We start from the raw sequence: 144179 nt of genomic DNA, 5'->3' as shown, positions 1-144179 counted from the left end.
GAGGAAGTATTGAAGAGAATTGGGGAGAAGAGAAATTTGATGCACAACTTGACTAGAAGAAGGGATCGGTTGGTAGGACATGTTCTGAGGCATCAAGGGAGCACCAGTTTAGTATTGGAGGGCAGTGTGGAAGATAAAAATCGTAGAGGGAGACCAAGAGATGAATACACTAAGCAGACTCAGAAGGATGTATGTTGCAGTAGGTACTGGGAGATGAAGAAGCTTGCACAGGATAGAATAGCGTGGAGGGCTGCATCAAACCAGTCTCTGGACTGAAGACAACAACTGCAAACAATGTCTACCCCCACACGGAACGAGTTTCTACTGCTTGTCTTCGTACTTGCCAAACTTTAGTCTGGCCAGCATTTCTCCTGGCCAGGGTCCCCCTGATCTCTCCCCAATTGAAAAGATTTGAAGCTTTATGGACAGGGCCCTCCAATCACCTCGGTATTTTAACAACCTAAATCACCTGTTGGACAGAATTTGGCGCGATATACCTCATGAGTTCTGTCATTTTGCAATAAGCCGAATAACTGCTTGCCTGTGAGCCAGGGCAGGACTATCGCCTTAATTACTTGTTGCGTGTGTGAAGGTCTTTCCCTTGAGTAAACCATCCAGTTTTTTTTCCGAAATTAGAATCATTTGTTTGTTTGTACGTATACATCACATCTATTAATTTTCGTGCTTTTGCTTCGTATTGTGTCGTTTTTCTTTGTCGTCTCTTAGCCTGTGACAAGGGTCTTGCCCTGGTGTGGTGACAACGGCCAGCCCGCGGTAGCCATTACCTCTGTGCTCTGCAGTTTCCCACTGAATGTGGCTAGTCTGCCTCGGAATCCTGCATGCGTCTTAGTCTGACTCACACGTCGCCACACTGCTGCTAGCAGCCCGTGGCTGCCACTACAATCTTCACGGAGGCCTTCTGACTTCTTATTTTTCACTAGAACTGGGTAGTTACACTATAATATAAATTTCATTACCATTATGCCGTCTCTGCTTTTACAGTAAATAATTCAGATGAGGGACTGCACTGCATTACCTGTTTAAACAGCTACGTTCATTAGTCCATGAATAGTTAATGTGCACGTATGATGGCGTTACTGATTACTGTATTTATTAAGTTCCTAAATTATTGTGTGATCCAGTGACGCACCCCAACTCAACGTTATCCGCTCCATGTCGACGTTCCATTTGTCGTTGCTGTTTTGTTTTATTTTGGTTACAAATAGTGGGTATGTGAACACAAAAGCCGACTATTATTACCATGCATATTTAAATATCATTATAATATGGCGTTTGGTGGTCCAATATCGTACGGTCATGTTTTCAGTAAAGTCACATCTTTCATACAAATCCCGACGTCTGCGTTACAGAAGAAATCCCATACAGTGTTGATTTTATCATCTCTATTATTAAGTTTTGTGACGAAGTGTATATTCTTTTCTAAAAACATTAGAGTATTTTATGTCGAAACTGTGTAACGTAGTATCTTCACTGATTCTGGTTTTCATATAAATTCCCCTCTTCCTGTTGCGTGAGATTTTAATCCCGTCAGTTATTACAGGCTTAAACCACAGAGGTGCTTTTCGAACTTTCTGCCGCTATGAACATCGAAGGTCTGCCTCTTACTGGTGGCCCGTGCACTACCTCAACTGTTGAGAACTGCTACATGAGAATGATGACACTTCGGTCCTCTAAGGAGCATGCTACAGAAACTGCGCGTTTTTTTTTGGAAGTGTCCGGGAGGACCCTGTTGGCCTAGACAGTACTCAGCCAAAAGGGGGTCGAGCGAACATCTCAAATGAAATCTGGGTTAGTGGTGTCGGGCTACCTTCACCTTCACCTAGTGCAGGATATGTTGACTGCTGGTGACCTTCGTAGATGTGCATGGAGTCGGCCAGGCATCAGTGCGTGTAGCAGGCATTCAGACGCACAGGCTTTGGGCGAGAATAGCTTTCAGATGTCTCATAATTGTTGAGGGTTATGGAGTATTGGGACAGGGCTTCCCGTCATATTGTCCCACCCTCAGTCAACATCTCGGCAGTGGGTCGTCTTCCAAACTGATAATGCATGAGCACACTGCCACCATCTAATCAACACCTTCCTTCAGGTGCCAGTAATACACGAAATGGAATGGCCTGTGATATGTGCCAACTGAATATGCTTGGGAGCGGTCAAAACCTCCAGCGCGTTAGCACAAAAATGTATGAGTCGCCAGCGAGCACCGACTGCGTTGGACAGCAACATCTTGGCTACTTTGTAGACAATTTTTTAAGCGTGATTTATGCCCGTTACGGTCCCTGGTGTAGTGCGGCACACTACTGAATGTCACCCAGCATATAATTTTAATTTAAAGGACGTGAGCTTTCTTCGAAAAGACTGCGTTAACTGTGATTATGGTTCCGTTCTTTTCATGGGAAACCATTTACTATGTTGTCAGGTTGTAGTTTATAAATAACCTGAGTTAGAGCTTTCGCCTGCTTTTTTCTGATAGTAGACTTGACTACGGAAGGAAGTATTTTCAAACGAGGCGTGCTTCTATTGGTGAAAAAAGAAACGAATGCCGCCATTGCTGCGAGATATCAGAAAATATTAATGTTTGTCAATATAAGCTCGTGTAAGAAGCTGAATATATACTGTGATCTAAATGATTAATGGAAAATCTCATATAAAGATGTGGAAAATACTAACAAAGAGATAGAGGGGCTGGCCAGTACTTAGCACAGCACAGCCGATAGATACTCAAGACAGAACAGAAAATTTACATATCCTACCTTTCGGAACTCAGTTCCTTCGTCAGGGAGGAGAGAGCGGAAAAAAGGGGAAGAAGGGAAAGTGGATTAAGTTGCAACGAGAGTTATGAAGGAACAGGGGAAAGGTAAACAGGGAGGGTAGAAAACATGGAGGCATGGGTGTCAGAGGGAAGCCAGAGATATTCTACTGTAAGTACTGTCACAGCTTCAGACCAAGGAGGATGCATACAGAAGTAAAGAGGTATATAGTATAAATATAAACACAAATATGTAGGATGAAAAGATGCGTGAATGGCTAAAGAGGTAAGGGAAAGAGGAGAAGACTGAAGAGTAAATGGGAGTGAGGTTGGTTAACGTAGGTTCAGTCCAGGGGGTTGCCGCGATGAAAGGATGTGTTGGAGTGCAAGTTCCTATTTCCGCAGTTCCGAGGGACTGGTGTTGGGTGGAAGAAGCCAAATGGCACGTACGGTATAGCAGTTTTCTAGGTCCCTAGAATAATGCTGGAGGGCATGCTCTGCTACTGGGTATTGGACACCTCCTAGGCGGACAGTTCGTCTGTGCCTGTTCATGCGCTCAGCCAGTTTAGTTGTCGTCATACCAATCTAAAAGGCTGTGAGGTGCAGGCATGTCAGCTGATAAATGACATGTGTTGTTTCACATGTGGCCCTTCCTTGAACTGTGTATGTTTTATCAGTAGTGCGGCTGGAGTAGGTGGTTGTGGGGGGATGCGTGGGGCAGGTTTTGCAGTTTTGCAGCGGGGTCGGTTACAGGGGTAGGAATCGCTGGGTAGCGAAGGTGGTCTGGGAATATTGTAGGGTTTGACAAAGATGTTACAGAGGTTAGGGGGCCGACGAAAGGCAACTCTGGGTGGTGTGGGGAGAATATTGTCAAGGGATGATCTCATTTCACGGCTTTACTTGAGAAAATCATATCCATGGCGGAGTAATTACTTGATGTATTCCAGGCCAGGATAATAATGGGTGATAAGGGGGATGTTTCTATGTGGTCTGGGGGTAGGAACATTGTTGTTAGACGGGGAGAAATGTATTGCTCGGGAGATCTATTTGTGGACAAGGTCTGCAGGATAGTTGCGGGAGAGGAAAGCACTGGTCAGGTTATTGGTGTAATTGTTGAGGGAGTCTGTCATCTAAACACTTTCTCTTCTTCAGTGTTATATCCCTCCAATTCTGTTCTTCCGTTTATAGTCCTCTTTATTTATTGAATTATTTATTTAACATTCCATAGTTGTAACGTTCGTTATTCTCTGTCTCCCAGCCATCAATCACTGCCAACAATCACTGCCAACAATCTTTATCTAACAGATTTCCACACCTACCAGTATCATCCATTTCCGTCTATTTCGTGTTGCTGGCGATCTTTTTGTGCCATTGGCTATCTTTCTCTGCCACAGGCAAATTTTTTGGGACATTTTTGCGCCACCCGTGATCTTTTCTGCGCCACCCGCGATTTTTTTGCGCCACCCGCGATCTTTTTTGCGCCACTCGCGATCTCTTTTGCGCCACTTCCGATTTTTTTTTTTTTTTTTTTTTTAGCAACGGTTGTTCGTTTCCCCTGATCTGGACATACTTGCTTGGTCTGGTCAACCTTTATCCGTAGTTTTCTTTTTTTTCCGGTTAATGTTTTTCTTATTTAGTGGTATTCCTTTGGTACTGAACACTACCAACACATTTTCTTTCTCGTCCTTCTCTCCTTCTTTTAATCCTTCTTATTATTACTATTTTAACTTTATTTATTTAATTTCCATACCCACTAGTTACCCGCTATGTACCCTAATCCTATACCACATTATTCACATTCATTCCGGAAACATGCATTCACTGTAGCCAAACTGCAATCCCACATACTTTTCCTGCGGTCCTACTTAACCTTTGGAATTACCCCTAAAGGACTTACCTTAAAAGTTCCCATCTCTGAGTGCAATCGCTCCTTCCACCAGTCTCTCCTAGACTCCCAGAACCTCCAATCCTTAGCCCTTACCCAACTTCTCATGAATCTCTACACTACTTCGTGTAACCACCACTCCCAAAAGCTCTCTCTTCAAAGTCCTCCACCTCTCAAACCCCTGCTTGGAGAACACACTCAGGAACATCACCTTAGAAGCCAGCTGTAAACTTGAGTTCCATGCTACACACCACCTGAAAAAAACTATCCACAGTGATAGTGCAACATCTAAGAAGTTGGGTCCCTCTCCCTATTCCTCACAAACACCAACCACAACAGCACTTTCAACAAACCCGTCTCATAGCCAACAAACCTAGCCTAGCCACCCTACTCAGTCTCCAATCCCGGCACCTACCCCACACAGACCAAATTTCAACTATAACCACAGTCAAATGCCTCATATCATCAGTCCCAGTTCAGTTCTAAACCTCTCATCAGGATTCCTCTTTCTCCAGAGACATATTTTCTATCAAAAGGCTTAACCTTTAGCCCCACGCCTAAATTCAACCGCACTGCCCTGGATAAAGATCTGCTCTCGTTCACCCGGAACCTCAACTGGAAATATCATTTCACCCCCAAATACTAGACCCAGTACTGGGCCCTGTTTAGAACAGTTCCGATCTCCTTCTCAAAAGGATCCTCCTCTCCTCACCCAAAACCGTCCCTTGCAGACATTTCAGGAATTCCTCACATCCAATGTTGCCTTCTTGAAGAACATCCCAATAACCCTCAACATCACCCCAGCTGAATCCTGTTCCATTAAGGAGCTGAAAACAGACCGCTCTATTGTCATTCTCCTGGCAGATAAAGGCTTCACAACTGTGGTACTTGACCATGTGGAGTATGTGGCAGAAGGACTGTGTCAACTCTCTGACACCTCAACCTACAAAGCTGTTACCCAGGATCCCATTCCCTCCATCCAGACTGAGCTGCAGAAAATCCTAAAAATCCAAGGTCCCTTACAAGGCCTCACAATGGCTCCCATAGACCTACTCACTCTACCTGAGCCATGTACTCCTACCTTCTACCTATTACCCAAAATCCACAAAGAGAACCATCCTGGCCATCCCATTGTGGCAGGCTTCAAAGCCCCAACAGAACGTATCTCAGCTCAGGTAGACCAACACCTCCAACTTATCACCCGCAGACTCCCATCCTACATAAAAAAAGCACTTCCTAGAACACCTCAAATCCATTTCCACTCCCCTCCCACCTGAAACTTTTCTTGTCACTATAGATGCTTCATCCCTTTACACAAACATCCCACATACCCATGGTCTCTCTGCCCTTGAACGCTACCTCTCCCAATGCCCACCCAAAGATCTTCCAAAAACCTCATTCCTCATCACACTTACCAACTTCGTCTTCACCCATAATTACTTTACTTTTGAAGGCCAGACCTACAAACAAATCAGGGGAAAGGCCATGGAAACCAGGATGGCTCCTTCCTATGCCCACATCTTCATGGGCCACATGGAAGAGCTTTCCTGAAGACCAGGCAACAGCTTCCCTTGGCCTGGTATAGGTTTATAGACGGCATCTTTGTGGTCTGGACTCATGGTGCAGAAACACTCCTTAATTTCCTCCATAACCTAAACTCCTTTTCGAATCTGAATTGCACCTGGTCCTTCTCCAAAACCCAAGCCACCTTCCTGGATGTTGACCTTAATCTTATTGAAGCTCACATCCACACCTCTGTCCACATCAAACCCACAAACAAACAACAGTACCTTCACTTTCATAGCTGCCATCCATTCAACATCAAATGCACCCTTCCTCCGGCCTAGGTGTTCGTGGCAAACGTATCTGCTTCAGTGATGAATCCCTCAACAATTACACCAATAACCTGACTAGTGCTTTCCTCTCCCGCAACTATCCTGCAGACCTTGTCCACAAATAGATCTCCCGAGCAGTACATTCCTTCCCGTCCAACAATGTTCCTACCCCCAGACCACACAGAAACATCCCACTTGTCACCCAATACTATCTTGGCCTCGAATACATCAACTAATCACTCTGCCATGGATATGATTTTCTCAAGTAAAGCCCTGAAATGAGATCATCCCTTTACAATATTCTCCCCACACCACCCAGAGTTGCCTTTCGTCGCCCCCCTAACCTCCATAACATCCTTGTCAAATCCTACAATATTCCCAGACCACCTTCTATACCCAGCATTTCCTACCCCTGTAACCGACCCCGCTGCAAAACTGCAAAACCTGTCCAATGCATCCCCCCACAACCACCTACTCCAGCCGCACTACTGATAAAACATACACAGTTCAAGGAAGGGCCACATGTGAAACAACACACGTCATTTATCAGCTGACATGCCTGCACCTCACAGCCTTTTAGATTGGTATGACGACAACTAAACTGGCTAAGTGCATGAACAGGCACAGACGAACTGTCCGCCTAGGAGGTGTCCAATACCCAGTAGCAGAGCATGCCCTCCAGCATAATTCTAGGGACCTAGGAAACTGCTTTACCGTACGTGCCGTTTGGCTTCTCCCACCTAACATGAGTGCTTAGGAACTGCGGAGATGGGAGCTTGCACTCCAGCAAATCCTTTCATCCCGCCATCCCCCTGGACTGAACCTACGTTAACCAACCTCACTCCCATTTACTCTTCAGTCTTTTCCTCTTTACCTTTCCTCTTTAGCCGTTCACGCATCTTTTCATCCTACATATTTGTGTTTATCTTTATACTATATACCTCTTTACGTCTGTATGCATCGTCTTTGGTTTGAAGCTGGCACAGTACTTAGAGTAGAATATCTTTGGCTTCCCTCTGACACCCATGCCTCCATCTTTTCTACCCTCCCTGTTTACCTTTCCCATGTTGCTTCATAACCTGGGTTGTAGCTTAATCCACTTTCCCTTCTTCCCCCTTTTCGCCTTCTCTCCTCCCTGACGAAGGAACTAAGTTCCGAAAGGTAGGATACGTAAATTTACTGTTCTGTTTTGTGTATCTATCGACTGTACTGAGCTGAGGTAAGTACTAGCCAGCCCCTCTATCTGTTTGTTAGTATTTGAATATATACTGTAATACTTGAGCACTGAGAGAAACGTTTTTATGAAATGATAATTGTTATTTTAAAAGGTAATTTTTTTTCATTTCTGAAGTGGTTATTATGCTCATCTTCCCTCTCCCAGTAATTATGATATAAAGTGCAAGCAAGCAGAAGACTTAGGATTTAGAATGCCAGGCAGTACTGTGCGATCCCTATTTAATGACATGGTCTTCTGGCATGAACAGATTGTCTTTTGTGAAAAGCGAAAATTTGTGGAACATGCCCTACCGCCACACTATCATAGTTGTTCAGAATCGTATCTGTCTCACTCGAACTTCAATAACACTGTCAAGAATTTTTCAGAGGTACATTACGACACAGATCTTGAAAGCCGTTTCTTACGCTGGCTGCTAAGAAGAACTTTAACCTTGGGTGCGCTCGGTTGCTCTCCGTAGACGCCACGCATTACTGAAAAATTTACTTTTTCAGCCTAGAAGACGGTAATTAAGATCTACAGCACTAAATATTTTATTTTTGGTGAAAAAGTCTGTGTCAGTTTTCATTTTCAAAAATAACACCAAAGGACAGATTTATTTAAATCATTTAATACAAGAAAGGGAAGAGGACCTGGTAAGAGTAGGGAACAGTAGTTACAATCAGTTTTGCAGCGGAAAGTTTCGAGGCTGTCTGTCTATTGTTTTTGCTCTTATCAGGAATACTTAATATTTTTTCCAGTGGCCAAGGGTTGGGGGGTGTCATTAGGACACCTAAACACTACCTGATAAAACATATTAAGCTTCCAGAACGCGTGGTCAAAAGTTAGTGTCACTTTGTATAGGTACAAACCATCAGCGAGTGTGGAAATGATTTATAATACTGAAATTCTCTGTGGCAGGGAGAACAGCCACAAGTTGCATTAGCGTTATTCATTTTTAGTGTTGTTCCCAGGCCTGGTAAGGTATATAAAGGCCATAAACAGCGCTAGATATTGAGTGGTCATTGTCGAGGACACAGGCACCCTGCAGAAACTGAAAGGGGGCGCATTGTGGATCTTCATTTGGGCAGCTGATCGAATCGTCCTGTATCCAGATCTGTGGGACATTCGGATATGACGGTGGTCCGACGTTGGACTGCATGGGAACATGAAAACCGGCATACTTGTCGTCAAGTTTTTGGCCTTACTGCGCACCAAGCACCCCTTCACGTCTGTGCCTGTCATCCGAGAATAAGTAATGGACTCCCCACAGCACTCCGTCTCATCTAGCAACGTCGGTCAGAGACTAGCAGCAGACAGACTAGGAAATTATCGTCCCACTTGTAGGCAGCCACTAACGCCGCAACACAAAAGTCTGTGTTTGTGGTGGTGTGGTAACTGATACGCGGTCTGTTGATGATTGGTGCCGCTTTTTGTCCAGTCATGCACCGTGTTTCTTCGCTACGATGCACGGCCATCACACGTGACCTTGGCAGCGCCCTTGGGAGTGGTGCCAAACTTCCAATGTTTTGGAGAGGCACACTGGGGTTACTCCTAGCCTTGTGGTGTGGGAGCTGTCAGATACGTCTTCAGGTATTACAGAGATGACTCGGGAACTGAAGTGGGAATTCCTGGAGAGAGGGTTACTTTTTTTTTGAGGAATGCTATTAAGAAAATGAATGTCTGTAATGTTGCAGTACCCGTGATCTACGGGTAGCGTCTTCGATTCATAATTAAAACGTCTTCGGTCCAGAGTTCGATTCCCGCCACTGCCTAAATTTTGATAAATAATCAGCATTGGCGGCTGAAGACTTCCGGCATAAGAAGTCAGCCTCATTCTGCCAACGGCCTTGTCAAAGAGGGCGGAGGAGCGGATAGAGATTCAGGGCTCTCTCTTGTCCTAGGGGTGGGGAATTGCCCCTAAAGGCGGAAGAATCAGCAATGATCAAAGACATGAGGATGCAGAAGGCAATGGAAACCACTGCATTAAAGACACGTAACGTGTATCCACAGGACATGTGGCCTGTAATTGAAGAAGTGTCATGATGATCTCTCCATTGGCAAAAGATTCCGGAATAGTCCCCCATTCGGATCTCTGGGAGGGGACTGCCAAGGGGGAGGTTACCATGAGAAAAAGATTGAATAATCAACGAAAGGATAATGTTCTACGAGTTAGGGCGTGGAATGTCAGAAGCTTGAACGTGGTAGGAAAACTAGAAAATCTGAAAGGGGAAAAGCAAAGGTTCAATGTAGATATAGTACGGGTCAGTGAAGTGAAGTGGGAGGAAGACAAGGATTTCTGGTCAGATGAGTATCGGGTAAAATCAACAGCAGCAGAAAATGGTATAACAGGTGTAGGATTCGTTATGAATAGGAAGGTCGGGCAGAGGGTCTGTTACTGTGAACACTTCAGTGACCGGGTTGTTCTAATCAGAATCGACAGCAGACCGACAACTATAGTTCAGGTATACATGCCGACGTCGCAGGCTGAAGATGAACAGATAGATAAAGTGTATGAGGAAATTGAAAGGGCAACGCAGTATGTAAAGGGGGACGAAAATCTAATAGTCATGGGCGACTGGAATGCAGTTGTAGGGGAAGGAGTAGAAGAAAAGGTTACAGGAGAATATGGGCTTGGGACAAGGAATGAAAGAGGAGAAAGGCTAATTGAGTTCTGTAACAAGTTTCAGCTAGTAATAGCGGATACCCTGTACAAGAATCACAAGAGGAGGAGGTATACTTGGAAAAGGCCGGGAGATACGGGAAAATTTCAATTAGATTACATCATGGTCAGACAGAGATTCCGAAATCAGATACTGGATTGTAAGGCGTACCCAGGAGCAGATATAGACTCAGATCACAATATAGTAGTGATGAAGAGTAGGCTGAAGTACAAGATATTAGTCAGGAAGAATCAATACGCAAAGAAGTGGGATACGGAAGTTCTAAGGAATGACGAGATACGTTTGGAGTTCTCTAACGCTATAGATACAACAATAAGGAATAGCGCAGTAAGCAGCACAGTCGAAGAGGAATGGACGTCTCTAAAAAGGGCCATCACAGAAGTTGGGAAGGAAACCATAGGTACAAAGAAGGTAGCTGCGAAGAAACCATGGTTATCAAAAGAAATACTTCAGTTGATTGATGAAAGGAGAAAGTACAAACATGTTCCGGGAAAATCAGGAATACAGAAATACAAGTCGCTGAGGAATGAAATAAATAGAAAGTGCAGGGAATCTAAGACCAAATGGCTGCAGCAAAAATGTGAAGACATCGAAAAAGATATGATTGTCGGTAGGACAGACTCAGCATACAGGAAAGTCGAAACAACCTTTGGTGACATTAAAAGCAACGGTGGTAACATTAAGAGTGCAACGGGAGTTCCACTGTTAAAGGCAGAGGAGAGAGCAGATAGGTGGAAAGAATACATTGAAAGCCTCTATGAGGGTGAAGATTTGTCTGATGTGATAGAAGAGATAGGGGATCCAGTATTAGAATCGGAATTTAAAAGAGCTTTGGAGGACTTACGGTCAAATAAGGCAGAAGGGATAGATAACGTTCCATCAGAATTTCTAAAATCATTAGAGGAAATGGCAACAAAACGACTATTCACGTTGGTGTGTGGAATATATGAGTCTGGCGAAATACCATGTGACTTTCGCAAAAGCATCATCCACACAATTCCGAAGACGGCAAGAGCTGACAAGTGCGAGAATTATCGCACAATCAGCTTAACAGCTCATGCATCGAAGCTGCATACAAGAATAATATACAGATGAATGGAAAAGAAAATTGAGAATGCGCTAGGTGACGATCAGTTTGGCTTTAGGAAAAGTAAAGGCACGAGAGAGGCAATTCTGACGTTATGGCTAATAATGGAAGCAAGGCTCAAGGAAAATCAAGACACGTTCATAGGATTTGTCGACCTGGAAAAAGCGTTCGACAATATAAAATGGTGCAAGCTGTTCGAGATTCTAACAAAAGCAGGGGTAAGCTACAGGGAGAGACGAGTCATACGCTATATGTACAACAACCAAGAGGGAATAATAAGAGTGGACGATCAAGAACGAAGTGCTCGTATTAAGAAGGGTGTAAGACAAGGCTGTAGCCTTTCGCCCCTACTTTTCAACCTGTACATCGAAGAAGCAATGATGGAAATAAAAGAAAGGTTCAGGAGTAGAAAGGTGAAAGGATATCAATGATACGATTCGCTGATGACATTGCTATCCTGAGCGAAAGTGAAGAAAATTAAATGATCTGCTGAACGGAATGAATAGTCTAATGAGTACACAGTATGGTTTGAGAGTAAATCGGAGAAAGACGAAGGTAATGAGAAGTAGTAGAAATGAGAATAGCGAGAAAGTTAACATCAGGATTGATGGTCACGAATTCAATGAAGTTAAGGAATTCTGCTACCTAGGCAGTAAAATAACCAATGACGGACGGAGCAAGGAGGACATCAAAAGCAGACTCGCTATGGCAAAAAAGGCATTTCTGGCCAAGAGAAGTCTACTAATATCAAATACCGGCCTTAATTTGAGGAAGAAATTTCTGAGGACGTACGTCTGGAGTACAGGATTCTATGGTAGTGAAACATGGACTGTGGGAAAACCGGAACAGAAGATAATCGAAGCATTTGAGATGTGGTGCTATAGAGGAATGTTGAAAATTAGGTTGACAGATAAGGTAAGGAATGAGGAGGTTCTACGCAGAATCGGAGGGGAAAGGAATATGTGGAAAACACTGATACGGAGAAGGGACAGGATGATAGGACATCTGCTAAGACATGAGGGAATGACTTCCATGGTACTAGAGGGAACTGTAGAGGGCAAAAACTGTAGAGGAAGACAGAGATTGGAATACGTCAAGCAAATAATTGAGGACGTATGTTGCAAGTGCTACTCTGAGTAGCAGGAAAGGAATTCGTGGCGGGCCGCATCAAACCAGTCAGTAGACTGATGACCAAAAAAAAAAAAAAAAAAAAAAAAAAAAAAAAAAAAAAAAAAAAAAAAATTTAGACAACCGGCGTTGCAGAACAATTCTACTGGCCTTCGCGTTGGGGTCACGAAGAGAAGATATGAGAATTTAGGGCTCATATGGAGGCATGTACGTAGTTGTTTTTCCCTCGCTATATTTGCGAGTGGAACAGGAATGGAAGTGACTACTGGTGGTACAGGGTGTCCTCCTCCATGCACCGAACAGTGGCCTGCGAAGTATGTATCTGAATGTGGATGTAGGTTACGGCTAGTAATGAGTAAGGGAACTCTGGCGGCACAACAGCATGTCATGTGCCTTCCTGCGTACTATGTTCCCTCTTATACAACAATATCGTGGTACCATTTTTCAAAAGGATAATGTTCGTTAACAAATGGAAGGTGTCTCTATGAACTGTCGGCGTGATGTTGAGGTACTCCCTTGGCCATCAAAATCCCGAGATCTGCCCTCGATAGAACATACACTGAAGTGTCACAGAAAGTGCTATAGGCATGTGTATTCAAATACAAGTGTCTGGCGCAGTTGTTAGATCGGTTACTGTTGCTGCAATGGCAGCTTATCAAAATTTAAGTGAGTTTGAACGTGATGTTTTAGTCGACCCGGCCGCTGCGGCCGAGCGGTTCTAGGCGGTTCTGTCCAGAACCGCGCTGCTGCTACGATCTCAGGTTCGAATCCTGCCTCGGGCATTGACGTGTGTGATGTCCTTAGGTTAGTTAGGTTTAAGTAGTTCTAAGTCTAGGGGACTGATGACCTCAGATGTTAAGTCCCATAGTGCTTAGAGCCATTTGAACCATTTTTGTTATAGTCAGCGCACGAGCGATGGGACACAGCATTCCGAGATAGCGGTGAAATGAGGCTTTTCCCGTACGATCATTTCGCGAGTGTATTGCGAATGTAAAGAATCCGGTAACACATCTAATCTCCGACATCGCTGCGGCTGGAAAAACATTCTGCTAGAATGGAGCCAACGACGACTGAAGACAATCGTGACAGAAGTGCAACCCTTCCGCAAGTTTCTACAGAGTTCAATGCAGGGCCATCAATAAGTGTCGGCGTGCGAACCATTCAGTGAAACATTATTGATTTTGGAGCCGAAGGCCCACTCGTATACCTTTGATGACTGCACGACACAAAGCTTTACGCCTCTCCTGGGCCCGTCAACACCAACATTGGACTGTTGATGACTGGAAACATGCTGCCTAGTCGGACGAGTCTCGTTTCAAATTGCATCGAGCAGATGGAGATGTACGCGTATGGAGACCATGAATCCATGGAACCTGCATGTCAGCAGGGGACTGTTCAAGCAGGTGGAGGCTCTGTAATGGGGTAGGGTATGTGCAGGTGGGGTGATATGAGACCCCTGATACGTATAGATACTAAGCTGACAGCTGACACGTATGTAAGCATCCTGTCTGATCGCCTCCGTCCATTCATGTCCATTGTGCATTCCTGCGGACTTGGGCCATTTCAGCAGGACAATGCGACACCCGACACGTCCAAAATTGCTACAAAGTGGCCCCAGGAACACTATTTTGGGTTGAAATACTTCCATTGGCCATCAAACTGCCCAGATATGAATATTATTGAGCGTATCTGGGATACCTTGTAAAGTGTTGTTGAGAAGAATTCTCCAACCTGTCGTACTCTTGCGGATTTATGGACAGCCCTGCAGGATTCATGGTGTCAGGTCCTTCCAGCACTACTTCAGACAGTAGCCGAGTCCATGCCACGTCATGCTGCAGCACTTCTGCGTGCTAGCAGGGGCCCTACACGATATAAGGCAGGTGTAGCAGTTTCTTTGGCTCTTCAGTGTACAACATTTGTGGGCCAGCTTGTCTCCAGCTTTATGACACCCTTCCCAACCAAATCAGTGCTTGAATCCATGGCAAACGGGATACAACGGCACAGTGATAAGTGGGCCCATACTGCCAAGTTCTTTGTAAGTCTGACTAATATTTGTAATCACTGAGAGAACTTCACATGTATTCTGAATCCATGAAAATTCAATTCGTTTTCTTCTCCCGTTCCGGCCGGTTAACTCTTTTGTCAGGCAGTGTATTTGTGGTATGAAAAAAATTTAATAGAGTGTAGAATGAGACATTGGTAATTTAAGTTATTTCCATCGTAAGGAGGTGATGGTGTTGTGGTGTAGGTAGGGAACATAGGAATAGAAAATCTCGTCAGACATGATGTGAGACTGTGTCTGTGTGTGTGCGGAGGGGTCGGGGTCGGAAGGGGGGTTGAGGGAGATAGGATTATGTTTCTAGAGGAGGGTATGTAGGATTTTAAGTTACGCGACAGTTAGGACAAGCGTAATAACTGTATAACAGTTCCATGTGTGGGGGACGGTACTCAGGTATGGTGCACATCATGCGAGGATTTGGAGCGACTGATTAATCTGGGTAGGTGTGGGAATCCAAGCAACATTTACCTAAGTGACTGAGAAGTTGATGGAAATTTTGTGTGGGCGTGTATTTTGTTCTCCACGCGTACCTAGGTCTGGTCTGCTGTGGGCTCTGTTTGGTGTATATACTTGTGAATCTCCTTGTTAGTTTTTGATTGTAAGTACAAAGAATTGTTGCGTTTCCATAAGGTGATATCAACGGCTGTGGAGTGACTTTAGGGTGGAAAATTGTCGAAACTTTCCCTTTTCGTTTAATGGTTCATTGGGTTTTTGTGGAGATGTTAGAGAAGTATCAATAGTTACACAAGGACATGAAGATGTTGTGGTGCCGTCCAAGGAATCACCGAGATGTATTGAGGAAATGATGGATGGCGACACACTAGAGAAGGTCCGCTGGAGGTTATTATCCTCTAATAGTTTCCAGTGGTTATCAAACTAGCAGTCCACGTGATCGGTCTGTAGCCATAGTGGCCGTTCTTCGGTCATGACACGTGAAATTATTAAATTTGTTCTTCCTGGGGGAAGATAACATTGTTACCTAATGTGATGTTACTAGTCTTTATCTCAGAGAAGCACTTCATTATTCTTTGTAACGCGAGTGATAGGTTTACATTATTTTTTAATTCCTTCCTATTACAGAAGTAACAATGTTAAACTTTATGCGGAAGTACAAATGGAATTCATGTGAAATGATATTATCGCTTCCGAGACGGTTGCTACATCACCTGTCGTGCAAACACAGCACATTTCCTCTACGTTTCTCTTTGATGTCTCTCTCTCAGCAGGGGCCGGTAAACGTGAGAGGTCTGACAATATACTTCGGAAAAGACAGATTTGAAAGTTTCAGTGTTCTAACGGACACATTTCGCGCTTTACGGCGTGCTTGACGCGGGGTTCTTCAAGTACACCGGACGACCATTTGCAAGTTTTATATACCGGGGAGCCGTTGAAAGTTTCATCGCCCAGTGCTCATCCTTTAGAGGCCGAAGGGACTTTTTATTGAGCGAACGTCTCTCGAGATGGATGGCACACGACCGGAAAACTGGAAGTTTGAGGAGCTACCCCTCTGGGGAAGAGTCAATACGAAAATCCGTCCTCGGTCCGCCGGCGCCGGCGCCTGCAACGCTGTCGCCGTGCTCTTCGCCACAGGTATTGTGAGCGCCTTTCGTAGACACGCAGGTTTATCACATTTACAGGAGTCGAAACACAAACTACTCAGTATTAATAACTCGATGTAGGATCTGCACGAAATAGATAAAGGTAAATTAGTGGAGGTATTGGAAGAAGCTGAAATTTACGATCTTGGAGATCAGTCAGACAGAGATTTAACTGAAAGGAAAGAGTTACAAATAAGAATATCCTCTACAGTTTTGTACCAGTTATTAGAAGAAATCCTGTAGTACCCTGGAGCTCGTCAGCCTTGTCATCGTGACACTGTAATATCTCTTTATATTCGATGAATTATTCTGGTACAACTCTACCCTTGAATGACGTTTACTAATTTTCTATCTTCATACTTGCAGAATCCATGCGCAAAGTAGTTTCATACAATAGCTTCGTCATGAGCGCATAATTATTCTTTGTAGTACTCTCTCTCTCTTTCTCTGGTGGTTGTCAGAAAAAAGCTTCCGAGATTGTCTTCGTGCCGATTAGCCTGAGCATTGTTTGAAGAATTGTAATATGAATATTGAGATTTATGACAAAAGATAACTCATACGAAATTGTACGATTAATCGATTTTAATCGTACAATTTCGTATAACTCATATATATATATATATATATATATATATATATATATATATATATATATATATATATATATATATTTCCCTTTTAATCGTACAATTTCGTATGAGTTATCTTTTGTCATAAATCTCAATATTCATATTCATATTACAATTCATATTCATATTCATATTACAATTCTTCAAACAATGCTCAGGCTAATCGGCACGAAGACAATCTCGGAAGCTTTTTCTAACAACCACCAGAGAAAGAGAGAGTACTACAAAGAATATATATATATATTCATCGATATACTGCGTAGTTGTTAATCAGAAGGGAACTTCCAAAAGACTGGATACGAACCTGCATTTAATAATCCAAGAGCTCCATTACTTCTTCGGGAGGTTAAATATCCGCTTGATCTGAGGTTTCCCGACTGATTACACAACGCTCCCAAAAATACGAGGCATTTTATTTGTACAAATTAGCAGACTGTCACAATTCCCGAGCCTGCAGAGAAGAGGAATCATCGCCTGATTTCATTCTAACAAGTAAAATTTCTGAATTATTTTGAGAGACTCAGTTATGACTGTGTTTCCTATTATGAATGATTGATTGCTCGAACGAATTAAGATCTACGTAACTACATAATTACATCGATAGGAGTAAAAATTCCAGTGGCGCCAGTGTGACAGGACTCTCTTGGATTGTTATACACTCCTGGAAATTGAAATAAGAACACCGTGAATTCATTGTCCCAGGAAGGGGAAACTTTATTGACACATTCCTGGGGTCAGATACATCACATGATCACACTGACAGAACCACAGGCACATAGACACAGGCAACAGAGCATGCACAATGTCGGCACTATAACAGTGTATATCCACCTTTCGCAGCAATGCAGGCTGCTATTCTCCCATGGAGACGATCGTAGAGATGCTGGATGTAGTCCTGTGGAACGGCTTGCCATGCCATTTCCACCTGGCGCCTCTGTTGGACCAGCGTTCGTGCTGGACGTGCGGACCGCGTGAGATGACGCTTCATCCAGTCCCAAACATACTCAATGGGGGACAGATCCGGAGATCTTGCTGGCCAGGGTAGTTGACTTACACCTTCTAGAGCACGTTGGGTGGCACGGGATACATGCGGACATGCATTGTCCTGTTGGAACAGCAAGTTCCCTTGCCGGTCTAGGAATGGTAGAACGATGGGTTCGATGACAGTTTGGATGTACCATGCACTATTCAGTGTCCCCTCGACGATCACCAGAGGTGTACGGCCAGTGTAGGAGATCGCTCCCCATACCATGATGCCGGGTGTTGGCCCTGTATGCCACGGTCGTATGCAGTCCTGATTGTGGCGCTCACCTGCACGACGCCAAACACACATACGACCATCATTGGCACCAAGGCAGAAGCGACTCTCATCGCTGAAGACGACACGTCTCCATTCGTCCTTCCATTCACGCCTGTCGCGACACCACTGGAGGCGGGCTGCACGATGTTGGGGCGTGAGCGGAAGACGGCCTAACGGTGTGCGGGACCGTAGCCCAGCTTCATGGAGACGGTTGCGAATGGTCCTCGCCAATACCCCAGGAGCAACAGTGACCCTAATTTGCTGGGAAGTGGCGGTGCGGTCCCCTACGGCACTGCGTAGGATCCTACGGTCTTGGCGTGCATCCGTGCGTCGCTGCGGTCCGGTCCCAGGTCGACGGGCACGTGCACCTTCCGCCGACCACTGGTGACAACATCGATGTACTGTGGAGACCTCACGCCCCACGTGTTGAGCAATTCGGCAGTACGTCCACCCGGCCTCCCGCATGCCCACTATACGCCCTCTCTCAAAGTCCGTCAACTGCACATACGGTTCACGTCCATGCTGTCGCGGCATGCTACCAGTGTTAAAGACTGCGATGGAGCTCCGTATGCCACGGCAAACTGGCTGACACTGATGGCGGTGGTGCACAAATGCTGCGCAGCTAGCGCCATTCGACGGCCAACACCGCGGTTCCTGGTGTGTCCGCTGTGCTGTGCGTGTGATCATTGCTTGTACAGCCCTCTCGTAGTGTCCGGAGCAAGTATGGTGGGTCTGACACACCGGTGTCAATGTGTTCTTTTTTCCATTTCCAGGAGCGTATAATATATGTATTTTTTGTTTCATGAAAACCATCGAGAACGAGAGGTAACTAATCTGAAGAGAGATTCGGTGCCCATAGTAAAAGATTGCTGATACCAAGGAACGATTTCAACTATTGGACAAGACCTTTACTTCAGAACAAGGCCAGGTAATTCCAGTTTTTACATTTTGTAGTTAAAATAGTTTGAAATTAATGTAGAAAGAACTTTTTTCCAGATATTAGTTAGATCATAGAACTGTATATTGTGTGATTTTCGTATCTGGACAGTGAAGTTTATACCATGTGTGAAGTAATTTGAAAGTTAAGTGTGTCTACGACAGTAAATTTGAAACAGTATTTAGTGACTAGAACCTGATATTGACAGTTATTTAATGATATTGACTAGAGTGGCATTTAAAATGTCATCCAATCAGCAACGAGACGTGCAACAGCCTTCAGCTGTTTGCGCAGAAACAGAGGCCACGGATAGCAATTCTGAGACTGTTGGGGCTAGCGGTAGCAATATAAATAATCCCGCTGGTTCAGAAAACATTCATACAACAGCTGATCAGACTGTTGTTGACCCATTAGTTGTTATTATGCAACAGTTGTCTCTATTAGCCGAAAATGTGTCAAACCTTGCGAAGACTCAAGTAGAAATTAAACGAGATTTTGCAAAAGCCCAAGCGGAAGTAAAACGAGACTTATCCATTGTACAGTCTGAAATAAAACGAGACTTGTCGGTTGTACAGCGAGATTTTGCAGAAGCCGAAGCGGAAGTAAAACGAGACTGATCCATTATACAGTCTGAAGTAAAACGAGACTTGTCCGTTGTACAGCGAGATTTTGCAGAAGGCCAAGCGGAGGTAAAACGAGGTTTATCCGTTATACAATCTGAAGTAAAGCGAGACTTATCAGCCATATAAAACGAACTCCAAAATCAGTTAACCGAAAATGAAACAGAATTACAAAATCAATTAAGAACAACCTTTACCGAATTAGATCAGAGATTAAAACACATTATGTGTATACTTTAATCCTAAGATTCTATGGTTTTCAGACATTTTTATTTTTTCATTATTTACGCACCCCAAAAAATTTACATAGTTTCGTGTCTCACAAAATTATGGATGAAGTCACACCGCTTTGCAACAGATTATATAATCATAAAGTTCACAGAGATTCCCAGAGGACACGATATTGACCTGAGGTCCAAAAGTGGCTAAAAAAGAAAAGAAGACATTGCTTCTCGGCTTTTGACAAGATCAACGTGTAGTTTATTTGAACGTTTGTTACATCTCTAACTTGGGCAGGTTACCGATAAACCCTTATTCGACTCTAGGCAGACGCTACGGATCTTAAGTAGTATTATACACAGTAATATCACCAACAAACCTAAATTTCATAGACACTCCACGACCCCTGATAAAAACAGATACACGGTCACCTTTAATTTACACATACAACGAGTATGCACTCACATAGATTTATCAATAAAAGAAATTCCTGAAATGTCAATCCTTGTAGAAACTTCAGTTTGCGTTTCCATAAACGTTTGATATGCAGTTAAATGACATGGGTGGGGGATTTTCGAAACTGGTTGCCAATGAACGTAATTCAGAATCAGCAAGAATAATAGCGACAGTAAACCAAACGTGAACTTTTAACATATGAAATACATTCTTACTTTTATTATTCGTCATTCAGCCAGACGTTCTTTCACTTTCTGTACCTTCTGAAATAATATTGTTTATGTATAAAAACTTGTTCGAAACAATTGACTGCCTCATGGTTAAAACACACTTTAATTTGTTGCCGGCCACTGTGGCCGAACGGTTCTAGGCGCTTCAGTCCGGAACCGCGCTGCTGTAACTGTCGCAGGTTCGAATCTTGCCTCGGAAATAGATGTGTGTGATGTTCTTAGGTTAGTTAGGTGTAAGTAGTTCTAAGTCTAGGGGACTGATGATCTCAGATGTTAAGTCCCATACTGCTTAGAGCCATTTGAACCAAATTTTTAATTAGTTAAGGTGTGACGCTGTTCAATTTAGTTCATTCTTTAAGTTTTGTGGGTTGACTCATTATTTATGTTCGTGATGCCACATTGAAACAGTACACAAGTAAACTTGAACTTTTAATTTTTAAGTCTTCTTTAACATTTATTTCATTCAGAGAAACACAACTGTTTGTTGGTGATGTCGAGAGCATGTTTTTTGTGTTATAGTTCGGCTTCTTTACTTCAAGATTTATTTTTGGCTACAATATTCACTCTAATTCAGCATAGTGGATTTTTCAAAGCGTATGCTGCCACCTAAATTATTGATAGTTAAAACTAGTGTTGTTGCTATTATTATCTTAATTTTCGGAGTAGTAACACAATTCATTCTTCTCTGCTAAGCTGTTTAAAAAAGTAATGAACAATTTCACTCAACTGGAAGGTAAGACGACTTATTTCCTTAACAAGTTTGCGATCTTTGAGTACTGAGACAAACCAATTTTGTCTTCCCGTAGTTCTTTTCCCCTACCTACCCTCAGTTCGTCCTCTACATTTGTTTGCTTACACTCAGCCATTTTATTCAGTTTTTTTTAACACACACAACGTTTTAAAAAACACACTACTTAACTTTGCGCTTCTGATGTCTCCAACACAGCTAGCTGAGGCTGCGGGTCCGATCACCATGCACTGGGCCGCCGTACCTGTTTACGGACCACCACTCCGGTCAGCGCTGCCAACTGCTTCAGCTGCCGCCATCGCGTCGTCTCGTAGCTCGTAGTCTGCCAGATGTCGCCGTTACCTGCTACTTCAGCCGGCTCAAAATTCATCCGCCAAGCACATCAAACACACTCACAGTTCATGGGCTATCACTGTCTATCACTGTCTTTCTGTCCACGTGGCGATAGTTCACTCATAATATTTGTCCTTTCCCCAGCTCCTATTTATCCGCGAGTATTTTTTTTTCTTCCTGTTACACACACACTACTGCTTTTAATGAAATGTCTCATTATGTTTCCCGGCCGATGCACCAATTGCGACCTATTATACGTTGCTGCTGCAATGCAATTTCTTTTATAAATTTTGTTCACGTACCTCTTTACAGCGGTAGATCTTCACATGTAAACTCCTGACTGTAGCTACTTACGAGATCACAGAAAAGCAGTGTTGAGGAAACTGTAACCTCATAGCTACACGCCGGAGGCCGCTATAAGTAAAATTTTCTGAAAATTGTCTATGTACTTTAAAGAAATGATTCGGAAAGAGGATGTTCACTCGTACTTTAAACATGAAGTTCAAATTTAAACCTTCAATAAATCTATATTGCCGTGAAGCAAGATCATCAGCCCACATTTACGAAAATTACTAAAGTTTCTGCTCACAGTTATCACCATACCTAAAACAGCCATAACTTTTACCTTCCCAAATTCCGAAACCAATTACTTGTAACATAGTCAATAATAGGCCAATTACTTCTGCACACGATATTCAGTGGTTGTCTTTAGTAAAAGTTTACGCTCGCCATAAAATACACAGTACGAATATAGTCAGTACCGCCACGCTATATAATTCGAAGTTCACTCGCCATTTTCGTCGGAACGAATTATCACAACACTCTAAAGTTTTCATAAACAGTTTCTGGTCACTACCAGATACCATTAACACTGGACCATAGGGCGGAAGTCATCCCAAGACTTCATCTTACACATAATGTGAAAAGTCACATCCAGCATAACCGCCTCCAATCAAAGGTAGCTCGCGACTCCCCTCTCACTCTGCCACACTCAAAACTACACTTCTGGAAACTGAAATAAGAACACCGTGAATTCATTGTCCCAGGAAGGGGAAACTTTATTGACACATTCCTGGGGTCAGATACATCACATGATCACACTGACAGAACCACAGGCACATAGACACAGGCAACAGAGCATGCACAATGTCGGCACTAGTACAGTGTATATCCACCTTTCGCAGCAATGCAGGCTGCTATTCTCCCATGGAGACGATCGTAGAGATGCTGGATGTAGTCCTGTGGAACGGCTTGCCATGCCATTTCCACCTGGCGCCTCAGTTGGACCAGCGTTCGTGCTGGACGTGCAGACCGCGTGAGACGACGCTCCATCCAGGCCCAAACATGCTCAATGCGGGACAGATCCGGAGATCTTGCTGGCCAGGGTAGTTGACTTACACCTTCTAGAGCACGTTGGGTGGCACGGGATATATGCGGTCGTGCATTGTCCTGTTGGAACAGCAAGTTCCCTTGCCGGTCTAGGAATGGTGACGGTTTGGATGTACCGTGCACTATTCAGTGTCCCCTCGACGATCACCAGAGGTGTACGGCCAGTGTAGGAGATCGCTCCCCACACCATGATGCCGGGTGTTGGCCCTGTGTGCCTCGGTCGTATGCAGTCCTGATTGTGGCGCTCACCTGCACGGCGCCAAACACGCATACAATCATCATTGGCACCAAGGCAGAAGCGACTCTCATCGCTGAAGACGACACGTCTCCATTCGTCCCTCCATTCACGCCTGTCGCGACACCACTGGAGGCGGGCTGCACGATGTTGGGGCGTGAGCGGAAGACGGCCTAACGGTGTGAGGGACCGTAGCCCAGCTTCATGGAAACGGTTGCGAATGGTCCTCGCCGATACCCCAGGAGCAACAGTGTCCCTAATTTGCTGGGAAGTGGCGGTGCGGTCCCCTACGGCACTGCGTAGGATCCTACGGTCTTGGCGTGCATCCGTGCGTTGCTGCGGTCCGGTCCCAGGTGGACGGGCACGTGCACCTTCCGCCGACCACTGGCGACAACATCGATGTACTGTGGAGACCTCACGCCCCACGTGTTGAGCAATTCGGCGGTACGTCCATCTGGCCTCCCGCATGCCCACTATACGCCCTCGCTCAAAGTCCGTCAACTGCACATACGGTTCACGTCCATGCTGTCGCGGCATGCTACCAGTGTTAAAGAATGAGATGGAGCTCCGTATGCCATGGCAAACTGGCTGACACCGTCGGCGGCGGTGCACAAATGCTGCGCAGCTAGCGCCATTCGACGGCCAACACCGCGGTGGAGCTCCGAGATGGAGCTCCGTATGCCATGGCAAACTGGCTGACACCGTCGGCGGCGGTGCACAAATGCTGCGCAGCTAGCGCCATTCGACGGCCAACACCGCGGTTCCTGGTGTGTCCGCTGTGCCGTGCGTGTGATCATTGCTTGTACAGCCCTCTCGCAGTGTCCGGAGCAAGTATGGTGGGTCTGACACACCGGTGTCAATGTGTTCTTTTTTCCATTTCCAGGAGTGTATATCTCCTCGCTAGGCGGCCAACCGTCTCGCTTCTCATTGGCTGTCAGCACTTACGACCAATGAGAACTCACTTCTAGGGCGCGTCTCGCGCCAAAATCTAGCAAGCACCAACCACTTCTCTATGCTCATTGACGTTATCAAATTAAGTAACACAAAACTCTCTAATTAAATAAACAAAACAAAATGAACTATAAGCTTTAGTCTACATCTGGAAATTTATTATGTAGTCACGAATGTTCTGGCTGTCTTATACATAAGCATACATACTTGGACATCTGACATTCACTAGCAGGGCAACCACTAGTGGATTCGTTCCCACGTTGCAGAGTTGGAACACTTGCCAGTTCCTGTATAGAATTACATGAATGATTTTTACTAATGCCGAACGTCCCACATACTCTCAAGCACGCATTTTCATTCACCCGCACCCTAACACACAATACACATATTTACTTAGAATTCTTGAAATTATTATTATAGAAAAGTCACAGAGGTTTTCTGAAACTAAAAACTTTTCAAATTTATATATGAACACTAAAAGTATTATCAGATCATCGTACACAGTCACTGAAAGTGAACTATTACATCACTGTATTTATTTAAATTCTTGACTGTCGGAAAATTACGTTTTTTTTTAATTTTACTAACTTCCAAAATAAAACAATTGTTGATCTCAGACTTTGACATATTGTTTGTTTTCGCAACAGAAGGTTGTACATCAAATATGACGTTTCTCAGGTTATTCCTTTATTAGACATTAATATTTTTAGTTTCGTACAGTGTAAGTGGCGTGCCAGCGCTACTCCACTGCTTCCACACTAGCAGCTGTAACAGATGGTCGTGACTTCAGTCTGCAGGACACAACTCGTCCGCTACTGGCTTACATTGCAGCCCACATACATTCTAAAGTAAAGCTTTTAATAGATCAAATGGGCGCTCGCGCACTAGTAGCGACGTCTCACGAGTGAATAATTTTTGTACTTAAAGGATTTATTTTTAAAGATTTTTGAATTGCAAATATACAAAGAAAGTTTTCCGCGATGCATTTCATTCCCTTGCCCCTTGCTGTAATCTGCAACATCTGAGGGTGTGTACCATGTGTGTGGCAAGCACAAGGAGCCCTGGCTAACAAGCTATTTGCTTATACAACTTTACACATCGGTACCATATTTCTCTAACACATAATTACACAGCTATATGATCATTTAACTGAAAGAGACAAACATTTTTTTACTACGTCAGTGACACATGTTTACGCAATTACACAGTTGGATAACTTCACACTTATGAAATTGTATTCCGTCTGTGCTTTGTGAACTATTCATATTTTTTCAGAACCATTGTGAGACTGTGAGAGCTTTGAATGATGTATTTAGTATGCGGTCATGATTTTTAAAGTACGTTTGAGGCAGATGACACTACTGAAATGAGCAGAGAATTTTTTTTAGGTTTTGAAATTATTGCAGAGAGCTACGAGGTTTTTGAGATTTGGCTGAGGTTTTATGATGTTATTTTATGATGACGGTGTGTATTATGCTGTTGAGGTATGTTTATGGTCAATAAGCTGAGCTACCGTATATGAGGAATGTGATTACGTGTTTATATGCATATGAATAATGAATAGAAGTTAGGGACTCTAGTTTGTGAAAAAGGATGTTGGAAACCAAGAATCATACTTTAAGAAGTATGACTTGTGTGTCCATGCCTGAATGTATCACAACACTGCTATTCATGAGATTTCGATTCTACACATTTCTACTGCAATTTTTCGATCTGTGAATTTTTTTTATATGAGACTGTCACTGTAGCGGAAACTGATGTCATGAATTTTTGGGTAAGAAAGCTAAGTGACCTTGATGTAATGCATTGTGGGTGCCCAGCTGCGCCATTCGCCTGAGAAAAAAAGCCATTAGGTGGAGAAAAAAAGAGACCATTAACCTCGCTATTGACATTCCTTTGTAGAAAGCATCGCAAATATGACACGCTATTACTTGGAAACATATGATTATACTGTGGAGCTCATACCTTGTGCTAGTTACTGAAATGCTTATGAATTGATGGGAAATATTCTTACATCTGCACGTTCGATTATGACAAGTGTCTTTCTACGAGAGCTGAGATAATTTCTACTGGTTATGAAATGTCGCATGGCTATTGAATGATGTTTTAATGATTCGTTTTGTACGTAGTTGCTTACCTCATTTGATATCTGGTTTCCAGCTGTGGTGCAGCATTGGTTTTATAAAATAAACTTGAATGGATTTGCTAATGTGAACCCTCTCTTTCAACATTTTTGTTAAATAATAATTTTATGATGCACATTTTTTTAAAAAAGGAGCACTTGGAAAGGAAAGAGGATATGAATAGAATGCAGAAAGCAGGTATAGATTTTTGGGAATAATGATGAACGAACTGAGATCTCCCAGAAGCAAAGTAAGCTTTGTTTGCAAAATACTGCAGTAAAACAAACCCTGTCCTTTCCTTTTGTCTTATTCCACTATGTGTTTGTGTACGCTTGTGTATTTGTGTTCTTTCTGTCTTTATGTGTCTATCTGATAAGAGTTATGTTGCAGAACGTTTTCTAATAATATGTTATTTACTTTGTAAAGATGTTTAGACATTATTTATTCTGTTTTGCTTTAATACTCATGTGTGAAGTTGATGTCTCGAAAGTTATTCTGATCTTTTATGTATTTACTTGTGTCATAATTCCTGTAACACTGCTGAATATGTTATTTCGATTATTTTGTAAAGTCTGTATTACTACAAATGTTATCTATATTGTTATTTTTTTTAATGATGTATTTTGTACCTTTGTAATTGTATTCTCATATCGTAAATTTATAATTCTTCAAATTAAGTTTCATTTCACTGCACACGTTTCTGTTGGTCATAGTATATGCACAATATGTGAAAAAAAGGGACTGTTAGTGCTCGCACGTGTGTTGATAATTCAGCAAGGGACGGGTTAACAGCACTGCTGGTTCTAAGGACATACCAAAAAGTTTATGAGTGCACAATTGGTGGTTTATGGACTTGCTATATTGTCTGCAAGACTCTGTAATGGTGATCGTGCACCTGCACAGTCGCAACAGATGGCTGCTGGCCATCTCTACAAGGAGTATAGTGGATCTACACCTTTGATGACCCACCAATACCATTATTTCTACAAGGACTGCAGTTGGTCTGTACCTGTGGTGGCCCACCAGTACCGTAATCTCTACCAGGGCTACAGTGGGTCTGCTCTGTGATGACCTATCTACCAATATTCTTCAAAACTTTGACTGACTCTGCTTTGGGTTTGCTCTGTTGTGGCCCATTACCTGTCTGCAAGTCAAGAGTCAGTCAAGGGGATGTTTCATAGTTTTATCAGCATAAAATAAACTGTGTTTCCGTTGGAAGGACAACACTACTTCTTCAAGACTGCATGGAATCCACTACTTCCGTGTGCATTTTTTTTTTTCTGATCAGACTTAGTGCAATACAATTACTACTGTGTTGAATGATCAGGACTGTCTTTATGAGAAAAATTTTTGCTCTTGACCAACAGTGTATCAATAAGTCTGTGCATTTGATATCTTTGTTATTGTAATTATGAAAGAATTTTTAAAATCTGTATGGGGCAATTTGTAAAATTTTTTGTGGAGAGCTTGGGGGCTATATAAGTAGGCTGTTTAGGTTTTTATGTTGGTATCTCCACGTAGCGCTCTGTATGAAAATCACTGACTGTGCTGTGTGCAGTCTGTGGCTGGTTTGCATTGTTGGAATTTTTGCTATTGTAATGTTGGGCAGTTGGATGTGAACAGCGCGTAGCCTTGCGCAGTTGGAGGTGAGCCGCCAGCAGTGGTGGGTGTGGGAAGAGAGATGGCAGAGTTTTGAGAACGGACGATCTGGCCGTGTGATCGTCAGAAAAACGAAATTTGTAAGACTGGATGTCATGAACTGATATATATATACACACCTGGAAATGGAAAAAAGAACGCATTGACACTGGTGTGTCAGACCCACCATACTTGCTTCGGACACTGCGAGAGGGCTGTACAAGCAATGATCACACGCACGGCACAGCGGACACACCAGGAACCGCGGTGTTGGCCGTCGAATGGCGCTAGCTGCGCAGCATTTGTGCACCGCCGCCATCAGTGTCAGCCAGTTTGCCGTGGCATACGGAGCTCCATCGCAGTCTTTAACACTGGTAGCATGCCGCGACAGCGTGGACGTGAACCGTATGTGCAGTTGACGGACTTTGAGCGAGGGCGTATAGTGGGCATGCGGGAGGCCGGGTGGACGTACTGCCGAATTGCTCAACACGTGGGGCGTGAGGTCTCCACAGTACATCGATGTTGTCGCCAGTGGTCGGCGGAAGGTGCACGTGCCCGTCGACCTGGGACCGGACCGCAGCGACGCACGGATGCACGCCAAGACCGTAGGATCCTACGCAGTGCTGTAGGGAACCGCACCGCCACTTCCCAGCAAATTAGGGACACTGTTGCTCCTGGGGTATCGGCGAGGACCATTCGCAACCGTCTCCATGAAGCTGGGCTACGGTCCCTCACACCGTTAGGCCGTCTTCCGCTCGCGCCCCAACATCGTGCAGCCCGCCTCCAGTGGTGTCGCGACAGGCGTGAATGGAGGGACGAATGGAGACGTGTCATCTTCAGCGATGAGAGTCGCTTGTTCCTTGGTGCCAGTAATGGTCGTATGCGTGTTTGGCGCCGTGCAGGTGAGCGCCACAATCAGGACTGCATACGCCTAAGGCACACAGGGCCAACACCCGGCATCATGGTGTGGGGAGCGATCTCCTACACTGGCCGTACACTTCTGGTGATCGTCGAGGGGACACTGAATAGTGCACGGTACATCCAAACCGTCATCGAACCCATCGTTCTACCATTCCTAGACCGACAAGGGAACTTGCTGTTCCAGCAGGACAATGCACATCCGCATGTATCCCGTGCCACCCAACGTGCTCTAGAAGGTGTAAGTCAAATACCCTGGCCAGCAAGATCTCCGGGTCTGTCCCCCATTGAGCATGTTTGGGACTGGATGAAGCGTCGTCTCACGCGGTCTGCACGTCCAGCACGAACGCTGGTCCAACTGAGGCGCCAGGTGGAAATGGCATGGCAAGCCGTTCCACAGGACTACATCCAGCATCTCTACGATGGTCTCCATGGGAGAATAGCAGCCTGCATTGCTGTGAAAGGTGGATATACACTGTACTAGTGCCGACATTGTGCATGCTCTGTTGCCTGTGTCTATGTGCCTGTAGTTCTGTCAGTGTGATCATGTGATGTATCTGACCCCAGTAATGTGTCAATAAAGTTTCCCCTTCCTGGGACAATGAATTCACGGTGTTCTTATTTCAATTTCCAGTAGTTAGTGCCTTCAGTAGTTAGAATCTTTTATTTAGCTGGCAGTATTGGCACTTGCTGTATTGTAGTAGTTCGAGTAACGAAGATTTTTGTGAGGTAAGTGATTCATGAAAGGTATAGGGCCATTCTTTTGTAGGGATTATGGAAAGTCAGGTTGCGCTGCGCTAAAAATATAGTGTGTCAGTTTAGTGTGTGTGTGTTGTGTGTGTGTGTGTGTGTGTGTGTGTGTGTGTGTGTGTTGGAGTTTATGGGCGCTCAACATCGACGTCATCAGCGCCCTGTCAGTTTAGTGTTGATCAGAATAAGTAAAGAGAGAAATGTCTGAGTACGTTCAGTTTTTCTCAGCTGTTTGAAAATCATATAGCGTAAGGGGTTTACCAGCACAACAATTCATTAATTTTTCTAAGGGGATGTTTCATAATTTTATCAGCATAAAGTAAACAACTGCATCGTTTTATTCGTCAGGCCTTCCGACTTCAAACAGAAGGTGCTTGTAGGTGCTTGTAAGGGTCAAGTTTGGATCGAACTGTCAACGTAATCAGTTTTAGTGTGACATTTAAAAAGTCGTTATTCTTTCATTATCCTCAGAGGGACGTTTCAATTAATAACGTTAACGAAGTAGCCGTCTATGCTCGTGGCGTAATGGGCCAATCAACAGCAATCAAAGAATGTCGAACACATTGGTAGGAGAGGGAACCACGAAATATGAACACCGACTGGTGAGAGGAGTGTGGGGGTCGAGGTGTGTTTGAAAGTCACTTCTGTAGGTTTCTCTTGAATTGGTCGAAAACTGTGGTTTCCAGCGAAAACGTATCCCAGTTCAAAATATAACTACATTAAATTTACTACCAAAATATTTCTGCAGATTTTTAAATTTTTTGTTCTGTTGCGCCCAGTGAGCGAGAGAACACGAAAATATCTCGTGTGTTGTAGGATGGCCAGAATACATTGTGAGTTGTATAAAACGACTGTGCGGCTGATCCCGGCAGAGGTTCGAGTCCTCCCTCGGGAATGGGTGTGTGTGTTTGTCCTTAGGATAATTTAGGTTAAGTAGTGTTTGAGCTTAGGGACTGATGACCATAGCAGTTAAATCCCATAAGATTTCACACACATTTGAATACTTTATAAAACGACAGCGGTAGGGGCAGCTGAATCTCCCTAGGCCTGGTAACTACATTGAACTGGAACAACATTAATACACCCTAGTGGCCGTTTCGCCTCACACAGAGAATAGTAAACCCTATTATTTACCTGATGGTGCGTGTGTGTGTAGTAAATTTAATTCACGTTCCACGACATCTTCTGGGTGTTTCACTTTTTTTTCAGGCAGTGCATAAACAACTGTAGACGAGTGTTTCAGTGGCTAATATTTAAGCAACAGTTTACGTAATAACAAAATGAAGTTGCTCACTTACCCTACACGCACAGTACACTCACTGGCGGAAAGGTTGTTATGTAGTTTTCATTTTGTAGACCTAAAGACAGAGCGGATTGTTTGACTTCAGACCCAGTGCATATTCATGATCACTTCAGCCAAACACTAAGCGAGTCAGTATTAGGGTATAGTGTACACAATTGGAAATGTCTGTCAGGGTGTTTTCAACTCCGACATTTACCTTGCAACGAAGGCAAACATCCCAAAACTTTTAGTCAGAACTGGGATGTCGGATAGAGATAAATTTGTTAGTGTATTTCTACATTTGAATACAGAGAACAAAAGATTTCTTTTTCTACTTTCCATTCTCTACTCCAAAGATTAGAGCAAGATGTTTGAGATTTGGCCGATTAATTGGACACAGTTCAGTTCAGCCACTTAGCATTGTGGCAGAGAGAATTCCAAGTGAGTGTATTTATGATAGGTCAGGCAATTCCGGAATTCATCGGACAACCAAGGGGAACTGAGCAATAGGAGTTATCTGAATTTATATTTGGGACAACATTCTCCATCGTCACAGACAAAAATTAAATAGAGGTATGTATAAGGGTATGTACGTATGTGTGTATGTACTTACGTATGTATATGTAGATGTGATCTGGTGGTGCTACTTTTCTAAGTAACACAAGATGGTGCAGATTAATCTTGGTGATTTACTAAAAATATTTTAAAAAGAGTTTTGCTGGAATTCCGGCCACTCATGGATGCACATGATGAATGATCTGCAATATTAAAAGACTGTGAACACGATCGGGGATAATATCATGTAGAAAATTTAATTATTTGACTCACTGACATAGACGTGATTCCAGAAAATTTGTACTCCACCTCTAAATACCTGATGCTCTACAATTTACTGTCACAATAAACTGCTAATGTTAAATGCGTAAACGAGGAAACAGAAGTTGTCTGTGTAGACATTCGCATTTTGTTATTTGTCACAATTGTTTCTAGAAGCGGCATAACTCTCAGAAATAAGAAAGCTCGAAATACCAATATCCATATGGTCTTACGTAAAGTATATCAGTGAGAAATCAGAATTGACACCTTAATTACATGATAGCAACAGTAATCCGACTGGCGACACTACCACTGAAACAGACTTACTAAGCACGGTTTTCTGAAAGTCTTTCAGTAAAGCAAATTCAGTACATGTTGAAGAATTCGAATCAAGAACAGCAGCCAATATGAGTAAGCAGATAACCTCAGTGTCACGAAGTAACTTGAGTCACTTAATAAAGGAGACTCATTTGGTTCAGATTGTATACCGATTAGGTTCCTTTCAGTGTGTGCTGATCAAACAGATCAATTTTTAGCAGTCATATCCAACTATTGCTCAACGAAATATCCATATCTGAAGAGTGGAAAGTGGTATAGGTTACATCAACACATAGGAACAGAAATAGAAATAATTCTATGTATACATCTACATTACTATTCTGCACTTCATAATTTAGTGCTTGGCAGAATGTTCACAGAATCACTTTCAGAATATCTCTCAACCTCTCGAATAGCTGAAATTTTTCCGTTTGGGGCCTGATTTCTCTGATTTTATTTACATGATCATTTCTTCCTATGTAGATGGGAATCAGCAAAATATTTACGCTTTCGGAGCAGAAAGTTAGTGACTGAAAATATCTCACCGCAACGAAAAAAGCCCATGTTTTAATTGTTGCCACCATAGCTCACGTATCAGTTCCGTCACTCTCTCCTCTGTTTTGAGATGATACAAAATGAGTTGTACTTCTTTGAACTATTTCAAAGTCCTCCATAAGTCCTATCCATTAAGGATCTGACATCTGGTAGCATACTCTTGCAGAGGATGGACAAGTGTAGTGTAAGCAGCCTCTTTACTAGACTTGATGAATGTTATAAGAATTCTGCCAATAAGAAAACAGTCTTTGGCTTGCTTAATTAGAGAGCCATATCACTGACAGCGTATTCTAGCCGGATTCTGGATCATGTACGGTGTTCCAGCATTATGAAATAATTCGAATAAAACGATCTATTGACAATTAACCAGAACGGATTTAGGTAATATTGTTATTGTGAATCACAACCTCCTTTTTCCGTATATCCCGTTGTGGCACTTACGCTCACTGTCGACCCATTAGGTTTCACCATACAGTGTAGAAAGGCTAATGTTGCTATATGCCAGCAAGCATTTAGGATCGATAACAATCCCCATCCCATAAAACGACAGAGGGTCATGGAACATGAGAACGGAGGCGCAAGCAGGAGACGTACTGGAACGTACAGGCTTTGTGGAAAATACTTAACTTTGTTTATTAATATTTACTTTTTAATTTTTATATGCAACTTCCACTAGGTTGTCGACATTATCCACACTGAGAGGTTTCTAACCAAGTTATCAATAACCAAAATCGGCCTCACACTTTAATTAGAATTTTATTTGATATTGTCAGTCATCGGCCGAGTAAATTAATCACTCAGAAACGCGGGCAAAGATTTTCTGCTGGTTGCAGAAAGAGGTCGCTGGCTGTCTGATTTGGCTACGAAGCGCACGGTACGGAAGGACTGTGTTTGGAGCTCGCTGGGAGAGAAAGGGCAAAGAGCGTAAAGACGCCAAGACGATCCTGCACCGGGGATGCTCCGCGATCGGAAGAGGTGAGGCCTGTGGCGGCTTCTGTTTTCCAGATCTCGCTGCTGATGCTGGTTTATCAGGAGAACGAAACCTTGCTGCTCCTGGACTTCTTAAGACAGGGTGAGCGCCATAATTATCCTAGTACATCGGTGATTTTCCTCAGATCCAGGCAGTAGAGTGCTTAACACAGTTCTTGGAATATTATTCGGCGACTTGCCCGTTTGCCCTGATGTAGTGAACCACTTTCTTTTTTATTTCTGCACGTGCCCACATTGCTTCTTTAGTGCACCTTTGGCGAGTTCATGTCGATCTAGAAACGCTATGTTCAGTCTCCCTGTTGGATGTAATTTGTTTCTCGCTTTTGACTCGTATTATCAAGCGGTTCTGTTTTATTGTGTTCCCATGTTGATTGGGCTTTATATCTTATCATGTTGGAGCTAGTGTACCCATTGTAATGTTCTTTTGAAGCATGTTTGTGTATTTGAGCCATCTTTTGGTATTTCATGTTTGATTTTGCTAGAGGTTGCAACCTCTCTCACGGCGCCCCTTTTTTCAATTACCTTAAAAAGGGCGGTTGTAATACGCTTTTTCTGACTAATCCCTCACGTTAGCCCTGGGGAGGTGACCTTCACGGCTTGGGAGGATGTTGTGCATGCCTGTTTTGGTTTGTTTGTTTTGGTTTAGGGCGCAAAAAAACTGCCTGTTTTTGTTGGTGTGTAGCCTGAAGGACCTTGATCGGTTTTCGGACACGCTGTTAGTAGTCCCGCTTTACAGGTACCACTTCTGTCTGTCTTCTGCCCATTACGGTTGGTATTTTTATCTTTTACCATTTATAAAGTATACTACTGTGTCCGTGTGTTTTTTCTTAACTAATGAATCTTATACCCGGTTATTAGGACATTTGGATAAAACTTAAATGAGTCTTGAAAGAGCAGCCAAATCCTGTTACCTATACTGTAAATTTTAATAGTTCCGTTTCATGTTCTTTTTAATGAAATAATTATTTCCTTCTTAAAATCACTCTATTGTTGTTGTGGACTTCAGTCCAGAGACTGCTTTCATGCAGTTCTGCATGATACTCTATCCTGTGCAAGATTCTTCATCTCCCAGTACCTACTGCAACCTACATCCTTCTGAATTTGTGTAGTGTATTCATCTCTTGGTCTCCCTCTACGGTTTTTACCCTCCACGCTGCCTTCCAATACTAAATTGGTCATTTCTTCATGCCTCAGAACGTGTCCTACCAACAGATCCCTTCTTCTAGTCAAGTTGTGCCACAAATTTACCTTCTCCCCAATTCTATTCAATACCTCGTCATTAGTTATGTGATCTACCGATCTAATCATCATCATTGTTCTATAGCACCACGTTTTGAAAGCTTCCATTCTCTTCTTCTCCAAACTATTTATCGTCCATGTTTCACTTCCATACATGGCTACACTCCATACAAATACTTTCAGAAACTACTTCCTTACACTTCAATCAATACTCGATGTTAAGAAATTTCTCTTCTTCAGAAAGACTTTCCTTGTCATTGCCAGTCTACCACTTTATATGCTCTCTACTTCGACCATCATCAGTTATTTTGCTTTCCAAATAGCAAACTCATTTACTACTTTAAGCATCTCATTTCCTAATCCAATTCCCTCGGCATTACACGATTTAATTCGACTGCATTCCATTATCCTTGTTTTGCTATTGTTGATGTTCAGATTATGTCCTCCTTTCAAGACACTGTCCATTCTGTTCAGCTGCTCTTCCAGATCGTTTGCTGTCTCTTACAGAATTACAATGTCATCGGCGAAACTCAAAGTTTTTATTCCTTCTCCGAATTTTTCTTTTGTTTCCTTTACTACTTGTTTCAGGCGGACATACTGGTGCAAAATGACGTTCCAATACGCCTGGCCTGTTACAGTTCCTCTGTCAAAGACATGCAGGGGTGTACGTGCACCAATCATAATTCCACCCCACACCATCAAACGACGACCTCCATACAGGCTCCTTTCAAGGACATAAAGGGGGTGGTATCTGGTTCCTGGTTCACGCCAGATGAAAACCCAACGAGAATCATTGGTCAGACTATACCTGGACTCGTCTGTGAACATAACCTGGGACCAATGTTGCAATGACCATGTACTGTGTTCTTAATAATTCACAGTACTTATCTGGTGATCAATTTGCATTCTGGCAGCAAGAGGGTGGGTTTTGTGTTTAATTTCTGGGATTTCCTCTCGATTGAGCATTGTTTGTTCCTGTATTTTTATTTTTAGGTTTTGTTTAATTATGTTCTTCATTCAGAGACTACATGTTGTTGATCTTTGCAGGTTGTATCTGACTGACGTGGAACGGCGCCAGATGATGTGGGTGTACCTCCCGAGGAGCAGCTCTCTACCTATGCGCCTACTTGTTCAGCGAAAGCAAGGGGCACTCTGAAGATATTGCTCCTCTTTTCGCCGGCAGATAAGACCACTTCCAACTAGGCAGTGACTTCAGTTGCGTCCTGGCTCCGAAAGATCAAACCTTCAAATTTAATACCTGCAAGGAACTACACTCATGCTCATAAATTAAGGATAATGCTGATACATGGTGAAACAACGCTCTGGTGGCTAGTTTGCGGGTTTAAATCACTTTGGGGTATGACCATGCGGTGCATTTGACCTACGGTCGTCGCACGGTGGCGCTGGCAGCATTCCACATGCTCAGAGGTGTGTTGGTGATTGTCAGAGTACGGTGCAGCGAGTGAGTGTGCAGACGTTTTTCAGACGTGCTAACGGTGACTGTATGTTGAAAATGGATCAAAGAACAGATATTGATGACGTTATGAGCGTAGAATACTAGGGCGACTGGAGGCTGGTCAAACACAGCAGGTCGTAGCAAAGGCCCTCCGTGTGCCACAAGTGTGATGTCAAGATTATGGCAACGATTCCAGCAGACGGGAAACTTGTCTGGGCGCTACACTGCGGAACGTCCACAATGGACAACACCACAAGAAGACCGATATCTCACCATCAGTACCCGCAGACGGCCACAGAGTACTGCAGGTAGCCTTCCTCGGGACCTTACCGCAGCCACTGGAACAGTTGTCTCCAGACACACAGTCTTCAGAGTACTGAACAGACATGGTTTATTCGACCAGAGATCTGCAAGGTGCACTCCACTGACCCCTGGTCACAGGAGATCCCGTAGGGCCTGGTGTCAAGAACACAGTACATGGTCATTGCAACATTGGTCCCAGGTTATGTTCACAGACGAGTCCAGGTATAGTCTGACCAATGATTCTCGTTGGGTTTTCATCTGGCGTGAACCAGGAACCAGATACCACCCCCTTTATGTCCTTGAAAGGAGCCTGTATGGAGGTCGTCGTTTGATGGTGTGGGGTGGGATTATGATTGGTGCACGTACACCCCTGCATGTCTTTGACAGAGGAACTGTAACAGGCCAGGCGTATTGGAACGTCATTTTGCACCAGTAAGTCCGCCTTTTCAGGGGTGCTGTGGGTCCCACTTTCCTCCTGATGGATGATAACGCATGGCCCCACCGAGCTGCCATCGTGGAGGAGTACCTTGAAACAGAAGATATCACGCGAATGGAATGGCCTGCCTGTTCTCCAGACCTAAACTCCATCGAGCACCCCTGGGATGCTCTCGGTCGACGTATCGCTGCACGTCTTCAAACCCCTACGACACTTCAGGAGCTCCGACAGGCTCTGGTGCAAGAATGGGAAGCTATATCCCAGCAGCTGTTCGACCACCTAATCCAGAGTATGCCAAGCCGTTGTACGGCCTGTGTACATGTGCATGGTGATCACATCCCGTACTAATTCGGAGTACATGCGCAGGGGACAGTGGCGTTTTGTATCACATGTGTTTCCGGGCGGTTTCCTCAACTTATCAACAATACCGTGGACTTACAGATCTGTGTCGTGTGTGTTCCCTATGTGCCTATGCTATTAGCGCCAGTTTTGTGTAGAGCCACGTTGTGTGGCGCCACATTCTGCAATTATCCTTAATTTATGAGCATGAGTGTACAAGTGATATGCTAGCGCATGGACCTGAGTGACACATGGGAACGGATCCACGGGAGTAGGGAGAGTGTCTCTGTCTTCACCGTACACTCGACAGCCGCCTTGACCGTGTTTACGTATTTGATGGACTACAGAAGGCGACGATTGCTGCTGAAATACGGCCCACGACTTTCACTGATCGCATGGCATTTTTGTGTACCATAAACCTACCACGACAGAGAGTGTGGCGCTGTCGAGGACCCTGGATGTTAAACGTTTCGCTGGTGTCAGAATGAGAGGGTCATGAGAACATGTGGGTCACATGTGAGAGCAACGGTGACACAGTGGTGGCTGGGATGTGCGGAGCCGGCTTCACGTCGCACCCGGCCGAGACAAAATGCAGTGGCATCGGGACACTATGGAGTATTATTACACGATGCTTCCTGAGCTGTCATTGCAAGCCCAACCAGCTACCGGTGGGATAAAAACTTGAGTTGTAAGGTGGCAAGATTTTGCAGCTCACAGTGATTTCTAAGCACACTATGGCATGGCATTAGATTGGGTTTTGATATTATCTGATAGGAGGAGGGCCGTTTCATCATGGTTACACAATGTAACTGACATCGAAAATACACCTTGGCATAAGTAACTGAATCTCACTTACATGGTGGATGATCGATCTTAAGTGTGGCGTTGCTGTAAAGAGCACTGTGGAGGAATGCCAGACGGACACCTCGGCCGGAGTACAGCCAGCAGCCTAGACAAAGGGGAGTCAGTCGACGGCTAGGCACACAGAGACCCTTCCTGCGCAGTCGCCACACCGGGGGCTCTCTGGAGATGCATCGGCATCACGACTATTGTAAGCGAAGATGCGGCTGGAACGCAGTCCAAGGGCAGCCAGCGTACAATGACGGCTAGCAATTGTTTTTAGATAATGAATGTCTCAGGCATCTGGGCTACGCCACCAGCCTTTAGCATTGAGTCACCAGCCTGTATCCCCACCATTTTTAACGCGGACATTTCCAGTTGGTAGATCTGTATGAAGCGAGAGGAGACGAAATTTACATTACAAGGTTCTGCGGCAGAAACCTCACTTTCATTTGTGGTTGGCCGGAGCTTTTGTTTTTTAGAGTGAAAGTGCGAACAGAGCGTAGCAAGGCTATGATTCACCCGCTCTTACTTAGGGGGGAGCTAGCCAGAGGTCAGACGGAGAGCCAGCAGTTTTATATGGAGACTAGCTTAGCGCCCACCGCTTCGCTAGCGCAGACAGTGTGACGTGCAGAGATTTTTTGTTTTTAGTTAATCGAATTTTTATGTTGCTCATAAATTGCAACACCTTGTAAGCTTTTCACGCTAATTAAGGCCGTATAATCATGGTTGTTTCTGAATATACTACTGAACAAAATTGATTCTTGTAGCTGGAGTCCAAAGTTTTTGTTAATCATGCTTTTTGCGTTCAAATTGTAGATATTTCCATAGCAATTTTTTACTCCTAACTTATACTACTTCGTATCTAACTGAGAACTGAAATACCGATTTTCATAAATTTAGCTTTAAAACGTTTTTAACGTAACGAAATATTTCCTTAAAAATTTTCTTCCGCTATTGCTCTCCCTTACGCGTTGAATTTCAGAACAGTGAGACACGTATTTTTTCATCTCTGACAGAGAAGCCAAACATCAGTTTTGAAGATTTAGATTTAAAAATGCTTTCGAAATGAAATATTTTTATAAAACGTTTCAAGAAGTTGAATTTGCAAAAACAAAGACATGTGTTTGTTTTACTTCTAACATAGAAGCCAAATACAAATTTCAATAGATTTAGCTTCAAAAATGCTTGCACAGTGAAATATTTCCATAAAAACATTCATCCCCCGAGTCACTTCCACAGGGGTTGAATTTCAAAAAAACAAGCCAGCTTTAAAAGCGCTTTCACAGTGAAATATTTTCTTACAAAATCTCGTACCCTATTTCACTCCCTTAGGGTTAAGTTTCCAACAAAAAAACTGAAATATCAGTGTTCAATTTTAAATACTTCTTTAATAATGACATATTTTCAAAAAAAAGCTTTCACCCGCTATTTGACCCGCATAGAGCTAAATTACCAAAAATGCCGAAACACGTATTTGCTTACTTCTGACTGAGAAACCAAATACCAATTTTCATAGATCTAGTTTCAAAATTACCTTAATAGCGGCCTAAAAAAGAACACTCCCTCCCCTTTCCTAAAATTCCTTCTTAAACAACGCCTTCGGTAAAAGACCCACTCTGTCTCCCATTTCAAGTTTCTATCCTTACCGCTGGGTGATTTTGAGTCAGTCAAGACATTACCTTTTATGTATAGAGAACTGTCTCAGCCAGAGAACTGCACAAATTTCTGCCAGAGCCTTTCACCTGGACTGAACTTTTGTTACAGGTGGTTGCTCTCGTAGAGAACTTTTCTCTTCATTTAAGACTTTCCTGAATTTCCACTCTTTGGCTGGGAGTTCACGTCTTTCGCTGGTGGTTGGCAGTGGAGCTATTTGACAGAACTTGCACTTGGGAGTTTATGGACAGAAACCTGCTGTCTGAGGACTTAGATTTCAGTACTGAAAACACCGCGGGGCCGCAGCCTTGCTGTCAGCTCACGATTCTTGGAGGGTCGTTACTACACGCCAACAGCACGCTGTCTGAGACGACAAAGTGGACATCCGCTCCGGAATCCATTTTAGACAGTATAAACTGCTGGGATCACCTGTAAAATGTTTCCCCACTGAGGTTTCGCGTCAAATGATTGGTGCAGATTCTTCTAGTTTTTCAGTGCGGAAGCAAAGTCAGTCATTCCGTGTAGAGAATCTCAGATTGAATTATCCACAACTGGGCAGGGTTAGGCAGAAGACAGCCAATATTAGTTTATTGCAGTCACTTCATGTTTTTATGTGTTCGCTAGACGCACTATAGCTTATTTACGGTCCATGTTCGTTATATGGCTTTTACTACGAATAAATTATTTCAGTAGAACCGTAGCTCACTGTCCATAATTTGGTTTATTTATATCATGTGTATTTATGAAATATCGATTGCAGTGAGTATTTGATCTATGTCAGCAGGACATGGTACTGAATATTTGATCAGTCTCAGATTGACTGGAATGATCCACTGGATAACTTCATGTTGCAGTGTTCTCTTATAGGGCAATAGATAATGTTGATTACAATTTGTGCTCTGAACATCTACTTCAAGAGAGTATTTATGAGTGGCAAGGCCATCTTATATCGTACAAAAATTCTGTGGTCTAATAAATATACTGATAGGTATATCTCAAAACTGCACCGTAGAGAGGTATAAAATCAATACACTCAGACACTAAGCAGGCGAAAGATTGATAAACTGTTAAGGACTGTTGTTCACCATAGGGGCCAACAACAAGGAGTGTTGGTTTCATTTCATAGGCGGACCCCTTAATTTCTCATCTGCAGCCGCCTTACAGAACAGCGATACGACCATCATATTCTACGACTCATTTTGTTTCCCTTCGTGGCAAGCCATTCTGGGTATACATTTCAGCAAGATAATGACCACCCGCACTTGACGAGAGTATTTGTCAAACCCTACCTTGGTCAGAAACGTCACCGCATCTCCCACATCTGAGAGCGTTTGGAGAATTATAGGCAGGGGCCTCCAATCCGGGATTTTGTCGATCTAACGCTCCAGTTTGACAGAATTTGGCATGTTATCCCTCAGGAGGACATCCAACAATTCTGTCAATCAATTCCAGGCCGAATAACGGCTTACGTAGGGGTCAGACGGGGACCAATGCGTGATTGGCTTGCTCAATATGTGTAGCTCTTTTTCCAGTCATTATGAAATGGTACTTATTTGTTTGTCTGCACAAGTAAGTACATCACATCTACCGACAGCTGTGCAATTCGGAAATTTTCTCGTTGTTTGTGTGTGTGTGTCTGTGTGTGTGTGTGTGTGTGTGTGTGTGTGTGTATGTGTGTTCAAAATGGTTCAAATGGCTCTGAGCACTATGGGACTTAACATCTGTGGTCAACAGTCCCCTAGAACTTAGAACTACTTAAACCTAACTAACCTAAGGACATCACACACATCCATGCCCGAGACAGGATTCGAACCTGCGACCGTAGCAGTCACGTGGTTCCGGACTGAGCGCCTTAACCGCGAGACCACCGCGGCCGGCTGTATGTGTGTGTGTGTGTGTGTGTGTGTTTTTTTTTTTTCTCTTGGAACTTATGTAGAACTTTGGTTTACTCGCAGGTGGCAGGAAAATCACTAAGAATGGTGTAAACACTGCGGATGTTCAAGGCGACTGCCGCAGCGTGTGGAGAGCGTGCACCGTCACGATTAACCGTATGCAACTGGATTGATGCCTGGAAAAGTGGCAACACGTCAATGGAGAAGGGAACCGATTGTGGAACGAAAGTGGCTGTGGTAACACAGTCAACTTTTCATGAGTGGAAAAATATATTCAGGAGAATAGATGCATCACATTCACGCTGGTGGAGGCGTTCACAGGACATGGCAGCAGCACTCTCAACTGCAAAGTGTACGAACAGCATAAGCTTGGGAATCCCTGACTTCAGCACAAACGAAACAGCTCAAGGAGGTCTGCAGTGATGTCGGTCAACGCTACAGGCAGGATCCAGGAGGTTTCATGTCCAAACTCGTTACTGTCGACGATACTTGGCTCCACAGTCGTGAGCCAGACACCAAAGCGCCATCGGTGCAGTGGAAGCGTACAGGCATCCGTCCCACTGGAGTGCCATATGGCACGTTTAGTGGGGAAACACATAGCCGCCGCCTTTTGGGACAAGGGTGGATTCCTCCTCATTGACTGGCATGAACCAAAGACCACCTTAACAGCATGGTTTGGAGCACGTGGAGACTCTGAGAGATTGTATGACGTAATTCAAAATAAAAGCTAGAAAAATGGACGAAAGGAGTGCTCTTGTGATACGATAAGGCTGGCTCCCATAAGTCAACCACAGCTGCCATCGCAGACATGGGGTTCCAGGAGCTGTCACACCTACCATATTCTTCTGACTTGGCCCCTCTGATTACCACCTATTTGGGGATATAAAGAAACTTATTTCCAGACATAATCTCGTAAACTTCCGGGAACTGCGAGAAACTGTCCTGCAGAGCGTGGGACTTAATCCAAACAATTGCTTCAAATATGGCCTGTGGAAGATACTACATCGGTGGCGAATTTGTGAGCAGCTTAATGGAGCACGTGTGTGTATCTGCTGAGGCATATGTGTTCTTAGTGAGTGAGTAAGTGAATGAGTAAGTTTATATACAGGACGAAGAATGCCGTACACGAAGGTCGGCGTGCGATTTCTCGTCCAAACTCAAGTCAAAAGTTTATGTAGCTTAATCGTAACGCGTCCACTTGAAAACACATGTGTAAAAATGAATAGCTGATATACTGTCACATCATGCTGCGTATCGGAATGTACAGAGGAATGTGTATGGCCCTCCGCTACTGTATGATCTGTCGTAGCTCACAGAGTAGACTACTAGGACATCAAACCCACATCCAATATGGAAGAATGGTAGAATCCTCGGCAGTTTCCTTTTTTTAAATTTTTTAGACGTTCCTTCCGTAGTGCTCGTTGTTTATAAGCAGGACACCATTTTATAACATGAGAATAGCCTATCACATGACAATGGGATCCATTAAACTGAATGCATTTGTCGACTAACCGCGCAGAGCACGACGATAGCTGGTCCTGTTAAGTGCATGTAGGGTGGCTTCTCAATTTAAAACGCAAAGAATGAATACGTCGTCCTGATTTTGATGCTGGATACGTCAGCTACCTGAGCTGCTGCTCTGGTTGCTCGTACATGTGGTGCACAGCACTCTCAAAGGCGCCATCCTGGCGCCTGGGGCAACGCCTTTGGGAAATCGGCAGTCCTCGTCCACAAGTAATGGATCGTGGTCGTCCAAGGACTAGACGTACCCCACCAACAAAGGATGTAGTTCTTGAAACTGTTCTCCAGTTACCTCGGAGAAGTATCAATTATATTACAAGGCAATTCCAGATATCTCAAAGACTGGCTGTTGAAGTGGTACTCTATGGAGAATATTATCCATATTATCACACGTTAACACCACCTGCCAGAGGACCGCATTTAACAAGTACACTTATGTGAATGGCTTTTGAACCAAGTGGAAGATGGCAAACATTTTATATTATATTTTACGCCTAGTTTTGTTGCCGTTAATGGTAAGCCATCCTGGGCTTACATTTCAGCAAGATAATGCCAGTCACGAGACCGCGAGAGTTTCTACTTCTTGTCTTTATGCCTGCAAAACTTTACCTTTGCCAACAAAGTTACCGGAACTCTCCCAAATTGAGAACATTTGGAGCGTTATGGGCACGGCTCTCCAAGCATCCCGGAGTTTGACGATCTAACGCGCCAGTTGGACAGAATCTGTGGTGAGAACTGCCCCTAAAGGCGGAAGAATCAGCAATGATCAACGGCATGAGGATGCAGAAGTTAATGGAAACAACTGTATTAAAGACACATAGCGTGTATCCATAGGAAATGTAGCCTGTAATTGAAAAAGTATCATAAGGATCGCTCCTTTGGCAAAAGATTCCGGAAGAGTCCCCCATTCGGATCTCCGGGAAGGGAGTGCCAAGGGGGAGGTTACCATGAGAAAAAGATTGAATAACCAACGAAAGGATAATGTTCTAGCCAGCCGGTGTGGCCGAGCTGTTCTAGGGGCTTCAGTTTGGAACAGCGCAACCACTACACTCGCAGGTTCGAATCCTGGTTCGGGCGTGGATGTGTGTGATGTCCTTAGGTAAGTTAGGTTTAGGTAGTTCTAAGTTCTAGGGGACTGATGACCTTAGATGTTAAGTCCCATAGAGCTCAGAGCCATTTGAACAATTTTTTTGATAATGTTCTACGCGTCGGGGCGTGAAATGTGAGAAGCTTGAAGGTGGTAGGGAAACTAGAAAATCTGAAAAAGAAATTCAAAGGCTCAAACTGGATATAGTAGGGTCAGCAAAGTTTAATGGAAAGAAGACAAGGATTTCTGGTCAGATGAGTATAGAGTAATATCAATAGCGGTAGAAAATGGTGTAACGGGAGTAGGATTCGCTATGCATTGGATGATGGGGCAGAGAGCTGTTACTGTGAATAGTTCAGCGATAGGGTTGTTCTTATCAGAATCAACAGCAAACCAACACCGACAACGATAGTTCAGGTATACATGCCGACGTCACACTCAGAAGATGAAGAGAGAGAGAAAATATATGAAGATATTGAAAGGGTAATAGAGTACGTAAATGTAGATGAAAATCTATTAGTAATTGGAGACTGGAATGCAGGTGTAGGCGAAGGAGCAGAGGAAATGGTTATAGGACAATGTGGGCATGGGACAAGGAATGAGAGAGGAGAAAGAATAACTGAATTCTGGAATAAATTTCAGCCAGTAATAGCGGATACTCTGTTCAAAAATCACAAGAGGCGAAAATATACTTGGAAAAGACCGGGTGATACGACAAGATTTCAGTTATATCATGACCAAACAGAGATTCCGAAATCAGATATTGGACTGTAATACCCAGGAGCAGATATAGAGGCAGATTGATGAAGAGTAGGCTGAAGTTTAAGAGATTATTCAAGAGGAATCAGTGTGCAAAAAAGTGGAATACAGAAGTACTAAGGAATGACGAGATACGCTTGAAGTTCTCTAAGGTTATAGATAGAGCAATAAGGAATATCTCAGAGACAGTACAGCTGAAGAGGAATGGATATCTATAAAAAGGGCAATCACAGAAGTCGGAAAGAAAAACATAGGTACAAAGATGGTACATGTAAAGAAACTGTGGGTAACAGAGGAAATACTTCAGTTGATCGATGAAAGAAGAAAGTACAAAAATGTGCAGGGAAATTTAGGAACACAGAAATACAAGTCAGTAAGGAATGAAATAAACTGGAAATGCAGGGAAGCTAAGACGAAAGGGCTCCATGAAAAATGTGAAGAACTCGAAAAAGAAATGATTGCCGGAAGGACTGATTCAGCATAAAGGAAAGTCAAAACAACCTTTGGTGACATTAAAAGCAAGGTCGGTAACTTTAAGAGTGCAACGGGAATTTCAGTGTTAAAGGCAGAGGAGAGAGGGGATGTATGGAAAGAGTACATTGAAGGCCTCTATGAGGGGGAAGATTTGTCGTTTTTATAGAAGAAGAAACATACTAGAAACAGAATTTGAAAGAGCTTTGAAGGACTTAAGATCAATTAAGGCAGAAGGGATAGATAACATTCCATCAGAATTTCTAAAATCATTGACGGACGTGGCAACAAAACCACTATTCACGTTGGCGTGTAGAATGTATGAGTCTGGCGACATACCATCTGACTTCTGGAAAATATCCACACATTTCCGGAGACCGCAACAGCTGACAAGTACGAGAATTATTTCATAATCAGTTTAACAGATCACTCATCCAAGATGCTGACAAGAACAATATACAGAAGAATGGGAAAAAAAGCTGAGCATGTATTAGATGAGAATCTGTTTGGCCTTAGGAAAAGTAAAATCACGAGAGAGGCAGTTCTGACGTTGCGGTTGATAATGGAAGCAAGAATAAAGAAAAAAATACACGTTAATAGGATCTGTCGACCTGTAAAAAACGTTCGACAATGTAAAGTGGTGCAAGATGTTCGGAATTCTGAGAAAAATATGGGTAAGTTACAAGGAGAGACGGATAATATGCAATATGTGCAAGAGCCAAGAGGGAACAATAAGAGTGGACGACTATGAACGAAGTGCTCTGATTAAAAGGCGTGTATGGCAGGGTTGTAGTCTTTAGCCCTTAGTGTCCAATCTGGACATCGAAGAAGCAATGATGGAGATAAAAGAAAGGTTGAGGAGTGGGATTAAAATTGAAGGTAAAAGATTATCAACGATGCGATCTGCTGATGACATTGCTATCCGGAGTGAAAATGAAAAAGAATTACGCGGTATGCTGAATGGGATGAACAATCTAACGAGTAAAAAATATGGATTGAAAGTGAATCGAAGAAAGACGAAAGTAACGAGAAGTAATTGATTTGAGAACAGCCGGAAACTTAACATCAGGATTGATGATCACGAAGTAGATGAAGTTAAGAAATTCTGCTACCTAGGCAGCAAAATAACACATGGCGGAGAAAGGAGGACATCAAAAGCAGTCTACCACTGGCAAAAAGGGCATTCCTGGCCAAGAGAAGTCTACTAGTATCTAATATAGGCCATAATTTGCTGAAGAAATTCCTTAGTATGTCTGTTTGGAGCTCAGCATTGTATGGTAATGAAACATGGACTGTGAGGAAACTGGTAAAGAAGAGAATCGAAGCATTTGAGATGCAGTGCTACAAACGAATGTTGAAAATTAGGTCGACTGATAAGGTGAGGAATGAGAAGGTAATGTGCAGAATTGGAGAGGAAAGGAATATGTGGAAAACACTGACAAGAAGAACGGACAATAAGATAGGACATCCGTTAAGACATCATGGAATGACTTGCATGGTCCTAGAGAGAGCTGTAGAGGGCAAAAACTGTGGAGGAAAACAGAGACTGGGATACATGCAGCAAACAGTTGAGGACGTAGGTTGCAAGTGCTACTCTGAGATGAAGAGGTTGGCAAAGGAGAGGAATTTGTTGTGGACCGCATCAAACCATTCAGAAGACTGATGATCCCAGCAGGACATCCAGCAACTATATCAATCAGTGCCAAGCCGAATAATTGATTGCGTAAGGACGAGGCCTAGACCAAATCATCATTGACTTGCTCTAATGATGAAGCTTTCTCTCATAAACAAATCATCCCCTTTTTCAGAAATTGTAATCATTTGTTTGTTTGTATATGTACAACTACCGATTTCCGTTCCTTTCGGATAATTCCTTGTGGTGTTTCTTTCTTGTCTTACAGAGTATTTGCAACTGTAATGATGCATCAGACGGCTCACTGCGAATGAAAGTAAAAAAGTAAAATATGAATCAATATGAAACGTCTTTCTCATAAATACTACCGTGACCAGTTACTAAGCCGGTCGTTGTGGACGAACGGTTCTTGGCACTTCAGTCCAGAACCGCGCTGCTGCCACGGTAGCAGGTTCGAATCCTGCCTCGGGCATGGATGTGTGTGATGTCCTTAAGTTAGTTAGGTTTAAGTAGTTCTAAGTTCTAGGGTACTGATGACCTCAGATATTAAGTCCCATAGTGCTTAGAGCCATTTGATCGATTTGAGCCACCAGTTACTCAGCATGTTGCTATTCCTCCTGCTGTTTTCTTACATATTCCATCATTTACGATGGACTTCTTTTTATGTTGAAGATGTACGTATTTTACCGTTTACGTTACGCGAGATTCTCTCGCATAACACTAGTGCCCTCTCTCGTTAGATGTGTTACAAGCTTCATCTGCTTGACACTAGGACACAGGTAAATTGGTTTCATATTTTCTATTTTACGTAGATGTTTTAAAATGGTTCTGATATGTTTTATTTTTTAAGACAGAAGGTTTGAATTATAACAACTTTTAATAATTTTGATGCACATTTGTATGTACCCATGGATTTTAATGTGCACGAGTTCATAGGCGAAGTACTGATGCTAAGCTGTGTTTGCATCGACCCTCTGTCCATAATCGTGTTGTATAAGTGGAGATGATGTTTTAACTACTGACGACTTCTTTGGCACAATTGTTTTATTAATCTCCATTGCAGGATGTAATTGTAGTCAGTAGCTTAAAGTTTTTGTGCCTGTAATACTCTTAATTTTACGGTTACTTAAGCTATAGTGTTTTTTCTTTCTCACCCCTTGTCTAAATCCCTGTCATGGCGCGACAGCACCGTATCCTGTCCAACAACATCCGCTCCCTTCCTGCCAACAAGAACCTCTTCCTGCACACCTTTGCCACCCACCGCGTGGATGCCTTCCTTCTCAATGAAACTTTCCTCCCACCCCACCACACCGTCCACATGTCGCCCTACCTCCTTCACCGCTCCGATAATCCCCTCCCGATTGCGAGTGGTGGAGTTGCCATTGGTCACCACTGTCATATTCCAGTTCGGCTCCAACCTCTCCTTCCCGACCCCACCAGACACCTGATCCTTAGTCTCTTCTTCCCTGGCCATACCGTCACCTGCGCCACCATCAATGTCCGCCCTAACGTCCCTATTCCCTTCGACTTGCTCTCCCACATTGACTGTACTTTCTCCTCCTACGTGATCGCTGTCAACCTCAACATCCATAGTAGTTCCGCCGCCCAGTTATGGTGGTGGCATCGGTTCCTCTCCTCCCTTCAAGGGGACCTCATCCCCATCCCCCAACACACCCATCCCAAATCCAACTCCACTCCCAATGTTATCCTTTCTTCCCCTAACCTCCTTGGTTGCATAACGGTGGATGTCCTGGAGCCTATTGGTAGCGACCATCTCCCTGTCCTCCTCACCATTTTAGACGGTCGTCGCCCCCGCCGCGACTCTCATAATGACGCTCCCCCTCTGTACGTCCATGACTGTTCCTGTGCCAACTGGAATGCCTACTGGGATACCCTCTCCACCCAGGTCGATAGCCACCCCTTCACCTACCACCACCCTGATGATATAGCCCATGTCACCTTCTTTCTCCAGCAGACCTTATCTGACGCCGTGGAGACCCACGCCCCTACTGTCGCCATCCACCCCCACTGTCCTATCTTACCCCCACAGTCCGTCCTCCTCCTCCATGAATCCTGTCGTCTCTACCGTGCCTTTCTCCGCACGCATGACCCGGACACACTACGACGCCACCGGCAACTCCAGGGACACATTCGTAATTTGCTCGCAGCCAAGAAACGCCGGGACTGGCGACAGACATGCACCCGTTTAAATGCTACCCTACCTATCAACTCGTCCAAGTTCTGGTCAGCCTTCCGTTGCCTTACCGGAACTAAACCATCCCCCTACTATCCTGTTCTCCATGATGATCACCCATTCCCTGACACCCTCAGTAAGGCCAATCACTTTGCCTCCTACCTCTCCGATGTATTTTCCATTCCCGACGATCCCCAATTCGATTACTCCATCTACCCGGATGTGGTGGCCCTCAGGCCACTGCCCATGCCCAACTCTCCCCATCGCCTTCGCCATCACCGCCGCCACCGTCGCCATCGCCGTCGCCTTCACCGTCACTGTCACCATCTCCGGCGTTGACTGCTGCGTCCACGCTGGGACCTGACCCTTCCCACCACCTCCCTATAGCTCCCTTCCCTGATATCACCACCCACCCTTCTGCCGCCATTAAACGCCCTAGTGGCACCACCACCTCCTCTGCTCCCAATAAGGCCCCAACCCAACCCTCTCCCTCCCCAGGACGCCATGGCTGTCTCCCTGCCTGGCCCTGCTCCCTCTGCCTCCTCCTCCTCCTCCTCCTCTTCCTCCTCCTCCTCCTCCTCCTCCTCCCTCTTTATACAAATACCTCCTCTCCTGTCCCGATCCTTCCCTTCTTGAGGCCCAGAATCTCTCTCTCCTCCTTCGCCAACACTTCCTTGGTGCCCCCATCTCTCTCCTCACTCCCAGACAGGATTCCATTCTCATTTCCTCCCCCGGCTCTACCCTTCATACTGACATCCTCTCCTGCCCCCCCCCCCCATAACCCGTTTTGGCCCCAATGCTTCCCCCACCCCTGCTCCTTCTCCATCTCCAACCGACCAACCCCAACCCCCGCATCGCCCGCCGACCCTCACCGCAGTGATCACTCTTCTCAGTCCGTCGATCACGGAGGAGGCGGTATTGGCGGAACTCAAGGCGCATCCGACGTTGGAGGTGCGGGCGGTCTGCCGTATTTTCAACTCGGCCTACCCCACCCAACTTATGCGGGTTTCCTCCAAGGACACCCCCTTCATTGACCGTCTCCTGAGGGAGGGTACCCTCCTCTTCAACGAGCGCTATAAGATCGACCCCTCCCATTCCCCTCCTCAATCCCTGTACTGCCAGAGGTGTCTGTGCTATAACCCACACCCAACAGCCGAGTGCGACGAGGTCCCCACCTGCCCGCATTGTAGACAAGCGCACTTCCTCCGGCAGTGCCCTAACCTTCAATCCCCTCCCTCCTGCAATACCTGCAATCTCCCCCATCCCACCTACTCCCAAAAGTGTAAAGCCCGACCCCCTCCGACCACTCCTGAACTCACCATACCTGTCCGTTCTCTGGACGCCCCCACCCCTCCTGGCAATTCCCTTTGTCCCCCTCCCACTGCTGAGGACATCATCATCAGGTCCCTCACCATTGTCCTACAACACATCCACCCTTTCCAGTGCCCTCACACCCTCAAACAGGTCTCCCTCGCCGCCTGTTCCATTTTCCATTTAAAAATGTATGCCATCTACTCCAACAACCAGGCCCATTTCACCTTCTCCCGTCTTGACACCCTTGTCTAAATCCCTGTCATGGCATGACAGCACCATATCCTTTTCAACAACATCCGCTCCCTTCCCGCCAACAAGAACCTCTTCCTGCACACCCTTGCCACCCACCGAATAGATGCCTTCCTCCTCAATGAAACTTTCCTCCAACCCCACCACACCATCCACACGTTGCCCTACCTCCTTCACCGCTCTGATAATCCCCTCCCGATTGCGCGTGTTAGAGTTCCCATTGGTCACCACCGCCAGATCCCAGTTCAGCTCCAACCCCTCCTTCCCGATCCCACCGCACACCACATCCTTAGTCTTTTCTTCCCCAGCCTTACCATCACCTGCACCACCATTTATGTCCTCCCCAACATCCCTATTCCCTTCGACTTTCTCTCCCACATTGACCGTACCTTCTCCTCCTACGTGATCGCCGCCGACCTCAACATCCATAGTAATTCCGCCGCCCAGTTACGGCGGTGGCATCGGTTCGTGTCCGCCCTTCAAGGCGACCTCATCCCCATCCCCCAGCACACCCATCCCGAATCCAACTCCATTCCTTTCCTCCCCTAACCTCCTTGGCCGCATAACTGTGGATGTCCTGGAGCCTATTGGTAGCGACCATCTCCCTGTCCTCCTCACCGTTTCAGACGGTCGTCAGCCCCGCCCCGATCCGCGTAATGACCCTCCTGCAAAGTACGTCCATGACTATTCCCGTGCGAACTGGAATGCCTACCAGGATACCCTCTCCACCCATGTCGATAGCCACCCCTTCACCTACCACCACCCTGATGACATTACCCATGCCGCCTCCTTTCTCCAGCAGACTTTTTCTGAGGCCGTTGAGGCCCACGTCCCTACTGTCGCCATCCACCCCACCATCCTACCTTACCCCAACAGTCCGTCCTCCTCCTCCGTGAATCCCACCATCTCTACCGTGCCTCCCTCCACACTCGTGACCTGGACATACTCCGTTGTGAAACATCCCCCGATTAATTCTTTTCATTGGATTTTATGTAATTTATCATAGCTGCTAAACAGTTAATTATTATGATTGTATGACCGTGTGCTTAATGGATGAAAGGCTGTCGATTTACCTGCTGTGGTTTCGGGGATATTTCAACCGAGTGTGGCTACTCTGAGACTCAATAGTGGAATTGATAGAAAGTTTGTCTATTATTAACTATTACTAAGGACCACAAAGGTTGCGATGTACAAACTGATATATATATTTCCTACTGACACACAAATGCTGAGGCAGTTGCTACCTTCGCCTTACACATCTAATCACAGTTATATCTTTTTATTGGTTGTTGATTTTCAGTACTTCGTCACATGCAGTGCTGATGGTTAACATCCTCACTACAATCCATGGTTGTTGCTGGCCGACGTGGTTGATGCGTAACACGTAATTCAGCACTTGTCACTTTGTGCTTCATATCACTCGCGAATTGATATTAGTGAGGGTCAACCCCGTGACAATCAGGAGGACGTGCTCACTCGTCACACCCCGGTGCGAATTTGACTGTTTACAACTCACTCGACCACCATTCTTGCCCATCTCTCCAACACTACTGCTCCCTCGACACTCTCTAGTACTACTACACACTCGACAATAGGTCTCACTGCCTCCTGCTGCGCTTGACAATCGACTCCTGTCTACTATCGACCTGTGCGTCGGATACTAGCATCTATGTTCGCAGGATCATGGATCCCTTACATCCCAGCCCTAAAAACCTTCTTTGTAGCCACAGGCGAAAAAGAATAATAGGAAAAAATTATCACACAGCATAGAAATGAAAATGAGGAATGTAACTTCTGGTTCAAATACTGAAAAGTCACATAATATCACAAATAGTACCCTTTTGACTCCGGTACCAAACTGCCCCTACAGAAACTTTATACAATATCACTCTATCTTAATTAAATGGCATGGCAAATATTTTTACAAACTTATCTTACATTCAATTACCAGAAATCTTCTTTTAAATGCTTGTACGAGCCATTAACTACATATTTGTTACCTGTTAATCATTTATAACTTGCTACAGCAAAGAGAAGAACAGAAGCTAGTTGAATGCCAACTACCCCTTTGGTATGCCGTCCTTTCAGCGGGGTTCCTGCCGTTCATACTACTATCACTCTAACTTATAACTCACTTGGCCAAGACACATCAAACCTAAGGAAGAATTTCACAACTTATTCATTTCAGTCTAGAACACAAGCAAAATTGAATATCAAAACAAAAATAGCATTTACACCTCGACTTATTCTATTATTTTACAATCCCTCATACCTCTACAGATTCAATAATATTAATTGCTCCATTATACCACTAAATACACTCCTGGAAATGGAAAAAAGAACACATTGACACCGGTGTGTCAGACCCACCATACTTGCTCCGGACACTGCGAGAGGGCTGTACAAGCAATGATCACACGCACGGCACAGCGGACACACCAGGCACCGCGGTGTTGGCCATCGAATGGCGCTAGCTGCGCAGCATTTGTGCACCGCCGCCGTCAGTGTCAGCCAGTTTGCCGTGGCATACGGAGCTCCATCGCAGTCTTTTAACACTGGTAGCATGCCGCGACAGCGTGGACGTGAACCGTATGTGCAGTTGACGGACTTTGAGCGAGGGCATATAGTGGGCATGCGGGAGGCCAGGTGGACGTACCGCCGAATTGCTCAACACGTGGGGCGTGAGGCCTTCACAGTACATCGATGTTGTCCCCAGTGGTCGGCGGAAGGTGCACGTGCCCGTCGACCTGGGACCAGCCCGCAGCAACGCACTGATGCAAGCCAAGACCTTAGGATCCTACGCAGTGCCGTAGGGGACTGCACCGCCACTTCCCAGCAAATTAGAGACACTGTTGCTCCTGGGGTATCGGCGAGGACCATTCGCAACCGTCTCCATGAAGCTGGGCTATGGTCCCGCACACCGTTAGGCCGTCTTCCGCTGACGCCCCAACAACGTGCAGCCCGCCTCAAGTGGTGTCGCGACAGGCGTGAATGGAGGGACGAATGGAGATGTGTCGTCTTCAGCGATGAGAGTCGCTTCTGCCTTGGTGCCAATGATGGTCGTATGCATGTTTGGCGCCGTGCAGGTGAGCGCCACAGTCAAGACTGCATACGACCGAGGCCCACAGGGCCAACACCCGGTATCATGGTGTGGGGAGCGATCTCCTACACTGGCCGTACACCTCTGGTGATCGTCGAGGGGACACTGAATAGTGCACGGTACATCCAAACCGTCATCGAACCCATCGTTCTACCATTCCTAGACCGGCAAGGGAACTTGCTGTTCCAACAGGACAATGCACGTCCGCAAGTATCCCGTGCCACCCAACGTGCTCTAGAAGGTGTAAGTCAACTACCCTGGCCAGCAAGATCCCCGGATCTGTCCCCCATTGAGCATGTTTGGGACTGGATGAAGTGTCGTCTCACACGGTCTGCACATCCAGCACGAACGCTGGTCCAACTGAGGCGCCAGGTGGAAATGGCATGGCAAGCCGTTCCACAGGACTACATCCAGCATCTCTACGATCGTTTCCATAGGAGAATAGCAGCCTGCATTGCTGCGAAAGGTGGATATACACTGTACTAGTGCCGACATTGTGTATGCTCTGTTGCCTGTGTTTATGTGCCTGTGGTTCTGTCAGTGTGATCATGTGATGTATCTGACGCCAGGAATGTGTCAATAAAGCTTCCCCTTCCTGGGACAATGAATTTACGGTGTTCTTATTTCAATTTCCAGGAGTGTATGTCTTACATAACTATTTGCATCACTATAACTAATGTGGTCACCCAATAAAAATTTTAAATTACTGATCATTTCATTTGCCGAACATTTACTGCCATCGCTAATGCTCAATTGAAAGGTACAGAATTCCCTGTTATATTCACATTAATTCAAATCTGCTATATTGATATTTATTATTCAGTACACAGTGCCAGAATTCTGCTTTTAAAGCTTGATGTGAGTACAACCATACTTGACTTTGATAACTAATTGGATACATGAATTACTCATTACTCATAAATTACACTCTGTGTTTTATTCAGCATACTTCATATAAACATGTATACCTACAAATAACTTGCAAACAGATGTTGCTCATGTGCTAAATGACATACTTCAATACTTCAAACATCTCATACTCCATACATTTCATTACACATAACTTCCTCAACTTAACAGCAGCAGCAACTTCAACTGCAAATATATATGTATCTTCAACCTACATTAATCCTCCATATTCTCTGCAATAACCATATCAAAATACTACTCCAGGCTCCTTTGCCTTTCCATATATCATATTTCACATCATTTATTTGAACAACTATCTCCTCATGTATTTGTTCGTTTACATGTTCATCTACTTACAAGCTGATACATTACTTCAATTTTCTTACAACAGTTTGATCTGTTCATGCCTCACAAAACAAATCTATAAGATTACATAAACTCTTGTTTGGCCAATTACCTTGCCACCACATTTTATAAACATTAGCTTTCTGATCTGGTTCTCATTTCATTACTTCTGGTACTATTAATTTTGTAGTGTACTGAAACTAAATTGATTTTTAACTTATTGATTCTTTGACATCTCACACTCTACATCAACAATAACTACCAGTCCTCATTATAAGTCAACTGCAAATTTGTTACATGGTTCCTGACCGAATTACTTGGATGACCACTACCAATCCTAACTACTACACACTAACTTCTTCAATTCATACCTCATGATCTCTTCATCTATCTTCTCTCCTCTCATAATTCCTGTCATTATCATCACCATCATCTCTCCCATAATTGTGGTGAAACTGTCGACCATTGCCATGGTTCCGAGGTCCATTACCCCCACCTGTACCTCTGTTAATCGGTGGTCCATTAAACTGACTTTGATGGTAATTATTTCCACCTTGGTTCTGATCACACATCTGGTCATTTTCCTGAGCACTAATAGTTTCTAACTGCTCCAATACTTCCATTAAGGTATCTTTATCTTTAATCAGGCTTTCGGATAAGTTTTTTTGCATCCTACGACTTAACCTCCTTTTAACTGCTGATATCATTATGTCATCATTCAATGGCTGCTCCAATGTTTCATTCAACTCCCATAGATGCTCAGCAAATTCTCTCAAGGTACCTCTCCAGATATTAAGGGACTTACGATGCAATAAATCTTCAAGTGTTGCACATTGGTGACTTTCGGATCAGTATTTCTTTAAAAACTCTTCCTCAAATTAACTGTAGCTGGTAACTTCTTCTTTCTTCCTAACTTCCCAGGTGAAAGCTTCACCTTGCATTCTGTCCATTGCAAACTGAATTTTATCTGCATCTTGTAAGTGTGCTGGGAAAACACCTCGTAACCACTTCATAAATATAATTGGATGCAACGCCCTTTGGGTTTATATTATTGCCCTGGGTATACCTATTATCAGCATTTACTAATGCAACGAGCTTGCCCTCCCCTACTGTTAAGGTGGCACTATTTATCTTCCTATCAATCTCTTTGGTTTCAGTTTCTAGGTGTTGGACTCCCTCCTATAGCGTTTGATCTCATTTGTGACTATATGTTACACAGCCTCCTCCAATTTCACTTGCCTGTTTCCCAATTTACCAATATTAACATGGCACTGCTGTTGTATTTGTACCACATCTTGAATCTGTTGGTTCTGTTGTGCTTCAGCGTCTTGCATTCTCCCTTCCAATTCAATTTTGACACCCTCAACCTCTTCATCAGTTTTTCCAATTATCTATGCCCTCATATTGTTCATTTCCTCTCGGAGTCGGTCTACCTTCACCTGTATCTTGTCATCTCTCTCCTGAAGGGTTATTCCTATCTGATCCTGGAATTCCTGCAGCCCTTTCCTTAAGTTTTCTTGGTTTTCTTTGGACATCTCTTCTATACCTTTCTTGATTTATTGGAGCATCTTAAATATTGTTAACTGTGATTCTCCATCCTCTAGACTCAATTCTTTTCCAATAGGTTTTACTGGTGTCTCAGGGTAACCGTTTGAATGACCCAATGGGCTGTTCATTGACATTCCACTACTACCAATTACTGACTCATCCTTGTCCTCCTGCCCTATCTCAATTTTTCTAATTACCTCCTCTATAACCTTTTCTTTCAATTAAGGATCCATTCTGAACTATTCACTATCCACAGACAAGAAAAAAAATAGCCTCCTAGTAACCCAAATACTTACTAATTAGCTAATAACGAAATAATCCTTCACTGCATTAGGTTAACCCAGACTGACAAAATAGACCTCTCCATTGAACAGCATAAATTACAGAAGCCTACCCAGATAAAACATCAATGACCGCATTTATACACAAATTTTGAAGTAACATACACACAACTTAGAAGACACAAAAACATGTAATTTACAATACTAATGCAAATGAGACACTATTCTGTGCTGTTCAACATGAAAATACACGCATATTAGCATACCACGCTTCAGAGAAAATTCACAAAAACTGTTACAAAATACTCTTCTTCCTTTTTGCGCAATTGACAAATTTAATTTGAAGTTCCTTCCGCGCTCTGAAGATAGTGCAATATTAATTAGTCTCGCGCCAGCAACTCGTCCTCACTCACCCCTCGAATCTCGTCGAAGTCGCGATGTTTTGACGTTGGAAGTCGCGCTACTAGTCGCGTTGGCGTTGGCTCCTCCGCGCGGCGACTGTCAGGCGATGCGTTGCTGTAGCTTATGTGTGGTGCCGTGTGCAAAGCGAAGCTCGCGGCGAGTCGCGCTGACGCAGTCTCGCAGTTAGTTGGTTGGCGTCAGGATGGAGCTGACGTCACGTATTTCGTTGATCGGCGGGTAGGTGGCGCAGACGTCGTATACTTCGGGGGTTCGCCACTAGATGTCGAACTCCGCGTCGTCTTCGTTTCTTCTTCAACCACTTGGCTCCACTGTAGTCACTGGTCAGTGTGGTACATCTCCGATGTCCTAATCCTTGCTGTCGCGGCGTGTGGAACTGCTGCACTGCTTCAAATGCTCTGGCTAGCCGCTCTTAGTCTGGGTGACGTCATCCAACAATTACACCACAATCAACACTCGCAAATGCGGTAACAGTTCATGGGTCCACATCAAATAGAGCGATTTACACCATTCATAAAACACGGTTTCGGATACAAAGTCACTCGAAAACATGTTCCTGATACTTTCGTTACGGAAGGCGGTTCACTAGCGATTATGCACAAACGCGACTTTTTTAGAATATGAATATTACAGCAATTAACGCTGGTTCTCGTGTCCATACTTCAATATATTGTTTAATAACACTGCTCTTGTCATTTCAACTCGAAAAAACAACTTGTGCACTGTATTGTCTAAATAAAGTGTTTCGTTCCCGCAATTTCTAATTTCACCATACATGTTATATTACAGTGATCTAGTTGGAATACTGTAATTTTAGTCACGGTAACGATAATACCAAATAATTTTTGCACTAAAATCATCCGATAAATGCCAATGTATTTCCACTGAAACCAAAAATAGTGCTTAATAAACCATTGTTCAAATCCGAAGATTGCAACTGTCCTTTTCACGAGAGCCAAGATGAAACACCCTCGATTAATTCTTTTTATTGGATTTTATGTAATTTATCGTAGTCGCCAAACAGTTAATTATTACGATTGTATGACCGTGTGCTTAATGGATGAAAGGCTGTCAATTTTCCTGCTGTGGTTTCGGGGATATTTCAACCGAGTGCGGCTATTCTGAGACTCAATAGTGGAATTGATAGAAAGTTTGTCTATTATTATGGACCACAAAGGTTGCGATGTACAAACTGATATATGTATTTCCTACTAACACACAAATGCTGAGGCAGTTGCTACCTTCGCCTTACAGGTCTAATCACAGTTACATCTTTTTATTGGTTGTTGATTTTCAGTGCTTCGTCACACTCAGTGGTGATGGTTAACACTCACAACAATTCTCACTGCAATTCATGATTGTTGCTGGTCGACGCGGTTGACCCGAAACATGTAATTCAGCACTTGTCACTTTCTGTTTCATATCACTCGCGAATCGATATTAGTGAGGGTCAACCCCACGACAATCAGAAGGACGTGCTCACTCGTCATGCTCCGGTGAATTTTACCGTCTACAAGTCACTCGACCACCATTCTTGCCCATCTCTCCAACACTGCCGCTCGCTCGACACTCTCTAGTACTACTACGCACTTGACAATAGGTCTCACTGCCTCCTGCTGCGCTTGACAATCTACTCCTGTCTACTATCGACCTGGGCGTCAGATACTAGCATCTATGTTCACGGGATCACGGATCCCTTACAAACGCCACCGGGAACACCAGCGAAACATTTCAAATTTGCTTCCAGCTAAGAAACGCCGGGACTCTCGACAGACATGCACCAGTTTAAGTGCTACCCTGCCTATAAACTCGTCCAAGTTCTGGTCAGCCTTCCGTAGCCTTACCGGAACTAATCCCTCCCCCTACTATCCTCTTCTCCATGATGATCACCCCTTCCCTGACACTCTTAGTAAGGCCAATCACTTTGCCTCTTACCTCTCTGATGTATTTTCCCTCCCTGATGATCCCCAGTTCAATTACCCTCTCTTCTCGGATGTCTGCAATCCAAATGACATCTCTGTCCCTAGACTCGCACTTGGTTTCCAGTACTTGGACAACATTGCACACACGGAACTCAATGCCCCTATCACTACAAAGGATCTCATTGCTACACTCCGCACGAAACGCAACACCACTCCTGGACCTCGAACGTGGTTATGACCATGTATGGCATTCTGGTCTCCTCTTCAAGCTCCAAACCTTCGCCCTTCCCATTAACTACGTTCGTCTGATCGGCTCCTTTCCCTAACACCGTCCTTCCTATGTCACCATCCATAACACGGATTCCTACACCTTTTTTCCCTCTGCCAGTGTGCCCCAAGGCTCCATCCTCTCCCCCCTTCTGTATCTTTTGTATACGGCGGACATGCCGCTGCTGTCATCCCCCCCCCCCCCCGTCCACCTTCTACAGTTTGCCGATGACACCGCCTTCCTTGCCCTTGCCCCCACCCTGCAGCACTCCCAAAACCTTCTAAAATCCCATCTTGTCTGGTTCACTGCTTGGTGCAACCAGTGGTTGCTCAAGGTCAATCCCTACAAAACCCAGGCGATCATTGTAGGCAAAACCATCCCTTCCTTCCGCCTCCTTGATTTGTATCTCACCGTCTATGGTCGTCCTATCGCCCTCACCCCCAAACTCAAGTACCTTGACGTCACCCTCGACCGTCGACTCTCCTGGACTCCCCATCTCCGGACAATCCAAGCCAAGGCACGCTCCCGACTCCGGCTCCTCAAGCTCCTTTCCGGTCGTATGTGGGGTCTGGACCCCTCCACCATACACCACACCTATAAATCCCTCATCTGCCCTATCCTCTGTTACGCGCAACCGGCCTGGATCTCCACCCCCCTACCTTTTATAAATCCCTCCAAATCCTTGAACGAAATGCTCTCCGCCTCGCATAGCGCATCTGTCTCCCCTCCCCCACGCAGATCCTGTATGATCTCATTCCATTCCCCAACCTCCTCCTCTTCCTTGAGAGGATGTGATCCTGTGCACCTCCTGCAAACTCGATCCTCCTCACCCACTTGTCTCACCCATTCTCTCCCGCCCCCGCCCGCTGATGCGCCTGTATTCTCACGTCCCACCTGGTCTCCATCTCTCCACCCTCCTTACCCTCTCCCGCCAGCTCCCCTTCCTGATGATGCCCTCCTCCCCTCCATATACCCCTCTTACCAACATTGATCCTCCCTCCCTCTTCCTGTGTCTGTTCCTTTGGGCACCCTCCCTCCCTCGTCCCTTTCTCCCCACTCCTCCCCTGGGCTTCCCCTCCCCTGTCCCTCTACTCCTCCTCCCATCTCCTCAGCCATTGGTATATTTTTTCTCCCCTCTCCACCCTCTCCACCCCCTCACCTTTCTTTCCCCCTTGGTAGGTCCCCGGACCCGCACGCGCTACATGGACTTTCGTACACCGGAGGTCATCGCCATCTGTGTCTCGTGTACGTGACATCGTTTTGTGTTTCTTAGTGTCCTCCGTCACGCTTCTACATTCACTTGTGCTGTTGGATTCACCAGTGTTCTGTGCGCCGTGTCAATGTGTTTTCAGGGTCGTTATCGTCGAGTGTGAACGGCTCCGTGTTATTTGTGCATCTGTGAGCAGTTTCTTTTGCACGTCACTATGTTCATTCTGATTCTCCATTCTGTGTTCTTATTATCAACACTATGGCTGAAGAGCGGGATAGCATGCCGCTGACTTCCTACCTGATTGCTTAGGTATTAAAATAACAATAAAGGAAAAAAACAATTCTTTCTCACCACAGTCACATCTCCGGCGGCAATTCGAAAGGATACCGCCCTTCGATTCCGCCATTCGACCACAAATCGAAGCTTTAGGGTTTCAGGTGCCAGCCATCCAGCCAGCCAGCCAGCTGAGCAGCAGCGGTCACGCTGAGCATCAGCAGCGGCGGCGGCGGCTGCGGCGGTCCCAGCCAGCAGCAGCTGTCCCGGCCAGCAGCAGCAGTCCAGCCAGCCCTCCAGCGGCAGCAGCAGCAGCAGCCCCGGCCCTGTCCGGCATCAGCAGCAGCAGCATCAGCAGCAGCTGTGGCGTTCCTGCCAGCCGTCACCAGCGCCTGTGCTGTTTTCGTTCATCCCTGTGATCATGTCAGCCCCCACCACCACAGCCACTACTATCACCACTGCAATTGTGTAAACTTCGCCCTCCACTGCCACCACCACCATTACATGGTATGCCCAGTCGCCCCTCCCTCTTTCCATCCCTCCTCTTCTAACTCTCCCTTTGCCCGCACTCTTCATCGCCCCCTCCCCAGCTTATTCCTCTTGCACCTCTACCTCTGGTCCCTTCCCCCCACTCCCCCAGCCAGTCACTGCATCACCAGCTTGGGTGGTGGCCTGTCAAGCAACTGCCCATGCCCAGCTCAACCCATTACCTTCACCATCACCGCCGTCGCCGTCGCCGTTGTCGTCGAAGTTGCCGTCGCCTTCACCAACACCATCACCATCTCTCGCGCTGACTACTGCGTCCATGCTGGGACCTGCCACTTCCTGCCACCTCCCTATAGCTCCCGTCCCTGATGTCATCACTCACCCTTCCGCCGCCCTTAAACGCCCTAGTGGCACCACCACTTCCTCTGCTCCCAAAAATTCCTTGCCCCATCCTCCAAAAGAATGCCATGGATGTATCAGCACCTGGCCCTGCTCCCTCCGCCTCCTCCTCGTCCTCCTCCTCCCCTCCCTCTTCCTACAAATACATCCTCTGTCGTCCCGATCCTTCCCTCCTCGAGACCCGGAAGCTCTCTCTCCTTCTCTGCCAACACTTTCCTGGAGCCCCTATCTGCCTCTTCACTCCCAGAAGAGACTCAGTTCTCATCTCGTCCCATAGCCCCACCCTCCATACTGACATCCTCTCCCTCATACCCATCACCCGGTTTGGCCCCAATGCCTCCCTCACCCCTGCTCCTTGCCTGGCTCCTACCCGCCAACCCCAACACCCATGTCACCTGCCGACCCTCACTGCTGTGATGACTCGGCTTAGTTCAACAATCACGGAGGAGAAGGTGTTGGCGGAGGTCAAGGCACATCCCTCGCTGGAGGTGTGGACGGTCCACCGTATTTTTAAATCTACTCGCCCCACCTGCCTTATGCGGGTTTTCTCAGAGGATGCCCCCTCCATTGATCGCCTCCTGAAGGAGGGTGACCTCCTCTACAACCAGTGCTACAAGGTCGACACCTTCTGTTCCCCTCCTCAGTCCCTCCACTGCCAAAAATGTAAAGCCGACCCCCTCCGAGCACTCCTGAACTCACCGTCCCTGTCCACCCTCTGGACGCCCCCACCCCTCCTGGCAAGTCCCTTCCTCCTCCCCCACCGCTGAGGACATCATCAGGTTCCTCACCATTGTTCTGAAAAACGTCCACCCTTTCCAGCGCCCTCACACCCTCCAACAGATTTCCCTCGCTGGCCGTTCCATCTTCCACCTAAAAATGTATGCCACCTACTCCCACAACCAGGCCCATTTCACCTTCCCCCATCTCGACACCTTGTCTAAATCCCTGTCATGGTGCGACAGTACCATATCCTGTCCAACAACATCCATTCCCTTTACACCAACAAAAACCTCTTCATGCACACCCTTGCCACCCACCGCATGGATGCCTTCCTCCTTAATGAAACCTTTCTTCAGCTCTGCCACACCGTTCACACCTCGCCCTACCTCCTACACCGCTCTGACAATCCCTTCCCGACAGTGCGTGCCATTGGTCACCACCACCAGATCCCAGTTCGGCTCCAACCTCTCCTTCTCGTCCCCACCTAACACCTGATCCTTAGTCTCCCATTCCCTGTCCTTACCATCACCCGCGCCACCATCTATGTCCCCCCTAACACCCCTATTCCTTTTGACATCCTCTCCCACATTGACTGTACCTTCTCCTCCTACGTGATTGCCGCTGACCTCAACATTTATAGTCGTTCTGCCACCCAGTTATGGCAGTGGCATCGGTTCCTCTTCTCCCTTCAAGGTGACCTCATCCCCATTCCCCGGAACAACCATCCTGAATCCAACACCACTCATCATTTTGTCCTCTCTTCCCCTAACCTCTTTAGCTGCATAACGGTGGATGTCCTGGACCCCATTGGTAGCGACCATCTCCCTGTCCTCCTCACCGTTTAAGACGGTCATCGCCCCCACCCTGAACTCCGTCAAGACCCTCCCCCAAAGTATGTCCATGATTCTTCCTATGCTGACTGGAATGCCTACTGGGATACCCTCTCCACCCAGGTCGATGGCCACACCTTCACCTACCACTACCCTGACGATGTTACCCATGCTGCCTCCTTTCTCCAGCAGACCTTGTCTGAGGCCTTGGAGGCCTAAGTCCCTACTGTTGCCGTCCACCCCCACCATCCTACATTACCCCCACAGGTTCCTTAAACCTGGTAAACCAAGATCCACCATCTCTTCCTACCGTCCCATCAGCCCTACCTCAGTCTTCAGCAAGGTCCTGGAATCTATCCTCACCCGCCACATCCACCAGCATCTCCACCAGCACCGCCTCCTTCCTGTTAGCCAGTATGGCTTTTGGCCATCCTTCTCTTCCGACAACCTTCTCCTTCACCTCACTCCTCTCCTTTCCGAACAGCTTAATTCCCGTCGCTCCGCTATCTTCCTCTCCCTGGATCTCGAAGGTGCCTCTGACCGCGTCTATCATTCTGGTCTCCTCTTCAAGCTCCAAACATTCGCCCTTGCCATTAACTACGTCCGTCTGATCGGCTCCTTTCTTTCCCAACGTCCTTCCTACCTCACCATCCTTAATACGGATTCCTACACCTTTTTCCCTCTGCCGGTGTGCCCCAAGGCTCTGTCCTCTCCCCCCTTCTGTACCTTTTGTATACAGCAGACATGCCACCGCCATCACTCCCTGTCCACCTTCTCCAGTTTGCTGATGACACCCACTTCCTTGCCTTTTCCAGCACCCTTCAGCGTTCCCCTTACCTCCTCCAATCCCATCTTGACCGGTTCATCACTTGGTGCAACGAGTGGTTGCTTAAGGTCAATCCCTCAAAACACAGGCGATCATTGTAGGCAAAACCACCCCTTCCTTCCGCCTCCTCGATTTCTATCTAACCATCTATGGCTGTCCTATCGCCGTCACCCCCACCCTTAAATACCTTGGCGTCACCCTCGACCATTGCCTCTCCTGGACCCCCCACTTCTGGACAATCCAAGGCAAAGCACACTCCCGACTCCGGCTCCTCAAGCTCCTTTCCTGCCATACGTGGGGTCTGGACCCCTCCACCATACTCCACACCTATAAATCCCTCATCCACCGCATCTTCTGTTATGCCCATCCGGCCTGGATTTCCGCCCCCCCTACCTCTTACAAATCCCTTCAGATCCTTGAACGCCATGCTCTCTGCCTCACCTATCGCATCTGTCTCCCCTCCACCACGCGGATCCTGTATGACCTAATTCCGTTCCCCCATGTCCTCCTTTTCCTTGAACAGCTACAGATCCTCTAAACCTTCTGGAAACTCGATCCTCCTCACCTGCTTGTTTCACCCATCCTCTCCCGCCCCCGCCCGCTGACGCGCCTGTATTCCCACGTCCCACCTGGTCTCCATCTCTCCACCCTTCTTACCCTCTCCCAAGGTGGCTTCCGCCAGCTCCCCCTCCCTGATGATGTCCTCCTCCCCTCCATCTACCCCTCCTACCAACTCTGATCCTCTCCTCTCTCTTCCTGTGTTTTTTACTTTGGGCACCCTCTCTCCCTTCTCTCTCCTTTTCCCTCCATCCCCCCTTCCTCCACCCCTCTTCCCCTGGGCTTCCCCTACCCCCCTTCTGCTTGGCACCTCTGCTCTCACTTCTCCCTCTCCCACCCCGTCCTCCTCTTTTGGCAGGTCTCTGGACCTGTACATGCTCCATGGAAATTCACATGCTGGAGATTATTGCCATCCGTTTCTCAAGTGTGCTGTCATGTTATGTGTTCAGTGTTCCCGTCATGCTCCATCGTTCACGTGTACCATCGAAATCATCAGTGCTTGTGCATTGTGTCAACAGGTTGTAGTGTGGATTGTCATCAATTGTGAATGGCTTCATGTTCTTTAGGTTACTGTGTCTATTGTTTTTTACCCTCCGACTGTTCGAACTCATGTGTTTTCTATGTTTTATCATTGTTCACTCTTGGGCTGAAGAGCGGCGTAATGTGCTGCTGCTAGCCTACCTGTTGTTGTGCGAGTATTAAAATCACAATAAAGGAAAAAAAAATTCTTTCTCACAGGACATCAGCCTCACACTTCGCACTAAACGCAATACTGCTCCTGGCCACGACCGCATTACCAACCACCACCTCTAACACTGCCCTCCCTCCGTCCCTCCATCCCTCCCTCCCTCCCTCCTTCCTTCCTTTCAGTCCTTGCCACCCTCTACAATGTCATCCTTGCCACTGGCTTCTACTCCGACCTGTGGAAAACCTCCCATATCCTGATGTTCTCCAAACCCAACAAGCCTCCATCTGTTGCCTCGTCCTATCGTCCTATTTGTCTCACTTGGTGTTCAGCAAGCTCTTGGAATCCATCCTTATCAGGCGCATCCATCACCACCTCCACCAAAACCACCTCCTCCCTGACACCCAATATGGCTTTCGACCTTCCTTCTTTGCTCATGACCAACTCCTCCGCCTCACTCATTTCCTCTCCCTCCAGCTTAACTCCAGTCTCTCCTCCGTCTGATGGCCTCCTTCCTCTTCCACCGCCCCTCCTATGTTACCATCCATAAAGCCCATTCCCACACCTTCTACCCCTCTGCAGGTGTGCCTCAGGGCTCTGTCCTCTCCCCTCTCCTCTACCTCCTGTACATGGCAGATATGCCCCAACCCCCTCCCCCTCCAGTACACCTCTTGGAATGTGCCAATGACACCACATTCCTCGCCCTCGCTCCTACCCTCCAACGGTCCCAATGCCTTCTCCAGAATCACCTTGACCTTTTTGCCGCATGGTGTAACCAGTGCCTGCCGAAAATCAATGCTTCCAGGCAATCATTGTAGGTTGTACCACTCACTCCTTCTTGATCCTGGATTTCTCCCTTACCATCTGCACCCGTCCTGTCCACCTCACCCCATCCCTCACCTACCTTGGCCTCAGTATTGACCGTAAATTCACGTGGATCCCTCGTCTCCATTTCATCCAATCCAAAGCCCACCACCGCCTCTGACTCCTCAAACTCCTCTCTGGCTGAACAACGGGGTTGCAACCCTCTACCATCCTCCACACCTACAAATCCTTAATCCATCCCATCCTCTATTATCCCAGTCCCACCTGGATATCTGCCCCCTCCCCCCCCAAATTCTATAAGTCCCTCCAGATCCCTGAGCTTCATGAATTCCGCTGCGCCTTCCGTATATGCCTCCCGTCCCCCATGCAGATCCTCTATGACCTCATTCCTTTCCCCCATCTGCTCCTATTCCTCAAACATATCTTCATACTCTACACCTCCCACTGCCCTGGTCCCCCTCACCCCCTGGTTGCTCCTCTCCTCTCTCATCCCCACCCCCTGCCACATGTTCACTGTTGTGTCCCCTCTACCCTCCATCTCTATACACTTCATCTCCTTTCCCAAGGTGCCTTCCATCAACTCCTCCTCCCAGATGATGCCCCCTCTCCCTCCATTTATCCCTCCTATCAACTCTGATCCTCACTCCCCCTCCTTTCCTCCATCCTTTCCATGGGCTCCCTCTTCCCCCCATCCATCCTGTGTTTCTCCCTGCCTAACCTCTCCCTTTCCCCCCCTAAGTCCTTTTGTATTCCTGTCCCCTGCCTTCCCCATTCCCTGTCGTGTCTGTCCAGCACCACCCACCCCTCTTATGGGTCCTCCTCCTCCATAGGCTCCTTTTCCCCCTCTGCCCCTTCGCTTTTCCTCACCATCCCCCCTTTTTTATTTTCCCATCATCTGTCCAGTTTCCCCCCACCTGCTCTCGTCTGTGGTATGTCATACTTTAGTGCAGTGTTCCAACGAATGTTCAGTGTTGTTTCGTCTTTTCCCGTGTTGCGAACAGAAACCATGCTGTCGTTGGGTGTGTATTTTATGTCTTTTGCGAACAGACACCCGACTGTCGCCGTGTTTTTTAATTGTCTGTCTACACTCCTGGAAATGGAAAAAAGAACACATTGACACCGGTGTGTCAGACCCACCATACTTGCTCCGGACACTGCGAGAGGGCTGTACAAGCAATGATCACACGCACGGCACAGCGGACACATTAGGAACCGCGGTGTTGGCCGTCGAATGGCGCTAGCTGCGCAGCATTTGTGCAACCGCCGCCGTCAGTGTCAGCCAGTTTGCAGTGGCATACGGAGCTCCATCGCAGTCTTTAACACTGGTAGCATGCCGCGACAGCGTGGACGTGAACCGTATGTGCAGTTGACGGACTTTGAGCGAGGGCGTATAGTGGGCATGCGGGAGGCCAGGTGGACGTACCGCCGAATTGCTCAACACGTGGAGCGTGAGGTCGCCACAGTACATCGATGTTGTCGCCAGTGGTCGGCGGAAGGTGCACGTGCCCGTCGACCTGGAACCGGACCGCAGCGACGCACGGATGCACGCCAAGACCGTAGGATCCTACGCAGTGCCATAGGGGACCGCACCGCCACTTCCCAGCAAATTAGGGACACTGTTGCTCCTGGGGTATCGGCGAGGACCATTCGCAACCGTCTCCATGAAGCTGGGCTACGGTCCCGCACACCGTTAGGCCGTCTTCCGCTCACGCCCCAAATCGTGCAGCCCGCCTCCAGTGGTGTCGCGACAGGCGTGAATGGAGGGACGAATGTAGACGTGTCGTCTTCAGCGATGAGAGTCGCTTCTGCCTTGGTGCCAATGAGGGTCGTATGCGTGTTTGGCGCCGTGCAGGTGAGCGCCACAGTCAAGACTGCATACGACCGAGGCACACAGGGCCAACACCCGGCATCATGGTGTGGGGAGCGATCTCCTACACTGGCCGTACACATCTGGTGATCGTCGAGGGGACACTGAATAGTGCACGGTACATCCAAACCGTCATCGAACCCATCGTTCTACCATTCCTAGACCGGCAAGGAAACTCGCTGTTCCAACAGGACAACGCACGTCTGCATGTATCCCGTGCCACCCAACCTGCTCTAGAAGGCGTAAGTCAACTACCCTGGCCAGCAAGATCTCCGGATCTGTCCCCCATTGAGCATGTTTGGGACTGGATGAAGCGTCGTCTCACGCGGTCTGCACGTCCAGCACGAACGCTTTTTCAACTGAGGCGCCAGGTGGAAATGGCATGGCAAGCCGTTCCACAGGACTACATCCAGCATCTCTACGATCGTTTCCATAGGAGAATAGCAGCCTGCATTGCTGCGAAAGGTGGATATACACTGTACTAGTGCCGACATTGTGTATGCTCTGTTGCCTGTGTTTATGTGCCTGTGGTTCTGTCAGTGTGATCATGTGATATATCTGACCCCAGGAATGTGTCAATAAAGTTTCCCCTTCCTGGGACAATGAATTCACGGTGTTCTTATTTCAATTTCCAGGAGTGTATTTTTTTACCTGTCTACTTCATATGTGAATTGTATTAGCATCATCATCCCTTTGTTCTGTGATTTAGTTCCACTATTTTTTCGCCATGTACCTTTAACTCTCCGATTTTATCGCCTCTTTTTTATTATCTATTATCTTCACCTTTATAAAACAAAATCTGTAGGCTGAAGAGTGGCATACTAAGCCGCTGTCAGCCCACCCACTTCGAGGGAATCGAAATTCAAAAAAGAAAAAAAATTCTATCTCATTTCCGATGCTAAGTTTTTGTTAATGAAAGTGTCTTCCTGTTCAGGATATTTTACTTCTCATGAAGGTATATTTATATATACAGAAAACGTGGTCAAGAATTTTAATAAAATCTTTATCCCATTTTGGCTGTCATCATTTACCGTGAAGTATTTCGAAGAAACTGATGATACTCCGTAGACAACTACGCGGAATTTTGAATGAATAGCTATAGCTATTTTAAGTATTATTGTAGGGTACTCCCAGTACTTGTGTCACTACCGAGCTAGTTGTACTCGAAGTACTTGTGTCAATACCGAGCGAGGTGGCGATGTGGTTACTACACTGGACTCTCATACGGAAGCACGACAGTTCAACACCCGTCCGGACATCCTGATTTATCAAATACTGGGACGGTTCCTTTGAAAGTGCGCGGCCATACTTCTTTAATCCGGTGGGACCGATGATGTCGCTGTTTGGTCTCCTCTCCGAGATCAACCAAGCACTTTGTCACTAGGCTTGCGTTAGTGGCGATCGTGTCGAACCTGGTGGTCGTAAACAGCCTCAGCACTCTTCTTTTCGTACTGTCACAGAAAAGAGCGAGTGCCTTCAGATAGAATCGGCGAGTGCTTGGCACCTCGTTTGGCGGAGTGCGTTTCTTCTCTCTGCGCCGAACTCGGTTACTGTGTGTGCGGAGTCGTGGAGGGCCTGCCCGGCTCTGCAGTGCCTTCGCTCTCCCGCCGGCGGCTGTGCCTCCTTCAGATATTGATTGAGGGCCGTGCAGACAAGTTGCGAGCACCGCGGATTTGTTTCTGGACGCCTACCGCCTCCCTCTCGTTCCGGAGCCTCCGGCTGTGCCTCTGTACAAGATTTAATTAAGAAACTGTCTGCCCGCTTCCGGAGGCGACGCAATTTGTGTTCTGAATGCCAGCTCGATCCGTGATTAAATGAGGCCGATTTATAATCGAGAGAGTCTTCCACCTTCAGGGGTCTTTCGGTAGAGAGGCTGCTGACTCCGGAGTCAGCTGACGTCACGCCATCGTCCTCACAGCATTATTTTCTTTTTTTGACGTAGCTTGAAAGATATCTTTATTAGGAGAAATGGTTGTAAACAATTCAAATATCACAAGAAATCACCGTTTGCCTGTCATTTGCGTGCCTTTGAACATAAATATTTAGGGAAATCTGGGTTGATGCGAATGTTTGATACTACGAGCAACTGTGCATGTGTGAACACATGGGTGACATATTCTTTAGCTACCAGAGGTTGTAGTAATGCATAATTTTTTTTTATTTTAGACTCAGTTACTTTTTTATGAAAGTCACAGACAATTTCGGCCATAAGGAACACCATGAGATACTATCGGCTGCGTTTGATGAACTAAGTGTTCGTGCGTTGTCAACGCACGAACACTTTGTTCATCAAATAGCGCACATATCATCTGTAAGTGGTCTTTGAAAGTCGAAACCAGTTATGATTGTGTCACAAGAGAGCCACTTGGTCGAAAACAAAATAATGATACCTCCAATAAACCTGTCATCGTCTCCGCAAGCAGAACGTGGTTTTTTTTCCTAAAAGACGTTGTAATATTATCGAGTAGAGATCGGTACTGAGTAGAGATCGGGCAAGCGAAGGAGACAAGAGGGCGAGAGAGCGTGTTGTGTCATGGCATGGTCAGGAGTTTGACAGATGTGTCGCACAGAGATTTTTATTTGAAACTTTCCATGATGTGTTGTTGAGGACGGAGGATGATTTGATATGATTGTACAGATAGATGCCCCAGTCTAGAAACAAAAAACTTGATTTGCATTATTTTGATGCAACTGATAGCTTAGTAATTATTGTAGTGTAAAGATTTCAAGGTGCTTACGAATTTCTACTTTTTTGTATCTGGGGAGAACTATTAGTCATGCACTCACAATTCCAATAAATTTTCTCCACCAAGATTATGTAAAAAGATATTTCATTACAAACCTAAAAGAGTAAATCTTATTTGGTTTAAAAAAGGGTCTGTTAAAAATATTCAGTATGGTATATAACAATGTTCAGAAAAATAATACTGAGAAAGAGTAATAGTTCATGTTAGTTCAAGTTTTCTGTGTTATTAGAAGGTTTCAGTCAAATTACAAAATACCCTGTTGCTTATTTACGAAACATTTCAGTGAAGCTTATCCTCACTGTTTAAATAATAACTGTATTTCGTAAAAAATTGCACTCTCACGTCTTGAACCACTACATGAACAGTGATTGTAATTTTTGGAAAAAAGGACAAAAAGATTTAACTTACTAATACAGCCTCGTAAAAGAGTTAAAAAGCAAACTGCAGCGCAGTGGTTTATTTCAGATCATCATTTTGTAGCGCAGTTCGAGCACAGCCAACTTATCCGTTCCGGTATAAGAATCTATTGTAGGGCCTAAATGAAACTTCTGAGAGAGGATTAAGAATAGTTTCCATTACCAAAATTTCATGTAAGTTCAATAGACGCGTTTTTATAAAAGGGCGCATTTTCGTTACACAACAGTTAGTCACTATGTGCGACTGTTTCGGGCCAAAATCATTCTGAGTATTATTGATAAGCATTCTTTATTTTCAGTTTTATTTAGAATAAAATGCATTTCGTCTTAATTGAAATCGCATACCTAAAAAGTAAGTTGCATAAATATGCCGTGTTCAAAAGAAGGGTAGCTACGATGATTATAGATCGTACACTATAATCAGAATTTTAAAAGTACTTGCTTTGACATTGCTAGCGAGAGGGTTGGGCAGACACGCAGTTTGCAGTTATTAAAACTAAAAGCGTATTAGTTTCAAGTTTATACAGGCTCTACCATTTTGATGACTCCATACGAAGCTAAACGTTCCAGTTCCATGTTGATGTCATGATACTTTATATAAGATGAGGCACGTAAAGCTTTCGCATCAAACATTTTTTGCCACGTTAAACGTATAAGTAAACTGTTTCCGTCCAAACGGTGATAAGGGCCATATAAATTATGAACAACAGAGTCTAAGAGAGCAGTCTTGCTTCGAAAGAATAATCTTTTTTCCCGGGTCCATAGCTTCATTTATAGCTGAGAGAAATTCAGTGGTACACCTATTTCGTGAATTTGACAAGGATATACGAAGAAAATACCGATGTAAAATTTAAATTCTTCTGTTGTTATTATTAAAGAGTGGGAATATCTGTGGAGAGGCCGAAATTCTAAAGCGTCTTCAGTATAATGCAGTTTTTAAACTTCTTGTTAAAACCAAAATTTAAATAGCCTACATATTTGTCCAGTTTCGACACAGGTATCACCAACTGATTCTGGTTCTACATCATTCACAGCGCTCTAATGCGAACAGTCCACCTGAAGTAACTAATATTCTATGCGGTTGCAGTACGATAATTTTTTGCGAACCAGGAAAAAAATAACCAGCGTACATACCACTGAACATTGCCAATATATATTTTATCCAATGTGCTGATTGTACATATATTTTTCTGATTTTTCTCCCAAAGTATTAATTTTTAGGGACTAAAAGGACTAAAAAGATTGAAAAGAAATCATTGTGATGAAAAAACACTAGAATCTCTCTCTCTCTCTCTCTCTCTTTCTTTCCCTCTCTCTCCCTCTCTGTCTCTCTCTGTAATCTCTCTGTTCTTGTAAAGTTCACTTATTTTGTTCCTATTGCGGTAAGCCTCGACGTTGCCAAAGTAAGCAAAATATTCCTCTGCAAGAAGGATACTGGATATGTGCTTCTTTCATGCATGCAGTCTTTTGCGGCTCTATATGTTATGCAAATCAAACTTGGTTTACGTTTATGAAGACACTTCTCTTGGCGGTTAATTCCTACGAAAACTATGGCGTATTTTATATTTGGGCCAATAGCTACTTATGTTGTTGTTGTGGTTTTCAGTCCTGAGACTAGTTTGATGCAACTCTCCATGTTACTCTATCCTGTGCAAGCTGCTTCATCTCCCAGTAAGTACTGCAGCCTACATCCTTCTGAATCTGCTTAGTGTATTCATCTCGTGGTCTCTCTCTATGATTTTTACACTCCACGCTGCCATACAATACTAAATTGGTGATCCCTTGATCACAACATGTCCTACCAACCGATCCGTTTTTTTAGTCAAGTTGTGCCACAAACACCTCTTCTACCCAATTCTATTCAATACCTCCTCATTAGTTATGTGATCTACCCATCTAATCAGCATTCTTCTGTAGCACCACATTTCGAAAGCTTCTATTCTCTTCTTGTCCAAACTATTTATCGTCCATGTTACACTTCCATGCATGGCTACACTCCATACAAATACTTTCAGAAACCACCTCCTGACACTTAAATCTATACTCGATGTTAACAAATTTCTCTTCTTCAGAAAGACTTTCCTTGCCATTGCCAGTCTACATTTTATATCCTCTCTACTTCGACCATCATCAGTTACTTTTCTCCCCAAATAGCAAAACTCCTTTACTACTTTAAGTGTCTCATTTCCTTATCTAATTCCCTCAGCATCATTCGACTTAATTCGACTATATTCCATTATCCTCGTTTTGCTTTTATTGGTGTTCATCTTATATCCTCCTTTCAAGACACTGTCCATTCCGTTCAGCTGCTCTTCCAAGCCCTTTACTGCTCTGACAGAATTAAAATGTCATGGGCGAACGTTAAAGTTTTTATTTCTTCTCCATGGATTTTAATACCTAGTCCGAACTTTTCTTTTGTTTCCTTCACTTCTTGCTCACTATACAGTTTGAATAACATCGGGGAGAGGCTACAACCCTGTCTCAGTCCCTTCCCAACCCCTGCTTCCCTTTTATGTCGCTCGACTCTTATAACTGTTATCTGGTTTCTGTGCAAATTGTAAATACCCTTTCGCTCCCTGTATTTTACCCCTGCCACCTTCAGAATTTGAAAGAGGGTATTCCAGTCAAGATTGTCAAAAGCTTTTTCTAAACCTACAAATGTTAGAAACGTAGGTTTGCCTTTTCTTAATCTAGTTTCTAAGATAAGTTGTAGGATCAGTATTACCTCACGTGTTCGAATATTTCTACGAGAATCCAAACTGATGTTCCCTGAGGTCGGCTTCTACTAGTTTTTCCATACTCCTGTAAAGAATTCGCATTAGTATTTTGCAGCTGTGACTTATTACACTGATAGTTCGGTAATTTTCACATCTGTCAACACCTGCTTTCTTTGGGATTGGAATTATTATATTCTTGTTGAAGTGTTAGGGTATTTCGCCTGTCTCATACATTTTGCTCACCAGATGGTAGTTTTGTCAGCTGATTATATAGCATGCGATAGATCTGTATGGGATCACCACGGCTATGGAAATCCGATGTGATTCGAGAAAAGTGTGAGAGTTTTACAACTTCGTAATGAAGTTCTCAGTTTGGCGAAATCACGTAGCTGGCACTCACAGATGGATACCATGTTTTTCCATACAAAAAATAAAATTCATGTTCTTTTGGAAAAGAATGCAGAAATTTCAAATTTCAATCAGTTTTCATTCTCTAATCAACCAAGTGCGACTCGAAAGCAGGAGCACGGAAGTTTACTGTGACACGAACGCGAGGGTTACACTAGTTTGTCAGCACTGTACTAAGAAAAAAAAAGACACACCACGAAGGAACTATGTGCATGGGACAGACGGACAAATGTGTACAATTTCAGAAAAATTGGACGGTTCACCCAAGAGGGTGAACTTCACAAATTGAGAAAGTAAATAACGCGTTGGTCCACCTCTGGTCCTTGTACAAGCAGTTATTCGGCTAGGCATTGATTGATGTTGTAGTTGGACGTCCTCGTCAAAATACCCAGCTGGTTTGAGGGCCGCGTCCATAATGCTCCAAACGTTCCCAAATAGAATCCAGCGATCTTGGTGGCCAAAGTAGGTGAGCTGTGCTGCGGCTCGCATTGGTGCTGTTTGTAGTTTCCGTCCTCTGTTGGAGGCCAGACCGTATCGTTTGATTTACATGGTTGCGGTTGTTTGTCTTCTTCTCGTGTTGACTGGCGCCACTTGGTTTCGCAAGCATTGCCTGTCCGCTAGTGGCAGCAGCGGCGTTATCGATATGTAGTAACTGTGGCCCTATCTTTGGGGCGACGTTGTTGTTCTTCCGGGTCGTGTCAGTGTGTAGTTCGGTAGGGAGACTCAGGAGGAGCCAAGTCGGTGCAGTGCGCGAACACGCCCGGACCGCTGGCGGCGCGCATGGACTGCTGGACCGAAGGCCAGTGGTCACGAGGGTGCATGGCCTCCTGCAAGCTGTAAGTTGAGTGCGTTTCGATTCAAGTAGAGAAACCTCCACCATTGTGAGATCTTGTGATTCACCAATGACTTGGGTTCGTGTTGCTGCTCGTATTGTCGCCAAGGAGAAGAGCAGTGAGTGGAGTGCTTGGGAAAGGTGTATCTGATTAGCTTTCCTGGACTTCTAATTACTATTTATTGCGTACAGTTTGTTACTATTTATTAAGTTCAACCAGCGGTATTTTTCCTGCCTCGTGGCCGCTAACACCCCAGTTACCTGCCCTGGGGTTTCGTGTATGTAACGGCAGTGTACGTTTCCTCTCCTTGCCGCTGCTGTTTGGTGAGGTGTGTAGTTTTGACAGCTTTATTGATTGTAGGTTGGTTGGCGAGTCTTCTACTCTGGTGTTAGTGATTCCTCTCTCGTTCAGGGCGCTCTAAGCACAGTATTCTGTGGGTGGAGTCCAAACCGCCGGTTCTGGCTTTGGCGTACTTTTACATCTTTGCATTTGGTTAATTGGACGTCAGGTAGCCTCAACAAGATTATCATTAGTCATTCGTTAGACTACCACTAGTCTGAGTTATATCTTGTGAAGTGAATGCAACTCTTGGCTGCCTATCTCATCGCCCGCGAAAGCGATTTTTTTGCCAGACTTACTCAGAGGTTGATTCGTGGTGCACCGTCTGAGACTGGCCTTTGTGTTTTATTATTGTATTTGCTGTTTTATTGTATGTTTCTAATTTTTTTTATAATTGCCATTCTTGGCATTACAGCACGTTTAAATGATTGCGCTACCAAGATTACCATCATTTTGTCACACCCATTTGGTGATCAGTTGCCTGTCCTTTTTTTAAATTAACCTTGCTATTTCATTGCTGTTTTACAGTATGTTTGTTAAATTTTTTATAATTGCCTTTCTTGGAGTTAAAGGCCTTCAACCGTGACGGTAGTTACTTGCCTTAAAATTCTAATCGGGATAACATTGGCTCGTTTTTAAAACATTATTTGCTGTCTCTGTATTTTATGCTCATTTGGTAAACTGTAACGCAGTGAAAGCACTATTAATTGCACAGTTGCTTATTCCTTCATTAATAACGTGTGATATCATTATTTATTTCTTAGAGTGGAACTACCGTTTTAAAATAAATGTGTGTAATTTTGCAAAATGTAACCAATAGCAACTGATTACGGCCCCGTCCACAATGGTAACCGAATCCTGCCTTCCTTGACTACCAGGTTTCAGTAGGGTTTGGCAAACTCGAAGACAAGCTGTAAAAACTCTCCTCGTTTGCGGGCGGTCATTATATTGCTGAAATGTAAGCACAGAATGTTTTGCCATGTAGGGCAACAAAGCGGTTAGCAGAATATCGTCGACGCACCGCTGTACCGTAAGGGTGTCGCGGATGACAACCAAAGGCGTCCTGTTGAGAAATGAAATGGCGGCCCAGAGCACCAGAACTGGTTGTCTGACCATATGTCAGGTTGGTGTTCCTACTCTATCTAAGGCGTCTCTTCGCTGTTCATCGGGGCTCCGTTAAAGGCGAGATCCGTGACAGAAGAAAGTTCTGTTTCAGTGTATGAGATTTCAGATCGGATGTGCCCCACACCCTACCAAATGGGCTTGTTGCTGTGCAGAGGTCGACTGCAGTCGGCCCAAGGGGCGCCTTCAGTTCAGTCCCCTTTCTCTGAGCCGCCTATTAATGGTCCTTGTGGGACCTGAAGCAGCAGCTGCACGTCGGATCCTTGATAATGATGAATCGGGGGTTCTGAGTGCCTCTCTGACGATTGTTTGGTCCTCAACGTTCTGTCGTGTCTCTAGGTCTGCAACTTCCTCTCGACGCTATATTCGGCTGTGGTTTACCCACTACTGCCAACATCGACGAATAGTGCCATGGCTCCTATGCAGATGTCGAGGGATCACTCCAACCGGCTTCTTTGAGCCCAACTACACGTCCCCTCTTCAGTGCTGACATCTGCCTGTAGTGTTCATTATCCTGTCTGCGAGGCATAGCTATTGTACCACTTACAAGGGAAGCTCTCCATGACACCCCCTTCAGGTTTAGTTGTAAAATGGCCCAGTGGATAGCCCGCAAAAAGCTGAACACAGATCAAGCACGAAAACAGGGAAACGTGCTCTGAACTGCGTAAAAAGAGCAACATAGAAACAGTGAACGGTCCAAGTTTAACAAGTGGAATACTGAGCGATGAGAAACAGCCGTAGTGTCGTGGTTAAGTGGTCACGGTGTTGGACTGTGAACCGAAGGAGCCATGTTCAGTGTTCAGAACTTTCTCGTGTCAATAATTTTCATTTTTTTCCACAAATGTTTCTTCTCTTTTTGTAGTCTTGGCAGTTCATCTACATCTACATCCATACTCCACAAGCCACCTGACGGTGTATGGCGGAGGGTAACATGAGTACCTCTATCTGTTCACCCTTCTATTCCATTTTAGTATTGTTCGCGGAAAGAAAGATTGTCGGTATGCCTCTGTGTGGGCTCTAATCTCTCTGATTTTATCCTCATGGTCTCTTCACGAGATATACATAGGAGGGAGCAATATACTGCTTGACTCCTCGGTGAAGGTATGTTCTCAAAACTTCAACAAAAGCCCATACCGAGCTACTGAGCGTCTCTCATGCAGAGTCTTCCACTGGAGTTTATCTATCATCTTCGTAATGCTTTCACGATTACTAAATGATCCTGTAACGAAGAGCGCTGCTCTCCGTTGGTTCTTCTCTATCTCGTCTACAAACCCTATCTGATACGGATCCCACACTGGTGAGCAGTATTCAAGCAGTGGGCGAACACGTGGACTGTAACCTACTTCCTTAGGATTCTTCCAATGAATCTCAGTCTGGCATTTGCTTTACCGACGATTAATTTTATATGGTCATATAATTTTAAATCACTCCTAATGCCTACTTCCAGATAATTTATGGAATTAACTGCTTCCAGTTGCTGACCTGCTGTATTGTAGCTAAATGATAAAGGATCTTTCTTTCTATGTATTCGCAGCACATTACACTTGTCTACACTGAGATTCAATTGCCATTCCCTGCACCATGCGTCAATTTGTTGCAGATCCTCCTGCATTTCAGTACAATTTTCCATTGTTACAACTTCTCGATATACTACAGCATCATACGCAAAAAGCCTCAGTGAACTTCCGATGTTATCCACAAGGTCATTTATACGTATTGTGAATAGCAACGGTCCTACGACGCTCCCCTGCGGGCCACCTGAAATCACTCTTACTTCGGAAGACTTCTCTCCATTGAGAATGACCTGCTGCGTTCTGCTATCTAGGAACTCTTCAATCCAATCACACAATTGATCTGATAGTCCATATGCTCTTACTTTGATCATCAAACGACTGTGGGGGAACTGTATCAAACGCCTTGCGGAAGTAAAGAAACACGGCACCTACCTGGGAACCCGTGTCTATGGCCCTCTGAGTCTCGTGGACGAATAGCGCGAGCTGGGTTTCACACGACCGACTCTTTCGAAACCTACGCTGATTGCTACAGAGTAGATTTCTAGTCTCCAGAAAAGTCATTATACTCGAACATAATACGTGTTCCAAAATTCTACAACTGATCGACGTTAGAGATATAGGTCTAGAGTTCTGCACATCTGTTCGAAGTCCCTTCTTGAAAACGGGGATGATCTGCGCCCTTTTCCAATCTTTTGGAACGTTGCACTCTTCTGGAGACCTACGGTACACCGCTGCAAGAAGGGGGAGGGGGGGGGGGGGGGAAGTTCCTTCGCGTACTCTGTGTAAAATCGAACTGGTATCCCATCAGGTCCAGCGGCCTTTCCTCTATTGAGCGATTTTGATTGTTTTTCTGTCCCTCTGTCATCTATTTCGATATCTACCATTTTGTCATCTGTGCGACAGTTATACTACACACTGGGTGTAGAGTATGAGTCACGTAGTGAGAATACGTTACCGCCGCATGTAAGCGCGACGAATAGCGAGAGTCGGTGTGGTACCACACAGAAATGTCCCAGAAAAGAAAACGACAAATAAACGGGAGTGAGCTATGTTACCTCATAGGAGTTCAGTACTTACAACTTCCAAATCGGAACGCAACTTCAAAAACTTTAAAACAATATGTTTTGACAGAGAACAGAGAAACTGTGTGATTGTGAAACTGTTGCGTTCTTTTTTTGCTGCTTATGTGACAAACTATTACATTTTTATCATTTCCTTCGGAGTGATCACATTCACATTCATATGAACACCTAAATCGTGCAAGCAAGCATATCTCACTCACTCACTCACCAGCCGCACAATTTAGGGCCTATCATAAGACAAAAGTACTGTCACTAATCCGTGTATGACACACCAGACGTGTTTTTCGGTGGAGGAATTTCTTGACCTGTCGTCTTGTCATCAAACGTTTGCTGTGGTTCCCATTCTAAAGCCACTTCCTTTTGGCTGCTAATAGAGTAATTGTGCAGAATCAACTTTCTTTATAGGTCTGTTCATTGCGCCTCACTGTTGAAAAAGGACGTTACACCGCATCACAGACACATATTTGAATATAGCGAAAAGAAAAAAAAAAGATCCGAGGGAGGTTTGAAAACCGTGACCACGATACCGTCGCTCCTTTACAGTGCTCAATATTGCGCTATTGCACTTCTTGCTCTTCGACCGTTCATCGTTTCTATTTTACTTTTTTTCACCTTCTTTCTGTTTTCATGCTTGATCTGTGTTCAGATTTTTAAGGGCTGCCCGCTGGGCCCTTTTACCATAAAATCTGAGGAGTGGTGCGACGGGCAGTTTACCGTGTTAGTTCACAGAATGAAATTCGCAAGTACTTCAAGCACTGTTATCGACGTGTCATCTTTTGACAACCTCTGACCGTTCAAATCGCGTTGCAGTGTCACACATTCATCGATCGATCGCCAAAGTTTACAGTTTTGCATTTTCTGTCGATATCTTTATGAATATCAGTTTGTGATCAAGTAGCATAACTCTTTCATAGAGCGTCGTTTTTCTTATCTTACCGTACATGAGGAGGATTTTCTCTTCAAGCGGAACTGCAACGAATTTTATCACAATTTTTGCGGAAGCTACTACTTTGTGGGCTTCACATACTAGGGGCGACAATAAAGTAATGAGACTGATTTTCGTTACAAGATGTGGCAACCCTGCAGGCTTGCGTAGACACTTTGACCTTGGCTTATAAGCTGCTTCTACTTCAAATGGCATATCGATGCAACTGCTCAGTCTTGAGTTGTGCTGTAATAAGTTAACATGTGTTTGTCTCTCTCATCACGGAAATGGAACAGCATAATATTGCGCAACGGTATGCCATTTCTTTTTGCGTTCAATTGGGTGAAAACGCGACGACAACTTACGGTAAGCTTCAGAAGGCTATTGGAGAGGAGGTTATGTCAAAAGCTCAAGTTTTTAGTTGGCATAAAATGTTTAGTGAAGGCAGAACGAATGCTGAAGATGAAGACCTTAGTGGACGAGCATCAACCTCACAGACTTGGCCAGGGTGCGTGAACTCTTACGATCTGATCGAAGATTATCTGTGAAAATGATTGCAGAAGAACTGAACATCAATCGAGACATGGTTCGTCTAATAATAACTGAAGATCTTGGTATGGCAAAGATTTGTGCAAAAACGCTCACTAAAATTCTCACACCACTACAGCGAGAAACACGGAAAAAATGTGGGAGCCGATCTGTTAGAGCAAACGGAAATCAATCCAGAATTGTTGAGCCGTGTTATCACTGGTGATGAAAGTTGGTTTTTTCAGTACGATCTAGAGAAAAAACGCCAAAGTTCGGAATGGTGCTCAAAGGTATCACCCAGACCAAAAAAGCTCGCATGTCAAAGTCAAAAGTGAAATGCATGCTTGTGTGCTTCTTTGATTCCAAGGGTGCCTCCTGGACAAACAGTTAACCAATATTACTACAAAGAAAATTTAGAAAGACTTCGTAAAAGAGCTCTTCGTGTCCGTACCAACATTGCTGATAATTGGATTTTGCATCACGATAATGCGCCATCCCATACTGCTTTGTCAGTACAGCAGTTTTTAACCTCAAAACAAATTTCAGTACTACCACAGCCACCTTATTCACGAGATATGGCTCCGTACGACTTTTTTCTATTTCAAGGAGTCAAAACGGCGGTCAAGGGACACCATTTTCAAACAACACAAGATGTCCAAAAATCTGTGACGAGGGTCTTGGGGGGATATAACAGTAGATGGGTTCCAGAAAAGTTACCACCAATGGCAGAAGCGCTGGAAAAAGTGTATGCAATCAGAACGGAACTACTTTGAAGGGCCGGCCGATGTGGCCGTGCGGTTCTAGACGCTTCAGTCTGGAACCGCGTGACCGCTATGGTCGCAGGTTCGAATCCTGCCTCGGGCATGGATGTGTGTGATGTCCTTAGGTTAGTTAGGTTTAAGTAGTTCTAAGTTCTAGGGGACTGATGACCAAAGATGTTAAGTCCCATAGTGCTCAGAGCCATTTGAACCATTTGAACCTGCTTTGAAGGAGACAACACTAAACTTGACTAAAACGGTAAGCAACATTTTTTTTTTCGCATCAGTCTCATTACTTTATTGTCGCACCTCGTATATGATAAAATGTCATTATTTGCGAGTGCTGTAACGATTTCACTTGTTCACACTTCACCGTCCAAAACGGATCCTGCGTCTCTCGAGAGGCATCTGACTAATATGCGAATACTCGTCGGTATGGCAGCTTTGAAACGTCTGTCCTCTGCTTGTGAGACGTGTGCGCATAACACAGTGTGAAAGAACTACCGGCTCGATCGCGTTTCGGTTGGCATACACTTTCCTCACGGCTTGACTCGCGACGACACCTCTGCAGTGGCTGTGCAGCGTCAGCTCCGCCCCCGAGCACATCGAAGCCGCAATGACATTGGTTCTCACTCTCTGGTTCGTGGCGGCCACGTGAGTGTGATTGTCGGCGCGAAGGTTGTGCCGGCACTGGGGCAACACCTGCTCCCGTCAGGGTGGGCGAACCGCGCCGCGCCGGTCGATAGCGGGCAACCTGCTGCTTGCGTGTCGCTCTGTGCAAAGAAGAAGCAGAAAAACGAGCACCGCAGACCACAGGCTCTACACGGCTGTGGAAACAGTCCAGAGGAGCTGTAGGATCTTTTGCCACTGCGTGAAACACCTCACGATTGTTTACTTGCTGCAGGCCAGAAAAATACAGGGCGTATCAAAAAGAATCATCCGATTTTGCACGTCTGTAAAGAATGGTTCAAATGGCTCTGAGCACTATGGGACTCAACATCTTAGGTCATCAGACCCCTAGAACTTAGAACTACTTAAAGCTAACTAACCTAAGCACATTACACACATCCATGCCCGAGGCAGGATTCGAACCTACGACCGTAGCAGTCACGCGGTTCCGGACTAAAGCGCCTAGAACCGCATGGCCACCGCGGCCGGCGGCACGTCTGTACTTCTGAAACTAATAAACATATACTATGAATTTTGTTTTTTCATGAACAGGCAATTCAAAAAGCTTTTTTCCATAACTTTTCTTTGGTATTTAATATTCCTTCTTTGAGATGCACTGCATATGTCACAGCGGTATTTAAGTTGTTCCCACACTGCAGCGAGCACCTCCTGAGTTATAGATTCCAGAGCAGTCTCAGTTCATTCATTGTTGTTGGTAACGGAGGCATATAAACAGAGTCTTTTACAAATGCGACAGTTGCTCAGTAATTATTGCACCCATTTGTTATCCAAAACGAAAATGATGCTACGAGTGCAAAACGTTACGTATGTGTTATTTGAAGTCCCCTGAGTGAGCGCTCCAAGTTTCCGTCACTTCCGGCATATAGCGTAACTGCAGGACAGTTTCAAAATTGCGTCTGTAGGTGACGTACGTTACAAGCAACGTGCCTTCATTGAATTTCTCACTGCACACAACGAACTGTGGGGAATATTCACAAACACTTGAGCAAAGTCTACGGAGCATCTGCTGTCGACGGAAGTACAGTAAGCTGCTGGGCACGGAAGGCGAGGTCATCAGAAGGCGGTTCGGCGGAGCTCCACGTTTTGCAGCGGTCGGGCAGACCATCCAAGGATGTCACATCTGACATGTTGCAGCGAGATAATGACGTCATTCTCGAGTACAGACGCATTACGATTCGGCAGTTGCCGCTACTTCTGTCGAGCAGCAAAGGAAGTGTGGATGCAATTATCCTCACTCTTGGATATTCAAAAGTGTGTGCAAGATTGGTCCCGCGGTGTTTAGTGGTGGGTCACAAATCGCACAGAAAAAACATTTGTCTTGACTTGTTGCAACGTTTTGAAGCTGAGAGGGAGGCCTTATTATTCCGGATTGTGACAGGTGATGAAAGTGACAGTCGATGAAATGGCGCCATTCCAACTCAACACAGAACTAAAAAATTCAAAGCAATTACTTTCGCCGGTAAGATCATGATCACAGTATTTTGGGACTGTGAAGGGATGATTCTCATTCATGTGATGCCAACAAGCGGTACCATTAATTCAGAAGCATATGTCAACACATTAACAAAACTCAAGACGCTCTTCCGGCGACTTTGGCGCCACAGCAATCCAATAGATGTTTTGTTGCAACACGATAACGCTCGGGGTCACACAAGTTTGCGTACTGCTGAACACATCGCAAAACAGGGTTGGACAGTGTCACCCCATCCACCTTACAGCCCTGACCTACCCACCCCGGACTTCCACCTGTTTGGGCCATTAAAGGATGCCATTCGTGGAAGACACTTTGAGAGCGATGAGGAGGTGATTCACATAGTGTAGCACTGACTCTGCCACCAGGAGACGCCCTTGTTTTGCGCTGGAGGAAACCCACAGAACGGGATGAAGATTACGTGGAGAAAAAGGGTGTGTAGAAAAAACATCATGTTTTCGTGTGGATTATTCTCATTATGTTCAATAAAGAATTGGCGGAGAAAAAAAATGCGGTGCCTTACTTTCTGGGAAACCCGCGTAATCACATACAGTCATGTTCGGTGACCTTGGAGGCCAGTAATGTAAGGCTGAATCATTTGGTCCAGTACGACCTATCCATCGTTTAGTAATCCTTTGATTTAAAAATTTCCGCACTTTAGATGCCAGTGCAGCGGTGATCTATCCTGTTGGCAAATGAAGTCGTTTGTTTCAGTCACCAAGTGTGGCGAAAAGAAAGTTCTCAAGTATATCGAGACATGTGCTTTTCGACAAAGAAAAATGGACAGTGCACCTTTTCCTGTGAAACTGCACAGGGCATTACACAACTTTGGAGAGTACCTCTCATGTTGTGCAACTTAATGTTGTTGTTGCGTACCACGTATTCTCACATTATGACCGTTCACCTTTCCATTTAAATGTAATGTTGCCTCGTTACTAAATACTAAGCGTGGAGGAAAACTGTCCTCCCCCATCTTGCCAGAGAACGAAATTACGGAACGCCTCATGGTGTTATTTGTACCTTCACGAAGAGCTTGCAGTAGCTGAATTTTGTATGATTTCATGTGTAAACGTCGACGCAACAGGCGCCAGACGGACATCGGAAGCAATGGTTGAGCTGTCGAGCCGCACCGCGAACGGATTTCTGGCGATTCCTTGTGAAAGTATGGCGGATGCGTTCGTCGACTGCCTTTACAGAAACAACCTGATTCTCGGAATTGTTCATGCCATGGTCTAATGCTCTGTGGTGTAGCAGATCCACACCATACCTAGTCCGAAAGTTACGCTGAACAATTATTACTGGCCCACACTGCGCAAAACGTAGAACACAAAACGCTTTGTCTTGTCCCGACACCATGTTTACTAGAAGTGAAGTGGGCGCACTCTGCTGGTACCTAGCGGGAACCATCTACAACTCGATAAATTACTCTTTCCAACAGTACTTTGTTCAAACACATATCTCAAACAACTTAATATTGATGATTTATTCTTAAATTGGATGATTGTTTTTCATACATCAGTACTTTTTATGTCGTTTGCGTTAATGTTGATTTAAGTGTCTGTAAATTTTGACGTCCATCTGAGCCACACTCATTTGCAAAATTATTGTAATAGGTACTTCTGACGGTAATGTCGATCGTGTTAAGCCATTTATGGTATGAAAAAAGAAAAGGCTCTGGAAAAGATGGTGTTTGAATTGAAACAGTTAGGGAAGTAAGTGGTAAGAAAGTAAGATTAGAATTTAAGTGGAGTAGTGCGTGTATAAGTGTCAATGATCTATTTTTAATTTTGTATTAAAAATTCTCCGTATTTTTCTTAACAAAAAAAAGTGTAGTTAAAGGACATTATACCGAAAAAGCCCCAAAATTGCTTTACAGCGGCTGCACACATGATGACGTCCTAGTGTCACGCAGACAGCTGTGTTTAAAAGAGAATTTTGTTCTCGTCATCGGCATTCTTTGCCATTTGGTATAATGGAAGTTGTGAAACCTATAGAGAGGAATATTCGTGGCAAAAAAATAAAAAAATTAAAAAATTAAAAAATGAGACTTTTAACACCTGTGTATGGGAATGGATACTAAAAAGTGTTCTGGTAGGACAAAATACTGTTAACTGACGTGTGCTGGACGCTCTGCTAGTTCCAGCGATGGCTCAGTGTCAAGGTTTAAGATTATGTAATTGATGGGAGTGTCTGGTTGACAAATAAATGAAAAGAGTTTTTATTTCTGTTGACCGCAGGAGACTCTGAACCAGAGAAATTAGAGTTGGAACCCATCAAATAAAGAAGAATAAGGAGAAGAAGAAGTAGTCTGGAAGAAAAGAGAAGAAGAACAACACCGGAAACAATGTGAATATGGACGTGGGATGCATTAGTATTATGCAGGTTAAATAGAGAAACAACTTTAATCTTTAACTTGAATTTCTCGAAAGTTCAAGTACTTGATGTTCTGGTAAGCACAGTTTAAAAACTATGAAACGTCCCCTTAGAAAAATTATACACGACATCTAAAACTGACACACAATATTTTTTAGCGCAACGCAATCTGACTATCAAAAATCCCTACGAAAGAATGGCCCTGACTAACAATAACCTATACGTTTCACAAATCACTTACCTCACAAAAATCTTCGTTACTCAAGCTACTGCAATACAGCCAGCGCCACTACTGCCAGCTAAATAAAAGATTCAAACTACTGAAGGCACTAACTACTGATAGGCATAGTTAGCAAATGAAAGATTTTAATACAGAACAAACAATGTATTTACCTTAATAGTCATAATATATATATATATATATATATATATATATATATATATATATATATATATATATATATATATATATATATATATATCAGTTCGTGACACCAATTCTTACAAATTTCAAAACTCCGCCATCTCTCTCCCCACGTCCACCACTGCTGGAGGCTCACCTCCAACTGCGCAACGCTACGCGCTGTTAGCATCCAGTTGCCGCTGCTCAACACTACAATGGCAGACAACAATGCAAACTAAACACAGACTGCGCACAGCACAGCCAGTGATTTTTCATACCGAGCGCTAAGCGGCGTTACCAATAAGAAAACCTAAACAGCCTACTTACAACTATTAAAGAAACACAGCATAAATTTTGTATACTGTCTTACAATATACGTAACAGAAAAGTAGATTATTACTATGACTTAAATTTGAAACGTAAAGACATTTTTTTTTTTAAAAAATGAGTTAATGATTGACTTTTAGATAATCTTCATTAGAATTTTTTGAACCATAATTTATGACAGCAGCATCGTTTTAATTCTGTGCTTAAAGATGGTATAGTAAAGAACTTAAAAACAAGCTTCTGTTTTGTTTTTATTTCGAAATAGGTGTGTTTACGATGCACAAAAGAATTAACATGCTTTATTTCATTAGCAACACAAAATTCGATTCAGAAGAAAAGTGTCAGTCTACATGTGCATCAGACTATTCCCAAAAGAACTGTTACAAATGGTAAGTATTATATGTGCTTAGAACGCTTATTCTTTGAGCTATACTATTTAGAAAAATGAAATTCTTTATTAGAATTTCCCCTTTGTTCATTAATCATCCCCAGTGACACCCCGTAGACAACGAAGTGATCAGAGACGGAGAAGAAGCTTGGAAGCGGAAGGCAATAGGCTGGATCCTCTTCAAAGGAACCATCCCGAGTTTTGCTTTAAGCGGTTAACAAGATCTGGGGTTTGAACCACCGATTTGCCGAATGCGTGTCCAGTATCTCGCCACTGCGCTACCTTACTCGGTGAGAAACAATGAAAAAACGTAAAAAGTTGTTTACAAAATGTCCACGGCAGAAAGCAAATTCCCAATAGCGTAACATTGCTATATTTATGCTATTTCACAAAGAAGCAGGCAGAGAAGAAATCAGAAAAAAAGGCAACAGACACACTAGCTACTTCTCCGTAATGTAAAAGATATTTACTAAAATTGTCAACAAACATTTAGACGACCATTGGATTTTAATCAGGAAAAGAAACTAACTGGCTTTACAAGTGGATATAGCACAACGGAACATTTGGAAATTACGAAGTAAATTATGGAACGAAACATTGATGTTAGTTATCCCATAGCTAGGCGTCATGTAATCTGAGAAATTTTAACTCAGTTTAAAAAAAAAAAAACTTCATTAATAGCCCGAGCAAAATCAGACTTACATTTAATTGTGTTAGTATACTTAAGTACACATACGACGATGCTACAGCTTGCGTTACAGATTATGAGGATATTCTGTAATTCAGGATTGAAAGAGGTGTCAGGAAGTGTGATTACATACAAACCATTCTCAGCAAACAAGCGATAATTTTTAGATCGTTGAACTGGGAAAAACTTGAGGAAATTGCTGCTAATGGGACGTATCAGGACGACTTTCGCTTCGGTCATGAATATGTCTGTGCCGTCTGTCCAAAAGTTTGGAGACTGCTTCAGGTGTTGTACATACACTACCCCTACTTGAGTACAGCCCCGGAACTTTAATAAAACTGCGTGAAACCGTTAGAAAAGTTCTTCTTTGGGATATTGTTGAACTCGTGCGTCACATTGCCTTGAATGTGGGATAGATCGTCAAAGCGTAGACACTTCATGTGAAATTCTCCAATGTTGTCATTTTGTGCTAGGTTCGTACTGACAAGACCAACTCTCACCATCCGTAATGATTTTTCGGTGAAAATACCTGTCTGCGTTTCTCAAGTCACAATAGGCGTCCACGCGCCTTTGTTTTTTCCGGGAGTCAAGTTGTGCGGGACAAAACTTGCAATCACTTTTTCACAGCACTGTGGAGAATGTGTTAAACGCTTGATTTAGAGATGTTGCACCAGCGCGATTTGTGACACAGCAGCGAGGACACATTACGGCCACCACTTAGCACTGCCTCCTCACAACTGGCTAGTGGAATGCACATCTGTTGTTTACAGTCGTCAGTTAAAACTGCCACCGTAACTACTGCGCAGACGTTGCATATACGCCAGGAATAAGGTCACTCTGGGAAATTTATTTAGACGATGATGTGAGCTGTTGGTTGTCTCTGATACAGCTGAACTTCAGCAAATGGAAGACCTTAGTAGAGCAAGCTTGGATTTACGGTAGGTCTGAAAACCAATTATAGTACTGAGCCGTGGCTCGTGTTCCCGCCGTCATATATTTTACACACTATTTTTAACGTACTTCCACCTCACTACGTTAATTTAAATTACTACTGTCACTGAGTGCTGCTTTGCCAGCCCTTGAGCGGCGTTAGCAGCGCGTATCGATATATCCCCCTCTCGTAGTATCTTTGCTTGACTGCTATTACTTCCTGGTCGTTGTCGGTCGTAAAGCAGTTCGTCGCCAGTCCGGGGCGGCCAGTCAGTTGGAACCCGTCTGGAGCGCAGTCCGGACCTGCCAGTCGGTAGTTGGAATGCGGCAGTAGTGCAGTCGGGTTGGAGCAGCAGTGAGGTCTGCGTCGACATGGCTCGCACGACCATTGCCGCCACGCGTCACTTGAGCCGGGCCACCGTCTTGGTGGACCGTCGATCGGCCGTCCTACCGGACGACGCGTTTTGGCTCGCCGATCGTTCATGCGTCGGCTGTGTGTGTGTGTGTGTGTGTGTGTGTGTGTGTGTGTGCGTGCGTGCGTGCGTGCGTGCATCGGCTCCCGATTTGTCTTCGTGCGTGCTTAGTTACTGTTGGGTATCGTTCAGGTCTTCGTGCAGTGTTTGTAAGGTTGTGTGTGTAGTTGGAGTTATTTCTACTGACGACTATTTTAGATGTTCTCGGCATTCTGAGGGAATCCGGTCGGTTGGTGCAGACCAGGGACTGACCTGAATTCAGGCAGTGTTTCTTAGGGTGAAATTACTTGTATTACCAGCGGACTTTTCCGTCTAGTGGCCGTTAGTGTTCCGGTTACCTGTCCTGACCACTCACATAATTTCAGGCAGCGTCCTTTCCTCACCTGTTGTCGCTGTCCAATATGGTTTGTAATTTTGACAGCTAATACATATTTGATTGTATATAATTACTTCCGTAACATTTTTGAGTTCTCATGTACCGGTTGGTGGCAAGCAAGTCGTTTTGTCAGTCGGTCCGTGGCTGTCCCCTGGTTGGGTTCCGATGGATCAAGTGTAGTTAGGCCTCACTACCTGTCTCGCCTAAGTGAACGAGGCTTCTGAGTGCCACCGGTGTTTAATGATCTGTTTTTAGTTCCTTAAAATTTAAGGCTTAGGATTATTTTTTCTTAAAAATATTGCAAAATTAATTCTTTAATTTATCTTTCAAGCTTAAACATTGCGGCTTCTGCCTTTAAAAGATTATGGTAGTCGCTTTGCTTGTAAAAGTGTTATTAAATTACAATAAATTACAATTAGAAGGTGAAACTGACCTCAACCTTATTTGGCCCCTTCCACAATCCTAATTTCGTGTTCTGCCCAGCGGGTTTAGCGGGCGTATAAAGTATGAATAAAATAACGAATAACGCATTGAGAATAAACTCTTGGGATTGGTTTTTTCGTTAAGGGTAGATGAAAAGTACGATTTGAAGGACAAGAAAAAAAGTAAAGGAAGAGTAACAATGACTTGGATTGTTTACGGTAAACAAACTTTCCAGTCTATCTGCAAAAGGAAGATTACGATTTTTGCGTTCACCGTGTGTTAGTGGAAGAGACAGAAAGGAAACGAATAGACGAGGGAAGAGATGAGAATGGAAGACGTAATTCTGACAACGAAATGGTGGTAGGTGTGGCAAGTAACTCAGCTACTGGATAGTGGATTGGAGGTGTTAGCTGGATGCAGAAGACATAAGGAGAGACCGAGTTAATGGTCTAATGGAAGAGTCATAGAAGAGATCAGAAAAAATTCAGGAGCTACACGGCTGCATAAAACTGTGAACGGAAAAGTGGACAGGAGGCTAGTTGTGGGTGCCGAATGGTTAAAGATTTTGATGACGATGTTTACCATCTTTGTTACTGTAGATGTACCTGATTTAAGGTAACTAAATTCGAGAGGGAATTTTGTTTTCGATTTCCATTCAATGATCGAAACGAGCATTCGATTACATACGGCTAATTTATATCGTATTAATCCAACAGCCAGCTGATAAACAGATCAGATCTAGTCTTACAACGGGGAATAGGATTTACAGTGTGCGATTACTACGCTATAGAGACCAAAAAGGCGGGGGAGGGTGTTAACCGTGTCTATGACGAGGTCATTAGAGCACGGATGTGGAGACAGTGCTACAGGTGGCAGCAGCTGACTGTATTTCGAACACATTACGGCGAATTTGCGAGTGTAAGAGGCTGCGTTTCAACCACTATGTGAGAGAATGAGTTCAATCATCTTTATATCAACCGACTCTTGCAGCGCAGGTGAATTAAACTTAGCGCATGTAGATATACTAGATGATTACAGAAATTTGTAAACAGGAAACTGAAGTCTGTTATGGAACTGAGAAAAAGAAAAGTTGCTGAACTGTATAAAGATATGCTAGTGTTTCATTATTATTACTATACGTATCGCAATGTAAAATAAGGCGTACATTAACCATTTCCGTTCTGCTCATGACACTGTGTTATAGTTTGCCTGTAATAGTTATGAACTTCAACAACAAACGAAGACTTTAGTAGAGCAAGGTAAAGTAGATGTGAATATGAATAACAATATGAATAAGATAATGAATTATCAACACATCAAAGAGAAAAATGAAATAGTCTATTAGGTAATCAACGAAGGTGGGGCAAGGGGATGGGTGGGAGGGGGGTGGGGTGGGAATTAATACTGTCAAAGATGAACCAATCAGAGAACAGAAATGAGCACTGTAGAGATAACACTGCTATTACTGGTGGTCACTGGCCGGCAGCACTGTAATGGGTAGTGTTCATACTGATTACGCAGTTGCTGAACGTTATTTTTGTCTTCAGAAACAAGAAGTTGCTTAAACTGATTGTTCACTGTAGAGTTACCTAGAAACTGGAGTCAGCGTTTGAGACCACCGAAGTAGATTTTCGGAGTAATAAGTAAAACGCAAAATAAAAGCTCCTCATTTTACTCGGAAAAGCACCCTGTAGGTGACGAAGAGGCTCGAGTTGTTTCACATATGGTCAAGATTTCAGGAAGCGTCGGTTTCGTGCCTACCTGTTCTACATCTAGGCCTGTACAATATGATAAAAAATACTTGGAGACCTATTAAGAGGACATTAATATTGGCTATGTCCACTGTTTGCCTTTATAGCGGTTTGAACTATTTAAATGAGGTGTCTGGATGTGGGTGGAGAAATGGTAGCCATTCTTGCTCAAGAGCCGAAACCTGAGAAGATAGCCGTGTTGGACGCAGAGATCTGGATCGAAGCAGGCCGGGGTGGCCGAGCGGTTCTAGGCGCTACAGTCTGGAACCGCGCGACCGCTACGGTCACAGGTTCCAATCCTGCCTCGGGCATGGATGTGTGTGATGTCCTTAGGTTAGTGAGGTTTAAGTAGTTCTAAGTTCTAGGGGACTGATGACCTCAGAAGTTAAGTCCCATAGTGCTCTGAGCCATTTGAGCCAATCTAGATCGAACTCGATTTTCCAAGTCATCCCGAAGGTCCTTCATTCGGTTCAGATCAGGACTCAGGGCATGAAAGCCTATTTCAGGAATGTTATTGTTCATAAACTATTGCCCCACAGACGCTGCTTTATGACAGGGCGCACGGAAGTGCTGATACACTATGTGATCAAAAGTATCCTGACATCCCCAAAAACATACGTTCTTCATATTAGGTACATTGTGCTGCCATCTACTGCAAGGTACGCTATATCAACCATCTCAGTAGTCATTAGACATCGTGAGAGAGCAGAATGGGGCGCTCCGCAGAACTCACCGACTTCGAACGTGATCATGTGATTGGATGTCACTCGTGTCATCCGTCTGTACGCGAGATTTCCACACTTCTAAACGTCCCTACGTCCACTGTTTCCGATGTGACACTCAAGTGGAAACGTGGAGGAACACATACAGCACAAGAGGATACTGGCCGACCTCGTCTGTTGACTGACAGAGACCGCCAGTTGAAGAGGGTCGTAATATGTAATAGGCAAACATCTATCCAGGCCATCACACAGGAGTTCCAAACTGCATCAGGGTCCACTGAAAACACCATGAGAGTAAGGCAGGAGGTGGGAAACTTGGATTTCATGGTCGAACAGCTGCTCATAAGCCACACATCACACCAGTAAATGCCAATCGACGACTCGCTTGATGTAAGGGGCCTTTAACATTTGACGATTGAACAGTGGAAAAACGTTGTGTGGAGTGAGGAATCATGGTACACAATGTGGTGATCCGATGGTAGGGTGTGGGTATGGCGAATAACCGGTGAAAGCCTACTGCCAGCATGTGTAGCGCCAACAGTAAAATTCGGAGACAGTGGTGTTATGGTGTGGTCGTGTTTTTCATGGAGGGGGCTTGCACCCCTTGTCGTTTTGCGTAGAACTATCACAGCACATGACTACATTGATGTTTTATGCACCTTCTTACTCCCCACTGTTGAAGACCAATTCGGGGGTGGCGATTGCATCTTTGAACGTGATCGAGCACTTGTTCATAATGCATTGCCTATCGCGGAGTGGTTACACGACAATAACAACCCTGTAATGTACTGGCTTGCACAGAGTCCTGACGTTAATCCTATAGCACACCTTTGGGATGTTTTGGAACGACAGCTTCGTGCCAGGCGTCACCAACCGCCATCGATTACCTCTCCTCTGTGCAACACTCCGTGAAGAAAGGGCTTCCATTCCCCAAGAAATCTTCCAGCACCTGACTGAACACATGCCTGTGAGAGTGCAAGCTGTCATTAACGCTAAGTGTGGGCCAACACCATATTGAATTCCAGCAACACCGATGGAGGGCGCGACGACTTGTAAGTCATTTTCAGGCAAGTGTGTGGATACTTTTGATCACATGGTGTATAAGGGGTTATAAATAATATCGGCATCTGAGGGCGTTGCTACAGCGTGTATGGAACATAGAGCGATGCGGGTATACATGCATCGATATGTAGGAAAGGAATCTGTGAGAATTGTAATCGTGAACCATGGCGACGTTATTGCCAAATGCTTCCAAATGCTGTCATTCGTTCATGCCTGCCGAAGGGCAAACACCAGTAAACATTCACCAGAGAATGAAGATCATCTACGGGGCAGCGTGTCTGTCCAAAACCACTACGCGGAATGGAGCCCCCAGTTCTGTGCTGGTTTCGATTCGACATAAAACGCCGGTGGATCTAGGAGTCCAACCACATCCATTACGGACGATAACACGCACTTGATCAGCCGACCTGTACCCTTGAACCATGCGATTGTCACGCCTTCGGTCCGTTAGAAAAGGCCTTGAAGGGCCGGCAACATTTGACTGACGAGCATATGCAGTTGGCAGTTACAGACTTGTTCACGCAACAGGACAAGGTATTTTACCAAACGCCTATCTTCAACGTGATGCGTCGGTAGTATGATTGCCACAATGGTCATGGCGATTTTGCCTGAATGTCGTACCGACTGTGGACTACACGGCCTTGGAACGGAGTACTTTCGATCACCCCTTGATACAGTCATTGCCTCCAGTCTGTTCCTCTGATGTATGCAGAACATAATGCTGAAAACCATATTCGTGTGCTTTTGCATTTAGGGTTTCCCTCAGCGCAGCAATGCGACCACGGAATACTCCCCCATACCGTAACATCACCTCCTCAGTACTTCCCTGTTACCACTATATATGATGGCAGGTAAAGTTACCCAGGCATTCGCCAAACCCAGATCCCTGCATCGCATTCCCACAGGGTGTATCGTGATTCATCGTATCACTCGTGCCCAGTCATCCACTGTCCAGTGGGATCGGTCTATACAGCACCTCAAGCTAGGACTAATATTTATAAAGCATCGGGAATCGGATACCTCGATATTTAAAAAATATCATTATAGTCTCCCGACATATCGTTAAAATTTATACATATATCGATGTATCAACGGAAAAAGTATCGACATGCCTGCCTGTAAAAATATCGGCTGCACATTCTATAAATACTGCCGGTCTCAGAGCTTCATGTTTAAGTATTGATTTATTATTACACATTTTGTACACCAACAAGACAGAAGCCTGTCTATCTCCCTTAACAAAAACTAAAAGGAAAACGATCCACGTTCACGTTTGTCGATAAACAGTTTTCTAACAATGGCAACTGCATGTAAGTGGAACAATTAAAGGTGACCTATGAGTCCGTCGTTCAGTTTCGTCACATATCGGATTTCTCTGGAACACTTTACGTCGATTTACTTGCTTCTCATTTCTGCCAACGCCAGCGACCTAGCAGCTCTACCAAGCGAGGTGGCGCAGTGGTTAGACACTGGACTCGCATCTGGGAGGAAGACGGTTCAATCCCGTGTCCGGCCTTCCTGATTTAGGTTAACCGTGATGTCCCTAAATCGCTCCAGCCAAATGCGAGGATGGTTCCTTTGAAAGGGCGCGGCCGACTTCCTTCCCTAATTCGATGAGACCGATGACCTCGCTGTCTGGTCTCCTTCTCCAAACAACCCAACCCCCCTAGCAGCTGTAATGTCAAAACTGCGTGATGGAGCTGAACGTTGCTGTTCCTGTTGGTAGCGCCAAGCGCCAATTGCGTCAGAATTTCCACCCACACGTGTCCGTCCACCGAAAAGATTGTCATTTAGAATTTTGTTCATCATTTTTAGCAACTGTTTTTGAAGAATTCCGATGTGAGAAATAGCACACTATTTCCATTAAAAATTGTTTTTTAGCGCAACTTGTGTGCTATTTCTTCACATCGGAAATCTTGTTATTCCAATCGCTTCACACCTCCACCTTCCTCCTCCACTCCCAGTGCAGTCGGACTTCTTCTTTAGTGCTACATATACTTCCTTCATACAGTCAAAGAGAAAGATTGGACGTGATGAAAGCTCAAAAAGTAGTAAGACTTCTTCACACAGTGAAAGTAAAAGTATGTTCTACAAAAGTTTCAAAAGAACGACTTCAAATACGAGGATTGGAACGTAAATAGTGGCAAGTATTTGCCCACAACCGATACAAATGAGTTACATGTTTGCACCTGTTACTGTCCTTCAAAGTAGTCACCAGCGTTGTGTAGAAGCCGTTGCCAGCGATGTGGAAGACGTAGTATATCGTTAGCAGAGCCTGTTCTGTTAATGGTGCGACTAAAACTTTGTGTTCTGCTTTACGGCAGGTCTCGTCATGGGGGAAGCCTCGTCAGAGAGCTCCACCGCATGAGCGTCTAGGGAAGTGATTCCAGTGGTAGTTTCCCGTAACCTTCCACTGGTGATGATGAAATGATAATGAGGACAACACAACACCCACTCCCTGCTCGGAGAAAAATCTGCGACCCCGCCGGGAATCGAACCCGGGCCCCTTGACGTGACAGACAGCCGTGCTGACCACTTTTTCTTTTTTTAATTTTTTTAACTTTTAAATCTCATTTTGTTCACTTTCGTTCGTTGCATCTGCTCGGGGTGGACGTCGTAAGACACCCATTTAAGTTCTTCGTTGATCGATTAACTCAGTCTTTTCATTACAAAGGGCAGCTAGCCCTCTGACCGAACACGCTGAGCTACCGTGCCGGCATAGCACACTACATGCGTACCATTCAGCTCTCGGGGCGTACATGGTGTGAATAGAGCAGTCTAAACTTATGGTGATTCTCGTGTACGAGTGTGATAGTGTTATCCTAACGTATTACGTTCCTCCACGGCAGACCGTCAGTGCACAGTATTACTCTTCGTTTTTGGAGCAGCGCCTTCGACCTGCTTTGCGAAAGAAACGGTGACACTTTCTGCGCAACCCACCCATCATTTTGCACGACAATGCGCGGGCGCATACAGCACAAGATGTGGCTGCTCTGTACCGCCCACCATACTCCCCGGACTTGTGTCCTCGTGACTTTGATTTGATTCCAGAGATAAAGGAACCACTTCGTGGCATTCGTTTCTCAACTGTTCCAGAGATTCGACAGGCAGTAGACCGCTCCATTATCACCGTCAACAGAACAGGCTCTGCAAACGGTATACTACGCCTTCCACATCGCTGGTAACGGGTTCTGCACAAGGTTGGTGACTACTTTGAAAGACACTAACAGGTGCAAACATGTAACTCTTGTGTATCGCTTTTGAATAAATAGTTGCCACTATTTAAGTTCCAACCCTCGTGTTTACCGAAATCCTACCAAGAATTTCATAGGGGCCCAAGTCATCTTGCATGGTCCATCGTTGTTTTGCGGTGGAGTTTTAACTTCACTCTCGCTAACAAGGATACCAATGAATACGGTAACGGCTGGATCACCGTTGCTCTTGTACGTGGACCAAAAGTCGATAAAGTAAAAGGGCTAGATAATTTCAATTCACGTGATGTCATCGCTTATCGGACATTTCAGATTTGTGAAGCGTACAACAGAGATAAGGGTTCATCGTGATACATATCGACTATGCCTTTGGTTCTCAGGACCAAGAATCGTCGTAAAATAAATAAATCGGAATCTGTCTCAGTGTGGGTGAAAGGTGTTGACAACTGTAAAATAAAAATATCGGGCTTCGATACTGCCATTTTGAAATCGATGTATCGATATAGGCAGAAGGAAAGATCATCGATATATATCGATAACTTCTGAAATAATATTGACATATCAGTATTCTATTAACAGCTCTACCTCAAGCGTCGCTTTACATTGATTACTAAATGTGTGGGTTATGAGCAGTTGCTCGATAATTGTACCCAGTCTTTCTAATTCCTTACGCACATTCATAGCGCTACCTGGACTTTTGGCAGCACTTTGGAACTTGTGAGTGATTCCTTTTGCTGATTTCATGCAATTTTTTTAGAAGCATCCTACCCAGTGCTCGACGATCCCTGTGAGCCAGTACATGAATTTTATCGGGCCTTGCTTAGGCTCTGGTTGTTTCTTCGCTTTCCCATTTCGCAATCACGTCATCAACAACCGACTTGGACAGCTTTACATGGGTTGGTATGTCTCTGATATATCTGTACCTCAGATGTCATCTCATGACCAGTCCACGTTCGAAGCTCCCCTGATCAACACATTTCGCGCCGGCCGCGGTGGTCTCACGGTTCTAGGCGCGCAGTTCGGAACCGTGCGACTGCTACGGTCGCAGGTTCGACTCCTGCCTCGGGCATGGGTGTGTGTGATGTCCTTAGGTTAGTTAGGTTTAAGTAGTTCTAAGTTCAAGGCGACTAATGACCACAGCAGTTGAGGCCCATAGTGCTCAGAGCCATTTGAACCAACACATTTCGCAGTTACTGCTTCTCGAGTGACAACGGAATACTCCCCGCCTCCTTATATACTGGCAAGTCCGTCTCTCATAACATCTAGTGGTCAGTTCCGCACTACCTAGTTGTTTCCTTACACTTTTGATCAGATAGTGTATACTCTACCTTATGGTGAAAGAAAAACGAATTTTTGTAAGATTTCGTGAGAGCTCGAATCTCTGTAATTTTATCTTCATTATCTTCTCGTGAGACATACGCAGCAAGGAGCTATAAATTGGACGAACCTTTTGGGAACGCGGAAATCACACGGTGCTCCAGAACGCCTCTCTTGTAGCGTCTGCTACTACTGTAGTTGGTTGAGCATCTCCGCGATATTTTCGCTTGCTAAATGAATCTATAACGAAATAATGAAACGCGCTGCTCTTCTTTGGATCTTTCCTGTTTCCTTCATTAGTCTTTTCAGGTACTGATCCCAGAAGACGGTCAATATTCAAGCATTGGTCGAACGACGGTTTTGTAAGCAACATCCTTTGTGGATGGATTACGCTTGCTACGGATTCTGTCGGTGATTCTCCGTCTGGTCTCTGATCTAACAGCAATTAATTTTATGTGGTTATTCCACTTTAAACCTATCCACACTCATACACGTAGGTATACAATAAACGTGACTGCTTCCAGTGTTTGTTCTGCGCTGTGTAATGATACAACTATGGGCCTTTCTGCTAAATTCATGTCTGTCTGCTTCTGATTATGTTGAGGTTCACCTACAAATTCGCATACCAGGTGTCTCATCTGCAGATTTCCTGCATCGCTATAGTTTTACAGCGTTGCGACTTCTCTGTATACTACAGCATCATTTGCGAAAATTCTCAAGGAACTTCCGACATTATAAATACACTCCTGGAAATGGAAAAAAAGAACACATTGACACCGGTGTGTCAGACCCACCATACTTGCTCCGGACACTGCGAGAGGGCTGTACAAGCAATGATCACATGCACGGCACAGCGGACACACCAGGAACCGCGGTGTTGGCCGTCGAATGGCGCTAGCTGCGCAGCATTTGTGCACCGTCGCCGTCAGTGTCAGCCAGTTTGCCGTGGCATACGCAGCTCCATCGCAGTCTTTAACACTGGTAGCATGCCGCGACAGCGTGGACGTGAACCGTATGTGCAGTTGACGGACTTTGAGCGAGGGCGTATAGTGGGCATGCGGGAGGCCGGGTGGACGTACCGCCGAATTGCTCAACACGTGGGGCGTGAGGTCTCCACAGTACATCGATGTTGTCGCCAGTGGTCGGCGGAAGGTGCACGTGCCCGTCGACCTGGGACCGGACCGCAGCGACGCACGGATGCACGCCAATACCGTAGGATCCTACGCAGTGCCGTAGGGGACCGCACCGCCACTTCGCAGCAAATTAGGGACACTGCTGCTCCTGGGGTATCGGCGAGGACCATTCGCAACAGTCTCCATGAAGCTGGGTTACGGTCCCGCACACCGTTAGGCCGTCTTCCGCTCACGCCCCAACATCGTGCAGCCCGCCTCCAGTGGTGTCGCGACAGGCGTGAATGGAGGGACGAATGGAGACGTGTCGTCTTCAGCGATGAGAGTCGCTTCTGCCTTGGTGCCAATGATGGTCGTATGCGTGTTTGGCGTCGTGCAGGTGAGCGCCACAATCAGGACTGCATACTACCGAGGCACACAGGGCCAACACCCGGCATCATGGTGTGGGGAGCGATCTCCTACACTGGCCGTACACCTCTGGTGATCGTCGAGGGGACACTGAATAGTGCACGGTACATCCAAACCGTCATCGAACCCATCGTTCTACCATTCCTAGACCGGCAAGGGAACTTGCTGTTCCAACAGGACAATGCACGTCCGCATGTATCCCGTGCCACCCAACGTGCTCTAGAAGGTGTAGGTCAACTACCCTGGCCAGCAAGATCTCCGGATCTGTCCTCCATTGAGCATGTTTGGGACTTGATGAAGCGTCGTCTCACGCTGTCTGCACGTCCAGCACGAACGCTGGTCCAACTGAGGCGCCAGGTGGAAATGGCATTGCAAGCCGTTCCACAGGACTATATCCAGCATTTCTACGATCGTCTCCATGGGAGAATAGCAGCCTGCATTGCTGCGAAAGGTGGATATAAACTGTACCAGTGCCGACACTGTGCATGCTCTGTTGCCTGTGTCTATGTGCCTGTGGTTCTGTCAGTGTGATCATGTGATGTATCTGACCCCAGGAATGTGTCAATAAAGTTTCCCCTTCCTGGGACAATGAATTCACGGTGTTCTTATTTCAATTTCCAGGAGTGTATATAGTGAAAAGGAATGGTCTTGTGACACTGCCTTGTGGCACACCCCAAGCTACTCTTACGTCTTAAGGTCTCACTCCCTTAAGAGTGGGGTGCTGCGTTCTTTTATTAGGATCTCTTAACTCCAGTCAGGCAACTTATCTGACATTTCTTACGCTCCTATTTTCTTCACTTGGCGCGAGTGGGGAACAGAAAATTAACCTTCTTTCAAGAATATGTTTGCCATTATCTCAGATGTTTCCGGTTCTTTGTGCAGAACTGCACTACTGATGTTATTCACTAAAGCGATGTATCTCTAATTCAGCTGCAAAGTGGCGTTCTTTTATCAGCTTCTGTGTAAAAATGGAAGCTTAACTGGAAAGAAAAAAATTGTTCATATCAAGCCAGTATCTTAAAAAACGAACTACATGTCTATTTCCACCTGAAATATGAGATATATTTCTTGTTCGAAGCTAGTCTATGGAGAAATTTAAGATGCAATAGGTGTTTGAGTAAGTGTACACGATGAATCATACCTTTAAGGATAAAATTATAGAGGGCGATCAAAAAGTTTCCGTTAGAAGTCCGTACAGTCCACAATCGGTATGCCAATCAGGTACAATCGCCAGCATCGTCAAAGCAATCATCCCAGCGACGCACCAGGGCCGGCCGCTGTGGACGAGCTGCTCTAGACACTTGAGTACGGAACTGCGCTGCTGCTACGGTCGCAGGCTCGAATCCTGCCTCGGGCAGGGAGGTGTGTGATGTCTTTCGGTTAGTTAGGTTTAAGTAGTTCTAAATCTAGGGGACTGATGGCCTCAGAGGTTAAGTTGTTAAGTCCAATGGTTTTTTTTCTTTTTTTTTGTGACGCACCATGTTGAAGATGCCTGTTTACTAAATCATCGTGTCCTGCTACGTAAAGGGGTCCGAAACTGTCTTCTGCTCATTCTCGTCCGACAGGAATCGGCGGCCCTTCAAGGCGTTTCTTAAGGGACCAAAGGCTTGATAATCGCATGGTGAGAGGCCAGGACTACAGGGAGGGTGCTGTAATGTCTCTTGTTGTCCGTAATGGATGAAGCTGGGCCTCCAGACAGGTTGCCGTCTATTGTCGAAACGTGACCAGCATGGAACTCGATGCAGCATTCCACAAACATACGCAATCTTCATTCCCTCATCGATGTATGCCCGCGTTTGTCCTTGGGCAGCCAAGAAAGAATAACAGCACGGTGGTCCCGTGTGGACGTATTTGGTAATAACGTCGCCACAATTCACTGTTCTGAATTTACCGTACGCACGTCGAGAAGACACGGATGCCACACTACGCGCTTGCCTACATCTCGGTGCTTATATCCCGGAATCTGAATCGCACTACGTCGGACATACGCTGCAGCAGCTCCCTCCAACGGAAACTTTTTCATCGCTCCTTATATATGCCCGACTAAGTATTTTGTTACAACGAACCAATGGTCTGAAGGAAATATTTCTGGCAACGCACGATTTTGCGTCAGCATCACGCGTGGAGCATGTATACGTAAATTGCTTACATTTTTATAACCAGCAGCTCCCTGCCATATCAATGCTGGTAGTGAAAGTAGAGAGAAAGCTTCAGTACATGTTTACTTAGTTGGAAGAAATATATCCTCTTAGATATAATCAATTGGAGACAGAATAGTACTCAGTGCTGTATTCTCTAAGTATGATGAAGCCTGCTCTCACGTAATCATTCGGTAGCCCAGAAAAATCGATGGCCGGGGAGCGTTCGAGTCTTAGGTATTTAAAGGCCATCCATCACAGAAGTTTGTCGTGCTGCTGGAGCCGCTGATACTGGCAACACGGTAGAATATGTTTGGCAACTCTGACGGAGGAAAAATCCCAGTACCTAGGAGTTGTGTGACATAAGCGAAATTTGGTAGGCGTTTTCCTGCATCTGAAAGATGTGGTCTCTTCAGATTTGGCGCCTTCAAGGCGACAAAGATGCCATTGTAAACACCTCACTACGTTTGAACGAGGTCATGTAATAAGGCTACGAGAAACTAGATTTTTCTTCTGCGACACTGCAGAGAGGCTTGGCAGGAATGTAGCCACTGTACATGATTGCTGGCAATGGCGGTCACGCAAATGTTCAGGCGCAAGAAGAACAGACTCCGGACGGCCACTTGACACTACCGGGAGAGAAGACCAATGTGTTTGGCGTATTGCTCTAGTTCATCGCACTGCATCTGCAGCAGCGATTTGAGCAGAAGATTGGACAGTAGTGACACAACGAGGTGCGACAAATCGGTTACTTCATGGACAGCTCCGAGCCAGACGCCCTGTAGCGTGTACTCCCCTGATCCCAAACCAATGATATTTGTGTTTCAGTGGTGTCAAGCGAGAGTGGAGGTCTGTAGTATTTTATGATGAAAGCTGTTTCTGCCTCGCTGCCAGTGATGGCCGTGTTTTGGTTAGAAGGAGGCCAGTTTAGAGTCTGCAATCAAAGCGTCTGCGTGCTAGACAAATTGGACCTACTGGAGTTATGTCTGGGGTGCGATTTCGCATGGTCTGGGTATGTATCTCCTCCTGGGCATGCCTTGCAATCCAGTATCTTATTTCGGAATCTCTGCCTGATCATGATGTAATCTAACTCAAATCTTCCTCTACATCTACATTCATACTCCGCAAGCCACCTGACGGTGTGTGGCGGAGGGTACCTTGAGTATCTCTATCGGTTCTCCCTTCTATTCCAGTCTCGTACTGTTCGTGGAAAGAAGGATTGTCGGTATGCTTCTATGTGACCTCTAATCTCTCTGATTTTATCCTCATGGTCTCTTCGCGAGAAATAAGTGGGAGGGAGAAATATTCTGCTTGAATCCTCGGTGAAGGTATGTTCTCGAAACTTCAACAAAAGCCCGTACCGAGCTACTGAGCGTCTCTCCTGCAGAGTCTTCCACTGGAGTTTGTCTCTTGTGATTATTGAACAGAGTATTCGCTATTACTAGCTGAACTCAATTAGTCTTCACCACTCCCGTTCCTAGTACCAAGCAGTTGGCATACGGGCACCATATATCGTCATAAATAATGATATTGGATAGGGATGTTCGGCGACAATTTGTTGAAGTTCAAGCCAAACCATGACCATTTGATGACGTTCAGTTAAAAATGTAAAACTAGCCTCCCCTTTTATTTGTGTTCCTGTCAATAGGGGCATGTAGTATTTGTGGAACCTTGCACAATGAATGAAAATTTAGCACTAAGGTTAAATGTTAGTAGTCATGTGGCGAGTAATTCACCTCAAAACGATCCTACTTGAAACGAGAAAATCATGTTGTGATATAATTACTTTGATGCCACTCGCCCAACACAAAGCACACAAATTCGACGTGTTTCCACTGCCTTCATCCACCTATTGTCTGGAATGAACCAACAAAGGCAAAATGAGCGACTTTTTCCTTTTTAATCTCTGTTTTCTTACGTTTAAGCAACAGTCCTCGTAACTTCAAGTTTCTTAGGCGAAATGCTATGCAGGAAGCTGAACTGTCCAGAGAGCGACAAGAATCGACCTTCCCGACGGATGTTTTCTCGTCTTGTTGCGACTCTTCAGGAAACGGGAAGTTTCAATCCACGACAACGCAATCGTCGTAGCACTCGCACAGACGAAGCGTTACCGTTCTCGCTTCCGTTACTATGAATTCACATGTGAGCACACGACAGCTTGAACATGAAATTGGCATTCCTAAAACAAGTGTACATCGTATTCTTACACGTCACCGGTTCCATCCTTACCATGTACACCCACATCAAGAATTGCACGGGAATGATTTCCAGAATCGTGTACAGTTCTGTCAGTGGGCACAGCAGCAATCCTCGCCAACCCGAACTTCTTCTTCAATGTTCTATTTACCGATGAATGTTCCTTCTCAAACAAAGGACAGATAAATACAAGGAACATGCATTATTAGTCCAGCGACAACCCACGATGGCTTAGACAGGTGGAACATCAGCGTCAATGGAGAGGTAACGTCTGGTGTGGGATTGTTGGGTACTACAATTATTGGACCGCACTTCATCAGTGGTAGTCTAAACGGCACAGCGTATGCCAACTTCCTCAGACGAACTCTTCCTCTTCTGGAAGAAGTACCGCTAAGAACCAGAACAGGGAATCAGTGATCATAAGGCCGTTGCAGCATCCCTGAATATGGAAGTTAATAGAAATATAAAAAAAGGGAGGAAGGTTTATCTGTTTAGCAAGAGTAATAGAAGACAGATTTCAGACTACCTAACAGATTAAAACGAAAATTTCTTTCCGACACTGACAATGTTGAGTGTTTATGGAAAAAGTTCAAGGCAATCGTAAAATGCGTTTTAGACAGGTATGTGCAGAGTAAAACTGTGAGGGACGGGAAAAACCCACCGTGGTACAACAACAAAGTTAGGAAACTACTGCGAAAGCAAAGTTTAAACGCAGCCAAAACCTCTGACAAACAGAAGCTAAACGATGTCAAAGTTAGCGTAAGGATGGCTATGCGTGAAGCGTTCAGTGAATTCGCAAATAAAATTCTATGTACCGACTTGACAGAAAATCCTAGGAAGTTCTGAACTTACGTTAAATCAATAAGTGGCTCGAAAAAGCATATCCAGACATTCCGGGATGATGATGGCATTGAGACAGAGGATGACACGCGTAAAGCTGAAATACTAAATTCCTTTTTCCAAAGATGTTTCACAGAGGAAGACCGTAATGCAGTTCCTTCTCTAAATCCTCGCACAAACGAAAAAATGGCTGACATCGAAATAAGTGTCCATGGAATAGAAAAGCAACTGGAATCACTCAACAGAGGAAGGTCCACTAGACCTGACGGGATACCAATTCGATTCTACACAGAGTACGCGAAAGAACTTGCCCCCCTTCTAACAGTCGTGTACCGCAAGTCTCTAGAGGAACGGAAGGTTCCAAATGATTGGAAAAGAGCACAGGTAGTCCCAGTCTTCAAGAAGGGTCGTCGAGCAGATGCGCAAAACTATATGCCTATATCTCTGATGTCGATCTGTTGTAGAATTTTAGAACATGTTTTCTGCTCGAGTATCATGTCGTTTTTGGAAACCCAGAATCTACTCTGTAGGAATCAACATGGATTCCGGAAACAGCGATCGTGTGAGACCCAACTCGCTTTATTTGTGCATGAGACCCAGAAAATATTAGATACAGGCTCCCAGGTAGATGCTATTTTCCTAGACTTCCGGAAGGCGATCGATACAGTTCCGCACTGTCGCCTGATAAACAAAGTAAGAGCCTACGGAATATCAGACCAGCTGTGTGGCTGGATTGAAGAGTTTTTAGCAAACAGAACACAGCATGTTGTTATCAATGGAGAGACGTCTACAGACGTTAAAGTTACCTCTGGTGTGCCACAGGGCAGTGTTATGGGACCATTGCTTTTCACAATATATATAAATGACCTAGTAGATAGTGTCGGAAGTTCCATGCGGCTTTTCGCGGATGATGCTGTAGTATACAGAGAAGTTGCAGCATTAGAAAATTGTAGCGAAATGCAGGTAGATCTGCAGCGGATAGGCACTTGGTGCAGGGAGTGACAACTGACCCTTAACATAGACAAATGTAACGTATTACGAATACATAGAAAGAAGGATCCTTTATTGTATGATTATATGATAGCGGAACAAACACTGGTAGCAGTTACTTCTGTAAAATATCTGGGAGTATGCGTGCGGAACGATTTGAAGTGGAATGATCATATAAAATTAATTGTTGGTAAGGCGGGTACCAGGTTGAGATTCATTGGGAGAGTCCTTAGAAAATGTAGTCCATCAACAAAGGAGGTGGCTTACAAAACACTCGTTCGACCTATACTTGAGTATTGCTCATCAGTGTGGGATCCGTACCACATCGGGTTGACGGAGGAGATAGAGAACATCCAAAGAAGAGCGGCGCGTTTCGTCACAGGGTTATTTGGTAACCGTGATAGCGTTACGGAGATGTTTAACAAACTCAAGTGGCAAACTCTGCAAGAGAGGCGCTCTGCATCGCGGTGTAGCTTGCTCGCCAGGTTTCGAGAGGGTGCGTTTCAGGATGAGGTATCGTATATATTGCTTCCCTGTACTTATACCTCCCGAGGACATCACGAATGTAAAATTAGAGAGATTAGAGCGCGCACGGAGGCTTTCAGACAGTCGTTCTTCCCGCGAACCATACGAGACTGGAACAGGAAAGAGAGGTAATGACAGTGGCGCGTAAAGTGCCCTCCGTCACACATCGTTGGGTGGCTTGCGGAGTATAAATGTAGATGTAGAATGATTATGTGGTAGCAACACGATGGATGACCAGCACATAATGCTTTGCCTCCACGTCGTGTTCTGAACCGAAGCTATCCTGCCAGATGGATTGGTCGAGGAGAAACAGTATCTTGACCTGCTAGGTCTCCTGATTAAAATCCTTTGGACTCTTTCGTTAGGGATGCATTAAAGACGTTGTCTATCGCGATATTCCAACAAAAAAAATGTTCAAATGTGTGTGAAATCTTATGGGTCATCAGTCCCTAAGCTTACACACTACTTAACCTAAATTATCCTAAGGACAAACACACACACCCATGACTGAGGGAGGACTCGAACCTCCGCTAGGAGATATTCCAACGACTCCAGAGGACATGCAGGAGCGTGTCGTGCTTCCTTGTAATTCTCTTCAGCAGGCAACACGAGAAGCAGTAAATAATTCATTCACTCAACGAGTGCACCATTGTATCGGTGTCCAGGGTCACCACTTTGAGCACCTTTGAATGTTCTTCTCCTGGATAATAGCACAGGAGAGTGAAAGTCACTTTTGTGTTATGATTTTACTTGCTTTTCATTTGTTTTCTGACAACTCCAGCAAGTGGACGAGTTTGTGTTCCCAAGCTCAAAATCTATGTTGTGTTATGTAATTAATAACGTTGTATTTCAGTGAATGGTACACTGTGATACATTTTTGAATAGGTCTTTAGGAGAGGAAATGAATTACCGAATAAAAAATGCAAGGTACCATTTAAAAAAGTCATACCACTGTTCATATGTTTGTAAAAAAACAAAGCTACAACGAAGGCAATCATGCTGATTGATGTCCCACTGACGGCTAAAGAACATTTGCTTGAAACATTTTGTAATTTGCATCTGGACAAACAGTTATTTAGGGTGGTCAGATATATGGTATACCCTGTACAACACGTACAAGAGGAAAAAGGGAATAATAAGAATGAAAGACCAAAAACGAAGCCCTTGGATTAAAACGGGTATAAGACGGGGATGTAATGCTCCGCCCCTACTGTTCAAGCTATACACCGAAGAAGGAATGACTAAAATAAAAGGAAGGTTCCAGAGTGGAGTTAAAATTCAAGGTGAAAGGGTATCAACGATAACATTCGCTGATGAGCTGATGCCATTGCTATCCTCAGTGAAAGTGAAGAAGAGCTACGAGATCAATGAAAGGAATGAGCAGTCTAGGATTGTGAGTAAATTGAAGAAAGTTGAAAGTAATGAGAAGTAGCGGAAACGAGAATAGTGAGAAACTTAACATCATGATTGACGGTCAAGAAGTAGATAAAGTTAAGGAATTCTGCTAACTAGGCGTCAAAGTAACCAAAGACAGATGGAGCAAGGAGTACATAAAAATCAGACTAGCACTGACAAAACAGGCCATCTGAGAATGTACGTTTGGAACACAGCACTCTATGGTAGTAAAACATGGTGTGTGGGGAAACCGAAAAAGTAGGGAAGCGAAGCATTTGAGATGTGGTGCTACAGAAGAATATTGAAAATTTGGTGGACTTATGAGGTAAGGAGTGAAGGAGTTCTGCCCATAATCGGAGAGAAAAGGAATATATGGAAAACACAGGCAAGAAGATGGGACAGGACGATAGGACATCTGTTAAGACATCAGGGAATAACTTCCATGGTATCAAAGGGAGCTTCAGGGGTAAAAACTGTAGAGGAAGACAGAGATTGGAAAACATCCAGCAAATAATTGAGGATGTAGATTGCAAGTGCTGCTCTGATATGAAGAGGATGACACAGGAGAGCATTTCCTGGAGGGCCGCATCAAACCAGTCAGAAGATTGATGACACGAAAAGAGAAGAAAGAAGTGGATAGACAGCGAGTTAGTTTAGTAACGTGTTCCATGGATCATTTCGCATAGTAGATCTAGTGATGTGCAACGGGTCATTATATATTCACATCGCTAAATAATTTGTACCTACAGCTAACTTTTTTTTTACAAGAAGGAAAAAAGGATGTTCAGATGTGAGTTAGTAATTCGCGTCCACTACCTTTTACGCATTACAATAATAGAAATTCTTCTACGCAATAGGAAAAGTTGTCAAGGAGAATCTTCCTCAGTTTGTTAAAAAATTTTACTTTGCTGTCTGACAGGCATTTCGTATCACTGGGTAAATGATCAAAAAATTTGGTTGCAACATTGTGCGCCCGTTTTGTTGTATACTAGACGGAAGATTGTTTACATATATGAGGAACTGTAGTGGACCTAAGATTGAACCTTGGGGAAGCCCGTATGTGATTTCTCCCCAGTCAGAAATATGTCTCTGGAGTATATTTCTTGCATTACTAAGTACAAATTTCTGCATTTTTTTGGTCCCATATGACATTACCCATTGGTTACCAATACCATCAGTCCCATAAAATGTAAATTTAACTGGGAGAATACTGTGATTCACGCAGTCAAATGCCTTAGAGAGGTGGCAGAAAATACCCAACCGGTGCTATTCTATTATTTAATGCTTGTTAAATCTGTTGAGTGAAGGCGTAAATGGTATTCGTAGTAGAACAACTCTTCTGAAACCAAAACTGTGATTTGCTAAGGATACTATTGTCACTAAGGTGAGCTCCTATTCTAGAATACATCACCTTCTCAAAAATTTTGGAGAAGATGTCAGCAGTGAAACAGATCGGCAATTATTGACCTCTCTCTTAACAACTTTCTTAAAGAGTGGTTTAACAGCGGTACATTTGACCCTCTCTGGAAAAATGTCTTGAGTTAGTCACTCATAATCTACTTCAGGTAAGACTGGACTTATTAAATGAGAACAAATTTTTGGTACTCTATTGGAAACATCATCAAAACCAGATGAGCTTTTATTTTTGAGACAATGTATAATTTTCTTAATTTCAGAAGGATAATTTGGTGATACATTCATATCATTGAATGTTAGGAAAGTTACATTTTCAACATACTGTTGTTATTTTTCTCTTGAAATGTTTCTTCCTGTGGTTTCTAATATAGTAAGTTGCCAATAGACGAGAGAATAACAGTGCGGTAGAGTACAGCCTTGCAGTCAGACCAGATTAGAGCACGGTTTTTGTGTCACTGTATTAACCACCACCATCAAACATGGCGTCGATAAACTGGCGTTGTTCCTACCTGGTTCAACTCGCGGTACTGAACTCCTTCGAACGCCATATTGCGAAATGCACCAGCTCTAACAGACCTCAACCACGTACCACTCCGCTGATCCCGTTGTGTCGCCCAACAGGCTAATCTTTTCAAGTTAATTAGTAAGCAGAGCATGTTACTGACCTTGCGCGTCGACCACCAATATCCCAAAATCTCATGACTCGTTCAACAATCACATATCGGTAAGCAAACCCACTGCATAGGAAGACAACATTTCAAGAGCTGGGGATGATGGAAAAAGGACGCTGTCAGCAGAGGAAATACGAACAAGACAATCTTGTGATCATTATCGGAATTGAAGTGCGGGAAAAAGGCCGTTTTCAGTACTACGATACCTGCAGACACTTCGTCGACTGTACTACTGTTAGACCTGAGCATAATATTTATTCATTCGTTGTAAGGAGTGCCTCTAGTAAGCTGCGACGTTCAAAATATCGATCCTTCCTTATGAGGGACACACGGGGTTGGCAGGAACTTTGACAACGCGTATTCTTGGCTTCATATTGTAGTGCAGTCCGACATCGGCCAACTGTAATGCCATCCTAACCTGGGTACTGCAGGATTCGACTAGCCGGTGAAACAGAGACCCGCAATGAGGTCCCCTGCCAAACCCTGTCAGCTGCCGATAACGCTGTCTCAGTACACAGCACGTCCATGGTTCAAATGGCTCTGAGCACTATGCGACTTAACTTCGGAGGTCATCAGTCGCCTAGAACTTAGAACTAATTAAACCTAACTAACCTAAGGACATCACACACATACATGCCCGAGGCAGGATTCGAACCTGCGACCGTAGCGGTCGCTCGGTTCCAGACTGTAGCGCCTAGAGCCGCACGGCCACTCCGGCCGGGAGCGCCTCCATGTTCTTCACAGTGGTCACTCAAGATTTGACGCTGCTCACTCTCCTCGTAACAGCACTAAACGCGAATAACACTAATGCCCTCTGGTAGCTTTTCACCTCTCTCAACTCTACAGTAATTTACACATACGCCGACGGTGCGTACGTGTGCCAAGTTACATTGATATTCGACAATGGCCTCTGGGTGCTTCACGTTTTTCAGTCATGCTCATAAATTAAGGACAATTGCAGAATGTGGTGCCACACTACGTGGCACTACACAAAATTCGCGCTAATAGCATAGGCACATAGGGAACACACACGACATAGATCTGTAAGTCAACAGTATTGGTGATAAGTTGAGAAAACCGTCCCGAAACACATGTTCTACAAAACGCCACTGTTTCCTCCGCATGTACCCCGACATTAATATGGTATATGATCACCATGTACACGTACACAGGCCGCACAACGGGTTGGCATACTATGGATGAGGTGGTCGAGCAGCTGCTGGGGTATAGCCTCCCATTCTTGCACCAGTGCCTGTTGGAGCTCCTGAAGTGTTGTAGGGGTCTGAAGACGTGCAGCGATACGTCGACCGAGAGCATCCCAGACGTACTCAATGAGGTTTAGGTCTAGAGAACAGGCAGGCCACTCCATTCGCTTGCTTTCTTCTGTTTCAAGGTACTCCTCCACGATGGCAGCTAGTTGGGGCCGTGCGTTATCGGGAGGAAGGTGGGACCCACTGCACCCCTGAAAAGGCGGACATACTGGTGCAAAATGATGTCCCGATACGCCTGACTTGTTACAGTTCCTCTGTCAAAGACATTAGGGGGGTGTACGTGCACCAATCATAATCCCACCCCACACCATCAAACCACGACCTCCATACAGGTCCCTTTCAAGGACATTAAGGGGTTGGTAACTGGTTCCTCGTTCACGCCAGATGAAAACCCGGAGAGAATCACTGTTCAGACTCGTCCGTGATCATAACCTGGGACCACTGTTCCAATGACCATGTACTGTGTTCTTGACACCAGGTTTTACGGGCTCTCCTGTGATCCGGGGTCAGTGGAATGCACCTTGCAGGTATCTAGGCGAATAAACCAGTTGTCTGTAGACTGTGTGTCTGGAGACACCTGTTCCAGTGGTTGCGGTAAGGTCCCGAGGAAGGCTACCTGCAGTATTCTGTGGCCGTCTGCTGGTACTGATGGTGAGATATCGGTATTATTGTGGTGTTGTGCACTGTGGACGTCCCGTACTGTAGCGCCCGGACACGTTTCCTGTCTGCTGAAATCGTTGCCGTAATCTTGAGATCACACTCTGTGGCACACGGAGGGCACGTGTCACGACCTGCTGTGTTTGACCATCCTCCAGTCGCCCTAGTATTGTACCCCGCAAAACGTCATCAATATGTGTTCTCTGAGCCAATATCAACACACAGTCACCATTAGCACGTGTGAAAACGTCTGCACACTTACTCGCTGCAAAGTACTCTGACATGCACCTCTGCGTATGTGGACTGCTCCCAGCACCACCGAAAGACGATTGCAGGTCAAATGCACCGCATGGTCATACCCCGAGGTGATTTAAACCCGCAAACCGCTCAACAGAGCGTTCTTTCAGCATGTATCAGTATTACCCTTAATTTATGAGCACCAGTGTAGATTACAACTGATTCCAGTGAAAAGGAAATGTTGACTGTACGAAACGCTTCTGTCGCCAGTGAAGCAGATACTGCATCTCCAAGTTCCTGCCTCTGTGTAATGTTAACACAAGCGACCGGTGACTCTGCTTTCGCTCCACACACTGTTACAAAATCGTCAGCCCTACACGTGGGCTGAGCGCCGCAGCAGTAAGTAACGTGCGGAGCGCGCGGGACACGCAAAGCCATGCTGTCGCCTGGAGCCAGCCAGACAGCTACACGGCTATAACTTTTGTTTATCTGTTCCACACTGCGCCCTAACTCAGCGGATTAAATGCCACGCCAACAGGTATCCCCCCGCCGACGATAAGGCTACAGAGTTCTTGGAAGTTTTAACGTAAACAACAACCCAATTTAAATTTCGTATCCGCTATATGTTAAAGATAGGCACTGTTTCCGATGTGATAGTGAACTTGAAGGGACACGTACAGCACAAAAGCGTACAGGCCGATCTTGTCTGATGACTGACAGAAACCGCCGACAGTTGAAGAGAGTCGTAATGTGTAATAGGCAAACATCTACATCTACATCTACATTTATACTCCGCAAGCCACCCAACGGTGTGTGACGGAGGGCACTTTACGTGCCACTATCATTAGCTCCGTTTCCTGTTCCAGTCGCGTATTGTTTGCGGGAAGAACGACTGCCGGAAAGCCTCCGTGCGCTCTAGAATCTCTCTAATTTTACATTCGCGATCTCGTCGGGAGGTATAAGTAGGGGTAAGCAATATATTCGATAACTCATCCTGAAACGCACCCTCTCTAAATGTGGACACCAAGCTACACTGCGATACAGAGCGCCTCTCTTGCAGACTCTGCCGCTGGAGTTTGCTAAACATCTCAGTAACGCTATCACGCTTACCAAATAACCCTGTGACGAAACGCGCCGCTCTTCTTTGGATATTCTCTATTTCCTCCGTCAATCTGATCTGGAATGGATCCCACAATGATGAGTAATACTCAAGTATAGGTCGAACGAGTTTTTTGTAGGCCACCTCCTTTGTTGATGGACTACATTTTCTAATGACTCTCCCAATGAATCTCAACCTGGTACCCGAGTTACCAACAATTAATTTTATATGATCATTTCACTTCAAATCGTTCCGCACGCATATTCCAAGATATTTTACAGAAGTAACTGCTACCAGTGTTTGTTCCGCTATCATATAATCATACAATAAAAGATCCTTCTTTCTGTGTATTCGCAATACGTTACATTAGTCTATTTTAAGGGTCAATTTCCACTACCTGCACTAAGTGCCTGTCCGCCGCAGATCTTCCTGCATTTCACTACAGATTTCTAATGCTGCAACTTCTCTGTATATTACAGTACCATCCGCGAAAAGCCGAATGGAACTTCCGACACTATCTACTATATATATATATAGTGAAAAGCAATGGTCCCATAACACTCCCCTGTGGCACGCCAGAGGTTACTTTAACGTCTGTAGACGTCTCTCCATTAAGAACAACATGCTGTGTTCTGTCTGCTAAAAACTCTTCAATCCAGCCACACAGCTGGTCTGATATTCCGTAGGCTCTTACTTTGTTTATCAGGCGACAGTGCGGAACTGTACCGAACGCATTCCGGAACTCTAGGAAAATAGCATCTACCTGGAAGCCTGTATCTAATATTTTCTGGGTCTCATGAACAAATAAGGCGAGTTGGGTCTCACATGATCGCTGTTTCCGGAATTCATGTCGATTCCTACTGAGTAGATTCTCGGTTTCCAGTAACGACATATCACACGAGCAAAAAACATGTTCTAAAATTCTACAACAGATCGACATCAGAGATATAGGTCTATAGTTTTGCGCATCTGCTCGACGACCCTTCTTGAAGACTGGGACTACCTGTGCTCTTTTCCAATCATTTGGAACCTGTGTGGAATTGAATTGGTATCCCGTCAGGTCCAGTGGACTTTCCTCTGTTGAGTGATTCCAGTTGCTTTTCTATTCCTTGGACACTTATTTCGCCAATTTTTCGTTTGTGCGAGGATTTAGAGAAGGAACTGCAGTGTGGTCTTCCTCTGTGAAACAGCTTTGGAAAAATGTGTTTAGTATTTCAGCTTTACGCGTGTCATCCTCTGCTTCAACGCCATCATCATCCCGGAGTGTCTGGATATGCTGCTTCGAGCCACTTACTGATTTAACGTAAGACCAGAACTTCCTAGGATTTTCTGTCAAGTCGGTACTTAGAATTTTTGTTTCGAATTCACTGAACACTTCACGCATAGTCCTCTTTACGCTAACTTTGACATCGTTTAGCGTCTGTTTGTCTGAGAGGTTTTGGCTGCTTTTATACTTGCAGTGAAGCTCTCTTTGCTTTCGCAGTAGTTTCCTATCTTTGTTGTTGAACCACGATGGGGTTTACCGGTCCCTCACAGTTTACTCGGCACATACCTGTCTAAAACGCATTTTACGATTGCCTTGAACTTTTACCATAAACACTCTACATTGTCAGTGTCGGAAAAGAAATTTTCGTTTTGATCTGTTAGGTAGTCTGAAACCTGCCTTCAATCTGCCTTCTATTACTCTTGCTAAACTGATAAACCATCCTCCCTTTTTTTATATTCCTATTTACGTCCATATTCAGGGATGCTGCAACGGCCTTATGATCACTGATTTCCTGTTCTGCGCTTACAGAGTCGAAAAGTTCGGGTCTGTTTGTTATCAGTAGGTCTAAGATGTTATCTCCACGAGGCGGTTCCCTGTTTAATTGCTCGAGGTAATTTTCGGATAGTGCACTCAGTACAATGTCACTCGATGCTCTGTCCCTACCACCCGTCCTAAACATCTGAGTGTCCCAGCCTATATCTGGTAAATTGAAATCTCCACCTAAAACTATAACATGCTGAGAAAATTTATGTGAAGTGTATTCCAGATTTTCTCTCAGCTGTTCTGCCACTAATGCTGCTGAGTTGGGAGGTCGGTAAAAGGAGACAATTATTAACCTAGCTCGGTTGTTGAGTGTAACCTCCACCCGTAATAATTCACAGGAACTATCCACTTCTACTTCACTACCGGGTAAACTACTACTAACAGCGACAAACACGCCACCACCGGTTGCATGCAATCTATACTTTCTAAACACCGCCTGAGCCTTTGTAAAAATTTCGGCAGAATTTATCTCTGGCTTCAGCCAGGTTTCCGTACCTACAACGATTTCAGCTTCGGTACTGTCTATCAGTGCTTGAAGTTCCGGTACTATTCAGACCATCACACAGGAATTCCAAACTGCATCAGGATCTAGTGCAAGTACTGTGACAGTTAGGCGGGAGGTGAGAAAACTTGGATTTCATGGTCGAGCGGCCACACATCACGCCGGTAAATGCCAGTCGACGCCTCGCTTAGTGTAAGGAGTGTAAACATTGGACGATTGAACAGTGTAAACACGTTGTATGGAGTGAGGAATCACGGTAAACAATGTGGCGATCCGATGGCAGGGTGTGGGTATGGCGAATGCTAGGTGAACGTCTAATGCCAGCGTGTGTAGTGCCAACAGTATAATTCGGAGGCGGTGGCGTTATGGTGTGGTCGTGTTTTTCATGGAGGGGGCTTGCACCCCTTGTTTTGCGTGGCACCATCACAGCACAGGCTTACAATGATGTTTTAAGCACCTTCTTGTTTCCCACAGTTGAAGAGCAATTCGGGGATGGTGATTGCATCTTTCAACACGATCGACCACCTGTTCGTAATGCACGGTCTGTGGTGGAGTGGTTACACGACAATAACATCCGTGTAATGGACTGGCCTGCACAGAGTCTTGACCTGAATCCTGTAGAACACCTTTGGGGTGATTTGAAACGTCGGGTTCGTGCCAGGCCTCACCGACCCACAACGATACCTCTTTTGAGTGCAGCACTCCGTGAAGAATGGGCTGCCATTCCTCAAGAAATCTTCCAGCACCTAATTTAACATATGCTTGCGAGAGTGGAAGTTGTCATCAAGGCTAATGGTGGGCCAACACCATACTGAATTCCACCATTACCGATGGAGGGCGCGACGAACTTGTAAGTCATTTTCAGCCAGTTGTCCGGGTACTTCTGATCACACAGTTTATACGTGCCTGATCCTGGGCACTTCAATTTCCTCACAGTATATTTTGTCTTTTTGTATATCGTGATACTTAATTTGCTATAATCTATGAGATCTTGCTCTAACCTGTTACAGTACATCCACACTATATCTTGGGTGACCTCTTTGCCGCTCACAGTGATTATCTTAAATCTTTGGAAGGTCGGTTTCCTTTCGATGAGTCGTATTCTTTCGCAGGTGACGAGCATGTGGGCTTTCTTGTTTGAATGTAGGTCGCCATTACTCTTGGTCAATTAGTGTCGGGAGTTGGTATCATACAGACGAAGAGGCACCTTGTACTGTGTTTCTGGTGTGGAGAAAGAAGCCGTTTCTGCTTGCCGAGGTCCACGCCACTGAGGAGATACTCAAGCGCACGAGGACTGGGTGAGACCAACTAAATTTATGTTCCCGCAAAGAATGTTACTTTTCCGTGGCGAGATTAGTATGAGGGTGCTTGCGTGTATTATTCCTCACGTAGGTAGCCGATCGCGTGATACCACGCAGTGTAAAGGCACTCAAATGGTGCTATCATTAAATGCTTGGATGATAATTATTGCATCACTGTTTGTTTTATTCGGTTCCGAAATATTGTAAATTCATCGATGTTAACTGTTCGTGGAGTGCAAGAAAATATTTGTTACGCATTCAGATGATGTGCCATGGATTGTAAAACTGAGTGTAGGTTGGATTATCAAAAATGGTTCAAATGGCTCTGAGCACTATGGGACTCAACTGCTGTGGTCATTAGTCCCCTAGAACTTAGAACTACTTAAACCTAACTAACCTAAGGACATCACACACATCCATGCCCGAGGCAGGATTCGAACCTGCGACCGTAGCAGTCGCACGGTTCCGGACTGCGCGCCTAGAACCGCGAGACCACCGCGGCCGGCTTGGATTATCCCTGTGGGGTTGTAAAGCTTTACTGTTGTCTTTAAGGTCAGTACATTCTCCTCTAAACTAACGTCCAATGAACTCATTTACCAGAAGCATATTAATCTTTGTAGCGTATCTATTGAAACATACCTCGCTGATGAACTGCCATATTGTTGTGCCACGAAAGTTAAATACGTTAGTCGCTGTCATTCTAATGTATTGTCACATAACTACGGAATGATCACTGAGATCTGTAAATAATAACAGAAAGTAGAAGTTCTCTGGGTAGCAGTTAGATTCAGATGCTCATAAAAAAGGCGCTGCGCTGCTGGCTGCTACATTGAGATGTTGTGATGCATCGCCTCACTCATCAAATGCCTTATTAGGTACGAAAGGTATTAGGGTTGAAAGTGCCCACACTGATAACTTACTACTTTCTCCTTTCCGAATTTATGTGTACACATCGGAGGATCTGCCACATTTAACAGGTGGACGTTATAGGCGGAAAGTTAACACATGCTTTAAAAATCTATTGCATCCACGAATATATTCATCTATGTGCTGTTTACATTGGGTAGATATGCAGTCCTTTATTTCTTTACGCGGCGCTGGGTTTATGAACATGTGTGCTGTGTGACTCTTTCATCACTTATTTTCGAGTGACATAGCAATACAAAATTTGCTCCTTTCGGCCTTAGAAATTTATATTCATCTTTAAATACCAGATCTCTTTTATCACTATTTATAGATTAATATGTATCTTTACGCATTTTCACACACCTTTTAGCGGGCCAGAACTGTGCGTCATCTGTGCCTGCCTTTGATTTCGGCAGTATCCGATACCACCACAGACGCGTTACCTATAGACACACATTAACCAGTCACAGCTACCAACACGACAAAGGCAAATGATTCCCTATTCAGAATAATCAAAGACAGTTCGTGTCCCTAACCCTTTTCAGGAGTACATCCCCACTGTAAACATATTAACATGCATATGACGGCTCAATCTCTATCAAAATTTCTTTATATCATTGCCGTTAACCATCTGTTCATCTTCACCTTCAATCTTTCATTTGGCAGTTCACTGTCTGGATCTGATAGAAGCTAATTGCTTCATTTCTGCTTAGAGACTCTAGCAAAATGTATAGTTTGTTTTAAAAACGTCTATCACGGGCTGTCTTTCCTTGTAATGTTTATTCTAGCACATTTACAATGAACTGTTTCTGTCGTTCCATGTGAGCCAAGCAATCGTCATGAAAGACCTTTCCTCATCAGTTATTTTCAGGACTTCCTGATTAATGGCTTTGTCTGTCGGTATCCATGTTCTTCGGACAGCTTTCTGGTTGGTGGCTTTGTCTGTCAATATCAATGTTGTCTGAATAAAGCACATTCCTTTCATTCCTGAACATTGCGTTTGTTACTCTAGTCCTTTGTTTTATGTCTTCTTTGGTTCCTCCACTTTCAGTTAAATTATAAGGGGTGGTCAAACGTAGGTGAGACAGGGGAAGAAAGTAAGTAAATTCTTCATTATTTCAAAAGTTATCCTTATAACTGTTAAGGGTTCATTCTCCTCAGTCAGGCAATAGTAGAAGCGATTTTTACTATATTTTTTGAAAGGAAACCTAATGAACCACTCAACGTAGATCTTCCTGCACATTATTTACTGCTTCTTGGACAGCATTTTCTGATTTTTGTAGAGAAAATCAGTCATCCTTAAGACCGCCCTCTCCGTTAGAGGAGTTCAATTTCTCTGTCCAATACGTGGTGTGGCCATGAAAAGTCCTGCAGTCTGCAAATATTATCTGAACTTCACAGCAAACATAAACATGGCCAAAGCCTTGCAGACCAACAAAAATTACGTGAAGCGAAATGTAGTGTCAGGAGGGCTGTGCGAGAGGCGTTCAATGAATTCGAAAGTAAAGTTCTGTGTACTGACTTGGCAGAAAATCCTGAGAAATTTTGGTCTTATGTCAAAGCGGTAGGTGGATCAAAACAAAATGTCCAGACACTCTGTGACCAAAATGGTACTGAAACAGAGGATGACAGACTAAAGGCCGAAATACTAAATGTTTTTTTCCAAAGCTGTTTCACAGAGGAAGACTGCACTGTAGTTCCTTCTCTAAATGGTCGCACAGATGACAAATTGGTAGATATCGAAATAGACGCCGGAGGGGTAGAGAAACAATTAAAATCGCTCAAAAGAGGAAAGGCCGCTGGACCTGATGGGATACCAGTCGATTTTACACAGAGTACGCGAAGAAACTTGCCCCCCTTCTTGCAGCGGTGTACCGTTGGTCTCTAGAAGAGCGTAGCGTTCCAAAGGTTGGAAAAGGGCACAGGTCATCCCCGTTTTGAAGACGGGACGTCGAACAGATGTGCAGAACTATAGATCTATATCTCTAACGTCTATCAGTTGTATAATTTTGGAACACATATTATGTTCGAGTATAATGACTTTTCTGGAGACTAGAAATCTACCCTGTAGGCTCTGCATGGGTTTCGAAAAAGACGATCGTGTGCAACCCAGCTCGGGCTATTCGTCCACGAGACTCAGAGGGCCATAGACACGAGTTCCCAGGTAGATGCCACGTTTGTTTACTTCCGCAAGGCGTTTGACACAGTTACCCACAGTCGTTTAATGAACAAAGTAAGAGCATATGGACTATCAGACCATTTGTGTGATTGGATTGAGGAGTTCCTAGATAACAGAACGCAGCATGTCATTCTCAATGGAGATAAGTCTTCCGAGGTAAGAGTGATTTCAGGTGTGCCGCAGGGGAGTGTCGTAGGACCGTTGCTATTCACAATATTCATAAATGACATCGGAAGTTCACTGAGGCTTTTTGCGGATGATGCTGTGGTATATCGAGAGTTTGTAACAATGGAAAATTGTACTGAAATGCAGGAGGATCTGCAGCGAATTGACGCATCGTGCAGGGAATGGCAATTGAATCTCAATGTAGACAGATGTAATGTGCTGCGGATACATAGAAAGAAAGATCCCTTATCATTTAGCTACAATATAGCACGTCAGCAGTTGGAAGCAGTTAATTCCATAAATTATCTGGGAGTTCGCATTAGGAGTGATTTAAAATGGATTGATCATATAAAGTTGACCGTCGGTAAAGCAGATGCCAGACTGAGATTCATTGGAAGAATCTTAAGGAAATGCAACCCGAAAACAAAGGCAGTAGGTTACAGTACATTTGTTCGCCCACTGCTTGTATATATCCCACCAGTGTGGGATCTGTACCAGATAGGGTTGGTAGAAGAGATAGAGAAGATCCAACGGAGAGCAGCGCGCTTCGTTACAGGATCATTTAGTAGTCGCGAATTCGTTACGGAGACGATAGATAAACTCCAGTGGAAGACTCTGCAGGAGAGACGCTCAGTAGCTCGGTACGGGCTTTTGTTAAAGTTTCGAGAACATACCTTCACTGAGGAGTCAAGCAGTATATTGCTCCTTCCTACGTATATCTCGCGAAGAGACCATGAGGATAAAATCAGAGAGATTAGAGCCCACAGAGAGGCATAGCGACAATCGTTCTTTCCACGAACAATACGAGACTGGAATAGAAGGGAGTACCGATAGTGGTACTCAAGGTACCCTCCGCCACGGACCGTCAGGTGGCTTGTGGAATATGGGTATATATATATATATATATATATATATATATATATATATATATATATATATATATATATATTAAAAAACAGTTTTCTTAATCTGTAGGATATTGCACACGGAGTAATCGCACAGTTTTTTTGAAATTTGACAAAATAATAAAATGGTTGACGTTTGAAACAAGTATGTGGTTTTCTCTTGTGTTTTTGGTCCCTTTCTTGCAATAAAAAAGTAATAAAATAAATTAAAATGAAAAATTAGCCTGGTACTTCTAGCGCTCTTGCCCGAGGAGAATTCCAGCCAAATTCCAGAAATGTGTCTTTATTATTGTACACATTCCGTCAGCTTAATATAGTGTATTTCAAGCTGACGGAATGGATTCTGGTCGTCTCTGAAATATGGAGGAGGAACTAGGAAACTTGGACGACACGAGCTAGGCAAGGAATGAAGAATGCTGGGAAGGTGTGGCGCAGCCGGCGGCAGATCGTCTGAGCTGTGTCGATTGTGTGATGTGGTTCTGGTGCTCGTGGTCCCATGAGACAGGTGTTCATCACGTGGTTCAACGACCAGCACCTTGACACGTTACTGCCCTTAAATAGATTTAAAACAATAATTACAAACATTTAATACTCCCCAGACGGTGGTTGAGTTTATTGTCGTCGCCTCAGCGCGCTAATACTGCCAGCATTTCGTACCGAGTTCTCCTTGGAGCTGAGAATGCAACATATAAGGTAAATTAACCACCATCAAACACTTTTAAATGTTAGTGGAGTCTGTGTCCGACTGGTTTAGGCCGCACAATGATGTTATTACTGGTAGACGAATGACTGAATCATTATCTGCGTAGCTTGCGCGAAAATCCTGCACGATACAAATAAAATGACTGGTCCAAGTATCTCAGGGACGTACTGCGTAAGACGCAATACAGAGTAATGACCTAACACGAATAGTGTTCCGTCATTAACGTCCACTAATAATGTGCTGCCGGCGCCACTGGTCCAGCCGCGATCCTCTTGAAAGCACATAATACAAATCAAAAATCGTATAAAAGTTTCATGGTGTTTGTTAAAAATAGAAGGCAGAAAAACTTTAACTTCATTCTATGTTAAGAAAGCGTGATTATCATTTATATAATAATCTTTACAATGAACATAGCAGAGTGGCGTCCGTACCTTACGAGAGCTACACATCGAAAGACACTACTCATGAGAGATAGGAAAACATGTGAAGTACAAAAATATCAGGCGAACGAAATTAGTCTAGCGATTACATGCGAAGTTTTAGAGATCGATAAACTCACGCAAATGGGTAAATTTAAAGTAATAGCATAGGTTCACCGTTTACAGAGTTATTTGACAAACAGTTCGCACATACAAAATAGCATGAAATAAAAAGTAATAACACAATCCGCTGGGTGACCTTGATGCAATTCTGGGCTCTGAGTTTTGCTGCAAGTTCCCTGTAGTTTTGTGTCGGTTACACACCAAAGTGTTATGGAACATACGTTTCTTAGCAAAATATGCTCACATGGTATCCTTATGTCAACCTACACTTCTTGTAACATACCTTTTGATACACCCTGTATCTAAAGACTGTACGAGGATAAATGGCCATGATGGCCTAACGTGTAGACTTTGGCCGTGAAGGCCCCGCGTTCAGTTCCGGGTAGGAGCGGAGAATTGCCTTCGTTCTGGTTCCTCCAGCGTCGCTCCAGGTCCACTCAGTCTGCTGTCAAATTGCGAGATCTTTCAGGGGCTAAATGCCGGCTCAGGCGATGAGCTCGCTACAGTCCCCCTCTTACTGCTGTGGCGAACGCAAAGGTGCACTCTACCTGCAGTCAGGATGGAAGGCGGTTCACGGTTTTAACGCCACAGACTTGACCTTCTTTTTATAGAAGGAAAGCGAAGAACATGATCAGATGAGAGATATGATATGGAGAGAAGAATCTGACAGAGCACTGAAAGACCAAGTCGAATCAAGGCACCAGAACTAGACGACATTTCCTCAGATTTATTGACAGCCTTGGGAGAGCCAGCCATGACAGAACTGTTCCACCTGGTCTGCGGTATAAATCACACAGCGTAATGCCCTCATACTTCTAGAAGAATCTAATAATTCCAGTTCCAAAGACGGCAAGTCTTGACAGATTTCAACATTAACGAACAATCGGTTTAATAAGTTCCGAACAGTCTGGAAAAACTGGTAGAGCAGATCTCAGGAAAATTATGTTTGCTTTTGCAAAAATGTAGGAACAGGTGTAGTAACGCTGACTCTATGGGTTATTTTAGAAAATAGCTTAGAGAAAGGTATAGGTTATGTGTATAAAATTTGTAGATTTAGAGAAAGCTTTTGACAATGTGTACTAGAATGCAGTCTTTGAAACTGTGAAGGTAGCAGGGATAAAATATACGTAGTGAAAGGTTTTTTGCAACTTGTACAAAAAACAGACTGCATTTATGAGAATCGAGGGACATGAACGGTAAACACTGTTCGAGAAGAGAGGGGGACAGGGTTGTGGCGTACACCCGATATTATTGGAATCGTTAGTTTGGTAACGGAGGGAATCGTGTGGGGTAAACATTGTAGAGGATGATCAAGAGAGAAGTACAGAAGGCAGGTTCAATTGGACGTAGCTTGCGGTAGCAACTCTTCGGAGATGAGGAGGCTTGCACAGAGCAGAGTAACGTAGAGAGCTGCATCAAAGCAGTCTGCCGACTGAAGACCACAACAAAAACTATCGCTGTTTGTTTTTGTCTGTATAGTCTAGTTTGATCATTTTTCTAATTTGCATTATTTTCTTCCAGTTGACAGTTCCGAACGCTTTCCTCAGGTCTAAAAAAGCTACGTAAACTTTTTATTAATCTTAAAGCTATCTGCAATTACACTGCGGAGGCGTAGGATAGCTAATCTTGAGTCTCTGCCTTGATTTTTGTATTGCACCTTCTAGTTACATTAAAGTAGAATGCTCGAATAGGTAATACTGCGGAGTAGCCTTCGCGGGAGGCCTTAAATCTGCTACGAGGTCTGCAATCGTAAAATTGTATTCCGTGGGTTTCACCCCTTGCCACGTCTGTCAAGATTAATCGTGTTACAGTTGAGTCATGTCTGCAATACCATCAAAAGAACGTTCCCAGGTGTAAATAAGCGATTGGGATGAAATTTGGCAGGTGTGTACAGAAGGCAAAATAATGCAATATGCATCTTTTTGTTTGTGCCCAATTTCAGTTTGAAGGGGTAAAACAGACCCCGAAATGTAATTTGGCTTATTATATTTAGAGGAATATCTTTGAAATGATAATATACAAAAATATTTTTCGATATAATAATTGATATGTAACTATCGTGCTTGAAAACAGTATAAACAACTTTTTTTAATTTTAAATCTTGCAAAATACCCCATCACCAATAAGTAATTATGAAGAATGAAAGCTTTTGTTACAACGTAAAAGAAAGAAGCTGCTGATCCCAAAGGACTCGATGGGAGGTATGTGGCTTTCGATGCTGGAAGAACTTTCCGAGAAGACTGTCAGATCTAGTACTTTTGAACGATGATGATGCCATTCCCCACTTGAGCAACAATACAATCAAGCTGTAGTCATATTTAGATTATCGCCAGCAACAATTTGAAATCCCAGTGGATTTTGTTTTGTCTTGTGTCTCCGTAATGTATGGTATTTGAAGAAATTTCTTTCATTTTATGTGCATGGTATAAACAAGTCATGTTTTAAGCATTTCTTTAGAGACTATTATTACTGTAATGATTTGTTATCGTAGTAATGACTTACTTGCCCGTCCGGTTAGCCGTGCGGTCTAACGCACGGCTTTCCGGATCGGGAAGGAGCGCCTGTTCCGCTGCACGAATCCGCCCGGCGGACTTGGGTCGAGGTCCGGTGAGCCGGTCAGTCTGTGGATGGTTTTTAGGCGGTTTTCCATCTGCCTCGGCAAATGCGGGCTGCTTCCCCTTATTCTGCCTCATCTACACTACGTCGGCGATTGCTGCGCAGACAAGTTCTCCACGTACGCGTACATCCCCATTACTCTACCACACAAACATAGGGGTTACACTCGTCTGGTGTGAAACGTTCCCTGTGGGGTAGGTAAACCGGGGAGCCGAACCGCACAGTAACCCAGAAAGAGTGGTTCGGTGTGGGTCGGCGGAGGGGTGAAGTTGTAAGTACGCTGTTTAGGTTTTTATGTTGGTAACGCCACGTAGTGCTCTGTATGAAAATCACTGGCTGTGCTGTGTGAAGTCTGTGGCTGGTTGGCATTCTTGGAATATTTTCTATTGTAGTGTTGGGAAATTGGATGTGAACAGCGCGTAGCGTGCGCAGTTGGAGGTGAGCCGCCAGCAGTGGTGGATGTGGTGAGAGAGATGGCAGAATTTTGAGAGTGGACGATCTGGACGTTTGCCCATCAGAAAGAGTAAATTTGTAATATTGGATATCATGAATTGATATGTATATATATGATGACTTTTGAACATTATTAAGGTAAATACATTGATTGTTCTCTATCAAAATCTTTCATTTGCTAACTATGCCTATCAGTAGTTAGTACGTTCAGTATTTAGAGTCTTTTATTCAGCTGGCAATAATGGCATAAGCTGTATTGCAGTAGTTTGAGTAACGAAGATTTTTGTGAGGTAAGTGATTCATGAAAGATATACACTCCTGGAAATGGAAAAAAGAACACATTGACACCGGTGTGTCAGACTCACCATACTTGTTCCGGACACTGCGAGAGGGCTGTACAAGCAATGATCACACGCACGGCACAGCGGACACACCAGGAACCGCGGTGTTGGCATTCGAATGGCGCTAGCTGCGCAGCATTTGTGCACCGCCGCCGTCAGTGTCAGCCAGTTTGCCGTGGCATACGGAGCTCCATCGCAGTCTTTAACACTGGTAGCATGCCGCGACAGCGTGGACGTGAACCGTATGTGCAGTTGACGGACTTTGAGCGAGGGCGTATAGTGGGCATGCGGGAGGCCGGGTGGACGTACCGCCGAATTGCTCTACACGTGGGGCGTGAGGTCTCCACAGTACATCGATGTTGTCGCCAGTGGTCGGCGGAAGGTGCACGTGCCCGTCGACCTGGGACCGGACCGCAGCGACGCACGGATGCACGCCAAGACCGTAGGATCCTACGCAGTGCCGTAGGGGACCGCATCGCCACTTCCCAGCAAATTAGGGACACTGTTGCTCCTGGGGTATCGGCGAGGACCATTCGCAACCGACTCCATGAAGCTGGGCTACGGTCCCGCACACCGTTAGGCCGTCTTCCGCTCACGCCCCAACATCGTGCAGCCCGCCTCCAGTGGTGTCGCGACAGGCGTGAATGGAGGGACAAATGGAGACGTGTCGTCTTCAGCGATGAGAGTCGCTTCTGCCTTGGTGCCAATGATGGTCGTATGCGTGTTTGGCGCCGTGCAGGTGAGCGCCACAATCAGGGCTGCATACGACCGAGGCACACAGGGCCAACACCTGGCATCATGGTGTGGGGAGCGATCTCCTACACTGGCCGTACACCTCTGGTGATCGTCGAGGGGACACTGAATAGTGCACGGTACATCCAAACCATCATCGAACCCATCGTTCTACCATTCCTAGACCGGCAAGGGAACTTGCTGTTCCAACAGGACAATGCACGTCCGCATGTATCCCGTGCCACCCAACGTGCTCTAGAAGGTGTAAGTCAACTACCCTGGCCAGCAAGATCTCCGGATCTGTCCCCCATTGAGCATGTTTGGGACTGGATGAAGCGTCGTCTCACGCGGTCTGCACGTCCAGCACGAACACTGGTCCAACTGAGGCGCCAGGTGGAAATGGCATGGCAAGCCGTTCCACAGAACTACATCCAGCATCTCTACTATCGTCTCCATGGGAGAATAGCAGCCTGAATTGCTGCGAAAGGTGGATATACACTGTACTAGTGCCGACATTGTGCATGCTCTGTTGCCTGTGTCTATGTGCGTGTGGTTCTGTCAGTGTGATCATGTGATGTATCTGACCCCAGGAATGTGTCAATAAAGTTTCCCCTTCCTGGGACAATGAATTCACGGTGTTCTTATTTCAGTTTCCAGGAGTGTAGGTTACTGTTAGTCAGGGCCATTCTTTTGTAGCGACTATTGAAAGTCAGATTACGTTGCGCTAAAAATATTGTGTGTCAGTTTAGTGTTGATCAGAATAAGTGAAGAGAGAAATGTCTGACTACGTTGAATTTTGCTCAACTGTTTGAAAATCGAATGACGTGAGGGGTTTACCAGCACAGTCATTTCACTAATTTTTCTAAGGGTATGTTTCAAAGTGGAGTGCGGTAGTCGTCGTGGGGTTGTGAACCAATGCGGCCGTGGCGTGGGTGGAGCCTCTCCGTCGTTTCTGGGCACCCAGTTTAGATTCAGTGCTATCGAATACAATACAATGACTTACTTATTATTTTTAATTTACAAAATACACATATGTGAAATTGTAAACTAAGAGAAAGAACCACGGTTGTAAAATGTAAAATAACAATTTAAAACGTATAACAAAAATAAGTCAAAAAAGTGTTAGAATGATAATGAATGTTAAGATATTTTGATTAGTTATGTTGAAAACATTCAAACAGCACACTGTGTATAGTTTATTTTCCGAACATGGTATTTAAGAAACAAACTTTATTTCACATGGATGTATATGGCTCGAAAGCTTCTTTAATTTATGTAAGTTCTCATTTTTCAAAATTAATTATTTATGGTGGGGTATTTTAGAAAATTTCAAATTATGACAAAATTGATTATGCTGTTTTCGAGAACTTCACTTTCTTATCAACTTTTATACGGGAAGATATTTTCCATATATCATCGTTTTGAAGATATTCCCTCTAAACTTAACATGCCGAAATGCCTTTCAGAGTGTGTTTTACACTTTAAAAGTGAAATTGAGCAAAAATTAAAAAAATACTTTTTGCGTTATCTTGCTTGCGTACACGCCCATCAAGTTTCATCACGACTGTTTATTTACACTTGGGAATGTTGGTTTGTAAGTAGGTCTTACATAAATTTACTTTGCCATCCCGAGTTATTCCGACTTGGGGAACTACAAAACTCGTGTACATCGTTGCTGTCAACGTCGTGCCGTGATCTGGAGGAATGGAGGCGGGAGCACCGCTCTTGAAACCTCGCCACGAGCGTGGCAGAGGCGGCTGCGCCCAGCTGTTCTGCTGCGGCGACAGTCGAGGGTTCTTTTCCAGAGGGACGCAATACGCAGCCCGGCGCCGCAATCACGGAGTAACGAAGGCGCCGGATGGCGACGCGGCGCGACGCGTGGGCCGTTTCGCCTCCCACCCCCACCCTGGCCAGGATGGAGTTTGTCTCCAGCCAGCAGGTGGACGTGAGGCGACTGCCGTCCAGCACTGCACGCCCGCCTCCGCAGCAGCCGCGCCGCGGGGAACTGCGCCGCCTGCGGACCTCGGCCAAGCACCGTGTTCTCCGTTCGCTCCAGTTCTGCCCTTCTGTATCTCTTATCCTTATTCTCAGGAGATTCCGGGAAACTAGAGGCAGAAAGTTCTCTAAAACTGTCAATGAACAAGCCGATCGTGAGCACCATTGGATCGCTGTTTTCTTAAAACATCTTCTTACTGCTCTCATTGGTGGACTGTGTGTACCTTATCAAGAATACGACCGACTTCATCAACCGAATTAAATGCTAGCAGCCATTTCCCTGTATCACAAGAAATAATTATTAAATGAGATGCTCTAGTACACTTAAATGAAATAATGCAGGGTGTATCAAAAAGAGTCATCAGATTTTTAAAAAATCGTAACTATTTTGTTATTTGTGATATGTACGTGACCAACGTACTTTTGGAAAGAGCAAACTTTCGAGTTTTACATGGTTTCCGCTAGGGAGCTGCAGTAAGAACGGTGTCGCGACAGCAGAAAGCCTTTGGTGTTCTACGTTTTGCGCAGTGCGAGTCAGTAACAACTTTTCAGTGTGACTTTCGTACTAGGTATGGTGTGCATCTCCGTGCAGCACACAGCATTAGCCGATGGCATGAACAATTCCGAAAAACAGGTTGTTTGTGTAAAGTCAAATTGCTGAGCCGTTCCCGAGTCTCTGACATAGAAGTCGAACGCATCGGCCATAGTTTCACCAGGAGTCCGCAGAAATCCGATCGCCGTGCAGATCGACATCTCAACATGCTTTCGATGTGCGTCTGGCTTGTGTTATGTCGACGTTAACACATGAAACCATACAAAATTCAGCTACTGCAAGCTCTTCGTGAAGGTGAAAAGCCACGCGGAGTGGCCCCGTGGTTTGAGGCGCCGCGTCATGGATTACCGGAGGATCGAGTCCTCCCTCGGGCATGGGTGTGCGTGTTTTTCTTAGCATAAGTTAATTTAAATTACTTTAAGTAGTGTGTAGGTGTAGGGCCTCATGACCTCAGCCGTTTGGTCCCTTAGGAACTCACACTCATTCGAACATTTTTGAAGGTGGTAAACAACAGTCTATTGAGTTCTGTAATTTCGTTCTTGGCAGGATGAGCGAGCGAGGTGGTGCAGTGGGTAGCACATTGTACTCGCATTCGGGAGGAAGACGGTTCAAACCCGCGTCCGGCCATCTTGATTTAGGTTTTCCGTTATTTTGCTAAATCGCTTCAGGAAAATGCTGGGATGGTTCCTTCGAAAGGGTACGGGAGATTTCCTTCCCCATCCTTCCCTAATCCAATGGGACCGATGACCTCGCCGTTTGGTTTAAAAAAAAAAAGTTCAAATGTGTGTGAAATCTTATGGGACTTAACTGCTAGGTCATCAGTCCCTAAGCTTACACAGTACTTAACCTAAATTATCCTAAGGACAAACACACACACCCATGCCCGAGGGAGGACTCGAACCTCAGCCGGGACCGCTGTTTGGTCCCCTCTCTCCAACCAACCTTGGAAAGATAGAAGATGATAGTTTTCTTTCATACATAGTGTTTAGTGACGAGGCAACATTCCATGGAAAGGTGAACCGTCATAATATGAGAATATGGTGTGCGAAACAACAACATGAAGTTATACAACATGAGAGGGACTCTTCTAAATGTAATGTGTTTTGTGCAGTTTCACGGGAATGGCTGTATGGTCCTTTTTCCTTTGCCGACAACACTGTTCCAAAAGCACAAATTTGGATATGACTGAAAACTTTCTTTCCCCACAGTTTCAGACTGGTTCGAACGATTTCAGTTATCGAGCAGGATGGGGCACTGCCACACTGGCATCTGCAAGTGCGGAAATTTTTAAATCAAAGGATTAATGAGCGATGGAACGGTCACACTGGACCAAACGATTCAGCCTTACATTACTGGCCTCCAAGGCCACCGGACCTGACTCTCTATTTCTTGTGGAGGTTTATAAAACACTCTGTTTATGTGCCTCCGTTACCAACAATAATGAATGAACTGAGACATCACATAACAGCAGCTGTGGAAGCTGTAACTGAAAACGTGCTCGCTGCAGTGTGGGAACAATTTGAATACTGCATTGACATATGCCGTGCATATCAAGGGAGCAAAAATTAAAAGGTATGAAAAAAGAGGTTTGTGTTTCCCGTTCCTTGTATATCTTTATTAGTTTCAGAAATATACACGTGCTAAATCGGGTTATTCTTTTTGACACACCCTGTATTTAATTTTATTCTGACAAGCATGTATGTTAAGCAGCGCTGCATGAATTTTTTATCTAGCACTAAGACAAAAAAACACGTGAAAATAATACCGGTGATAGTATAAACATACGTGTAACACTGGAAAGACCTGGCTCCCTTTGGTTTCTGGTCTCTCTTGTTGCTTTGCTGTTTTACGCCATTGTGTCTGTTATCATTGCCGCTGTGCTGTGTGACTTCTTGAAACACCGTAAACCTGCTTCACTTAAAAAAATCTAAAAAAAATATATTTTTGCATTTAGACTACGTTACATAATAGTACTTTCAGTGAGAAGTGCAGTAACAACATACCAGAGAAAGAAAGTGAAACATTTGAATACGGAGACTTTTCGTTTGGTTCGCGATCTTTTCATGCGCCATTTTGTGCTTGTTTACCATTTAATTGTTGAACTTATTAGAAGCTGCAATCATACCTAGTTTTCGAGTCCGATAATCTTTCGGGGTAATTTTTTCTGAAGGTAAAAGAGTATATCTGTTCGCGATCAAATAAATAAAAAACTACCAAACGGAACGTTTTCCAAGCGAATTGTCGACCGTACCTAACTTAAAAAATGTAGCCAAGAAAGTGATAACAGTGGTAATTATTCTTGTCAGTCATGAAAATTGAATACGATAGATTAGAGAGACATAATTACATTGTTTCGCTCCATTGCTTCTTGCAATGTTACAGCCAAAGACAGGACTATCAGTAAGTCATTTACGTAATTTCAAGTTTGCCTATTATTAGATTTGATTGTTGAACTCTAGTTTTACTTCATATTAGAGGTGGTAACGTTATAGCGTCTTCGGGAAGCGATACGATAGTCAGCTTTGGTGTGGTCTCATTATACAATTTCGTTCTCATCTACTCTTCTACTTATATGACAACACAATTCTGAAGTCATCGTTTTTTATGTAAGGTGGAGAATATTTTAACCAGAAGGAAGGTGTCGCAATGAGTAGCCCATTAGCTCGAGCAGTTTAAGGACACGGACATGACTCCTGCAAATCCTAGTTGCTTTTATTATTGCGTCGGCGCCAAACTAGTTGCCTGGTCGCATGGACGTGAAAAGATAGGAGACGTGTTCGACCACAATAGCAACATCAAGTTCTCCCTGCAGACAGAGAAGGATGCTACCTTGCCCTTCGATGACGTCCTCCTCCGCCAAAAGCAAACGGCGATCTAAGCCACAGTGTTTACAAGAAACCCGTCCACTGGGAACGGTACCGGCACGCTACCAGAAACCAGTACTCATCGCAGAAACGTTCTGTACTGAGGACCCCAGTGCATCGAGCGGTAGCTGTTACAGGCGCTGAAAACCTGCCGAAGGAACTGGGCCACTGATGGAAAGCATTCAGAGGAAGTCGGCTTCAGCAATCGAGAGATTTCTAAAACGATCTACCCGAAAACACATATGCAGAAGGCCTCTGAGGAGGCGACGAGAAAGCTTGCGTTTTTGCCATTTCGTGGCTAATAACAGAAAATATTAGCCGCCTGATAAAAAAGCACGACATCGATTCGGTCTTCACGCCTCCATAAAAAAACTCCGTCATCTCTTGAGACTCGTGAAAGACGATTTAAGCCTCAAAACGCCACGGGTATGTAAGAGGCTTGTCCAGAAAGTAAGATCCGATCGGTCGCGAAGTGGAAACCACGGTGAAAACCAGAAACGTTGTCTTTGCAACAGTTAGGTACACCTTCCACCTACTTCTCTACATAGTCGCAGCTGCAAGTTTGAGTTTTGTCGTAGTGTTGTATCAACTTTCCAATATCCTCGTCATAGAAAGCAGCCGCCTGTGCTTTCGGCCAGTTATCTACACTGGTCCGCAGCTCGTTGTCTGTGGAAAAGTTTGTCTTCGTAGTCAGCGCTTCTTGTGAGCAGAAATGAGACTCAGGGGGAGCCAATTACGGATCGTATTGTAGGTGATCAAAATCTTCTCATCGGAAACGCTGCAGAAGCGTCTTCATTGCCCCTGCAGTGTGCGGCCGAGAATTGCCATGAAGAAGGAACTGTTCGACAGAGGTGTTATGTGGGCTGCATGAAACAGGCGATATCTCTGACCAGGCCCTCATACTTGGCGGCAGACGCTATTCCCTACGCATCTTTACGTGCTCACTGTTCGTTCAAAACTGAAAAGCGTGACGCTACACTGTCGACGGGCATACTAGAACACTGCCCAACACATCTGTGCAAAGCTTTACCGGATTTTCCCAATGGTTTCCATTTCGCGACCGATCGGAACGTACTTTCTGGACAACCCTCATAAATATTGTGTCGGTATGGACAGTTTTATGCCGGACAGATTGTGCGTACTGTTGAACACCACCTTCGAGAAGACGAGAGGCTGTGTCGGTTGAGAATTTAGCGGTGGCAGAGAATGCTCCGAATTCCATTCCGCGAGACATCCATTATTAAACAGAGTAATTGTTTCAGACATAGCGTCACAAAAGAAGCGATCGAGATAAAAATTTGCGACAGCACCCCAATAAAGATGATGACCAGCAACTAAGCGCAGCTTGGGTCCCAGCATTGGAAGATTGAATCGGGAGCGGTGGATATGCTGCGAAAACATCACTATACATGGCGCTGATTGGTAAATGTGGCACCACGATGCTGTCTGTTGTGGACAGCATATTGAAGACCCATGTAATTGCGTTGTTGTCACTTTGTAGTGAATTAATGAATGAACAGAAAGGTGCTGCACTTCTCTCAACGTCAATTGTGTTACTACTAGTCTGCTTACATCTCAGTTATTGCTGGGACTTGTAAAGTGGGCTGTTCTGGGTGGAGCCACTTACTGCACATCTACAGTATATCTTACAAGATGGGTGTAAATATTGTGACTGATCATGTTCAGATCTCTAACAGTAATCTGCTGTAATACATTGCTTGACTTATACTGGAATATCTGAAGTTCCATGACATCTAGGTCACCTGCTTCTTTTGTACAGGAAGACAATTTACGTCTCTGGAATGCATGAGATATTGGGAGAGCTGAAAGTTGCGTGATGCATTTGAGACTCCTCACGCTGTGAAAGGTATTCCAGGCAGTGATAGTGAAGACATATTGACGGAGTGTTACTCTTTGGGATGTGGTACACACTAAATATTTGTTCTTAACGCATTTCATTTAACAGTAAACAGTAATTTTATACCATTAAAACACATTTTTTAATAATGCGCGATATTTTCATCACATGAAACGCGGAAACTATTAGTCCTAGAGAAAAAATCAATAGGACCTTTTTTGTAGAAAATTTAATGTTGTTTAACTTTGTTATTGGAAACATTTTCGCTAGAGAGGGTGCTTTTCGAGTTATTCAAGAAAAACGCATAAAAGTAACCTTTAAACCCCTCCTCCCATCCCCTCCACGCACACCCATTCACACCTCACTGGTGGAGATTTTTAGTATGTCGTTCATGACACTCTCTCCTATTACTGTACAAAAATTTGCGACTACAATATTTCTATCCCTATTTGATCTTCTTTGATCTTCGTTGAGTGGACTATCTATACAACCGATCCACATGCCCATTCGGTTCACAGTGTGTTAAAACGACGCTTCCGGGATGGGGAAGATACGCCGGACTTGGATCTAATCCTCCAGGTGGGCTAATGACGAGGGTCGGTGTGCCGACCAGCTTGGGAGTGTGTTTTAGGTGGTTTCCCACATTCCATTAGGTGAATACCGAGCTGGCACCCAAGTTCCACGACAGTTACACGGCACATAAACATTTAGAAAACTTTCTCCCACTTTCACATGAATAACATTACATGTAAGCAGTTGGGCTACACATGTTCCGTGGTGGTGGGGGGGAGAATTATTGCTGTTGGGACAAGAAGTGGAAACGGACGCCCCTTGAGGTAACCATGTCAAATCCGTAAATAACAATGCACACCTTGTGAAGATGCCGAACAAAGGCAGAAGAAGAAGAAACTGACTTGGCTCTACTGTGGTGAGAGACATGAAAGTGAGCAGGCACGTGAGTAGTGTGTACAGTGGAGAAAGCTAGGTCTGCGTGGGCCAAGTTGTTATTCGCGTGGCCCAGGGCACGGAAAGTGTGAGCAGACGCACGAGTCTCAAGGAACATGGAGATCCCGCCCCTATAGTTTGTGACTGCTAATTATAATGTGGCTGAGCCCGTATTACATGGAGCAGTGACTAACTGAAAGATCGCTTTATTTTCGTTCACGTTTTAAAGATTATGAGGCACTATCCAGTTACTTGCACCGAACTTTTCTTCCAGTATGTTTTGTGTGTCAAAGCTTTAGATTCCTAATCTCTCTATTATCCCATGCCATCGACACCTTTCCTGTAACTAAGTATCCGAGTGTCGTTTAAAGCTGAGAGAACATTACTAAAAGGAGTAATAATGCCAGTTGGTTTTGTTGCTGAAGGTACGACGGAAAGTAATTACTGATAACGCCTCAGTAAGTTAACTATTCTGTTCAATAGTAATAATCAGAGGCAAACTTCATTCTACCTAGCAGTTTATATGAGAAGCAAATTAAACTAAATCAGCTTCAGTCAAAGTAGTACTGGTATATTGAAATTAATTTTGCATATTTCATTTTATACTCTTTGTCAATTGTTATTTTTTGTTTGTTTTGTTCGAATTATGGCATTCAAATTGTGCGGAAGGTTAATTGTGCATGTTTCATGTCATACTATTTGTCATTTTTTTTTGCTTGGTTCGTATTGTGGCATTGATTATTCAGCAATTTTGTGTATATTTCAGGCTTTTGAGGTACTTTGGAATCATGCTTTGTTCACAGGGAAAACCGTTAGTCCTTCAGTCGACTAAGTAACTACAGGTCTTTCACAAACGATACAGTTTCTGTGTTTCTGCAGTAGACTGACGATCATGTGTTACATACATTACGGCAGTAATCAAATCAAATGTAATGCCCTTCAAGAGACGTTTCAGCTTCAAAAAAGCTCATTGGGAACTCGTTACATAGGACCTTGATAAGGAGATCTTGGAAATTAAACCAGAAGTACAATCATATGAAACCTTTATATACCTCGTCAAAAAGATCTCTCGACGGCCCATACATAGAGGGTGCCGCACTCAATATATTGCTGAACTAATTGGTAGCAGCAAGGAAGCTCTGAAAAGTATGAAGAACTGTACAATAAGGACCCCTTCTCAGAGGAAACGATCCAGGCAGGTGAGGTACTGATGTCTGGTATATCCGAAGCGAGAAAGAAAAAGTGGTGCAACCTCCTACAAGAGACGGACATGAAACACAGCAGTAGTAAGGCACGGAAACTGCTCAAAAGTCTTAGTAACGACCCAACAGAACCACAACCAAATTACAGTGAAGTTACACCTGATCAGATAGCTCATCAGCTGCTCATGAAAGGAAAAACTAAAAGGAAGATCAGGAATGGCAAAATCAAAATAAAATTGAACGAGGAGATTAGCTTCCTAGCTCGCCCGTTCTTCATTCAGGAGCTACAAGACGCTATCAACGATTTGAAAAACAATAAGGCCGCTGGCCTCGACGATCTGAGATTTGAGAAAATTTAACATTTTGGACCGAGAATACAATCATGGATCCTAGAGCTAATGAATAACTGTATTATAACAATGCAAGTTCCTAAACCCTTGGAGGAAAGCTCGGGTTGCTGCTTTAGTAAAACCAGAGAAAGCCCCAACTGAAGCCAAAAATTTCCTGCCTGTATCACTGCTTTGTCATCTATTTAAAGTGCTGGGGCGAATGATCCTCAAATGCATAGCTGATTATGTGGACAAAGCCATCATTAACGAACAAGCTGGATTTCGACCAGCAAAATCATGCTGTGGCCAAATCCTTAATCTCACACAGTACATCGAAGACGGCTATCAGAGAGGAGAAGTAACTGGGGTCGCATTTCTGGATCTCAGTGCCGCATCTGACACAGTCATCCATAAGTAGCTTACCCAGAAAGTGTATAATGTCACTTGTGATTACACCCTTTCTATGTTCGTGCAATGCATGCTACAAAACAGACGCTAGTATGTAACCATACAATCTACAAACAGCCGATGGAGGACACAGAAGAATAGACTTGCACAGGGTAGTGTGTTGGCTCCAATATCATTTGACATCTATACGAATTACCTTCCCATTAGCCACCATACACGAATGTTCATTTTTGCCGATGATGTAGTACTGGCCACACAGGATAAAACCTTTGAACAAGTGGAGGAGTATCCCACAGGAGCCTTAACAGAACTTGCTACCTATTACGAAGGCAATAATCTCAAACCAAACCCTAGTAAATCTCAAGTATCTGCCTTCCATCTTAGGAACAAACAAGCCAAACAAAAAACTCCGAGTCATGTGGCAAGGACAAGAGCTGAAGCATAGAAACAGCCCAAAATACCTGGGAGTAACATTGGACAGAGCGCTTACTTTTAAGCAGCACTGTCGCAGCACTTAAAAAAAAAAAAAAAGGTCTGTGCTAGGAACAACATACTGCGGAAGCTAACAGGTTCATCGTGGGGAGCTCAACCACACGTTTTCCGCACCACGGGTCTGGCGCTAAGTATCTCAGCAGCGGAATACGCGACGCCAGTTTGGACGAACTCTGCTCACACTAATCAAGTTGACGTCGCCGTAAACGAAACTGTACGTATTGTCACAGGATGCCTCAAACCAACTCCCAAAGACAAAGTTTATCCCATCATAGGCATAGCACCACACACTATCCGCAGACAAGTAGTCGCCGAGATCGAAAGATCAAAACAAAAGAATGATCCTCGACACCCGATGCAAATGCACCGTAAACAACGTGTCCGGCTGAAATTCCGCACGAGTTTCATTGAATCTACTGAAGAGCTCGCCACCTAGCCCGTCGCAAGGCGACTATCTCTTTGGGAAGAAATGGTGCCACACTCCACAATGGAACTATCTGAGGAGAGATCCGCAGGATTTCAACTATGAACCGACCATTTGTTATTTTACATTTAATTATACAGAAATCGAGTGTAACGTACGAGTCTGTTAAAACTGGGTCCATCAGCCACCAAGTGCTGCTAAACTAAATGTTGGTCCATTTCAATGATAGTGAGTAGTCAATTTAGAAGTGTCTGAACACAGAAGAGAGGCGATGTTGGGTGAGATGATGACCTGCACATATTGTCGTTCTGGCCGTCAGTGGGATATGTATCCTTGTATCACTGTATGTGGAGGTTATCAATTCGTCAGACGCACCAGTGCGTTCCACTATGTTGTTCCATAATGTGCTCTATGTTCCAGTCACCGATTCCGTATCTTTTCTTGGCCACTAAATGAATTTTTGAATCATTCTTTAAAGTAATTTGTGTGTATGTTCTGATATGCGCTGTCCATTTAATTCACCATACCTCACCGAAATGCGCTACGTCTGATAAAATATTTGTCCTAATTGCTCTTTTCAAATCTGTGTCTCGTGTGATTTAAAAGATTATGTCACAATGGAATTGTGTGAAGCCATCAGGCAAGAGTGTTAAGTCGTGGGACACGTTGCAATTATTGAGGATCAGATTTTATATTAAACCAAGATTATAATCAACCTATCTTTAAATGAATTATGTTACTCAAGCCTCCATGCCATCTCCTTGCACCACAGATGTAACAGCACCCTTTGAGAAAAAACAGTACTGAGTAGAGCTCTAAATATACGAAAGGCTACCTGTTCACATAAGGAATATTTTTCAATAATCGCGACGTTTTCTTCCAAGAGAGCCTGTATGTGTGCCGTGTTTTTCATTCAGATTTAAAAGTCTTTATCCGTTAGCGCTACGAAAATTCGTGTTTAAATATTTTATTGGCTAATTCATGAAAAAAAAGCCACGTATTATTAGATGGTATACAATGGCCTGAGGAATGCGTGCCTGACCTCCATGTAATTCAACTGGCATCTTCCCCCTTGTCTCCGTGTCTATTCCAAGTAGGTACACTTCCCCTTCTTGTGATTCTTAAACAGAGCACTCACTAATACAAGCTGCAACTTATTGCAGAACTCAATTATTCTTCCTCCTGCCTTATTCCGACTACCAGGTGCACGTTCCTCCCGCAACTCTTTCTTCTATCCCTTCCCCTACAATAGCGTCCAAATCCCCCTGATTATTAGATTTTCGTCACCCTTTACCTACGTTCAACATCCTCATTCACTTTCTCATCGTCTGCCTGCAACGTTGGCATATACAGGGTAGGGCACCTAACATTACCGCTTGATATATTTCGTAAACCACGTCAAATACTGACGAATCGATTCCACAGACGTGAGGAGAGGGGCTAGTGTAATTGGCTAATACAAACCATAAAAAATGCACGGAAGTATGTTTTTTAACACAATGAAAACTTTCTGTATTAAAGATGATGGTGTTACATTCCAGAATTCAGTAGTTGGTCTAATTTGTTGAGGCATGGGACTCTCCTACAAAATGCTTCAACAAATAAGTCGCCCTGTCGTTACTACGTTGTGCCATAGTATTCCAGAATGGAGGAGAAACTTGTATTTGCAGCGGCACCCACAATCCACAATTTTCACGTGACAAAAATAGAGCAAACAGCTGCACTGGAATATCGTGTTAAACGGATGGAGTGTGATTAATACTAACCACGAATGCTATTTCGTAATTACGCTCTCCTAATAATCGGCTGCAGTTTTTTTACGCCGGATTCAGAATCGCTTTTATGAAATGAAAATATTGCTTATTAATTAATATTTGTTTCCCTCTACTGCCAACCGGTTTTATACCGGCATGCGCTTTTTATTATGTACCGCTTTTACGCCTGCACGATCGGCAGCCGACTTTTGAAAATTATTTCTGTGTATCATGTGCATCAGATACCCAGCACACTAGTAGCGCAAACGTGTTCATATTCGGTAAATGTGTGCGTGCTCTGTAAATACGTTTCCTGCCCATAGCAGGGATTTTAAAACAATGTCACTGTAGTTTCGTTTTTCTTGATACTTGGCTACCGCACAGAGAATCACCATTGTGGCAGGCTACGAAGGATAGACGAGAGTGCGACGAAGTGTCATCTTTAATAGTGACGGGCTTTTCGATGAACTTCTCGTAACCGAAATGTCCTTTCATGCTTACATTTACTGACAATGTAAACTTTGTTAGAAACGGGGGAAATGTTGGGGGTGCTGATTTACAGTCGAGACGGACTACAGCCTAGATAGATTCAATTACTGCGCGAGTGTATGTTAAACAAAGACTTTAGATGTTCCATGTCTGTTTTATACAACGTCTCGATACCGTTTACATTAATTCTGAAACTTAACAGATAGGTCTGTTAGGCAGAAACGAAGTATTCGTTGAATAACAGAAAAACATGTATACTTGTTTTGCAGTGCGTAAGCTACAAATTTCTAAACAAAACTCTTCAGCAGACTAGAAAAAATTACTCAGCAAAAGAATTTCAAATGGTTTTCAAATTTAACTTTGGAGAGTATTAAATATTTAACGTTATTAGCTAAGTGATCCATTTTTGGGGACATTTCTCATAAAGTTCTAAGCTTCATGAAAGTTAAAAGTAGTTACCTTTCTTCTAGAAGTATTATTGTGGACACTATTATTCATTCATTATTATAGGGAGTATTGGAAACAAATTTTAGGGGATTACAGTTCTATTAAACAGATTAAATACGCTAATTAACAAATTATTGACGTTAAGGTTAAACTGATCGACTAACCGTCAATCTGGCGAGGATGTGTCTTGAGAAGTAAAAGGGTTCAATTATCAACGAAGTAAGGTTAATGAAGATAGCAATAACAGAGCAGAAAAGTTATTCTTAAACCTGTTTTCAGCTAAAGATACGTGTGGATAAAGTGTTCAAGGAGCCCGTAACTGAAATTAAAAAAAAAGAAGTGTAATATTGTACGAAAGTGAACTACAGTCAGTGTGATGCTAACAAAACACGAGAGACATCTGAAACGCTCTGCAACACAAGATATACAAAATGAAGTGAACTGTTATACCACTGGATTCAGGGGTGTTAGACGTAATAGGTATGGAGCGGAGTGCATGGAAAGCTTTAATAAGACGCAATGTGTTGGTGGCAAATGTCAGAACTATGGTGTACGAATGAAAGATAGCGGACTGCTAGATTTGGAGCGCTGGATAACTTTGCAAGGAAGGGCGGAACACCGGTCGTGATGCTTACTGGAAAACCAACAATTGAAATGAATAAATATGGGCGGAAAGATGGGGTTCTGAAACCCGTCAATCCCAACTACGATTATTGTCAACCATTGCATCCTCTCGCGCGGTGATGAGATGAGGCAAGGCATTAAGTGCTGGTTAAATAAGCCATAGCTGAAGCCTTGTAGGGAGTCAAAATTTCGGGAAATTCGTTACGTTGGATTAATAGCACAGGTTACTCGTGTCACGTGCCGTAGCAGCTAGCGAAAATGAGAGAATTTAACGGGCATAGACTAGGACGACGGCAAACCGATCGTAAAGTTTGTGGGCAAAAAAGCCAGGAAGAACGATAGTGGAGTAATGTCGTAAGGTCTGAAACGTCCCCTTACAAAAATTATGAATGACTGTGCTGGTAAACTTCTAGGTTTTTTTATTTCCAAACAGCTGAGCAAAACTCAACGTACTCAAACAGTTTTCTCATTACTTATTCTCATCATCACTAACCTGACACACAATATTTTTAGCGCAACGCAATCTGAATTTCAATAATCCCTACGAAAGAATGACCCTGACTAACAATAACCTATACCCTTCGTGAATCACTTACCTCGCAAAAATCTTTCTTTACTCGAACAACAGCAATACAGCGAGCGTCAATACTGTCAGCTCATCATCACTAACCTGACACACAATATTTTTAGCGCAACGCAATCTGAATTTCAATAATCCCTACGAAAGAATGACCCTGACTAACAATAACCTATACCCTTCGTGAATCACTTACCTCGCAAAAATCTTTCTTTACTCGAACAACAGCAATACAGCGAGCGTCAATACTGTCAGCTAAATAAAAGATTCTATCTACTTCAGACACTAACTACTGATAGGCATAATTAACAAATGAAAAATTTTGATAGAGAACAAACAATGTATTTACCTTAATACTGTTCAAAAGTCGTCATATATACATATCTATCAATTCATGACATCCATCTTTACATATTTCCTTTTTCTGGCGGACACACGTCCAGATCGTGCGCTTATAGTAACATCTCAAAACTCTGGCATTTCTCTCTCCACACCCACCATTGCTGGCTGCTCACCTCCAACTCCTCAACGCTACGCGCTGTTCACATCCAACTGCCGAACAATACACAAGCGAATATTCCAACAATGAGTCCAACCAGCCACAGACTGCACACAGAGCAGTCAGCGATTTTCATATAGAGCACTACATGGCGTTACCAACATAGAAAACCTAAACAGTCTACTTATAGGAAAAATAAGGCAAACGTGTAACTCAGTATGCAGCACAATATGGGCATTTGAATTAACTTGAATTGGTCTCGATTTCGACCTTGAGCAGTTTGTAAACAGTCGGATGGCTAGAGGAATAAATCGGCTAGCTATTTTTGCCAGGTCCTTCCAGCTCAAATTACTTCATATTGTAACACTGGTCTTCGTATGGTTTAATCGTCATGTTAACAAATTATTTGCAGCAGTTCCGGTTTTAATTTTCGTGGCGAAACACGATAATTAAATTATATGAACTTTAAATATCGCTTTATGTTGTAGGAAAACGAGTTCAGCGTTGCTAGACGATCAGACGTACACAACTGGCCATTCAAATTTCTACACCAAGAAGAAATGCAGATGATAAACGGCTATTAATCGGACAAATATATTATACTAGAACTGACAAGTGATTACATTTTCACGCAATTTGGGTGCATAGATTCTGAGGAATCAGTTCCCCGAACAACCACCTCTGGCCGTAGTAGCGGACTTGATACGCCTGGGCGTTGAGTCAAAGAGAGCTTGGATGGCGTGTACAGGTACAGCTACCCATGCAGCTCCAACACGATACCAGAGTTCAATAAGAGTAGTGACCGGCGTATTGTGACGAGCCAGTTGCTCGGACATCATTGACTAGACGTTTTCAATTGGTGAGAGATCTGGAGAATGTGCTGGCCAGGGCAGCAGTCGAACATTTTCTATATCCAGAAAGGCCCGCACAGGACCTGCAACATGCGGTCGTGCATTATCCTGCTGAAATGTAGGGTTTCACAGGACTCGAATGAAGAGTAGAGCCACGGGTCGTAACACATCTGAAATGTAACGTCCTCTGCTGAAAGTGCTTCAATGCGAACAAGAGGTGACCGAGACGTGTAACCAAAGGCACCCTATACCATCACGCAGGGTGATACGCCAGTATGGCGATAACGAATACACGCTTCCAATGTGCGTTCACCGCGATGTGGGCAAACACGGATGCGACCGTCATGATGCTGTAAACAGAACCTGGATTCACCCGAAAAAATTACGTTTTGACATTCGTGCACCCAGGTTCGTCGTTCAGTGCACCATCGCAGGCACTCCTGTCCGTGATGAAGCGTCAAGGGTAACCGCAGCCATGGTCTCCGAGCTGATAGTCCATGCTGCTGGAAACGTCGTCGAACTGTTCGTGCAGATGGTTGTTGTCTTGCAAACGTCCCAGTCTGTTGACTCAGGGATCGAGACGCGGCTGCACGATCCGTTACAGCCATGCGGGTAAGATGCCTGTCATCTCGACTGCTAGTCATACGAGGCCATTGGGATCCAGCACGGCGTTCCGTGTTACCCTCCTGAAACCACCGATTCCATATTCTGCTAACAGTCATTGGATCTCGACCAACGCGAGTAGCAATGTCACGATACGATAAACTGCAATCGCGATAGGCTACAATCCGCCTTTTATCAAAGTCGGAAACATGATGGTACGCATTTCTCCTCCTTACACGAGGCACCACGACAACGTTTCACCAGGCAACGCCGGTCAACTGCTATTTGTGTATGAGAAATCGGTTAGAAACTTTCATCTTGTCAGCACGTTGTATGTGTCGTCACCGGAGCCAACCTTGTATGAATGCTAATCATTTGCATCTTCTTCCTGTCGGTTAAATTTCGCGTCTGTAGCACGTCATCTTTGTGGTGTAGGAATTTTAATAGCCAGTAGTGTGTATTCGCTACAGAGATATTAATGCGAACATCTACTTCTCATTGGTCATGCAGTACGAATTGAAAATTTCTATATTCCGAAAACTTCATGGAGGGTCCCTTTCGTTTCGAGCATGAATCTTTCACTCCACA

This window comes from Schistocerca gregaria, chromosome 5 (assembly GCF_023897955.1).
Source record: "Schistocerca gregaria isolate iqSchGreg1 chromosome 5, iqSchGreg1.2, whole genome shotgun sequence".
Classification (NCBI taxonomy): domain Eukaryota; kingdom Metazoa; phylum Arthropoda; class Insecta; order Orthoptera; family Acrididae; genus Schistocerca; species Schistocerca gregaria.
The sequence above is the reverse complement of the archived record's forward strand: the minus strand, read 5'-3'. Positions refer to the sequence as shown.